Source organism: Arvicola amphibius, chromosome 3 (genome assembly GCF_903992535.2).
Source record: "Arvicola amphibius chromosome 3, mArvAmp1.2, whole genome shotgun sequence".
NCBI lineage: Eukaryota > Metazoa > Chordata > Mammalia > Rodentia > Cricetidae > Arvicola > Arvicola amphibius.
This window is the reverse complement of record NC_052049.1, coordinates 181,510,706-181,654,884: the sequence shown is the minus strand read 5'-3', so window position 1 is coordinate 181,654,884 and position 144,179 is coordinate 181,510,706. Positions and strand designations below refer to the sequence as shown.

At 45.6% G+C, this 144,179-nt stretch overlaps 1 protein-coding gene across 2 annotated transcripts; it reads left to right on the top strand.

Moving 5' to 3' along the window:
* The first annotated feature begins 50,754 nt into the window (after nucleotides 1-50,754).
* Tgfbr2 (transforming growth factor beta receptor 2) lies at nucleotides 50,755-139,276 on the top strand. 2 transcript variants are annotated; one of them, XM_038323932.1, is made up of 8 exons: nucleotides 50,755-51,260; nucleotides 70,228-70,302; nucleotides 95,121-95,289; nucleotides 97,214-97,404; nucleotides 119,769-120,568; nucleotides 126,209-126,350; nucleotides 135,319-135,446; nucleotides 138,221-139,276. In XM_038323932.1, exons 1-8 carry the CDS (start codon nucleotides 51,167-51,169, stop codon nucleotides 138,398-138,400), a joined length of 1,779 nt encoding a protein of 592 aa, XP_038179860.1. In that variant the 5' UTR covers nucleotides 50,755-51,166; the 3' UTR covers nucleotides 138,401-139,276. The 2 variants fall into 2 exon arrangements, with proteins under 2 accessions (XP_038179860.1, XP_038179861.1); XM_038323933.1 differs by lacking the exon at nucleotides 70,228-70,302.
* Nucleotides 139,277-144,179: the final 4,903 nt, after the last annotated feature.

Sequence of the window (144,179 nt, the reverse complement as noted above, 5' to 3'; positions counted from 1 at the left end):
GAACAAGGCTGTTCACATGTGGATTCAGACTGAAGTGACGAGGAGGGGATCAGAGAGGAGGACTGAGAGAGTCTTAGGCTGCAGAATTACATCTCAAGGAAAGAAATGAAGAAAAGAAAAGAAGAAAAGCTTGGTTATATGCCAACCTCTATGATGTAAACACTCTCAGGATGGCTGCCTCTGGTCTTTAGACCTGTCGTTGGATTAGCTTTAGAAGACAATTGAGTCTCACAGACCACGGAGAACCCTAGACAGATATTTCCCATGGTTTGCTTAACGTTTGTGCTCTCTCTCTCTCTCTCTCTCTCTCTCTCTTTATTTTGAGAAACCAGAATAGTCCTTAAAATGCATCTCAAATATGAACAGCAGGTGCTTATCATTTCTTGAACACACAAGACCAGATACAGAATATGGATTCAGATCTCACATGCTGTGTGCATTCATGTATATGTGGGCATGCATGTGCAGAGTCCCGATGTCAATGTTGGGTGTCTTACTCAATCATTCTGCATTGTAGTTTCTGAGTCAGGGTCTCGCACTGAGCCTGGAGCTGGCTCATCGGTGTAGCTAGACTGCCTGGCCAGCAAACTCCAGCGATCCTGCAGCCTTTACTTCCCCAGCCCTGGCATTATAGAATCACACTATGCCCCACTTGTTAAGTGGGTGCTGGGATCAAACTCAGTTCCTCATGCTTGGTGGCAAGTTCTTCGTGGACTGAGCCATCTCTCCCATCTCCACATGCCCTTGAATTAATTTGAATGTCGTCAGACTGATCAGGAACAACTAGGATTGTATGAAGTCCACCTGGATTCCTGGCCTCCTCCTCTGGTTCAATACTAGCAGCCGGGCTAGAAGGGGTTAAACTCTAATGAAACAAATAGAAAGAAGATTAACCATGACTCCTTTTAACAACAGTTACGTGAACACCTGGCCACTGTTTGTAGGATATGGTTAGAAGCAATGTTTCCTATGCCAAATTTTGATTAGCTGGTTGGAGACATCATTGTCATATGGATTTTGTGAATAAACCAATTTGCATAATCCTTCCCTTCCTTCCCAGTGAGTAATGATAAGAGTTCAGGCATAGAGCCCCTGACTTCCGGTTAGGTGCTAGGATGGCAGGGATGAGGAGGATCACACAGCAAAGGAATTCACGGCCAAGCAGAACACTCACGGAAGCATCCATAGACGTGCTAGCTCAGAAGCTGAGACAGGACTGTCCTCTCCACCGAGCATGGATGATGCCTGATGAGAGGTCAAGACTAGAAACTTGGAAAGGCAGAACTTGGAGAACCACACCTTGAGAACGTCAAACATGAGAAGCACACAGCCAGGGTTCTTGAGTATGAGAGAGTACAAGTGGGGCCCATTGATCTTCTCTGGTATCTCAAGGACTCTTGCCTGCTTAGAGATTTGATGGTGAGAACTTTGAATCTGGGAATGGCGTGATCATTCCTGGAAGCTTGCTTTATTTTGTTTCTGAGAAACCCTCTTAGATAGCTGCCTGAAGAGTGGCTTGGAGGATGGAAAGTTGTAGCCATGAAGGCCATCAGAAAAGTAGAAACCGGGTTCTGACCTGGCTATTGACCTATACCATCAAGGTTATTAGGGTCAGTGCCTGAGCCCTGGCTAGCAAAGTTGGCCACTCATCCTCTATAGCCCAACTAAACAGATGAGAAAGAATGAAAAGAAAGAAGATTTATTAAATGAAGCCACATGAGAAAAAGGAACAAAGCTTCTGTGACCCTCAAATCCTTCTCCTGGGTCCTGACATGAAGCTTGGGTTCAAATTGAAGGCAAGAGGTATGCACACCTAAGCAACCCTGATGAAGTTATGGTCTCACCCATCACTGACTTATCATCATCTTGCCTCCAGTCTCTCCTGCAAGGCAGTCTGAGAAGAGGCTAGAGTTGTGTAGAATCTTTACAAAGGAAACACTTCTCTTCTGGCTGCACCAGACTCGAAGCTTTTCTGTCTCCCAGCGTGAGACATCTGAGAAATTTTCAATGTATTGGGACCCATTGTTTAGTAGACTGATGGGCAAGAAGAGAGGCACAAGTGTCCCTGGAGAGTTCCTGCTCAGATGGTTACTCTAGGGCAACATCAGCGGTGGACCACAGTCAGCGACCCAGGAGCTTTGTAAAGTTAGCAGGTGTGTGGTGCACACTGTAATCCCAGCACTCAGGTGGCAGAAGCAGGTAGATCTCTGTGAGTTCGAGGCCAGCCTGGTCTACAGAGCAAGTTCCAGGACAGCCAGGATTACACAGAGAAACCCTGGAGAGGGGGAGGGAAGGAGGGAGGGAGGGAGGGAGGGAGGGAGGGAGGGAGGGAGGGAGGGAGGGAGGGAGGGAGGGAGGGAGGAAGGGAGTGTGCTGAACAGGGATGAGAGAGGGACCACAAATGAAGGCATCTCATAAAATGCTTGCATCTAGGAAGTGTCAAGGTAGCTAATTAGGTTAGTGCTTTCCCCCAAGCCGGATGACTGAGTTCTACCCCTGGAACCCACATGTGGAAGAAGAGAGCTGATTCCACGGGTTGTCATTGCTACCACAAGTGCAACAAGACAAAATTGTATATAGCTAGTGTTTAAAAGAAAACACCATGTGACCTTGTAGTTACTTTTCATTTGCAAAATAATATATAAATTATCTCACTTTGTTATTTGAGAGGCAGGATAAATGCAATGTGCAAAAATGTAGTTAATGGTGACACATACCTGCGATTCCAGCATTCAGGAGGTTGAGGCAGGAGGATCTCAACTTCAAGGCCAGACTGAATTTCATGGTAAGATCCCATCTCAAATACTGGAAATGTAGTAAAGGAAATTCAGGGTTATTGAAGGGCACTGGCAGAAATCATGCGTTTATAGAGTGTGATAGTATCACTCCTGGAGGATCAGGAATTTGCAGTCAGCCAGGGATACATAGTGAATTCCAGGCCAGTTTTGGTTCCATAGTGAGAGCCTGTCTCAAAAATACAAAAACTGAGCCATGGCATGGGGAAGAATTCAAGTGTATATTCTCAGTTCTCTTAACTATGACAGGAACGGATCACACTGTGTAGCTCACTTTTTATTTCTCTTAAGGAATATGTCTGCCTTTGGTACTGTGGAAGAATCTTCTGGCATCTGGAGTTGTCAGAGATTTTGTTTGTTAAGCGACATTACTGAAGACATGACAGTTTTGTTTGAGATACCTAAAATAATGCCCACACCCTCATCTGTGGCTCTAAGGAGCATCAACCCTGGTGTTTATCTGGGGACTGAAAAAGAAGAGTATTCAGCAAATGAAGTGTCATGATTTCCATCTGTGGAAAATCACACACACACACACACACACACACACACACACACACACATCTGCCATTTCCCTCAGGTCAAACAGCAGACACTGACCCTTGACATTTTGTTTATAAAGCTCAGAGATCTGCAGTCACATAAGACTGGAGAAATGAAGCCAAATGAGGGATGGGGACTCCCATTTCCCTCTTAGCCAGCAATGGGCAGATTTTCCTACTAGCCCAGGGACACTAGAACAGAACAGAGTGTTTTGAAGTTTGATGTTATACAGTGAATAGTGTAATCTATTTGTCAGTTTCTCAGACAGTCGCCAGAGTTGGGAAAGTCTGTTTAACTGTTAGTTTAGATTTGTAAACCCTATCAAATAATCTGCAAGATAGGATCTCTTTTCGGCTCAGAACTCACCAACTAGCTGTCTAGATTAGCTGGCCAGTGAACCTCTCAGGTTTGCCTGTCTCTGCTGCACCACTAGTGGGATTGTAAACATGCTGCCATTCATGGATTTTTATGTGTGGGTTCTGAAGATCACACCCAAGTTCCCTGCTTGCCCACAAGCATTCAGTTCACTGAGACGTCTCCAAGCCCCTACCGCATGCTTTGCTCATTTTTAGTAAGGGATAGACATGTCCCCTCCCAAATTATATTTTTTGGCAGACAAAAGTAGATCATGCTTCTCATATCAGAAGAAAGAAGTGTGCGCTCAGATAGATGTGCATGGTGAACCCTGGTCTTAGAAATATCTATTGCTATTTAATAATATCTTCAACTTTAAACTAAAATTTAAAGTCTTGAAGATCGTTAATACATCATTGAATGCAACTCAGCTCACTCCTTCACGTGCTTTCTTTCCCCTAGAGTTAATGATGCCTCTGCTGGCTCTCCCATCTCCCAGGATGCACTTCTCAAAGTCCTTCATCGGCTGTCCCTTCCCCTAATATCTCTGAAGCAGCTCTTGCTTTTATTTTTGTTTCAAATTTGATTTCTCTCATTTTATTTATAGAAGGATGTTTTCGTACAAGTGTGTATTAAATGTTGAGTCTATTCTCCCCGTACCCCAGAGGTACCCTACTCTCTCTTCACCTCCCTGCCTCCCGTCATTCCCTTGTCTTGTCTTCACTTCTGTTTCCCCATCTTTCTCACACAGATGATTTTATATATCCATGAAAAATCAAGGAACCACAAAGAAGATAAAACACGATTCATCTGCCCAAGGCTGGCTGAATTCACTCACTGTGACAGTCTCCATTCCATCCATCCTCCTGCAAACACTATTCCCTTCTCCTTCATGAAGGAAACAATCCCATCATGTACAAACACCATGTTCTCTTTGTCCACCTTGTTGGACACGTGGGTTGGTCCTGTGCTTGGCTATTGAGAAGTTACTCTGCTTCTTTCTTTCTCGAACCCCAACAATTTTCCCCAATTTGTGTTTTGAGTCTATCATGGGACTCCCAAAATTACACACTGGCTTTCCCCTTTCCTATGGTCTCATTACACGCAGTGTGCTGAAGATAAAGCTCAGTCCTCATTGCTCCTGCCCCAGACTCACGCCATCTCATGGCCCCATCTCATCAAGAGGTTCACCACCCTGCAATGGTTCAGCTCCAGATCCAAAGAATTATCCTGGACTCCAATTCCCTAACCTTTCACACCAGTTCACTTGAGAACTCTTCCCCCTCCTCATTCATAGCACATTCCAAACCTATTGCTTCCCATCAGCTTCCCAGTTTCTCCTATGGACTGCTGCAAATTCCCAGCTTATCTCTGTGTGACTAAGGTGAACATTTGAAAATCTAAATCGGATCACGTGACACCTCTTAGAAGAAAATCCAAATCCCACATCATGACCTGCAAACATCAGCATTATCTCATGCAGGCCACCTTCTTGAGTCTCTGCTGCTAAAAGTACACTGTTTGCCCTGCTCTGGATACACTCATGCTTGGCACCCTGTCTACCAGGGCTTATTCATTGAGCCAGAGTCTCTCGCTTGAACCCTGAGCTCACCCTATGACTGGTCCAGTTTGGCAGCTTGCTCTGGGGATGCCACACCCACCTGTCATTGATATGGGTTCTGGGTAGCAGAACTCTAGACTCCATGCCCCCTACATGAGCAGTAAGTGCTTTAACTACTGAGCCAGCTCCTCACCTCTTGCCATCTTTTCTTACAAGCAGAAAGAGTGTGTGTATCTACACCTATTCTCCTTTCCCAGGCTCTCCTAAATGTTGAACTTGGGCCTCCTCCCTCAAGCTCTCCCCAACAGGAAGGCACATTTCTCCATACCTATGTAATAACCTTAATTGGGATGTTTTTCCAGGACACTGTCTTCTTGGGACCACCAGTGCTAACACTATCCAGCAAGAGTCTAGGCTGGAGCACTGCTGGATTTGAAGGGAGTGTTTCTACTTCAGGCTCCAGACTCTTCCACTGAAAGATCTGTGTAGTCCTGAAAAGCTGCTGGGAAAGCAGTTTCATTTATACTTGGAGCAAGGATTCTGATTAGTAGGGAACAGCCTGTGTCTGGAAGTACTGGTTGTTTGTCTAGCCATTAAGACCATGTGAACAAGGACACACCACATTGCACCAGGCAGCAGAGGAAGCAAGCCCCTGAGCCCACAACACTCTTACCCTCTTTCTCTGTGAAGGGGAGTGGCACAGGCAGTCAAATCAATGCATAGCGACCTTCCATGTTCTGTCCTTCTACTTATTGCAATGGACATTAGGAAATACCAGTTTTGACTTTATGTAGAACTCTACTTCTAGCTAAATTCTCCCCATCAGAAGAGTTGCTTCAGATTCATCTGGGCCTTGTGTGACTCAGACTGTCACCAGAAGTGAAGGCTTAAATGACCTGCTGGGCATGAGGACCTAAGTTCAATCCCTAGCATTTATGCATTTAGTAAAGAGCTGGGCATAGCCATGCTGGTGCAAGTCTGTAGTCCCAGCACTGTGGAAGGCAGGGACATGGGGATCTGTGGGACTTGCTGGCCATCATCCTGGAAGAAAGAGTGAACTCAAGATTTAGTGAGAGTCTGTCTCAGGGGGCTAATATGGAGAATGAGAGAACAGGATGTCCAACACACACACACACACACACACACACACACACACACACAAGGGGTGGAGGACTTTATAATGTATAATACAGGGGCTCCCAATTCTTTCAGGCATTTGGACAGCAAGGAACTTCTTCAGTGCCATAAATGTTAAACTCAGAATGTCTCAGTTTGGGGAGGTTGGTGATAGTTCATCAGTCATGAGCACTTAATTAACATTAATTAGTATTCTTTGAGAGGATGATTTCAGTTCTTAGCACCTACATCAGGCAGATCCCTGCTGCCTGTAACCAGCTTCAGTGATCTGACACCCTCCACAGGTACATGGAGGACCCTCACATGGGCATATAAATGATTTTTAAAACTAGGTCAGGTGTGGTGGCACATGCTTTCATCCCTCTATGCATAAGAATGCTGACTGTCTCACTGCTTAATCTGGCTTTGGAAGACACTTCCCCAGAGTCTCATCCATAAATGCAAGAGGAATACTCCAGATAGCTGGATGATGAAGCATCCAGGTCCTCAAGTGGAAGTCAGCGGACCATATTACAAGTCCACTATTCCAGTTTCTGAAAAGCAACCAGTATCCCAAAGAGGTAACTGCAATAAGACCTGTGGGTACCCTCACACATGCAAAGAATGCTACAGATGGAAGTTGTGACTCTGAGTGGCTTCCTAGCCCCATTCATTACCTGATGCAGCATCCGTTTCTGTTTGGTGGGAAATGGGGCCTCCTCTCAAAGGCAGCTCAGTGAGTCTGCATTCATATTAGTCCAAGGGAAGCTGTCACAGATCATCGGCTCTCAGAATAAAATGGGCCTGTCTTGCTGATAGCCTCATGGTTCGTTACTTTATAGCAAATAAAGCTGCTTCATTTCAGAGGAGGGTGACATGAAAAAAAAGATCTGAAAATGAGAAATTCCAAGGAAGCACAAACTTGTCTCTTGTGAGCTGTGATGCCTGTACATATTAATGTTGGAGAAGGGCGATTATAAACTCTCTTGGCTAACCTACGGGCCTCTGTTTGCAAGGTTTGCCCTACAAGTGTGAGGATCTTGAGTGTGGCTTCTAAAACTTACGCTGTGGTTTGTGCTTGTCATTCCAGTGCTGGGGAAGTAGAGGAAATGGATCTCTGAACAGTCAGCCTAGCCAGGCTAGTGAGTACCAGGTCAGGAAGGAACCTGGTCTCAGGACAGTGCCTGAGAAACAACACCCACGGCTGCCCTCTGGGGATGTGGGATGTCCTTCTATATATGTATTACTTTTATTGGTTGATGAATAAAGCTGTTCAGGCCAATGACAGGGTAGAATAAAGCCAGTCAGGAAATCCAAACAGAGATATATAGAAAAAGTAGGTGGAGTCAAGGACACGCCATGTAGCTGCCCAAGAAGCAAGAGTTAAAAAACCATGAGCCTTGTGGTAAAAAACAAAATAATAGGGATGTGTTAATTTAAGATATAGGAGTTTGTTAATAAGAACTCCAGGCTAATAGGCCAAACAGTGTTGTAATTAATATAGTTTCTGTGTGATTATTCTGGTCTGTGTGGCCAGGAAACAAACAAGTAGTCTCCATCCACAAAATGGCACCCACTGTTTGGTGCATGGATCCACATAAGACTTAAAAAGGTTAAGAAAAAAAAACATGACTTCTAGATCCACAAAAACAGGAGTCAAGGTAGATTCATGGTAGCCTCATGTTTTTTCAGAAAGGCTATTTGCTGATAGCAAGAAAAGGTGTTGCTCCTTTAAGAGAAGGTGTCCTGACTCAGCATTAGCAGCAAAAACTGTACGACTTCCTTAAGAAATGGCTTCCTGGTTCATAGTGGCAGCACAAACTCTGGCTCTTTTTGGAGGTCCTGCACTTAAATGGGGTTTGTGAGCAGCAGCATGCTACTAATTGCTTAATGGCAACATAAAAGCTGCTGTGTCCCTGGAGCTGGAGCAGTGAACATAGCTCACAGAGGTAGTGAACATACCTCTGCCATGTTGGACTGGGTAGAACAAAAAGGCAGGGAGGGACATGGGGTTGGTCCTAGCCGTGCCCACTTAGCAGTTAAAAAAAAGTGTTGCTGTTCAGAAAATGATTACAGATATGTACTAAAGACAAATTCAGATGAAAAAGACCTCTGAATGTGTCACAGAGGTTAATGTGGTTTGATGGAACAAGACCCCCCCCAAAGGTCTCCATGAATCTTAAAAATACTTTACCCAACAAACAACAGGAAGCAGTTTGTAGAAAACTATGCCCAAATTCCTAAAATGGTTGTTTATAAATGCTTGTTTTTATTTAAAAGTGTTGGTAATAAATGGTTAATGTTCACAGTCAATTTCTTAAAAAAGGGGGGGAGGGAGGATGTGATATAGAGATAAATACTTTACATTGGTATGGACTTTGGTTTGTTAATACAAATTTAAGGTCAGTTTTGTTATATATATTTATGTTGTTCTTGTTTAAGATAGTGTGTTTGTGTAGTTCATTTTAAAATATAATATATAGTTAATAAATACAGATTAATAGTTGTTTATAATAATCAATTTTATAGCCATGTTAGTTAGGTTTTCTAGATAGACAGAGATAGATATACTTTAGTTAGATAGATAATCTTCAACACTTCAAAGACCTATGTAATATAGCATTTAAAATGTTTTAAGAACTTAGATTTTTCTTGACAGTGAGACATGCCTGCTTCTGGTAGCACCAGTTACTTCAGAGAGGTTAATGGGCATCAAAGAAATTTGTTATGGAATGTGTCTTCAATGTGACAAGGCTAGTCATTTGGGCAAGAAACTACTCTTGCCTGTCCTCTTGCCTGTACTGTTTTATGGTATGCTGTATGAACTGGACATCCAGAACCCACAAAAAAGTGACTGCTGAACTTCATAAAAGACAGGATGATCCTTCAGGGTTGCTGTGTCACAGAAGAAACTTCCAGACATTCTGCAGGCCACAGAAGAACATTGTCATTACAAGGCAGAACAGATCTTCAAATTTCTTGCTTCATGGAAAAGTCTTCTGAATTTTATGGACCTGTAGGCTGAAGATGGATACCACAATGTTATAGAAGAACTCTGGGTGACTGACTAAGCAGCGAGATATCTCTGTCAATTCTAGAGTTTTGGAAGTTGTTTACAATATACTTCCTGTTTACTCAGATAATATATCATTCAGGAGTCTAGTTATAGTTTTCCTTATTTATGATAAAAAATTAATTAGATATGAAACTTTAGACTCACAAAGATAAAATAGATAATAGACTACTTTCTTTAATTTTTTCAGATACAAATAGGCTAAATATCACAACTGTAATTTTTGCTTTATACCTGTTTTGTTATATGTAATTTTACTATGTTAAAATTAAAACTTTCTTTTTTATTTAAACAGAAAAGGGGAGATGATGTATATGTGTTGCCTTTATTTGTTGATGAATAAAGCTGTTTGGGCCAATGGCAGGGAAGAATAAAGTCAGTCAGGAAATCCAAACAGATATATATATATATATATATATATATATATATATATATATATATATATTGAGAGAGAGAGAGAGAGTAGGCGGAGTCAAGGAAATGCCACACAGCTGCCAAAGGAGGCAAGTGCCATGTAGCTGCCCAAGAAGCAAGAAGTAACAAACCATGAGTCTCATGGTAAAATATAAAATAATAGGAATGTGTAATTTAAGATGGAAGAGTTATTTAATAAGAAACCTGTGCTAATAGGCCAAACAGTGTTGTAATTAATATAGTTTCTGTGTGGTTATTCAGATCTGGGCAGCCGGGAAATGAATGATGAATCTCCATATACACTCTGGTCTCTGCACACACATGTACAGCGGTGCCTCACTAACAACATCCAAAGTTCTCTGACCTCTGCACACATGTGTACCAGCAGCTCTTTTCATGTTATAGATTTTACCAAAGCTGCACTTTGGCTATGTGAACACCTCTGTCCAATTTTCCCCTGGGTTTATTGTTGAGATGTTTAGGACAACAAAGGATATCCTCTCTCTGAGGACTCAGAGAAAATTCTCATCCCCTTGCTGTGGGGAACTGTTCCTCTGTGGAGCAGTGAGACAGTTTTAGCAATGGAAAAGGTGTGAATCACTTACTTACCCACCTCCTCCTTCTGTCCAGAAGAAGCAGAGAGTCTGGCTAGGGACACACCTCTAACAAATATGCATGACCTCATTGCCCAAACTTTTGTGTTCTGCACACCTCTGTGTTCCCTCAGCTTTCCTGACTCACTCCTCCTCATCTGCCATTTCACCTACCTCTTACTAAGTCACTGTAAACTCTTTCTGCAATGAGAAAGAGGATATGATTAAATGTATTTTAGTTAACAAGTAGCAGGCATTTAACAGATCTGGCTTACCAATGCCATACCTGAATAGAAAAAACTAGGTACTTCCAGGACATCCCAGCTGGCATTGCTCTGTGTGTAAGAACATTATAAACAATTAGTAAGATGACATGTCAATTCTTCCGGTTTTGTTTTTGTTTTTTTTTTTTGTTTTTGTTTTATTTGACAGGTCCCACTGTGCTAGCCCAGGCTAGCCTGGCCTCAAACTCCACATTGCCCTGTCTGGGCCTCCCATTTGCTAAGACTGTAGTCACATGCCCCCCGCATCTCAGCTTGGCAGCAAGGTTAATGCTTGACAGCCATTGGCTTCAGACTGAGCCAACAACATTCTGTGACCTCACACATCAGAGGACATAGGGATAAAAACATTAAAAGGTTTGCATATGTCCAAAAATCATGCACTCATTTGGCAAAGGCAGGTGGATCTCTGTGAGTTCAAGAGCAGCCTGATCTACAGAGTGAGTTCCTGAACAGGCTCCTAGGCTACACAGAGAAACCTTGTCTTGAAACACAAATTAAAAAAAAAGAAAAAAAGAGGAAAAAGAAAAAGAAAAATATCATGGTGGAGGGGACTCAGAGAATGCTTGGCAGCATAACTCTTCCTTTCTCTGCCCTTCATCTTGCTCATTTATGCATGCTCAGGCAGGAAAAATCATATAGAGGCTGCAAAATCTGAGGCTGGATGCCAATCCCTCTGGTCCTTTAGACATTTACACAGCACAAATTCTCTTTACTCAGTTGGCAATTCCTGTGATGCTTTTTGCTGTAGGTCTAGGGAATTCCTAACAAGTGTGGTCAAGGTTTCATTCACCTGGGGAAGGTAAAGGTTAAGAGGAAAAGCTTTGGAGGTGTGGAGTGCCTGTGCTGTGCATGGGTGTGCACTCTTAAATGGCAACTAACCGAGAAGGAAAGGGGATCAGTGTTGGATACTTCCCAGCGCTATATCTGGCATCTGAGTCAGTCATAATGAGCTCACACTTCTAATGACCTAGGAGTGAATGAACGAGTCATAAAGCAGCCCCCACCCTGCTCACTGGAACAATCCTGGAAGGATGGCAACAGCACCACTCACTGCCTTAATAACAGGAAAATGGATCCCCAAGGGACCTTTGAAACCATTAGAGACCCTGACTCAAAACACTGGGTGGGGCTCAGTGGATAGCAGCTGGTTCTTGTTGCTAAGAGTGGCAATCTGACTTGGATGCCCAGAACCCACATAGTTGAAGGTGACAACCAGCCCCAGAAAGTTGTTCGCTGACCTGCACACATGAGCTACGGCATATATACACATGCAGTCACACACAAACAAATAAATAAAACAAAAAATGAAACCTAGGCAAATGACTTCCATAGCAGCGGCAGGTGATGCGGAGCACAGACATTGAGGTGAGGGCGATTCTGATCTCAAGGTGTGTGGGGTAAAACCCCGGCCCTAATGCTTACTAAGAGGCAACAGGATATTTATCATAGTGTTTGTGTCCCCCATCTCTCCTTCTATAGAGCATCTATGTTGGAGAATTTCTTGATTCAAGGGGTTATCTTTAGAAAATTCCTGGAGCTTGGAAACAGTGCAAATTCCCATATGCTGATATTGGTCTGGGTTCCTCTCTAGTTTGTGTCTTGAGTCACAGACTTACCTACGTTGTCAGTAAGATTCTTGGCAAGAATCACAACCTGAGAGAAGACATTGATACTGTAATGTCCACTGTTGGAGGGAGGACAGAAGATGTCATGATATAGGGATGTGGGGGAAATGAAATAGAGTCATGGGCCTTGCTAAGACAGGAGATCGCATGTGCAGTCAGGATGGCACTGAATGTCCTCCCTCATAAGGATCAACACAGTTCAAATTGTGAACCTGCAGGCCGATAGGCCACAGCCAGCCTTGTGTCTGTCATGGAAGCTTAGACTCTAGCCTTGTGTCTGGCAGCTCCCACATTGCAAAATCCTGGGTGGCCTGTACAGCTCAGACATTCAGAATCTGCACACACCCCAAACAAGAGCTTCGCCAGCCCCTAGTTATGATAATGTTTAAAAAACACCACAGTATCTAGCACATGGTTTTGATTTTCCTCTAGAGTCGGTCTTGGTCACCGATGTCTTTCTTTTTGGCAGTTTCATTTTTGGAGCCCTTTAGGACATAGTCCAACTATATGGTGGATTTCCACTTCCAACTTGATTGGATTAAGGAAGTTGACAAGGGGCTGGAGAGATGGCTCAGTAGTTGAGACCACCAGTTGCTGTTCTAGAGGACCCAGGTTCCATTCCCAGTACCTGCCTTTTTCAGAAAGGACTAACTGAGCAGGATAGTCACGACACAAAAGGAACATGGAGAAAAGAGAGTCAGCTGAGCACAGGGTTTCCCCATACCCTGCTTACTGACCCAGCAAGATACCTACAGGCTTCCAAGGAACTGCTGGCTGCCATACCTTCCCCCACCACAAGGGACTGCGTTCAGTGACGTCTTCTTGGGCTTTTGATAATGACAATAAGCAAAAAACCTGAAAGAACCAATACACAACCCCTAAAATGCACATGTGCTGAAATCTCACAGCCTTCCCCACGTGACTCAAACGCTTATACATGTGATTTCAGCCAGATGGAGCTCTGTATGTGGAGACCAGGCCTAGTTTGACCATGTGGAAATTATTTTAACTTAAATGTATTAAAAGCTAACAGATGATTTCATTTCTTCTACGTGCAAGGTCATGCCTTTGGGTGCCAGGGCACATGAATTAAACAAGTTTTAAATTCGCTAGCACCAAGCATAAAAGGGGAAGCAGAAGTGAGGTTTAACTAAACAGAGTATTAATGGTTGTCACGTATGAAAATTAAGAATGTACTAGATTAACAAAACGCAAGCAAGGCTCATGGATTCCATGCCCAATTTTTCCATTCCTTTAAGTCACGTGATTAAAATGTTTCAGTTTTAAAACTAAAGTCCTGTGGCCTGTTGGTAGACTGTTAATCTAACTTGTGATCAGAGACTAGAAAAAATTGGTCCTAGAATATATAGAAATACAATAATTTGCTAAATTTAATTAAATATATGAGGACCTGATATGCAAATAAAATGGATTGAGTACGTGTCTCCAATCAGAGTACCAAAAAGTAGGGCTACAGAGATGGTTCCCTGGGAAAGAGCCTCTGGCTTACACTCGGGAGTACACACACATACATGCACATATACACATATGCACTTGCTCTCACACACGCATATGCTTATTTCTCTCACATATGCATACATGCATGTGCATGCACATACACACATATGCCCACTCACATGCACACACATGTACCTTTCACACACACACATACACACACATACATCTCTCCCTCTCTTTCTCATACACACATGCACACACTGCTACCCACACACATGCAAGCAACCATTTCCACATATACACACAAAACAGAAATACCCAGTAGAAGTGAGAACAGCACAACCCTACTGAGCCGCTTTAGCTCTGGCATCAATGGGAAGGAAATGACTTCATCGGAGAGCCTGCGCGTATTGTGCTCCGTCCTCGCCATTCTCTGGGGGCCACAGATGTTCATGCCTCACCAAGTCCTGGGTTTTTCACTTAGGCCAGATCTGAAGCATTTACAGATTGTTTTCAAAGCCTAACCAGCTCCTTTCCTGGCATGTCCCCCTTCCCGCAAAGTCTTTCTTCCCTTCCTGCCAATGCCAGCTTTCGGAGGCTGCGGAGTTCCATGCCTGCACTACCCACTGTGACAGCCCCCAGCCACAGGTGTCGGCGGAGCCTGGGAAACTTGGCTCGTGCAACTGAGGAAGTGAATTTTAAATCTGGTTCGGTTTAGTCAAAATGAAATGAAATGCAAGCGGGGCATGGTAGCGCATGCCTACAATGGTGAGGCAGGGGCTTACTATGAGTTTGAGGCAAGTCAGGGATAACTATGACTCAAATAAAAAATTAAGTTGCCATATAAGGCGAGGATTTATCATATAAGACATCCAGCACAGGCTCCAACTGAGCTGGTTTTAGGATATCTGTACTATTTAATTATTTGATTATCATCAATGGTTTTGGTGAGGCAGGATCTAGCTATGCAGCCTCAGCTTGCCTTCAACTCAATGCAGCTGAGTCTGGCTTCCAACTCGGGCTGCCTCTGCCTCTGCCTCTGCCTCCAGAGTGCTAGGATCACATGGGGGCAATCGCTGTGATGTTCTGTGATCATCTCAGAGCAACAGAAAATGCTTGTTTACACAAAGAATGTTTACTTTGTAAGAAATTATCCATTACACGCATGTGTGTGCTTGGGTGTATGTGCACATCTGTGCAGGTACCCGGGAGGTTGGAAGAGGGTCTCAGATTCCCTGGAGCTGGAGTTACAGGTGGTTATGTGGGTGCTAGAAGCTGGACACAGGTCCTCGGCGAGAACAGTATAAGCCCTCACTATGACACTGACTCTTTTTATGACATTTCCATTTTTATGCTATGTGTACAGCTGTCTTGACTTGCAAGTGTGTCTGTGAATCACCTGTTTACACGGGGCACGTGGAGGTAGGAGAGGGCATTGGATCTCCCTGGAACGTGTTAAAGACAGTCGTAAGCCACACTTTGGGTGCTAAGAATTGTACCTCAGCCCTCTGTAAGAGCAGCCAGGGCTTTTCACTGCTGAGCCATTTCTCCAGCGCTACCCCTGACTCTTAATTGAAGAGCTCCCCTCATTGTTTAAGCATTGTCATTTGATCCATGCCACTGTCCCTTGACTTCTCCCTCTTCAAACTGCGTCTGCTGAGCCTTATTTCTGCAGGTCTCTGTGCTCTTTCTAGCTGGCAACTCTCACATTAAGTCAGTGAAAGAGTCACTGAGAGCATTAAAAACCAAGAGACTCAACTTGGAAAGGATGGGCATGCGTGGATAGCCTCTGTATATTCCTCCTATAAGTTTACTACAAACTTAGACTTGTTGCAAAATCCCAGTGTCTGCTAAAACAAATTAATGCATCAGTCAGGCAAACCCAAGTTCAGTTCCCAGCACCTGTGTGAAATCCAGGTGTGGAGACACGCTTGCAATCACACAGCTGGGGTGCGGGGTCAGGAAGACCCAGGAGACTGTGACACAGCAAGCCCCAGGTCCAATGAGAAACCCTGTTTCAGAAAGGTGAGGACTGGGACTGCAGAAGGCATCTGATGCCATCCCCAGCTTCCACAAGGGCCTGACAGGCGAGCGCTCAGGTTCAGAGAGCTGAAGCGAAGCTAGGCTGTTGGAGTTTGTGTTCTGTTTCTGAAATGTAGTTTATTAAGAAAATGATTAAAATAGATATAAGCTTGGCATTAGAAGAGAGTTAGAAAGATAGATAGATAGATAATAGATAGATAGCTAAAGGTTGGATAGATGGATGAATAGACAGACAGACAGACAGATGATAGAAAGATGAATAAATAGATCGATCAATTGCTCTATAGATAGGCAGGCAGGCTTATGAAATGGTCAGTCCACACCCAAGGCATCAGTACGGATGTCTCAAGAGAGAAAGTCACTACTGGTAAGATCTGTCACGCTGGGCTGGAGAGGTGGCTCAGAGGTTAAGAGCACTGGCTGCTCTTCCGGAGGTCCTGAGTTCAATTCCCAGCAACCACATGGTGGCTCACAACCATCTGTAATGGGGTCTGGCGCCTCCTCTGGCGTGCGGGCATACATCGAGGCAGAATGTTGTATACATAATAAATAAATAAATCTTTAAAAAAAAAAAAAAAAAAAAAAAAAGATCTGTCACGCTGCTATAGCAGAGAAATGTTATTCGGTAAACGTTGCGTCTCTCACAGTGATTCACACTCTCGCAAACTCTGGGGAAACACAGTAAAAGAAGAACACAATGCCTTCCCAAGGGGCAACGGAAGACATGAAAAAGAAAGTTACCAGAAAGGAGGAAGCAGAGAACAATGCTTCAAAAACACAGAACCCTGGAAATTACACAGCAGCATCTTTGGCTTCCCCCAGGATGTTGTCTCTTCTCAGTTGTGGCCACCAGTGGATTGCTTGTTCCTTAGCGGATGACTTCATATTTATGCACACTTGAAAAGGACCCTCCTTGGCTCTCTACCACCCCCTTTACAGACTGAGACTTATTTTATTTTATATGTGTGTTTTGTCTGTCTGTATGTATTTTATATATGTGTTTTGTCTGTATGTATGCCTGTGTCCCACATCTATGTAGTGCTCAAGCTGGCCAGACAAGAGTACTGGCTCCCCTGAATGGGAGTTAGAGATCGTTGTGGGATGCCATGTGGGTTCTGAGAATCCAACACAGGTCCTCTGGAAGAGCAAGTGCTCCTGACCACTGAGCCGTCTCTCCAGTTGTCTGTCCTTTCTGAGGAAACTAGGAAAAGACCTCACAGAAGCAAGAGCTTCGGAGGAAAGGCCACTGGGACCTCCACACAGACCCAGTCAGGGAACATCTCAGAACAGAGACCAGAAAGAACTTAGGAGCTGGAGGATGGAGAGAAATGTCTGTGACAGCCCACTGAAACCTTAACTAATTATTCTTTATCAGTAAAAAACTGGGAGTCAGATAGCATGATAAGAACCTGAAAGGTCAGAGAAGTGGGGGAGCAGCCACCGGTCACCTACTACCTCTTCCCATCCTTCCTCCAAAAGGGCCAGAGCCTCTCAGTCCCACCTTCCTACTTCCTGTCTCCTATCTGTCTATGGTCTTCCAAACGTCTCTGGTTAGTTTTGGCCAGCTGTTGGCTAGCTCTACCCTCTGACTCTAAGCAAGTTTTACTTGTCAGAATGCAATCAAAATAACACACAACAGGCCATCTTGTGAACATGCCATGGCCAATGCACCCAGGACTCCACAGCAGCCCTGGCTACTTATACAAAATCAAACCAATCGAAAATTCCAGCCAGGTGAGAGGGCTTCTGAGGCCCCAGCCCTAGCTGAGAAGCTGCAGACCAGATGGCTGATGTCTGTGGGTGGGGGTGGAGGAGTCATTGTTCTTCAAGGTCGTGGCCACTGGGGCATCGCGTGTGCCCCAGTGGATGGCCTTACACCTAGGCACGTATGGACCACACTGATTGAACTCAGTAGGCTAACAAATTATTTATTAATTAATTAATAATTTTAAATGGAGAGGGAGATGTGCAGAAGGGGATGCAAGGGAGATTGGGAGCCAAAAGTAGGGGGTTGGAATGGCAGAAATACCTCATATTCATTTATGATATTTTCAAAGAATAAATAAAAATAAAATTTTTAAAAAGATTTTTTAAATACTGAGGGGGCAGAACTATAGATTAATAGCATCTCATGAAGAGCAGACACGAAATAAGCGTTAAGCTGTCTTCCCCTAGCATATTCTGGGCCTTCTTCCCAGCGGTGTCTCCCAGAGGAGTCCTGCAAAGAGCCACCGAGGAAGGCTTTGGAATGTGCCCTCTGCAACAGTCGCCCCCACCTCCTGCATCTGTGTCTTTGTGCAGTGACAGGAACAGCAGAATGGCCCCTAAGGCAGCAGAACAATGACCCATTTATTCTGATATCCTGTCTCCTTCAGAGGCTTTTGTGGAAGGGCTAAACATCACAAGAGCACTCTATTGTGTGCCACTTGCTGGGCTATAGAGTTGGGGGGCCTTGGGGACTATGGGAAGGGTGGCTTTCTTCCTGTAACTTATGGGATGTGTAAACAATGGCCAGTCTTTTGTCCCCTCAATTTGGACTTCTGGAGAGTCTTATGAACAGGACTTCTGAGCAGTGTAAAGTAGGCTGGTAAACAGAGATAGCACACACAAGTACATACATACACATACACATATACACATGCACACACATACTTACACACACATACACACATACTCATGCAAGGCACACACACACACATATACCTATATATATATAAATATATATATATATATACACAAATATATAGTTTTGTGTGTGTATATGTGTGTGTGCGTGTGTGTGTGCGTGTGTGTGTGTGTGACAGAGAGAGAGAGAGAGAGAGAGAGAGAGAGAGAGAGAGAGAGAGAGAGAGAGAGAGGTGGAGATGTGACGATACTATAACACGTGTGGAGGTCGAATAACAACTTTCTGGAGTTGTCTTTCTGCCTCTTTGAGGCTGGGTCTCTCCGGCTCTGACTGTTGTGCTGTGTGCTCCTGGGTAGGTCAGGAATACATAGGTAGACAGCCGGTTCTCCTGTCCTTGCCTTTCACCTACCACAGGATTACAGAAGCTCACAGCTGCATCAAACATCAGGCTTGCATGACGAGGGATTTTACCCACTGAGAGCTTATGGCCCCTCCCTTGTGTCTGATTGTTTGAGAACATCGTGATTATGGAGAGCTGGAATGTTGCAAATTGAGGACCGAAATTATCTTGGTCTCTCTTCAGTCTTCTCCTTAGCTACCCGTTGCCCAAGTCCAGGTCTGATCTGATATTCTGTCATCTAGCAGGTAGTAAGTCACAGAGCAGACACCAATGTCTAGTCACCCACAAGCTGAGTGTCATCAGACATCACCTGAGGCCCATAGCAGAGGCTCTGATTGAACCCTCCTCCCTGACTGCTTCCCCACTGTTGCATTTGCTGAGTGCCGGGATGCATGACTTTCTTCCACTCTGACCAGAAAAGTTCAAGTTCTGCTTCTACTCATGTAGAGTTGGTTTCACCCAAGACAGTAGGACCCCTGTTACTGTAGAGTTTGGAATCAAAGACTCCCTCATCATAGAGGATGAGCCCTTTCCTACTGGGGTGGGAGTGGGAAGACAACAGACTGTTTAATACAGGAAGCAATTTTCTATTTAGTTTTTAGGCCAGACCTCATAGCGCACACCTGTAATCCCAGCACACAGGCCACTGAGGCGGGAGGAGTGAGTGTTCACAACCAGCTTGGAATACATAATAAGAACTACTGAATGATGAATTCCATATGGTAAAAAAGAAACCCAGCCGGGCGGCGGTGGCGCACGCCTTTAATCCCAGCACTCGGGAGGCAGAGGCAGGCAGATCTCTGAGTTCAAGGCCAGCCTGGTCTACAAGAGCTAGTTCCAGGACAGGCTCTAGAAACTACAGGGAAACCCTGTCTCGAAAAACCAAAAAAAAAAAAAAAACCAAAAAAACGAACTATATCAAAAGCAAAAAGGTAAACAAATTAAAAAAAAAAGCCTTCCCTTAAAACCCCCATCTCTCTTTTCCTGGGACATTTTTCTAGTCTCCTGGCCTCTCTATAATAGCTTTAATGAATAACATTTTGGACAAGCAGTCTAGAAATTAAGTTGGGTGACTTCAGTCTGTGATCCTGAGACACCGCACCAATCTCTCACATTTGACTCAGAATAAACTAATACTTAGTCCCTTTGAGGTGAGAGATATATTCTGGTTCTCACATCTTTATTTTGTGTGCATATGTGTGGGAGGGGAACACAGGGGTTTGCAGCCTGTGCCAGGACCAGAATGTGGAGGTCCAAGGACAACATGTGGGAGTCATGTGTTTCCTTCTGCCATGTGGGGCCTGGGTATTGAACTCAGGTCATTTGGTTGGGCAGCAAGCACTTTTATCCACTGAGCCAGCCTACTAACCCACAGTTACGTTTTACAATATCAGCAACCAAGTAAAAAAAAAAAAAAACTCAAGTAGTGTTCCTTGATGGCATTGTGTCGCAAGTGCTGCCAACTGCTCACGTAGGCACAGTGTAGGCAGGAGAACACATGGCGTGGAACCCAGAGATTTCATTCTGTGATATACAGTAAAGAGGAGGAATTCAAATGTGCACTTCAATTATTTACTTTATGCTATCCTAACTTTGAACAAACACTTCATGCTGCACAGGCTCCATGGTCTATTACAACCGCCCCCACTCAGCTCCCGAAACACCAAAACAGACAGAGACAGTAGAAGGTGACTATGTGCCTGTGTTCTAGTAACACTTTATTCAGAGAAGCAGCCATATTTGACTAAAGGGTTACATGTCTGTTGACTCCAGATTTGGGGGATATAGGAAATAAATGTGGATATTTCAGTAACTGACTGTCACCCGTCTGTGTACAGACTTAGATTTTATAATGGTGTTTCTTCTCTTTTATTTCTATTTTACTTTTAAGTAAATTTTGTATTATTTACTATCTAGTCTAATATAAATATCATGCAAATACAATATTGAGGATAATAATGACAGAAAGGCGCCTGAGCACTTGCGGTTGAGGCCAAGTTCCCTTCTTACCTGCATCTCTGCCCCCTGCCTTTTCCAAATGTGTGCTGGCACGCCCGGCAACCCCCATCCCCTTGCATGTTTATTATTACTCTCTATCGGCATTAAGTTTCTACTGCTGTGATGGAAAACCGTGAGCCAGAGCAACTAGGGGCAGGAAAGAGCTTATTTTGTCTTCCAACTCTCAGGTCCCACTCCATCACTGAAGGAAGTTGGGAATGAGCTGGAGGCAGGAGCTGATGCAGAGGCCATGGAGGGGAGCTGCTTATTCGCTTGCTCCTTTTGGCTCACTCAGCCAGTTTTCCTATAGCACCCAGGACCACCCTCCCAGAGGTGACCCCACCCACAGTTGGCTGAACACTCTCTCATATCAATCACTGATTGAGAAAATGCCTCACAAACTTGCCTGCAGGCCAATCCTATGGAGACATCTCTACTGAGAAAGCCTCTTCCCACATGTTCTAACTTGTGCCAGTTGACGTGAAGCTAGCCAGGAGCGCTCTGTACCACCACCACCCCCGCCGCCCCAAAACACACACCTTAAAGCTTCTTCTATCTCCTTTTGAGCCTCTTTCCAGTTTCCTGGTCTCTCTGTGTATGTACCCCCACCTCAAAACACACAAGAAATGGTGTAGAAATATCGGTGAGACATATAGAACACGGCAGAGGAGGCTCCAGCATTGGGGCGGCTTGATCTTAATAGTCATGCTTATCTGTTCAAAGCTTCGACTTGTTCCTCTAATCTCCCCAATTCAATTTCTAGACTGCTTACCCAAAAGGTTATTCATTACAGCTGTTTTGGAGAGGCCAGGAGACCAGAAAAAGATTCAAGAGAAGGATGGGGGCTTTAAGGGAGGCTATTTTTTATTTGTTTGCCTTTTTCCTTTTGAGACAGTTCTTATTATGTATCCCAAGCTGGTTTGGAACTCTCCGTCCTCCCACCTCAGTGGCCTGTGTACTGGGATTACAGGTGTGCGCTATGAGGTCTGGCCTAAACACTAAATGAAACTATCATTTCCGGTGTAGAACAGTCTGCTGTGGCCTCATCTTCCCCAGCAGGAAAGGACTCATCCTCTGTGATGAGGGAATCTTCGATTTCAGACACTAACATGAGTCTACTCCAGTTGTCTCCAGTTGTAATTGATCATACACAGCCTTCTGCTTCTCAGAAACGATGACGGCATCTTGCCTGTTTCACCCAAACAATAAAACAGATTGCATTCTTGATGGTCTTTAAATACACATTAAAATAAAGTAAATTGATTTCTTTTGGGAACTGATTTTTTTTTTCAGGGTTTTATGGGGTGCCACTTTAAAAAAAAGTCTCGCTCACACTAGTAGAAGCCAAAAAAGCAGTGCCCTAAAGCCATGTAAGAGGCGTGTGTGGCAGACTTTTGGCTCAGGACCACAATCCTAGCCCACACTTTGTATTTTAACAAGCAGATATACCACCCACTGCTTAATAATGATACTCTAATTTTCTGATGCTGTGTAACTCATAATAAGAAACTCCGAGAGTTTGAACACCTTAGCCTTTATGAGAAAAAGATTAATTGCAAACTATTTTTCTAAGTTATTTAACCAAATTGTATGCAGTGTGCACTTTTCTTCCTAAAATCCCTGTGGGGAAGGAAAAGAGAAAGCAGAGGTGAAATCAGGGTACCCAGGAGCTCATGACCCAAATCTTTCCAGAAGAAAACCACAACACAACAAAACCAACAAAAGTAATAACAATTCAGGCAAATAGTATAACTGGCTTAGACTCTGCCTTTGCTTTCAGTATATATATAATATATATATATATATATATATATATATATATATTAGAGGATGAAAATACATAAAGGAATAGAAAGAGAAGATAGAAAATAGATAAGAAGAGTAGATAGACACCTAACTGCATACATACAGATAGATGCTACATGGCAGAGATGACAGATATAGATAGACAGACAGACAGACAGACAGACAGATGATAGATAGATAGATAGATAGATAGATAGATAGATAGATAGATAGATGATAAATGATTAATGGTAAATGATAGAAATAGTCAGATGGGCAGAAACATAATTGAAACGAATGATAGATAATTAGAGATGACAGATAACTAAGAGCTGGCAGTGGAGCCCCTGGTCTGGCCTCAGAGTCCTGACTTGTATCTATTTTGCTGTATCCTATAAAAGAAAAACATTAATAGGCTGGAAGAATTGCTCAGAACAGACCCAATTCCCTACCTATTGCTACCTGACACTATTTACCAGCTTCTACCCATACTTCCCTCCTTGGGCGATGGTTTTACTGTTTTGTGATTTCCTCCATGGACGACTTTATGGCAGTGGGTGGTAGGTCTCCTCTGTCAGTTTTTGCTGTAGTAACAGCAGCTTCTAAACTCACTGGTTACAGCAACAAATTTCTAGTCTTTGCTTGTGTTCTATCCAAGTTTCACCACAGCCAGGCCATGGGTGAATTCCACATGGGGAGAGGGACTTCATGGCACAGGAGGGGAGCAAGAACCCTTGAGGAAATGTGTAATGCTTTGAAAAACTTACACTTCATTGGCCAATACATATCGTAAGGTCAAGTCCAAAGTCAACGGCAGCATCAGTGAGGTGTTCGCCTTTCTTCCTGGAAACACAGAAACACTTACATGTGTGTTTTCCCTGAATGAGTGTGTGTACACCATGTGTATGCCTAAGTATCTGATGCCCTGGAACTGAAGTTAATGACAGTATGGGTCCCTAGGTAGGTGCTGGCAACCATGTCCAGGCCCTCCCCCAAAGAAGCCCGTGCTCTTAACCACTGAGCCATCTCTCCAGCCCCTGATCTCACCAGTTCTTGCATAGATTGTTTTCAGACATTGATATCTGCATGTGTAGGTCCTCTGATATTTGATCCCCAGTCTGAAGTCATAGAATTTGGGTTAAAATTCTTCTACTGTTCCTCTACCACAAAAGAATTCCCTAAGTTTTTATTGTTGTTGTTTGGTTTTTGAGTTTTTTGAATATGCTGAAATTCTAAACAAAATCAAGGATGCTTCTAGAAAGGAAGGGGGATGCACTTGGGGAGCAGTAACAAAAAAAAACCCCTCTTGTTTCAAAGAGAGGGAATTTTCCATGATCCTAGAGGCAGGAATAGATTCAAGCCACCCCCAACCTTCATTCTGCCATACACACCCCTTTTGTTCTTCAGGAATCTCCCAACTGAACCCTGTACAGTGTAGCTTATCTCACTTTGCAAGGCTGTAATGGCCCCATTGAGATATGGGATTTATGATCTCAAGAAATAGCAAATCTCTGTGTGAGTTCAATCCCACTGAAATCACCCAAGAGACCTATGAAAGAACAAAGGGTTTTTGTTATTATTGTTCTAGTGAGAATAACTCCCTGCCACAGAACCAAAAGGCAGCAATGTATAGGGGAAATGGGAAACCCAGAGGTCTCAAACTGTGTGCTGTTTGGACGCGGCATTGGGGATTAGAATGACCTCTTAAGGAGAGATCCAATTGTCATTTTTCAGTTCAGTTCCACAATTCCCTGAACAAAATCTAGCATTTTGCTTACTGTGAGATCTGAGGAACACCCCGTCCTGTTGTTTAACACAAAATTCTCAAAACCTGTGATGAGAAGAAGCAGAGATAAAGGTACATGTATAGAGTATTAATAAAGCATGATATGTGTGTGTATGTATGCATATACCCAGAAAGTACAAATGCATTTTTAAAATAGTATCACTTATTAAGTGTATTTGTTTTATCAAACAAGGGCAAACTTGATGGGGTTGATTGATTGGCAAGTAATAAGGGCAATCTCATTATGTTGTAATAGGTTATAGAAGATTGGTTCTCCCGATAATTATTAGCTAATGATGAGGCTATGGCACACAGAGCTATTCTAATCAGCTGTTCAGACCCCGAGATAATGACACCAGCCCGAGCAACAGATAAAATTACCTGTGCACGTTTGCTGAATATCATTATCCAACAGCATTGCGCAGCTGCAGAAGGATGTCTTCGCAGTGATGTGGTGGCTGGTTTCATGGCCGCCCTGGACTGGAAGTGATGAACGGTGAACTCTTCATCCTCCTTCTACTGGGTGTTCCAGTCAAGTTCCCTTCAGCTTGAAACTACGCTGACCACAAGAAAGTGCAAAGGAAAGCATGTTCTAGAACCTCTAAGCCTTTGGACACTTAGCTGTTCCCACCCAAGTCTCACGGTTACAAGCTCCAGGAGATCAGTTTCTCTGTGAGAAGCCTGAGGCACAGAGAGGCCGTGTGCTCGCTTGATCAACAACAGGTGCTTCACATTTTAGTCATTGCTGAGCCTCGATTTACAGCCAGTCCTCCCCAGGTACTAGACGAGGGAGTAAAGCTTCCCTGGCCTCCTCCAGCCCAGACTGCCCCTGGCTAAGTACGACCTGAGGACCCTTGTCAGTGGCATGTGGCAGAAATCATCCACATGCACTTACGCCCTGCCACGTCCAGACCCACGCAGCTGGGCAGAGAAGAACTCATACATCCCAAAGCCAGCCAACCAGGCCAACTTGTTCCATAAGGTATTGAACCCTGAATTACTTTTACTTAGTTCAAACCTCGGGTGGGCGTGGCTCTATTCTGGAGAACAAGCCCATTTGTAGCACTTCTGTGTGTGCTTCACTGCTCTAAGTAACAGGCATGCTTCTTAGGAAGGTCACCTAGCAAGCATCCCACTGTGGTCATCTCTCTGAGGTCACATCAGGACTGTGTAGTTGACTGTGTTCACCCAGGTAAGAGGTGACAATAGAGGCTGGGCTCCAAAGCCAGGCCTGACTCCAGAGCCTGTGCTCTTAACACCTGCATTAACAATTAAACATATGTTTGTAAAGTCAGATTTCAAAGTCTGGTGTGATGGAGTGTCACCGGAATTCCAGCGCTTGGCGGTGGATGCAGCAGGAGGATCAGAGTTCATTGCTAGGCTAGGCTAGGGAACGAGCCTGAGGTCAGTCTGGATTACATGAGATCCTGTCTCAGGCTTCCCAAGGCGGCTGCAGTGTGCTTCACATTCAGGTGACTGTTGCTGCTGACCTCTGCTCTCCCTGGCTCCACCTGGGACAGTGCTCAGGAGATTCCGGGGACCAGATGCCCTGCTGTGATGCTCCTGCAGGGGACTCAGATTGCACCAACACTATGCATGCTCCTTATAAGGATATTCAGGGACAGACAACAAAAGCCAGTTCTATCCAGAGAGCAGGGTCAGAATAGTTACAGCCTTCTGAACTGCTTGGTGGTGAACGCCACTACTCCTCAGTCTAAGCACAAATACTCAGCTCCAGTCCTGGGCATCTAGGCCTGTGCTTTCTGTTTTTCTTTACCCAAACCGTTTCGTGTTCCAAATTCTGCATTTTGTTTGATTTTGTTCTAATTATTTCAATGTAATTTGTCTGTCATTTTGTGAAATCTTGTAACTTTTTTCTAAATATACTTTAGAGGGAAGCAAGGTATATAATAAGCTAGTAATAAAATGACGTGGCTTACTGCCAAGCCTGATGACCTGAGCTTGACCCTTAGAACCCACATGGTAGAAGGAAAGAATGAGTCCTCTGAGTCTCACTTCCAGCTGACACGCTTCGGTGCGCTCTCTCTCTCTCTCTCTCTCTCTCTCTCTCTCTCTCTCTCTCACACACACACACACATTAAATAATTAAATACATAAATAAAATATGTAAATAACAATTCTTCAAAGGTAAAAGAAAATGAAACGACGCCCAGCCTATAAACTTACATCAGTGTTGGAGCTCCTGCTAATGATATGCAAAGCAAGCCGTGAGTTCACCTTGAAGCACTGAAACAAATAGAACAAAAACATACCTACTAACAAGGCGATTTTAAGGGTGGAGTAAGTCAGTCAACAATCCCGGCAATCAGGGCACACAGAGAGAAAACATTGTAAGGTGAAAACCAGCTGAGTTATAAAGAAAGTAAAAAAAAAAAAGAATCAAGGACTGAGAACGACTTGGTGATAGAACACCTGTGCTCTGATCTAGGGTTTATCCCATAGTGCAGAATAAAAGATAGTTTTGAGTACTTGTACAAACTGTATGTATTATTGTGTTGAATCTCTGTGTATGTATACAAGTTGTGTGTGTGTGTGTGTGTGTGTGTGTGTGTGTACAAATTATATCATAGGTACAAGACCATATTCACTTAAAAAGATAAGTAGTTTAAGAATTGTATAGAACTTTAATAAAAACTCATGGTTGGATGCTCACACCCATAATCCTAGCACTAGGCAGGTGGGGACTGTAGGGACCAGGAATTCCAAGTAATTCTAGGCTACTCAGTGAGTCCTAAGTCAGCTGGGATGACATGAAATGCTGCCTCAAAAACCAAGAGAATAGGAAAATTCCTGTGAAAATATCCCATTAAGAGAAGGTGACTTTAATTCCAGCACTCGTGAGGCAGAGATAGGCTGATCTCTGTGAGCTCAAGGCCAGCCTGGTCTCTAGAGCAAGTTCCAGGACAGGTTCCAAAGCTACAGAGAAATCCTGTCTCAAACAAACAAACAAACAAACAAAGTGTTTTTGAAAAATTGCATCTATTAGTGTTCTCTTAGGTGAACACTGACCTAAGGAAAATGGCAATTCAAGGGCACGAATCCTTCCTTGGCAGCACCATGGCACAGCCAAGGTGGTGTACGGCACTCTGCTGTTCTTTGCCTGGATGGCTGGTGAGGTGACTGCCACTCCCTTATGGGCTGCTGTCAGTGCAGAAAGTAGGGGCGGGCAGCTCACATGACAATAATTCGTTTTCAGTCCTTGCTGCTTCTACCACAGAAGAAAACTCCTTCCTACAGACTCAGGAAGGAGGCTTACCTATCAGTCTCCCCCGTGCCTGGAGCTATGCTGGACTGCTGGACCACCATTTTCTTAAAACCTCCAATAATCAGGGATATGAGCAAAGATGGAGATTAAAGGATGCGGGGCAGGGAGGTGGCTCCGTGGTTAAAGGCACAGGACACCACACCTGATGACTAGAGTTTGATTCTTGGGTCCCATGTAGTAGAAGGGGAAAAAATGATTTCTGCCAAGTTGTCCTCAAAACTCCACACACATGCCCCAGGGTATGTGGCCCCCGCCAAAGAAAATTAACTCAATAAAAATGAAAATCGTTTACTTTGATTATTTTAAATTTTATGTGTGTGCCTGCATGTGGGCGTGTGTTTGTGAGTGCAGGCCTCTCCAGAGGCACTGAATGCTCTGAAGTTAGAGCTACAGGACGTTGTGGGGGGGCATGTGGGTGCTGGGAACAGAACTCAACTCAGCTGAGAGAAATCAGTATGCCTAACTGCTCAGCCAGCACCTAAAAAAAGAAAAGGACAATTTCGAAGCTACAAAGCTGTAGCTTCCCTGGTTCTCTCGAGCTGGACTCTCCTCCTCTCTAAGCCCTTGTGCTTCCTAGCTGCCTCTGAAGCTTCCATTCCATCTCTGGACCAGTACTCCTGGTTTCCCTTGGCTCCTGTCCACGTATGTAAAGTAAAAGTCCAGCTCTGCACTGAAAGTGCTCTATATAAATTAGCTCGTGGTCCCTGCCAGGAAGGTTTTCTTCCTTCCGTCAATGAGGCAATATTTTATAATTGTTCTGCTGATGCAGGCTCCCATCCAATGAGGAATTAAATAGAAACAGGCGAACAAAGAAGGCCAGGGCTTTTTGCACGCAGTTGCAATGCAGGCTCGCCTTGATCAGACACTGTGACATAGACTGACTTCCAAGGGTGGGGGCTGTCAGCGTGTTTCTTGCGACTGCAAAGTGTCTGGGGACATTCTTTTGTGGTGATAATTCCCCCTCTCAGTTAATGAGATTGTTTCTAGAAATTAAACCAGGAAGTTTTTTTTATGAAAATTATAGCTTTTTCATTGATCGCAACAAGAAAAAAAACCCCACAGATTAATTAAGGACATGTGCGCTTGTTGCTTTACGGCATTGATTTCAATTCAGGATTCAAACACACCTATCACAGGAGAAAGCTTGTGAGCCAGTTCGAGACCCCCTTCTGGAAGGGTTTAATTCATTACTTCAGGTAGTCTTCCCCCACTTTAATTGTTCTTAACAAAGCAAAGGTGTCTGTCACGCTTGGCAGAGCGGAACTAGAGAGCTTTCAACCATGGACTTTCAGCATTCATTTTTTCTTTTTGTAATTGCTCCTGAGACTTTGCTATTCATGACAAAGTCTCCTCTCCGTGATGTTGTGAACATGGGCCCAAAGAATAAGAGGCTGGGTTTCCTTCACAGAGGAAATTCCCTAGGACCCTGCGTGGTAATCAAGAGGGATGCTGTATTAAAATTTTTTATTACATTTATTTATATGTGTGAGCCCACATGTGACCAGGGCATGCATGAAGAAGTCAGATTACAACTTGCTGAGATTGTTCTTGATTTCCACCCGAGGATCCAGGATGTCGTTCACCTTGCCAGGCTTGGCAGCAAATGACTCGCTAGTCCAAGAGGAACAGTTTCAATGACAAACAAAAATGAGACTTCTCTTCCTGCTCCCAAGCTTTCAACCTCACCTTCTCTTCATTCCTCACTTTCTCCCTCCTTCTTCATGTAATTACTTTTCTTATTAATACTTACAATCTCTTTGTAGAGTCGCCATCCCACACCATTTTGTGTCTCAAAGGAATGTAAAGGAACTAAAGCCGGCTCGGAGGTGAGCAAAAGCCATGAAATATTAACAAGTAATCAAGCTAATTCCACTGCAAGCCTTAAGATGAGAAACCACCCCCAAATGCAAACATCAGTGACCACTTATCCCTCAACTGCTCTTTGACTCGGAGAGCGAATAGAGCCCCTTACTTGTAAACGCTCCGTATTATTTTTGTTGCCCTGATTCTGTCCAGTTTGGGGATTTCCGTTTGTTTCATTTCCACTTCTAATTCCTGTTTATATCTTACCAGAAAAAAATCAAGCGACTCCTAAGTGGGCCTCAAAGTCCTGCTGGGGAGTGGAGACAGTTGATAAAAATAATCCCCCTTTTCTTCCAGCCTGGTGGGTGAAGGCTGAGTGGATTAAGCAGATTTGAACCAAACCAACAATGGTCTGTGAAAGGTCAAGCTGTGAGGTTGGTCTCAGGGCAGAGAACACTCCGGAACCTCTGCCTGAGGAAGGGAAAAAGGGACTCAGCCTTCTCCCACCTTTTTTTTTTTTTTTTTTTTTTTTTTTTTTTTTACAAGGATCAAACCACGTAGGATACATAAAAATTAGCCAGGCCTGACGCTGCACACCTGCAATCCCAGTACTGGGGGTGGAGGCCTGAAGGCTAGGAGTTCACTGGCCTGGAACGCAACCAGTTTAGGCTTGCTGGTTGGAGAGCTCCGCAGACCCTCCCTGCTCCCCATCGCCAGCTCTGGCCTAACATGGGTGCCACCACACCTGGCTTTTCAAACGTCCATTCTGGGCATGTGACTGTGACTTTGCAGGCACTTTACCTACTCAGCTGTGCCCCCGAGGCCTGAACTGGCTTCCCCTTTTTATTTGTTTTTTTTGTTGTTGTTGTTTTGTTTTGTTTTTTGTTTTGTTTTTCGAGACAGGGTTTCTCTGCAGCTTTAGAGCCTGTCCTGGAGCTAGTTCTTGTAGACCAGGCTGGTCTCGAACTCACAGAGATCCACCTGCCTCTGCCTCCCGAGTGCTGGGATTAAAGGCGTGAGCCACCACCGCCCGGCTGGCTTCCCCTTTTTAAAAAACAAATCCGATTACCAGATCTGGAGTAGCATTGGCCTTCACACCGTCTTCCAACCCCAGGAGCTCATTTCGTGATTAGATATACAATATTCACGTGTGAGGGGAGGGCACGTTCAAACCACAGCAATAGCTACACAGCAGATTAATTTTTCTGCTTCATTACATTTCCTATTCTTTGTGAAAGTTAAGGAAATGCCCAGATAGGCAACCTGACCACAATTTCTGCACTCAGCTCTGTCAATTCATCTGTGAGAAGGTGGTGGCCTATGGCAACTCAGGAGATCCATAAGTCCTGCTAACTCTGCTGTCCTAGCTTCAAAATAAACAACGAAAACACATGACTATGAAGAGAAGAGACAGCACTCACATGACTTCAGTCTGGTAATTCATAGTTGCTTTGCTTAATTTTATCTCATGCGTATGAGTATTTTGTTTCAGTGTGAGTGTGTGTGTGTGTGTGTGTGTGTGTGTGTGTGTACCACATGCATGCAGTGCCCTCAGAGGCCAGAAGAGGGCACTGGATTCCTCTAGGACTGGAGTTACAGATGGTTTTGAGCCAACGTGTGTGTGTGTGTGTGTGTGCCGGGAATTGAACTCAGGTCCTCTAGAATAGCAGTCAGTGCTCTTAACTGCTGAAACATCCCATAGTATTCTCATGTCTGTTTATATTTCTTCAAATGCAAGACATTTAAAGGCCCCAGGAAGGATCTTATCTTGGAGAATCAAAGATGTGAGTGGTTAATTTTTCTGAGTTATTACAAACAGAATGTTTTAAATCTTTGCTGAACATCCTTAGGTTTGAGATATTTCACAGTTATTTCTGTTGCTTCCCGTGAATGAAGCTTTCTATAATTAGAAAAAATAAAGTACATTCTTTAGCCAAATAGCTGTGTTTCTTTAGAACATGGGAATAGAAACCTCTATGAAGTCACTGACCAGCAGATAAATTAAGTCTTGAAAACAAGCTAGGGTTTCAAATGGGGGCTACTGACAGATTGATGTCAATTCTGTGTTCAAAGCATTACTCTTCTAAATGATCCTGTTGTTTTCTGTCTGTCTGTCTCTGTCTGTCTGTCTGAATGTTTGTGGTGTTGGTGGTGGTGGTTTTAAGACAAACTTTGATGTATTCCAAGCTATCAGGATTAAATCATAAGAATGGGACTGAAAATTCAGTTAATTAGACATATGAAATTCTTCTATAGCCAAGGATGACCCTGAACTCCTAATCTTCCTGCTTCCATCTCCCAAGTGCTGGGGTTATAGGTGATTTCACTGTACCTAGATCTATGTTTTAATTTTTCTTTTGACCATTTCTACTACTAAGAACTTTGCTTTACAATTCATAATAACAATTTTAATCTTTAAAATATATATATAATTCTACTCCATGGGGCTGCGGAGATGGCTCAGAGGATAAAACACTTCCTGAGTTCAGATCCTCAGAACCCCAGTAAATGCTGGGTGGGTGTGGCAGCCATGCCCGTATTTCTAACATTTGGAAGCTAAGACCTGGAGCAAGCTGGCCAGCTGGACTAGCCTGAGACCCTCCTCAGTGAATAAAATGGAGACATTGAGAAAGACTTCAGGTCTTTACATGCACATTCACACATGTTCACCTATACACACGTGAACATACATGTATACATGCACACATACACAAAGGGATGTTAGCATTGGCATTGGCTATGGATATAAGTTTTGCTAGATCTTCCATATTAGAAAATACTGCCTGAACCCCACATTAGATCCCATGGTGCTGCAGATCTGGAAGCAAGTTTTCTTTCCACATTCTCTCACCTATAGGACTCTGGGCCAAACACCATCTCTCACATGTGTTAAGTCAGGGCTCTGTCACTGGGCTGTACCCCAGCTCCAGGTACAGCAGGTTTTTAATGGCCCCACATTTTACCGGATTCTGTACCCATTCAGTGTTCATAACAGAATGTTCGGCATTGTGACATTTCCCTTGACTTCCCTACTCCTGGACATCTGGAGTAATTCTAAGCTGGTCCCTTAGCATTTTGTCCTCAAGCAACTGTCTTGGATGACTGTTCAGATGACAGCTTTGCCCAGTGACACAAGTTCCTGTAATGCATGCAGTAAACCACAGCTAATTAATTTCTGCAATGTTTGGGTATTCCGTACATTTCATTAAATGAATGACTAGAAAACTGAATATTAGGATGCTTTTCTCAGTGATCAACACTTCATAAACACAAAAGATGTGTCTTACTATTACATTAAATAGATAAAGCTAATTATGTCAATACTACTTTAAAAACAAATCTAACCTGTGTGACTCTGAGGAAATCTGGACTAAGTCTTTGGAAATCCTGAAATAACCAATCAATGGCACAAAAGAACCTATCATCTCACTGGCACCCACACCAAACACTGCACACTTCTCTACCTTCTATTTCTGTGTGGTAATTTAGGGGGGTTGGTTCATTAGTTAGATGGTTGCTTGCTTTCTTTGAGATAGGATTTCATTTCACTCTGTGGCCTGGTGATCTGGCTTTAGTCTGTTGCTACCGCACAAATCCCCAACAAGAAATCAATGTTCAGGAGGATTTATCTCACAATTACAGATTACAGTCCATAGTTGCAGAGAAGTCATAATGGCAGGAGCTAGAAGCAACCCTTCAGATCACACCCAAAGCTGGAATTGGAGAGAAATAAATGTGCCTAAAATGTCTACTGGATGACTCTGTTCAGCTGGCTTTCTTCACTCACACACAGTGTAGGGCTCAGCCTCCCCGCCAAAAGATACCACTTCTATTCAGAGTTGGTCTTCCCATCTCAGTGAATGAGTTAGAGAGTCCCCACAGACATGCCCACAAGTCAACCTGATCCAGGCAATGTCTCACTGAGACTATCTTCCCAGGAGGTTTTAACCTGTAGCAAACTGACATCAGGGCAATGGCTGGGCCATCAAGGTATATCTCCAGCCCTTGCTGTCTCTAAGAGCCTGTTGGTCACTCCCACAACAGAATGACCCAATTTTATCCCCAAGAAATATACATCCCAACAATTGCATGCAAGTAAAAATAAGTAGGAAAAACATAGTGTGCAAATAGGAATGAACATAGAGGCTGCATCTCCAGACGCTACCTGACCCCCGAGAAGCATTGCTTTCTGGGCTCCGGAGTCTCTACACTTAGTTCAGTTAGGGAGTGAATTGTTTTCATTCAAAGTGCTAATAGAGTGTATATCTCACTGCTTAATCTACCATCTCTTTGTTTCCTTTTTCCTCTCTCTTCACGCCTCTGTACGTGCGTGTGTGCATGCATGTGTGTGTGCACGTGCTTTCACGCTTGTGCTTGTAGGGCAGAGGATAATCTTGGCTTCAGTCTTTCCTCAGTGCCCACTACCTTTTTGTTTTGAAACACAGCCTCTCACCAGGATCTGGGGATTGCTGGAGAGTCTAGGCTGCTGGCCAGGGAGCCTCGGAAGTCTGCCTCCCAGTGCTTAGATGTCAAGCACACACATCTATATCCAGCTGTCTCATTTATTTATTTTTAAGTAGGTTCTGGGGATCAAACTTAGTTCGTTCAGTTTACTGACTATCTCTTAACCTCTTTTCCTTTTTCCTCTCACGATGAGAATATGTGGAACAAAGTTCTCTATAAAAAAGCAAACACCTTTCTATCGGGATTTCGAGGTTTTAGCTGAAGTCCTCTCCACACTCAGCTTATGGAGCCAGTAGCCCAGCTTCCTAAAAGGGTGTCCCCATCTCCTCTATCGAGGAGGTGCCCACTGTGTTTGTGTTGTTGGAGACCTACACGCTCAGAAAGAAAGAATGCCAGCAGCAGGGGCAGAAATCAATTTCTGGGTTCTCAACAGCAGACAAAAATTTTAGGAAACATTTTTTTCCAGTGACAGAAGTCCTTAGGGTTTGATTGTACATAGAGGGCCCCTAGAACATTTCATAGTGACCTGAAGAGAATAACAGATATGAAGGGCTCCCTGATGATCATGCTGCAGACTCCCTCCAGAAACACATGCAAGAGCCGAAACTGGGTTCTCCCACCTCTTGAGCCTGAGCCCTCAGCAGGCTGCCCCCGCACATCTGTCCACGGGGCAGTCACCACCATGGTCGGACTAATGAAGGCCCTGCTTTGGTAAACCTCACTTCCATCCCTGGCTCTGCTATGTTCAACAACGCTGATACTAAAACTTACTCATGTTCTCAGACTCGGGTTCCATCTGCAAAAATGGAGGCTATGTAATATTTTGTTGAGATGGACAGGGAATGTACACTCTTTATTCATTATTGCACAGGACTGGGCAGAGCCTGCCTGTGTTACAGCGCTCATGGATTTCCTTGTGTCTTGGAAGTGCAGGTAGCATAGCTGGTGTAGGTTGCCTGAATTCTACTGTATCAAAAGCCCAGCTGAGAACTCGCAAACTGCTGGGCAGGCTTGAATGTCTGGAAGTCAAGATTATCCAGACTTCGGTTCTATTGTGTCTGACGCCTGGGTCAGAATGATGCTCCTGACACCTTGGTGTCCCATTCTGTGAGCTCTAAGAGCTGCACCATGGGGCTTTCATCAGGACTCTCAAAAGCGGTGACCTTATTGAAAATAAGTGTCTTGGATGCTCTGCCCTGACCCTTCCTCAACAATGGTACAGTATTATCCCAACACAGCCCAGCCTTGCTCCAGTCCACCCAAATTTATGTATCCCACTCTTCCCATAAAGCCCTGAAGATAAGTTCCTAATTCAGGGGGACACTAGACCATCTTCTCATCACAAGATGAAACTGATTTCGGGGTGTTGAAGAGCACCCCATTGGGATCGGGCAGGAGCTCATGCCAGCTGGTGCTATGTCTCTGGTGAACTTTCTCCTTTTTCTCGTACTGTTCTCCTAAGTCCCTTTCTTCCTGGAGTTCTTTCTCTATTTAAATAATGTGGACACCCTCTTTGGTGACCCCACCTACGAATGTCCCTGAAAGCATCTTGAACCGTGGGTGGTGCCTTCCTGGCTCTGCTCTTCAAGCTGAGCACTCCCGGATTCTCTGTGCCCAAGGGAAGTCCAAGGGAAGTTCATTGTTGTTTATACTCTGAAGGCTCCTTGGAGTTCTGTAGAAATCCCTGGGCTCACACTGGGAAAGGTGCCTGAGAAAAATTACATGACCTGAGCTAAATACAGCGGGCTGGTGATGGCTAATACAAGGCAGAGTGAACGACAAAGTGTACTTCTGATGTAGATGCCACTGACGGTTTGCTAAGAAGGACAGGAAATTAGGCCACTTTCCGGAGATCCACATCCCTGGAGGGACATGTAAGGTCACTGAGAGACAGGATGGGTGGATGGACAAAGTTCAAGTCAGACGTTCACACACCACTGCAAGCATCGCATATCACCATGGAAACGTTTGTTCATCTTTCCGCAAATGAGTTGGGCTATAGTTTGAGGATATGACATTGGGTTTAAGAAGTTATGACATATGTCTCCCTGTGGGAATATCGGAACCTGTGCTGACCGATATAGTAGCCATTTATCACAGGCCACCGTTTAGCCCTTGGGACATGGCTAGTGTGAATCAACCATGGAAAAAAAATCTATAAATGAAACTGTACACGAAAGACTTACAGAATATGGTGATACAAACCTTAAATCCCAATAGTCCTGAGACAGGTGGGCACTTGTCTGAGAGTTCAAGGTCAACCTGGATGGAGTTCCTGACTAGTCGGGGCTACACAGCAAGACCCTGTCTCAAAACCAAACAATTGACTGGAGAGGGGACTCACTGGTTGAGAAAGGTTAGTGCTCTTGCAGAGGACCTAGGGCCAGTTTCCCAGCACCCACATGGTAGCTCATAACCACCTTTAATCTAATTACACGAGATCCAGTGCTTTCTCTGACCTCTGTAGGCTCCTTCACATACATACATGGTGCACATTTACACAGACACACAAAATAAAATAAAAGATTTAAAAACACAAAACAAAACAAACAAAAATAATTCAAGGATTTACTACAAAGAAAAGGTAAAGTGGTAATTTTATGCTGATTATGTACTAAGATGGTAGTTGAATACATTAAGTGAAGATCTGGATCTGTGGCAAGGGTAGAATCCCATGATTAGTGATGAGAGATTCACCAAACAAAGGGAACAGGGCCAAAGGAGAATGAGCTGGAGGTCAGGGAGGAGCCATCTCTTCAACACCTGTCCCAGCATCCATGGAGGAACAAGCCAGCCTGACCACCACTGCTCTCCTGCTCAGTGGCTCCTTCAGAGACACTGTATCCATCACTCTTCCATCCCCATAGCAAATACTAATGATTACTAGGAAAAGAAAGAAGGTTGGTTGTTTTGTTTGTTTCTCAAGGTTTTGAAAGTTTATGGTCAGCTAAGCTCCTTGTTTGGGCCCGAGGCAACACAACACATCACTATGGAGGTATGTGGCCAGCAAAACTGCTCATCTCTTGGCCAAGATACAAAGGAGAAGGGAGAGGCTGCAACCCCATCAAGGGCTTACATGCAGTGACATCACTTCTTATAGGTTCCCCCCAATGGCACTCCTCAGGAAAAAAATTGGGCAGGATAGAGGTTTTTGTTTTTATTATTATTGTTGTTGTTTTGGTTTGCTTTGCTTATTTGTTTTGGCTTTTTTGTTTTGTCAAAATGACACAAGCTGGGAAAAGGGAGCCCCATTTGAGAAAATGTCACTATATGATTGGCCTGTAGATTGCAAGTCTGTGGGGCATTGCCCTGAATAATCACTAACGTGGGAGGGTCCAGCTCTCTGTGGGCGACCTCTCTTCTTGACAAGCAGTGTTGGGTTGTATCAGAAAGCAAACTGAGCAAGCCGGGAGGATCAAGCGAGTAATCAGTGCTCCTTCTTGGTCTCTGCTTCAGTTCCAGGCTCCAGGGTCCTACCGTGGCTTCCCTCAGTGATAAAGTATGATCAGGACACGAAAGCCAAAGCCCTCACTTTTCCTCCCCAGGTCGCATTTGGTCATGTGTTTGTCACAGCAATACATCAAGCCTTTATAACACATGACCTTTGGATGACCTTCAAGATGTAAATGACAGCTGACACCCGGAGGTTAGAGGAGACAAACTTCCTTCATGAGCTGTGCCACACTCTCACTCTGGTCTTGTTTGCTCTCATTCTTCCCCCTTTTCAAAAGCTCTGCCATTGCTTTGTGGTTTATCCTTGTGTGTGTGTGTGTGTGTGTGTGGTTTGTTTTGCTTTTGTTTTTTGAGGCAGGGTCTTTCTCTTTATAGTCTTGACTGCTCTGGAATTCCCTGTGTAGTCCACTCTGGCCTTCAGGCTCACAGAGATCCTCCTACCTCTGACTAGGAAAATTGGTGATTAAAGGGTTGTGCCACCATGCTCTGCCAAACCTACCAGAGTTTCTGAAGACTCATGCAGTCATCCGTTCTCTCTGCTAAGGCCAAAGTAGACTGGAAAAAATCACAGATCAAGGCACATAGGTTGCAATGAGGTCACTCACCTACCGCATGAGAGCAAGACCAATCCTAGGCTCACGCTTTGATCACAACAGGCTGTTTAGCTATAGGAAGAGTCTTGTCAAGGTTTCATGAGAGCTGGAGAGGCCAGGTTATCACTGTGCAGGACAGATCTTCTAGCACAATCTCAGCTGCTGACTCACTTCCAACATCACAGAACAGAGCGTTTCCCTTTTGTCTCTCTAGCCTCTGCCTTTGAACACCACGTGGAATTTAGATTCCAATTTCAGCCAGAATACAGTAGTTACATCTCCACCGCTTCATCTCCAGAGAATACCTCCCATTGCCCAAGCCAGCACCCACTTCTTAGACTGAGTTTTAGGTTTTCTTGATCCTTGAGGTCTTTTCTTGACATAAAGCATCCCTGGGATTCATGTCTTCATTAATCCATCCATTCATTTGGCAAATACAGTAGCAAGATCCTGGGAATTCAACCTTCCAGCCAGGTGTGATGGCTTACAGTTTTAATCCCAGCACATAGAAAGCAAAGATTGGCTTATGTTTATTAAACTGAATCTCAAGAATTGTACGATTCACTAGATTAGAGGGTCATGCTGCCAAAATCCCAGCCTTTTCTTATAAGAGCTATTGTCTCATTTGCCTGAAGTCTGAGAGATTTGTATTTGTATCTGATGATGGTTTGATTGATAATTAAGAGAGAACTAGTCATATGTACACAACATTTCTGTATTCTACTAATGTAGACTGATGTTAAATTTGCATGTTGGAAGTGCAGTGTGACTTTCATATGCAATGGACTGTGTGGGTAAATATTCTAGTCACTATTCTAGTGTGACATGGAGAAGCCAGCTGGTTTAATGTCACAAGAATGGGTTGATTTATGCATTGAAGTGAGCAGAAACGGAGCAGTCTTTAGGTTTGATCCAAAAGTCCCTGGCATCCTCAGTTCTCAGTTTCCTGTAGATCTCTCTTTCTCTCTCTTTTGTTTCCTCATCCCTCAAGAGGCCAGGCAGGGCTTCTGAGGTTCTGTACCTGATTCTTCACTTCAACGTAGGGGAGATTACTTTTATATCAAATAACAACAAAAACGCAAAGTTTCAATCTGACTATTAGTGTTCTTATTAGCACCTCCAAATTAGAAGAAAGGTGGGGTTGTCTTGGTTAACATGAGCCAACTGCTATGTCTAGTGCCTGAGGTGTGATTGCTTCTGTCTAAACATTATATCCCATATCCATAGAAGAAGGGTAAAGCAATGATTGAGGAATTCCAGATGCAGCTGCCAAAGAAGAGGGAACAATCTGTCTGAGTTATATAGCATACTTGCCCTGATCAGGGACACTTATATGAAACCTTGAACATAACATAGACTGTAGAAGGGAAGAACGCACAGGCTGGGTGAATGAATTTACTCACAAGATAATTATAATAGGGCTGGAATTCAGTAAGTGACCAATAAGGGTAATACAGTATGATAAATCAGTATCAAGAAAAACAGATATGTGGGCTCGGTAGCACCAGGGTTTGCATCCCAGTTCTACTTACTGTGCACAAGTTGTGAGACCTGAGGCCCAGTTCCTTGACAGTGAATGTATATGAAGGCATTTCATAACCACGGGCATCTCAGCTACACATAAAACACAGCCAGACTGTAATTATTCCGACTGTGAGATAGTCATTTACCTCGTGTTTGAGAAAATCAGAGTGCGTAGGTAAAGGTACGAGTGACATCATTAAGAACCAATACCGCTCTTCTGCTGCTGGTGCCTTTTTCAGTACCATTTCTTCATGTTTGCTAGCTGATGATAGCATTACAATCTCTATACAAAGACGTGCTTATAACTCAAAAAAAGAAGCTGTTATACAAAGCTGTTTTAAGATGTGTTATACTATATAACTTTTGTTTAATGATGCAAAGATGTGTTGCATCTTTTATGTTGCATTTGTTTAACTCTGTGAAGCTGTGTTATTTTGCCTCTCTGAAACACCTGATTGGTCTGAAAAAAAGCTGAATGGCCAATAGCTTGGCAAGAGAAAGAATAGGTGGGGCTGGTAGGCAGAAAGAATAAATAGAAGGAGAAAAAATAAACAGGATGAAGGAGCAAGAAAGGAAGAGAGGGAATTTTCTGGACCAGCCATGCAGCAACGCAGCAGACATGGAATAAGAAGGAAAGATAGGTATACAGAAACAGAGAAAGGGAAAAGCCCAGAGCAAAAGATAGACTGGATAATTTAAGCTAAGAAAAACTGTAAAGAAACAACACAAGCTAAGGCCAGGCATTTATAAAAAAGAATAAGTCTCTGTGTGTGATTTTTTTGTGTGGGGCGGGGACTGGGTGGCGGGCCCCCCAAACGAGTAAAGAGTAATAAAACAACCAAGAACAGGAAACCCTATATCTCTCACTAAAAGCAATGAGATTTGTCACAAAATGCCTTTGTCCTGTCTCCTACTCACTTCCCAGCCCCAGCAAACTTCCTGTTTGGCTAGAACTGTACCACATGCCAATGTCTTGAACTCTAGATGCCAAGCTAGTAAAATTGCATGCTGGACACAGATAAATGAATGTTCATTCTCTTGATGTGCAAGGACAATGCTTTCCTTCCTGAGGGTTATGTGAATCTCCAGAAAGGAAGCCCTCAAACAGAATCTGCAAAGATATCCGGGACAAGCGTGTGATATGCTGTGGAAGGGGGACACAGTTCTGTAAAGGCTCAAACCTAAGACCCACCCAGGAGGCACTTGGAGCTGAGTGAAATTGTCTCCTTTTTGTGTGGCTCTTCCTGGTTGTTTTCCTGGTGCTGTTCTAGAACAAATGTCTTCTTTATCCTTTAAGGTGATGTTCGTGGGTCCATCAAAGCAATGAAGCTGTCTGTCTATCCACAGTTACTCTCCTACACAGCCATATTCAAATCCTAGATCTAGGGTGCAAGTATCTGAAGTAGAGATGTGTGGTCCAAACCCTTTCCTTCTGCTCAGGCCTCCCCATGGGAGAATCTTATAAAGATGGTGGTGCTGAGTGGGATCACATCTCAGAAAGTGATCCCATAATTGGAGATAAATACCTGGTGTGTTATGGAGAGAGAGACAGAGACAGAGAAAGAGACAGAGAGAGTATTTATGTAAGAGGGGTAAGGAGGGATGGTGCATGAGCCCATGTATGTACAGGGGCCAGGATGGCATCAGGTGTCCTGATTACTGTCTCTATGTGATTTCCTTGAGACAGGGCATTCATGACACAAGTCACATAATACATTACATATTAAATGCAAGTAGCATAATGGTGTAATTGTCTTTCAGGACATTGTTTGATATGTGGAGGCAAAATGATAAGGAGAGATGTCAAGGCGGCTTCCCCAGGAAACTTCCTCTGGATTCCCAAGGAGCCAGTAGGATCTGATAGCACTTCAGGGAGAGGTTGCTTTGATTTTTATTATATGTTGGAGATAAGTAGTTACAGCCACAATTCTAAGCACTAAGGAATGGGTTCACTGTCCACGTCGGGAAAGAGGCAGCCTTTGAAATACCTGAAGGCCCAAGTGGCACAAGCTTTCCAGTGAGTCGGCAGGTTAATCATTAGTGTCCTCTTGAGATCTGCACAAGTCCTTATGCAAGAAACAGGAATTCCCAGGAAGAAACTGCATTCTTCACCACGGACACTCCAGTACCCAAGTGTTTCGTCACCAAATAGGCTTTGTAGTTGCTCTTCGCATACAGAGAACACTTCTGCACCAAGCAAGGCCAGCTGGTCATGTCATACATCCGGGTATACGATTGGGCATGGTGGGTGGGAGATACTAAAAATGGAGGACTCAAAGTCTCCCCAAATCCTGCTGGCAAACAACATGCTGAGAGGAAAGTCTCAGATGGAACTTGGTCACATGTGCCAGTGTTTATTGACAAGCCAGCAGGGAAAGCACGCTATAAACAAAATGAAGGCCCACTCTTGGCCACCATTGTGCGTGCTCTGGATAGCCATCTCTCTAGCAGCATGGAGCAGTTAATTTGAGATGAATGTTACATCAGACATGGGGCTGGGGACTTGCAGTTTCAGGCTCCACTCTGAGGACATTGCTTTTCATGCCCTGTTCATGCCACAGCAAGACTATTATTTGACTGTGCCTTCAGCCAATCCCATACCTTGAGTACCAATCATTTCACCAATGAGGATTTATTTCAGACCTCCATTACACCAATTCTCAAGAACTTTTGGGTCAAGATGTGTCAGAAGCTGTCTGAGGATGCAGTCTTCTGGTAAGTGCTGTCCAGAGGCTAACGCTATTCTTGAAACAGTGGTCTTTCACCAGGCAACAGCATTCTCCCCAGACAATCTCAAAGATTCGTTGTGATTGAATCTAGTTTACATTCTTCTATTTGATTTGTCCTAATGCCTAATGTGTAGCACTGTTTATTTGAAGCACACATTAAATATGGCACTTTAAATGATTACTATGATAACTTATATCACCTGTCAATCAAAAGACACAGAATTGCCATGGAGACAGATCTTGGGGTGTGTCTGTGAGGAGTATCTTGACTAGTTAACTGAATGTAGGTGGCAGCATTCTCTGTGCTGGGGTCCTGGACGCTGTGAAAGCAGAGATGGTTAACTGAGCAGCGACACTCATCAATGTCTACTGCCTGACCGCAGGTGCAATGTGGCCAGTCACTGTCGGGCCCGCTCGGCCGTCATCCTGCCATTCCTGTATCCTCAGACCGTTAGGCAAGAGGAACCCTTGCTCCCTTAGGTTGCTCATCTGGTCTTTGGTCAGAGCAAAGAGAAGAGTAATTAATACAGTTATTATTATTATTTATCTGTCTTAATAAGGACATTAAGTCAATGAACTTGTATTATTAAGTGACTTTGTATTTCAGGAAACAAAAAAGTTCAATTAGTTTGCTGTGTTAAGTTGATAACTGATGCTGGCTTACATATTTGACTTCTAATAAGTTTTGTAGTTTTGTTAATCAATGCTCCTAACACTCAAAGGAAAAATGAAATCCATTATTTCTCTGAGTAAGAAGCATATAATTAAGTTGTTTTTCCTGCAATTTTTAAAGTTAAGACGAGGAGCTGGAAGTCTTGACAGGACGAAACTCATTCTCTATGAACAGATAAGATCGGTGTGCGCCATCTTTGTTTTCTATCAGCAGCTTTGGCTTCAGTATTTTGATAGCAACCTCCTGACGCTATGTAAGACCCAGGCCAAATATTATCATTCTTGTTGGTAGCCTGGCATTGTTGGCAAGGCAGGTTTAACTTCCAAAATCCACAACCTTCAGAGTTACCACTCTTGACTCACATGGCATAGCCCTCCATACAAATATATCACACATAAATGAAACTAAACCTTTAAAGTAATCGGATAGTTTCCACACTTTTGGGGATTTCGGGGTTCCACTGTTGAAGGGAAAGACGACAGCGTATTAACTGTCTTATCGTCCTCTGGCTGTGTCCCAAGGTTGGTGACAGAAGGGCTAAGAAGCAAAGGATACTTTCTGTTTTGTTTTCAGATGGGATCGCTGTGTGTCTCAGACTAGCTTCAAGCTCATTATCCTTTGCTCATTATCCTTTGCTTCCCTGATGCTGGGATGTTACGTCCATGACACATGGCCAGAGCAGAGGGAAGGCAGAGGCAAGGCAGATGCAAGGCAGAGGCAAGGCAGAGGCAGGGGTGTGAGGCTTCTGGTCATATTGCATCCGCAGTCAGGAAGCAGAGAAAGAGGAGCTCAACTCACCATCTCCTTTCATTCAGTCCAGGCCTCCAGCTCACGCACATTCAGGGTCCCTCCAGTGACAATCTGACAACATCCTCATGGACCTACCCACAGGAAAGTCTCCTAGGTCACTCCAGCTCCCGTCAAATTGATAGCAAAGCTTAACTATGTGGGGCAAAAGCAGCCACATGAAGTCAGGGAGTGAGACTGAGAGAATTCTTCAAACAACAGAAATTCTGGAAGAGTTGACTCCGAGTGGTTCACAGGTTAGGTCTGCTGAGGACGAGATCTGAGCTAAAGGAAGGAACTTTCCATTGGAGGCAATGCCATTGGCTGATCAATGGGGGTCTGCCCAGTTGCTGAGATAAGAGACTGTGACCAAAGCAACTTACTGAAGAAGAAGTGTGCGGGCTTATAGATCCAGAGGGTTAAGAGTTTACTCTGGCTGGGAAACATGGCTGCAGCTCAAGGGAACGGTCACAGAGGCAGGAAACTGAGGGCTCTCATTTCAGCCATGAACATGAAGAAGAAGGAAGGAAAGTGGAAGAGGCTTGAGGCTTCTAGTCTCAAAGCCTAACCCCGGCGATGCATTTCCTAAACTTCCTTAACCATGGGCTGGGGAGTAGGTATTCAAATGCCAGAGACCATGAAGGGCAGTTCTCATTCAAACCACCGTGACCAATAACAGACCAGAAGCAGCAATAAGGGAGGACAGCTTTGATCCTTCTAGGGTTGTCTTAATAGCCTGTAGTTACTAGTTCAGCACCAGGGAGGAAACCATTCCTTCTGTCCTTGGAGATAAATAAAGGGCAGTCTAGCGACAGACAAGCTGTTTAAACTGACTAGGTGCACCCAGGCAGCAAAGGCAAGAAACTTGAGTGCTCAGAACCCAGGTGGGATGTGACAGAACCTGGTACCCTGAGGAGGAGGAGGGAGTGGCACCTGGAGGAGAGTCTGCACACCCAGAAAAGATTAATGAAGTCTTAGGACACACAGAAGTTTGTACAGCATGGCAGGGCTTGGGGTCAAACTCTAGTCTCTTCTCTTGAGATTCATTTAATCTTTCTGGTAGATGAACTACTAGGGCGGGCGCTCTCAAGGCTCTGTCTAAAGGCTAATAAGGGAATCCAGGAAAGCCTCATCTGCATTTGCGCTGCAAACCAAAGGGACATACTTTGGGGTGGCCTTTCCTGAGCTTTCTGACTAAATTTTTACAGCGCACAACCTCCAGAGCCAGTATAGACCTGGGCTTTATATCTTATTGCTTATGAGACCTTCGCCTAGTACTTAATCCCACTAATCCTCAAATTCTCCATCTGTAAGGGGAAGGGTAGTTTAGAACTGCAATGGCTTGATTGAAAATATTAGCCGTGATTATCTGTGAGGCTAGGGTTAGGCTCCTCTTTCATTTTTCTGAAAGACTTACCTGCATTTCCTATTTTCCTACAATTAACATACACTGTATCTGTAGACTGTTACATTTTCCCAAAAAGAATATGCTAATGCTTTATGTAAACATGCATAAACACATCCGATTAGCAGCTGCAAAGAAGGGCAAACAAGAGGATGGCTTGAGAAAATAGATAAAGCCATTTCCCCTTCCTGCAAAAACCGGATACACACACTGTGGGACACAGTGGAAATCTAAGTTAAAAAAAAAAATAATATTTTTGTGATTTCTAAAAAGTAAATGCAGACCTTAATAGACTCTTTGCCAGGATGGAGCAAACAGTGAAACAGGTGAAATACAAGAGAGAAGGCGCAGAGAGTCCGGGAGTTTGGAGCCAAGGCTGAGGTCTTGAGTTCAGTCTCTGGGGCAGCAAGGGTTGGGGGAGAACGCGTTCTACTAAGCTGTCTCCTGTACACACACACACACTCTCTCTCTCCAAATAAATAAATAGATGACTTAACTAATTAGTTAAAAAATAAAAACAAAGCCAAAAATAACTTCATTTTTGAAACTCTTATACTGCCTTTCTTTCTCTTTCTTTCTTGGGGAGCGCATGCTCATGTCTTGTGGTGCACGTACGGAAATCAAAGGACAGCTGTAGAGTCTGTCCTCTCTCACAACCATGGGATTGAACTCAGGTCTTCAGGCTTAGTGTCAGGCCCCTCTGCTCTCATCAGAGCCACCATTTACACGGATTATTTTGGTTTCCGTTGTAAATAACTCAGTCTCTCAAGTGTTTTTATAAATACACAGAAAATTATGATAACCCAAGTTTAAAATGGTATATGGAAACAAAACAGTGTCCCCCTTTCCTTTCTGGTGTTTTGAGACAGGCTCTCTGTAACCCAGGCTGGCCTAGAACCCATCATGTAGATCAGGCTGGCCTTGGATGTACCACAGTCCTAACATCTTAGCGTCTCCAGTTCTGGGACTACTGACATCAACCACCACCCCTAACTCAGGGAAAATCTCTTAGTTGAGGCCGTTGGACTTCCCTTTTGCAAGCATCCTCAAGGGAAGGGCAGGTTCTTTGAAAAGTTTAAGTATTTTCCATATTGAAAATTGTCTCAGAGCATCTGCATGCTACGTGCATGGGTTTAGGGTATTGTGATCTTGCAGTAATTTCTAGAAGACACAGTGCCTAATGCAGGGCTCTTCTAGTCCTCATGCAACTGGGTTAGATCACAGGTGTGGAGGTCAACACCAGGGAAGTCAGATCAGCAGTGTGTACTACGGAGACCAACTGCCACTGAGTGTTGGAACTCACCCTCTAATAGTGGAGAGCACGCCTTTAGCACAACTGTGATCTTTGTGCGTGCGTGCGTGCGTGCGTGCATGCGCACACAGTGCTATATCTCCTGCAGTGAAGTTTCCCTAGCCATGGTGGAGGGTTACAGGTAAGGCCCAATCTTGGAGGAGTGGGATCATTAGCAAACTCTAGTTCAGGGAAAGGGCTAGTTTATTTTAGTTTTCCTGTTTAATAGTTTCACTTGTTTTTTTGTTATTGTTTCATTTTGTTTGTGGTTTTCCAAACTCCTTCCTTCCTTCCTTCCTTCCTTCCTTCCTTCCTTCCTTCCTTCCTTCCTTCCTTCCCTCCTTCCTTCCTCCTTCCCTTCAACAAGTTCTTCCACTGACTGGCCTGAAACTTACCAAGAGGGCTCGCTGGGACAGTCAGCAAGCCCCAGGATCCATCTCCCTCCTCCTCCTCCTAGAGCTGAGATCACATACCAATACCACCAGGCCCAGCTTCATTCATGGGGCTTCTGGGATCCAGATCAGACTTTCTTGGTTGCAAGGTAAGTACTTGATCAACTGAACTGTCTCCCCGGACTCCTTGGGATGGTTTAACTTTTACTTGTTTTAGCACACATGGAGAAGATGGTACAGGAGAATTTGACAAACTTAAAAAAAAAGATTAAGAGGACATAAAAAAGTGGGTTCACTTCCCCTTTCTCAGGAAAGGGAAGTGGCATTTGCATGCCCCTGCTGAAACCTCATCCGCTCCCATCTCTAACTGTCAGGTTACATAATGCTTTCCCCCGAGTTATGAAATAGCTAGGTCCCTGAGGTCACTTGTCATTTGATTCCTAGTTACTGCGTGTGTTCACTTAGCCTACACATGCCTGACTGCACACCTATTATGTGTTTGGCGTGGAAATGCAGTAGAAGGGGAAGAAAAGTATAGAGTGCCTGCCCTCAAGACATTCGCAGTTGAGGGAGGAATGTGATTGGGAATTAGCCAATGAGAAGTCATTGTGGAATTCATCTGTAGTCAGGGCTGTAAAAGATATCAGGCATGGTGCATGCACGCCTGCAACATCGGCAGTTTGGAGGTAGAGGTAAGGATCCAGAGTTCAAAGGCAGCCTTAGTTACCTAGCAAGTTGTGGCCAGTGGGCTTCATGAGACCCTATCACAAACAAACACACGGACAATAAAACCACACATAAACTGAAATAAGCACTGAGGGGCAGGCATAGGAAGCCACAACATACATGTGCTCATACACTGCACACACATATACCACACTCATACACATATACACACATTTAAATAAAGCTGGTGTGGATGCATCTGAAACCCCAGTACTGGGGATGTAGAGACAGGAGGATGTCTGACTTTTCCTGGCCAGCTAGTCCAGGCAATCTTCCAACTCCAGGACCAGTGGGAGACTCAATCTACTCTACACAGATCTACTCAGAGAGGTGAAGAAAGCTTGCTCACCTGGGGGTTGAGTCAACCAAGACAGAGAAGGCCTCACTGGAAGTCAGGAGTCTACAGTCAGGCTCTGGGAATGCGGGACAGGGTCTGGGCAGAGCAGGAGCTGCAGAGATACAGCCACTGCGGGGCTGTGCAGAGGTGGGGACTCTAGAGCATGCACGGGAATTGGTTTCTACCTTCTCAGGCTCACAGAGCTCTGTGACACCATTAAATGGGTTAATGACAGAGCTTGCACTTCAAACATGTCTTCAGCTCAGATCTGAGACACAAAGTGGAAAGGCCCTGTTGGAGGATTAGTGGCCCTCAAGACAAATGCTCAAGGGATGGCAAAGGCCTGGGAAGATCTTCCAAGAGGGAAGGGGGGGGTGGGGAATCAGATTCTGAACTCAGCCTGTCTCCCTCACTAACTGCAAGGTTGCCTGTGTGCTGATATGCCCAAGGGTGACCCGTCCTCATGCTCATACTGTCTGTCCTGGATGCGCAAGAGACAGGAAGGGCCCTCCTCCTAGAAGAGTTTTTGGTTTCAGCAAACTCACCCTTACCTGCCAAAGTCACCTGCAGGCACTGGGTTTGAGGAAGGGCTCTTTGCCTTTGTTCTGGGTGACAGAGGCCGCGGGCCTGACTCAGGCACGTTAGTTCACTGTATGAGCAGACAGTGTCCCTAAGACCATCTGTCCTGGCTGCTGGTAGTTGTCAACTCAACACATCAGATTGGCCTGTGGGTTGATTGGTGCTTGATGTGGAAGGGCCCAGCTCACTGTTGGTGGGAGCACTTCTGGACAGGTGGTCCTGGCTTCTATAAGAAAGTGGTTGAGTAAGCAATAGGGACAAAGCCTGTAAGTAGCACTCCTCCATGGCCTTTGCTTCAGCTCCTGCCTCCAGGGACCTGACTTAGCTCCTGCCTTGACTTCCAAGGATGACAGACTACAAGTTAGAAGATGAAATAAACCCTTTCCTTCCTGAGTTGCTTTAGGTCAGGTGTATGTCTGCAACAAAAACCCTAACCCAAACAATGAGCTATTCACTGTCCCTATTTTGGAGAGATGGACATAGGTTGATCGTGTAGCTCATTACCTAATCATATATCTGACAGAGAGTAGAGGCTCTATTAATAAACTGCAAAAGAGAAGCTGAGGAGATGGTTCAGTCCTTGAGATGATCACCACCCAAGCTGAGACCCACCTCAAACACGCCAAGAACCTCCAGCACCTCCAGCACCTGCATAGAAAGCTGGGTGCTGGGGCAGGAGAGCGCTCCGTGTAGAAAGTGCTTGCTGCACAATCATGAGGACTTGAGTTCAGGTCCCAGCACCCACATAAAAAGCCTGATATCGCCATACATGTGTCTATAACCCCAGTTTCATGGAGTGGAGACAGGAGGATCAGTAGGGTTTGCTGGACACCAGCCTAGCTTCAGGCTCACCGAGAGATACTGTCTCAAAGAAATAAGGTGGAGAGTGACAGCAGGACACCTGATGCCCTTTGGTCTCCATGTGTGTGCCTGTTTGCAGGCCCCCACACTCATGCATACACACACACTACACACATACACGGCGCATTCACATACATATACACACAAATTAAAAACCAAAGGCTGGGACAGATACATCTGAACCCCCAGTGCTGGATGTCTGGGCTTGCTGGTTAGCCAGTCTAGCCAATCTTCCATCTCCGGCATCACGGGACATTCATATAAGGCAAGAGGCTGGAGAACTCCGCTATTAAGAGCATTGGTTCTTATGGAGACCTGGATTCAGGTCTCAGCTCTTGCATGGTCACCTCCCAGACATAGTGGCTCACAGCCTTCGGTGACTCTAGTTCCTTAAGATCTGATGTCCTCTTAGAACCTCTTATACAACCTCTTCATGCACATACAGACATGAAGGCAAAATGTACACACGTAAAATAAACCTTTAAAAATAAACCAGGTGACGTGATTGAAACAGACACGGGATATGGATCTCTGGCCTCCACGGCCCACAGACGTACACACAATGCACACACTGAGCCCGGGAAAAGCTGGGATTGTCTCTGGAAAACCTGGTCACTCCAGGAAGAAGGGAAATTTGAGGGGTGTACTGTCTTCCCACTGAGAGCCTTTCTACCTTCATTCAGGTATTTTCCTCCCTCACTCGAATTATCGAAGAGCGAACCCTGGAAAGAAGGAAGCAGACCCCACCACTAAAGACACTTTTATTCCTTACAGGCAATGTCCCTAAAACATCCCCACCACGGTCACATGGCTGAATATTTGGCTTTACTGGGCAGACCACGCCCAGGAAATGGTCCTTCCAATGGGAGGCTCTACCCAGGTGCTCATTAAAAATGCAGACACGCCCTGGCCCAGACCTACTGAACCAGAACCTGCATTTTAGCTGAATTCACAACCCAAAGTTATTAATATGCACATTAAAGTCTGAGACAAACCCCTGGATTTTTACCTCACTTAAGAAAACAGCCCTTTACAACGTGATCACGCTCGCTGTACATAAAACTGAAACCAAGCTCTGATGAAGCAGTGCTTACCGTTATTAGGAAAAACAATGCGTTCGGGACCCTGGAGCTGCATTTCCGAACCCCCTCCTTGTTCTCAACGGAATTATGAAGGCCCTGGGAGCAATGCCTAGAATGTGTGTGTGGGGTGCTTGGTGGGGTACCAAGGAAAGTGGTTTTAAGCGCTTTCTAGCTTGCTTTGCAAAACGTGCACTTAGTCACTTCTGAGTTTGAACTTGGAGCAGGAACCTGGCGGGGGCGGGGAGAGCGTGGGAGGGCTGCGAGGGGGCAACTGAAAGTTTGCAGAGTCCTCGCAGGGGCCTTGATTAGAGGCAGGAGGAAGGCAAGGGCTGGAAGCTGGAGAGGGCTGGAGCTGGAAGGCTCTCCGGCAGCGAGAGGTCCTGCCCAGCTGTTGGCGAGGAGTTTCCTGTTTCCCTCCCGGCGCCCGGGTAGAGTTGATGAGTGAGTCACTCGCGCGCACCGACCGACGACACCCCCCGCGCGCGCACACGCTCGCTTGGGGGACGGAGCCCCAGCCTTCTGCGCAGCTCTCCTCGGCCGCCGGGGGCCTCCTCCCGGCCTCCAAGCTCCCCCGATCGCCGGCCACATCTGGCCCGCACCTCTGCCCGGCGCGCTCAGGACGGCCCAGGCATACTGAGAGGACTAGGAGTCAAGGCGCAGCCCGGGGTCCCCGAGGCTCGGTTCGCGGCGCCTCACGGGCCGGTCTATGACGAGCGACGGGGGCCACCATGGGTCGGGGGCTGCTCCGGGGCCTGTGGCCGTTGCACATCGTCCTGTGGACGCGCATCGCCAGCACCATCCCACCGCAGGTTCCCAAGTCGGGTGAGTGAGTGGCCGTGGAGCGACGCTGGGGATCCACTAGGGCTCCCCGCTGCTCCTCCAACCCCCAGGGCAGCGATTGACAGTCGGCCGCGGGTCGGGGCTAGAGGGCGGAAACGGGAAGTTTGTAGCGGCCCGAGTCGTCCCAGGCCCGCGGGGATCGGGGAAGATTTCTCCCAAAGGAGGACAGTTCAGTTGTGGGAGACTTGGGGACGCTCCTGACCCCTTTGTGCGCGCACGAAAGGCTAGGGCGGCCGCGAAAGGGCCTGCAACCCCCGGAAAGGGAAGTTTGAGAAGTTGGGGTTTGGAGGAGTCAAGGCAGGGGATTGGCAGCCCAGCTGTTGCACACCTGGGCCGAGTACTGCCCTAGACACCCTGATTGAACCAGACTCTCAGTCCTCAATTCTACCACCTCTGAAAGGATTCTGGGCCCCGACTCACTGGAAACAACTTCGAGAAAAGAACTGATCTCAAAGGGCTGTCATCTATCCCTCTGGCCTGCGGGGATGGGGACTTAATGGCTGAGAATAATTTACTGCTTGTCTACTTAGTGCTGCGTTCCAGGGTGGTGCCTGGAGTCAAAGATCTCTGTAGTTGCCACTCAGTGGAAACACCTAACCCAGGATGCCCACCGGGTCCCACCACCAGGTCCCATAGCAGGGGCTGCATTTAAGGGAGAAAACTAGGAACCACAACTCCTTCCTAAGGACCGATGACCCACCTCCATCAGCCTAGGAAGTGTAGAGTCTCAGACATTTTAGCTCAAAAGTTAGAATAGTTGCAGCTATTTGTAGTCAGGGCCACTATTTGGGTAAGTCACGTGACTCTGGGCCTCAGTTTTCCCCTTTTGTACATCTCTGTGGTTCAGTTTGTTTAAGTTTGGCACTCTTTTCATCTTCGGCTTTCCACTCCCTTCTCTTGTTTTCAGTGACTAGGAGATAGCCAGGGTCGCTTTGGGTGAACTTGCTTTTGGGTGGGGGAGTTCTTTGCAAATGTCAGAGTAGGTGAGGGTGTTGAAAGCAGCAGTGGAGCATTTCAGAAGGAGCCAGCCGACAAAGCAAGACAGCAACAATCCTGACAGGGTTGTAGTTCTGTAGTTTCTTAAACGCTGCTGTGGTTTTTCCAGTCTCTATTAGGCAGGAGCTCCTGAAAGTTAAATCCTCTCTGTTGTTACCCGAGCCTTGACTGGAGACTTGGTTCTGTGCCTAAGAACATTGCTATGCAAGCTTGAGTACCTGAGTTCAAATCCCCTGCATCCATATACAAAGTTGGGTGTGGCTCCTTGCCAAAAAGTTGGGGGAGGCCCTTTGGAAACTTTTGGATGCCAACCCGGCTCTAGACTGGGTGAGAGACCCTGGCTCAAGGGAATCCTGTGGCGAGTGATAAAGAACACCTGGTATCCTCCTCTGCCCCCACCCACACATGCACATAGATCCTCCCCCAACACACACATAAACACAGTTTTTTTTAAATATTAAAAGAAAGCCTGCTGGATTTAGCTGATGACCATCAGACATGTCACCCCTCTTATTCTGTGTACATAAAACATTTGCTTTAGATGGGGAAGGAACAAAACTCAGGAGGCCCCAATTTAAGTCTTGTTTACAAGATTAAGATTTGTGATTTTCGAATTCCAGGCTCTGTAGCGCATGAGTCATTTATACACACAGTTTTAAACAATTAGCTGACGGGCCTGGTGGGTCTTTTTAATTTGGGCTTTAAATAGTTTTATGAAGCAGAGACTTTTCACATTTCTATGGAGTTTGCGATTCCAGAATGTTTGGACAATTTGTTTGGAGTTGTACCCATGTGGTTGAAGTTTTCAAAGACGTTTTAAAGCTGGAGGACAGCTCCCAGGAAAGTGTGTGGAATCCTTTTCATTTTCCATAGAAGGGAAGGGTGTCTGGATTTCTCTGACACAGTGTTAAATTGTGAGAACTGTTTTCAAGGTAACTTAATGCAAGATAAGATGGGAAGGCACCAGAGATTGTTTACAAAATCCTAGAAGTACTTAAAAATGAGTAAAACCCATCTTATACTCACAGCCTGCCAGATGAGCAAGTTTACACACACACACACACACACACACACACACACACACACACACACATAACTTTTTTCCTCATGGTTATCTGGGGGTGCTATCCATGAGTGCTGGAATAGACTGGGCACGCACTTGGGTGCTCATGGCTGTGGAGGCCAGAGGTTGGCATCAAATGCCTTCTTCAATGTCTCCACACCATTGCCTCCGGAGGCAGGTTTCTTTGATGGTGCAGGGCCTCTAGCTGAACCCAGAGTGTCCTGTGCTGATTAGTCCTGCTAATCAGCTTGCTTTGGGGAACTCCTGTCTCTGCCTGCAGGTGACCATCCTCCTGGCTATTTATGTAAGTGCCTGCCAGGGATCTGAATTAAGGTCCCACACTTGCAGGACAAGTGCTTTTTGAGCTGAGCCAAGAAATATACTTAGACAAATTTTAATTTAAAAAATTATTTAGTGTGTGTGTATGTTGTTATGTATGTGCGTGTGTGTACATGTGCATGCGTGCATTATGCACATATACGTGGTGTGTGAGTGCTTGTGTGTGTGCGTGTGTGACTGCTCTTGTGTTGAAGAAGTCAGAGAACAACTTCGGGAGTGAGTTCTCTCCCTCTATTTTATGAGACCGAAGAACTCAGATTTCGGAGCTTGACTGCAAACACCTTTACCTGCTGAGCCCTCCTGTAGGCCTCAAAAAATTAAAATGTTTGTTTCTGATGTATTACAGTCACACTTGTAAACGCTCGAAAATTAGAAATGACTTTTAGAGAAAAAAATACCCTGGAAAGGTCAGCCCTCGAAAACTATGGTTTTTATTTTTGAGGTGCCTACAGAAGGGTTCTCACAGAAAACTAAGCCTTGGTCCTAGTGTCCCGGGGATCACTGGTCCCTACAGACACCTTGTCCAGGTCAGGAACTAGAAATCTTCTAGTCCTGGAGTTTAATCTTTGGGCCTACTTCTCCCCAACCCTCCTGTAAGATGCATTTTCACCCACAGGGCACTTCCTTTAATGACATCTTATTTTTAACAAGTGGCTTTAATTTGGTGCCTCTGTTTTGACTTAGCGCCCCACATCGAGAACTCCTTATTAAAGGCCCACCCACTGTAGGTCCTCGTGACATCCATGTCTGTTCCATCCTTCTTCCGCCCTCAACCTGCCTCCTTTACAGTTTTCTTTACGTTTATGAATTTTTATTTTAAAATTTGGTTTCATTTATTTCATTATGTGTGGTGTGTGTGTGTGTGTGTGTGTGTGTGTGTGTGTGTGTGTGTGTGTGTCTGAGGTAGCCGAGGGTATAGACATGAGAGTGTACTGAGTGTAGGTGCCCATGGAGGCCAGAAAGTGTTGGATTCCCTGGAGCTAGCTGAAGATGCAGATGGTTGTGAGTCTTTCCGTGTAGATGTTTGGGAATGGGATTCGGGTCCTCTGCAACAGCCCTTAACAGCTGAACACGCGCTCCAGCCCCTGGGAATGGCTCTATTTCCTTAGCATTAATGCACCTTATTAATACTATCTTCCAAAGTGCCTTCTGATTCTTCCTTCTCCACGGTATTTATTGAATATCTCCTTCTAGGGCATCAGTTCTCAACCTGTGGGTTATGACCGACCCTTTCACAGGGGTTGCTGCCTAAAACCATCGGAAAACACACGTTATGATTCATAACAGTAGTGAAATTAGAGTTATACAGCAGCAGGGAAATAATTTTATGGCCGAGTGTCAGCACAGCACGAGGAACTGCATTAAAGGGTCGCAGCATTAAGAAGTTGGAGAATCCCTACTCTAGAGGGATGTTAAGACCCAGGGGACATTCCCCCAGATGAGTGGGACAGACCCATTCTTACTTCGTTTCTTTGAGCTCATCCCCGCATCATCATGTCACAGACAGACACGGGACACATCAGGGGATTAGAACATGGTCACGTCCTGTTTGACTTTCCAGTCCCCGTAACCTATATCCCTCCTGTTTTCTTGAATGCCCCGGGAGGGTGTGCACATTAGATATTACTTTCTCGGTGCCTCTGTGTGTGTTTCTCGTCGCTGTGTTCTTACTTCACCGCCTGTGTCTGATTACAGGCCAGCCCTAGCAGACCCACAATCTTCACTCTTTCCTGTTACACGAGCTGGGCCGAGTGTGTCCTGCCTGTCTTTCTACCTGATGGGCTGGAGGTAGAGTGAGGGCCGCACACTGCAGTTCAGGTTGTCTTGGGTTCCAGTCCTGCCTCCCCCGTACTGACCATATAGCCTGGGAGTGCTTGGCACTCACTGTGTGAACCTGGGATGGCAGACTTGAAGTAGGGTCGAGTGACACAGTGCTTTCCAGTGCTTGGCCACATGTTCACTTCCCACAAACGACTCTGGTCATTATTAACTCTTGAGTCACACCTGGGAACGGCCTCCTCAACCCTGTTCAATCTGACTTTGCATCCTACCAGGGCCTAGAGCATCCCAGGCCTCAATTTAGGCAGCTGTTCCTCTGTTTACTCTCTAATGCCTCTCTCTGGAATTCCTATCTGCCTGCTGTTTCTCATCTTTGAAGACCAACTTGGACCTCCTAAGGGAACCTGCTTTGGATGTGCCAGGAGGGCCACCCGCATTGTACCTTGCATCCCCTCAAAGGCAAGCAAGGTCTGTTACTCAGCGACCTGTCCCCAGGGCTGCCCCAGGCTGACACATGAGCCGCTTTCAGGAAGGGCTGCACTGAGCGTCCCTTCACCCTGCTGGGGAGTGTGACTAGGACACAGCCTTTAGCACCCAGGCAGTCGCGGGGCGTTGAGTTTGGTCTTGAATGGTTAGAGTATCTGATCAGTGAGGCTTTGGTTTGACTTTGCAGCACCTGCTATGGAACCCAGAACTTTGTGTATCCACCATCCCTCTCTTGACTTGGTATTTTGTAGCAGGGTCTCACTGAGTCGCCCTAGTCAGCCCCAAGTCCCCTGGGGCAAAGCAGCCCTTCAGCCTGCAATGCTTTTGCCTCAGCCCTTACGAACTAGGCCCCCAGGCTGGGCCTCTGGGCTCAGCTTGGCTATTTCTATGCTATGTAATTGGTTCTTATATTCTGACCAAAGATAGAAAAAGATGGTTTGACTTTTGACATATTCTTAAGCTGGTACAGAGGCTTCGAAACTATGACACTTTAGAAAAGTTTTCACCTATGAAATTATCCCATGAATGCAAGATTTTCTCCTTTTCTCTTTTTTTTTTTTGCTTTCTCAGAAATTGTAGAATGGAGACAGAATTGCAAAATAGAATGCTGACTTTAAATGCAGGTTTTGTTATTTTGGGGTATTATTTGTTTGTTTTTTAAGACAAGGTTAAACTCTGTGGCCTAGGTTGGCCGGGAATTTGCTGTATAACCTAGGCTGGCCTCACACTCATAGCAATCCCCCTGCCTTAGCCTCTCACATACTGCTATTGCAAGCATGAGCCCATCTTGAATTGAATTTACATTTCCTTGTCCACCCAGGCTTCGTGTTTTGGAGTCTGAGCACTGTGTCTAAGGGAAGTATTTCCTCCAACACCAGCTGTCTACCGTAGAGCATCCTGGGGATTATTTAGGTCAGATACAAACCACCAAGGCATTTCAAAATAGGCTGCACAGAACTTTTTTTTTTTTACTTCCTGGCCCCGGCTCTGCATACTCAGCCAAGTGCTACTTACAAGTTTACCACTAACACTCGGCTAGGTCCCCTGCTCCAGCTCTTATGGATCTTTGGGTGGTTGAAGTTGTGGTTTGGGAACCAGCCCAGGAGATGAGCAGTAGCAACACAGTGTGCACGGGTGGCTGTGTCCTTCTTCCTCCCTCCCTCAGGTGCTTGCGGTCTCCACCAGGGACAGAGAGCAATAGATCGCTCTGTTTCCACGTGGGGTGTGCTGAGGGGTTTGGACAGCTACACAGACACTTGGGCTCCCCTTGAGGAACAATTAGTAAAATGGGTGACAGTGCTTATTTAATTTAATCATAGGAAGAGACCAGAAGATAATTCCTACAATTCTCTATTTTGTACATAGATGGAGGCTACTCATATTCATTTAACGTGTTGAGGACGGGGTAGGAGGGTTGGGGTGTGTAAATGGGTCTTGATAAAGAAGCTGGAAGGGCCAAAGAGGTGTCATATTCGAGAGTGGGGGAACCTTCCCACCTCAAGTGCCCTCAGCAGGTCAGTGTTGAATGGTTCCCATGCTTTTGTGATCTGCCATCTTCTTCTCATTCCATTTTGTACTTCTCCTTATACATATTCACTGCACATGGTACTGGGTGGTCAAAGGACACTTTTAATGGAAATGTGCACTGTGCCCCTTGATGATCTTTGAACCACAGAAGGTCAAAGCAGGAAGAGTATCTTACACTTGGATACTTTGCAGTTTTCAGCCTGACAGCGGCATCATGGGAACTGGGGGGGAAGGGGCACTGGGTTTAGATATGCATAGCAATTCAGCTGCTTGTGCTCTACAAAGTTTATTGTAAAGTTCAAGTTCCGAGCATGTAGGACCATGACCCAGGCACAGGGCTCAAACAACTGCCGGGGATCAAATGTAGAATAGAGTTGACGTGAATTCATGAAGATGAACAAATTCCCTTTGGAGGTCCAGCTCGTGGGAAGCCTGTAGCCGGGTTAAGATTCTCTTTTACATGGTAGCTTGATGGATTGTGACTTCTTCTGACTTGGGTCCTCCTTGTCGCCCTTCTTCTCCTTCTCCCCAGCCAGGGTCTCTTGAAGCCCAGACTGCCCTCACGCTCACTGTGTAGCTGAGATCGACCTCGACCCTCACGCAGTACTACTCCTGGTTTATGTGGTCTTGGGTTCGAACCCAGGGCTTTGTGACTCCAAGCAAGCACTCTACCCAGTGAGCATCCAGATAGATGTCCACCAGAGAGCAACTGCCCTCTGGACTGCAGTTGACTCAGCTAACCTCTGGCCTCCAGCCTAGGGGCTTACAGGGGACCTGGCATCTGTGTGTGCTGTTCCAAGAGCTGGAACTGTAAGCCATCAGAAGGAATTAGCTGCCAGGCAAGAACGTGTGATTGGCGAGATACTGTGTGGGAAAGGTCAGGCATGCAGGCGCTCCCTCTCTTTATCTGATGGAATATTTTCTTTCAAATACTTCCAGCATTGCAACTAAAATATGAGCCTGGTATATGAGCAAAAGGAACCCATGTCCTCAGGCCGTGCCCATAGGGAGGGATATTCTTTAGATTTCTGATTGTTGCTGTTTCTTTTGTGATCAATTTAGGGGTATCTGGATTGCCACACTTCTTTCCCCCCACACACATCTCCAACCTGTAAGGATGCTTGGGTCATTTGCAAAGGCCTCCCTGGCCTCTGGTTAGACACTTTATACTTTAGAGGAGATAAAAAAAATGAAGGGGCAGGGAGGAAAGGTAAGGAAGAGGAGGGAGAAAACCCATTAGAAGATGTAATTTTTTTCTCGGTGTCTTGCATTTAAAATTTATTTTTGTTCATGTGTACATCTGTATGCTAGTGTGCACATGTGCGTGTGGGTACCTGTGAAGGCCAGAAGAGGGTGTCAGATGCCCTGGAACTGGAGTTACAAGTGGTTCTAAGCTGCCTGACATGGGTGGTGGGAGCTGTACTTGGGTCCTTTATAGGAGCAGCCCATATTGAGCCATGTCTCCATCTCCTTATGATGGAGCAGGCCATGGAGAGGAAGGCAAGACGTCTACCAGGGCTCCCATTTCCAAAGCAGGTCTTTGAGCAAGGCAGGATTTCTAAAGCTCACCCAGGCCCTCTCAACACTGGGGAGTCATATTTGTCCATCAAAACACAAGGGTATGATTCATTTGGGTCAGCCATGCGTTGGTTTGGTTTGTGACTTTATCCTTTTTGGTCCATGGCCTTCTAATCCTGGGCCTTCCAGTGTCTGGGTGGGCTTGGCATGGACCACGTTCCTCTGCAGAAGAATTGGGCAGAAGTTACATCTGCTTACTGCATCTTGTTTTCCCGGAGCAGAGAACATGCCCATTAATGAAAGCTAGGAGCCTGGCCACCTTCGAGAGTGAAGAACACTTGGGTTGGCACGGTAGCCATACTGTTGCAGGATCGCGGGCTCAGTCAGCCAGGCTTGTTCTGTTAACAGCAGCTTCCAGAATTCACGGTGCCTTGGTTTCGTCTTCCTCCCCAGACTGAGATGATTAGCACAGGGAGAATGCATTTTTTTTTCCTGGTGTTTTGGATATTTCATTTGAGCAAACCATTGCTTCCCAAGCGTTCTTTAAAATCGGGGATCCTAGGACAGTTTGGAGAAGTAAAAGCCTGGCCTCTGCTCCAAGCCACAGGACCGGGAAAAGCATGCAATTTGTAAAACTTCAGGTCTGGCTGAACACGCATGTCTGAAGGACAGTAAATGGTGGTCCGTCTTGTCAACGGATGCCACAATAACTCTTTATCTAGTAAAGATCTAAACTGTCTTAAAAGATGGATTTAATTTGAGGTGGGTCATTCACTGGTGCCTGCAGATCACTGTCTTCACCCCCAAGTTCTATAACCTTCTTCGTTCTGTGCACCTGGTAATAGAGGGATCTGGAATGTTTGTGGGCACAGTTTCTAACTGGAATGGGAATTCTCTGAGATCCTCCTATGGCTTTGAACATGCTTGATCTCCCTGTATGTTAGGGAATATGAAAGACACCTCTCAGGTGAGTTTTCCAATTACATTGTCGTATTTAGGTTTCCATCGCTGTAAAAATGCTATGGTCATAAGGGATCTGCAGAGGATAGGGTCTATTTGGCTTATACAGTTCATCACTGAGGGAGGGCAGGGCAGGAACTCAAGGCTCATAAGAACCTGGAGGCAGGAGCAGATGCAGAAGCCATGGAGTGGGGAGCTGCTTACTGGCTTGTTCCCCATGGCTTGCTTAGCATGCTTTCTTATTGATCCCAGGACCACCAGCCCAGGGGTGGCACCACCCACAGTGAGCTGGACCCTCCCAAGTCAGTCAAACCTCAATCAAGAAAATGCCCCGCTGACTGCCACAGGGCAATTTGTTGGAGTCATTTTCTCAAGTGACTTTAGCTTGTGTTTCGATGATGTAAAAACTAGCCAACACATATAGGGAGTCTTTCAGATGATTTGGTTTGGGGATCTGAACCCACAGTTCAATTCTAGACTGTCTCAGTAGACGTCAACAGTTATTCACCTGTGAGAGGGCTCTAAGAGTTAAGGAAATAACGATGTATTCAGTATGTTTCTCCTACATCAGCATTTAAAACATAGTATCCTGTTTCATTTCCTCAGTGAGGTAAAATAAGGCCTGATCCATGTACTGTGTATGTCATGCCTGATCCATGTACCACGCATGCCATGCCTGACAGATGGCCTCAAGACGAACCTGCACACTGCCCTGCAAGTGTTGAGCTCTCAACAGACTCATGGTGAAATGTAGGTAACTTTGGTGAGACAGGTACTATATTGAGAAGGACTGTGGAAGTTCAAGGCTGTAATGTGGAGTTGACGATACATGAGGTAAATCCAGGAGGATTTTCCATAAAAAAAAAAAAAAAAAAAAAAACAAAACAAAAAAAAACATTTTAAAGTTAAATTCAAATCGCCTACCTGGTAGACGCCCAGCTCCTGGTCTGGCCCTGTGGCTAACAAGTATCATCAGTGCAAACAGTAATTAGGAAACCTCACAAGGGTTTTGTTTTCCTGCTGGATGTTTTCCTAAGTCTGGAGACAAACCAAAATATTTATATGGAATTACCTGTAATGAAGTATGAAATAGAAAGTTTTGTAAATTATTAAGGAGTAAATCATCGAGAGGTTGGAGACATGACTCCGAGACTGTTCTTCCAGAGGACCTGAGCTCAGTTCCCAGCACACAGTTTGGGCGGCTAGCAAGTAATTCCAGTGCCAGAGAAACCTGACGTCCTGTTCGGGCCCCCATAGGTTCCTTGTTCACATTAGCATACCCACACAGACACAAACGCGCACACACAAACAAAAGTACAATTAATCTGGAAAACGTAATGAATGATAAATTCTGATTTGGGTCTTAGAGGAAGGATGGAGGGTTTTTTTCTTACAATAGAAGATATTACAAGATCATTGGGTAAGATGGTCAAAAAGCAGGCACAAAACGTGGGGAAGATTTTGAGAAGTTTGTCAAGCCACTAGTGGCCAAAAAGATTTGATGTTTTTATACATATAAGGGTTTCTGTTTGTGGCACTTGTACTTGGTATGATACCATGCTAATAGTTCTAAAAGAATATTCACTCTCACAGCCAAATTTCTATTCTTAATTATGTCTTAGTTTCTCAACAGTGTCTCTAAAACACATAAACATCACCTTCCTCAAGTCTTGAAGCTATGCCTAATGGTATTGTTCACTCCCTGGCTTAGAGATGTATTTAAGAATACATCTTTAAAGAATGTCTCCCCGTCCTTCCCCCTGCTGCAAACAGACTTGAGTCTACATTGTGGCATCACCAAAGAAAACCCTTCCCCTCACCTCCCCAACCCCCAGCACAGCTAAAACCCTTCATCACTTGCCCCCTTTCCAGTCCTGTGCCAAGGAGAAACCACATTGGGAATGTGTAATTACCACAAGACCTTGATCTTAACTGAAAGAACTGACCCTTACTTTCTGAGACAACAGGTAGGGGCTGAGGAACCAGGCACAACAAGGTATCCAGGTGAATCTGCTAAGTTGGCTTCCATGAGGCTTGTTTTTAATTACTTGTGATGAGAATTGGACTAGCAGAGATTTTCTCCTTTTTTTCTTGTCTTTCCCTTTTTTTCGGGTGCGTGCATGTATGTGCGTGTGTGCACAGGGAATGGGCAACAGGTGCACGCCTACCACAGTGCACATGTAAGGGTCAGAAGAAAGCCTAGGTCTCCTAATAACTATGTTATAGTGAGGTCTCTCCTGCTTTTGCTGCTGCACCACAGAGGCTCCTGGAACTCAGGCCCCAGGTTTGCCAGGCAAGTGCTTTTTATCTGCTAGTCCATCTCCCTTGCCCAGACAGTTTTTTGAGAAAGGATCTCTCATCGACTTAAAAATTGCCAATTTGACTGAGGTTCAGGAAGCCTCTTTACCTCACTGGTACTGAGATTACAATATTTGCTATGCCTGGCTTTTTATAAAAGTTCATTTTTCTTATTTTTAGTTACGTGTAGGTGTTTGGGTGTGTGCGTGTGAGTGCGGGAACCCACAAAGGTCAGAAGCATCAGATCCCCATGGAGCTGGTATTATAGGCAATTGCCACCTGCCCAACAGTGGCACCGAGAATCAGACCCAGATCCTCCCCAAGAATGGTGCACACACTTAATTGCTGAAGCATCTCTCTATCCCCTATGTCTGGCTTTTTTATATTGTTTCTGGGGATCCAGACTCAGGTTTGTGTGCCTTACCCACGGAGCTACGTGAAACATGTAATTCTTTATGCTCATGGAGAAATTTACCAAGTTTGACGCAGAAAACTTTTATTAAATCCTGATCTAATCCAAACAGGAAACTACGAAAACCATTACAGGTCAGACCCACCGTTTCCCTGGAGTTTTTAACTCACTATTATTGTCATTTAAAAATGTATTACTGTAGTTAAGAATTCCCTGCTGCAGGTGTGTGAGTGGCAGACTCCAGAAATAGTAGGTTTGCTTCAACCGGAACTCATATCTGACTCAAGGCAACCTTAGTTGGTTTGGCGGCAATGTCATTTCTGTTTGGTCTATTACAGTGTTTGCCTCTGATCTTCCCTTGAGTGGGTAAAATGTTCAAGAAGGCTTTTCTCGTGGTAGAGAAATCAAGAAGGGCTTTGCTTTATCTTGAAGAAGAAGACCCAAGGAGTATTTATGTGCCTTGGGTAGGAAAGGAATTGTGCGTGGGTATAATTAGTGTTGCCCTTCAGAGATTGGCCCATCACTTCCCTTAAAATACTCTTAGAGAAGACAGACATAGCCCTAGCCTGGCAGCTTCTAGACTGCTGTTTTAGGCAGGGAGGAGCTGCCGAGACCTGTAATTGCATTTCTGTTTAGTTCGCAGACCCTTGTTAGGCCCTGGGTATGGGTATTTTGGTGTGTGTGTGTGAGGGGGGGGGGAGGGAAGAGAGAATCTGTGCGTAGGTGCACAGTGGATGTGAAGGCAGGGGCAGCCTTGGCTTTCACTCTCCAGAGACCATCATCTTGTGTTTTTGAGACAGGGTCTCTCACTATCCTGATTGGCCAGTGAGTGTCAGGCATCCACCAGTCCCTACCTCCCCAGCGTTGTATTAGAAATGTGTGCCATCTAATGGCTTCTGAGGATAGAGAGGGTCATTTTTAAGGGTGTGGCTCATGGCTCATGGTAGTTCAGTTACATGCCAATGGATGGCCCCACACCCAGATGTCTATTGACAACACAATTATGAAAATAATTTTGTTAAAAAGAGAACATGGAGTTGGGGGATGGGGACGAGGGGTAGATGTGGGAGGAGTTAAGGAGAACAGTTGGGGTCAATGTGATAAAAAAATACGAGCAAATGTTCAAAAATGAAGAAATAACAAGAGAAACCCACTTGCATGCCACTGTGCCCAGCGTTCTACACATGCTGATGTACAACTTGGGTCCTCACGTTTTTGAGGCAAGTGCTTTCTCCACATAGCCATCTCTCACCTCCAAGTTTAGGACACTCAGTGACTCTCACATGACCACGCATTGTGTTCATATTTTATTCCTTAGAACCTATATAATAATCAGAGGAAATGGTCATTTGATAGCTTCTGTTTTGCAAAATTACATAAAAAGGAAAAGCAAGGCACAACCTTTGATGACAGACACTCTGGAATCCCTGCAGCTATGTAGTTCTAGATTGAGCACAGCGCTCTTAGCTCGTGCTGGGCACTCTTATCTTTTATTGAAACCATTGTTAGGAAAACTCATGATCATCATACACAGAGCCATTCTTAACTACCTGCTTTTTGTTTCTGGAGTGCAGGGTGCCACCCTGTCTGCTGTCCTGTCTCTGCTTCCTCTAGCTGTGGCCTTGCTTGTTCTGCATCCTTCAGCAGCCTCCTCCCGTGAGTTCATGTCGCAAGAGCCCAAATCTTGAGTCCCAGTGCTTCAGAATTGAACATAGTAGGTGTCTGTTTCTTATTGCTGGTGGCAACTAAAGATTTTCTGGTACTCACTGTTCCTTGTGGTCCATCAGATTGGCATCCCTGAAAATCACCTACAGCCTCAGAGATTTTATTTGTCAAGATCCCCAAAGGGCATTTACAAAGAAGGTCTACTTGTCTGCTGTGATTTCCAGTGGGTCCCCACAGGCTGGACCCGTCATGCAGGAAGAGGAGGATTCTTAGGGGAGCTGTCCCCATTGTAACCAACATCTTTCACTAAGCTTGTACCCGACATACTACACCTGGCAGGGGACTGTGCCCTGGCCAGCTGCCAGTCAACGGAGGCAGTTTGCTTTACTGCAGACTCCCTGGGCTTTTAGCCACCAAATAAATGCCCATCTCACTCAAGGTCTGATTCTCTATGGAATACACACCAGTAGTCGTGTGACATCATCAGAGTCTCCCTTGACATACGTAGGCTTTAATCCATGCTTGTACCGGCGGTCGGAGGAGTTTGGAAATAACCAAAATAGTCCTTTTATAATAAATCAGTTTTAATAAAAGGGGAAATAAGGGAACTTACAGAACCAAGGGTCCAGCGAAGCAGAAGGTAACGCGGGGGATAGAAAACAGGGCTCCTTCCGGCGCCCCGATCCTTTTTAAGGGTATCCTACTCCCCTGGGGCAGCCACGCCCCTGAACGCAGGGATTGGGCCAGCTGCCCCAACACATGCTGCGTTCTTTGTGACATGGCATCCCTTAAAATGTCCTTCCTGCCCGGTGCCAAGTTTGTGTGTGCCCAACAAATTAACAAATTAATGACAGTTATTTGGGGAGTTCGTTCTCAGTCTCTCAGTGTTGTTACTTTTGAAGTTATCTATTTGCATTATTTATATAATAAACATTTTCTCTTTACACATTTATTTATTTTGCTTACACATGGTGAGGGAGGGAAGAGGCATGTCATGGAGAGCATGTGGCAGTCGGGGTACCACTCATGAAAGAGTTCTCTGCTTCCACTGTGTGGGCCCCAGGGGCCAAACTCAGGTCCTCAGACTTGGTGGCAAGCGCCTTCACCCCCTGAGCCCTCTCATCAGCTCACCCCCCACCCTTTTCCAATCTTCCTCTTCTGTTTCGAAGAACTCAGTTGTTGAAGCTCAGGAAGGACTCATTAGCCCTTTTCCAACATGCTGGACATTGACTTTAAGGTACTCTGAATGTGCACCCTCTGACTTGCTTCTGTATGGTACTCAATCCTATGGCAGCCTTTAAACCCTGGCTACTTTCATCTTTGAGAATTCTCAGTTCCTGTTGGTGATTAATGCCCCTAAGTAATACTGTAACAATAAACAGTTCTCAGGGTTAAGTTGCTCACCTTCCCAATCGCTTTCTCACTTTTTTTGTTTAAAAACCTTTGCCATCTGAACTGTATTTGGCATGAAGAAAAAAAAAGAATAAAACATTTCCACTGCCTTCTGCATCTCATGCTGATTCCTGTTGCATTGATGCTGATGCATACAGTAGCCAGAGCTTTGCAGATGCACTTTGTGAGGACAGGCCTGGATCAGACCGGGTCTCTCATCTCCCATTCTGCTATTGCATACTTTATGCCATCACTCCTACTTAATTCATTAACTAATTAATTATTTTTCAGTGTGTGTTTATGGTATCTATGAGGATATGCATTTGTGTGTATATTCATGGTATGTGTGAGGGTACATGTGGAGAGTGGGGGATGTGACTATGGTATGTGTGTGTGTGCATGCCTGGGCATACTAGAGAACAACCGGACAACTTGGGCTGTCATTTCTTAGATACTATCAACTATTTTTTAAATAATTAAAACTTTATTGTAAAGAACTTTCATATATAAAGCATTACTCAGGGAGATTAGCCAGACCCAAAATTTATACATCTCAGTGGACTTGAGTAGGCCACTTTGATGGGCCTGGATCTTGCCAAGTATACTAGCCTGCCTGGCCGGAGTCTTACATATCTGCCTGGGTTATCCATGGAAGTCGCTAATGGTTGTGAGCCACCATGTTGTACTAGAAATCCAGCCCAGATCCTCTGCAGGATCAAATGCTCTTAACCATTGAACCATTGCTCCAGCACCAAGGCTACATCTTTAACTCCAGGGAGCTCATTTAAATCCCCATCTTTCTCTTGCTCGCTGCCTCTCTTGCAAGCTCATTCACATGGTCACTTAGCCACCTATTGTGTGTGCCTTCTCACATTGGTATTAGACTGAAAACTCTCCAAGGGAATGGCTGTTGATGTCTTCCTCTCCCCATCTCCTTAGCACATGTTCTCACTATACATGTTTATGTGCATGCTGTGTTCCTTGCTGCTCTCAATTCCTGGCTTTTAAAGGTAAAGGAACAGGCTTACAAGCCTAGAATACTTGCCTTCTTGCTATTAAACATTACAGCCAGAGCTTTGCTACCTATAGCTACAGGCACGCTTCATAAAATGCTGGGCTTGTAGGAAGTCTTACACGATCCACTCTGTTGCTGTCTACAGTACAGATTTGCTCAACCTCCAGTTTTTTATTCTGTGCATCTGGGGGTGGCGTACTGGGAAGAGGTTACAAGGCCTGTTGTTCTTTTGTACATTGCATTTGTCTTTGATGTGTTTATTCTTTTGTCCGTCACTTCAGACAGTGTGATTCTAGAAGCTCACAGAACTCAGAAAGTCAATAGCCATATTGCTTAGTACAAGTACTGGCCCCTGCTACCTTCCTTCGTATGAATTGTATGTTGTCCTCTGCCACACCAGGACTGTTGGAGAAGGGATGAGAGACTGTGGAGGAAGCAGAGAGAGTTGGATGACTCTTCTTCCTGCTTGAGAATAGTCCAAGTGTCCTTGTCACGAAGGTGACCCTTTCTGTGAAAGCCCTGTTAGAATAAATGACACATTTGTAACCATTGACTATGAGGCCTTGTTGTATGGATGCTCAACAGAAACATGCTGGGAGGCCATTCTGGAAAGCCTGTAATCCTCTCCTCCACCATGGTGTTCTCGGCTCCATGAGGCAGCGCCAGAGCACGTGTAGCCTGGGCACCATGAGCTGTGTGTTTCCTGCTCCACCTGCAGGCAGAGCACCACCCAGTTCATACACTGGATCATCCCTGTGATGCTCCCTCTCTGAGGAAAGTATGAAGTAGCTACTGACATCAAAACATCCCTCGGGCTTTGTGCGAGGTAGATTTTCTCACCATTGTGACAACAATACCAGGCAGAAGCAACTTGAAGGTAAATAGATTCTTTGGTTTGGGACAATGTAATCAGGAAGGCATGGTGCAGAGGTCATGGCCACTCTGGCAAGGAGCCTCTAGCAGGACTTGTTCACATCTGAACAAAAGGACAAGGGAGCAGACAGCTCAAGCTAGAGCCAGAGGCAGCTGCTGCTTGCAAGGCTAAGCCCATGTGACTTATTCTGCTAGGGTGGGTTTGGTCTGGAAGAGTTCACAACATCCCCAGACAGTGCCACCATCTGGAGATGCAGTATTCAGACGTAAGCTGTGGGGGACATGTCATATTCAGGCCCATCAGCAGGCGTGCAGTGGCTGCCTGAGCATTTACCCACTCTGCAGAGTCAGAAGAAATGAAAGAAAAGTTAATAACCTTAGCCCTAATAGCCCGACACTTTTCAGAAATGGTTGCGAGATAAGACTCTTAATTTGACACACCATTGGTTAGCTTTTAAAACTGCCCATGTTCATCTTCTAAGATCTTAATGATGGTGTTGGCGAGTGTTGTGGCCATCATCTGATCACTTACACTGTTCAGGACATTACTGGGCATTATCACAAACCTAGAGTGTCACCTCTCACCCACTTATTAATGAGATGCCTGGAGAGTCTCCAGGGCACAGAAGCATACCCAGTTTCTTTTTAATGGTGATTAATTGTGCTATTTGACAATTCCATAATGCATACAGCACGTTCTACTTCCTCTCCCTGTCCTCTCTTATCTCTCTCTCACTGCGCCACCCTTCCCCTATCCCACCAGCACGTGACTTGGCTTTGTGACCCGTTCAGATAAGCAGGGCCACCCATGTGACAGTTGAGTTGATGGCATCCAGTTTCTTAACAGTTTACCCTTAACTTCTTGAATCAGAGCCATAGCTTCAGCTCCCAGGACCGAGTCCATTGGTTTTATCTCTGCCAATGTGTAATAACAACGCCCCCCACCACCTCTTTCTTTTCTCTTGGTGTAAATATGTATGTGTTGCGTGTGTGTGTGTGTGTGTGTGAAGATTAGAGGTTAATCCTGAGTGTCTCTTTCTATATTATTATTATTATTATTATTATTATTATATTACTAACAGAATAGCTCTCTGAACTTGGAGCTCATCAATTAATTAGGTTAGACGTGCTGGTAGGCAAGCCCCAGGGATCCTCATGTCTCTATCCTCCCAGAGACGGGATTTTAAGGAATCACCACCATGCCCAGCCTTTTCGTTTGGCTGCTGTGACTTGAACTCAGGTCCTCTTGCTTACGTAATGACACTTTACTGACTGGGTCATCTTCCCCTGCAACTCCTTGTACATAAAAAACAACTGGCCTGGGTATCCAGTGTCTATGTGAGTCATGCCTTGCCAATCAAAACAGCCCTGTTCTTCTCCAAATATTTCTTCAGGTGTTCATTTTTTAAAAGTTCTGGAAGGGAGATGAGAAACAATAAGCAACCTCTGATAGAAGGCTAGTTGATTATGACTGGTTCTGCCTGCCCTCGGAAGCTTGGGGGAGTGTCATTGACAGTGTGGCTTCCAGTAAATCTTCACTATGATGTCACCAGGGTGTCGAGTACTTGGTTCTTGTGCTCTCTGAATGGCAGGGTCCTAGAGTCAGAAGGAAATGGGGAGATTAGAGGGTTCCAAGCAGAGCGTAGGCTGTGTTCCGGGAGGTCGGTGTGCACTCCATTGGAGTAACCAGGGACACAGCAGGGCCAGTCTAGTAAATGTCACCACACTGTTGGTTGTCCTTCTCATTGCTGCAGTACCTGAGACAGAAGCAACTCAGGGAAGGGAGGCTTGTTTTGACACACAGTTTGGGTTTACGGTCGATTATGATGGTGGAAGCATATGGAGCGGAAACCTGAGGCAGCTGGTCTCACAGCACCCACGGGCAGGAAGCAGAGAGAGATGCCTGCTGGTGTTTGCTTGCCTCCCCCTTATCATTCAGTTGAAGGACCCAGTGAGGTGGGGCTTTTCACATTCAGGGTGGGTCTCCTCTCTTCAGGTAAATCTCTCTGGACACACCCTCATAGACGCACTGAGTTGTGTTTCCCTGACAACTCTAAATGTAACCAAGTTGACTGTCAAGACGGGTCATCTCATTGCCTCTGCTCCTCTTTGTTCTGTATAATCTAGGAGCACGTCAAATGTCTTTCGCTGTTTGAATAGGTAGAAATGAATATTAAAACAAATATTTAAAATGAGCATTAAAATGAAATGATGAATATTAGAAACACAGCCATCGTGGGGCATGGGAATACGGCTCAGTAATGGAACGCCTGCCTTCTGGGAGGCCTGAACTTCAACTCCCAGTACCACACACGCAAAGGTTGCTAAAGCGGCTCTTTCCCCACCTCTTTCGTGGTGGGGAAACCAGCGCCCAGAAAGCAGGGCACAAACTCAGCTTGAATTTCTTTATTCTCAGTGAAATGGGCAAAGAACAGCAGTTAGGCTTGGGATTGCAGTCTCATAGGTCTGAAGACAAACTATTGCCCATGCCTGGCTGTTATGTTCTATCCTTAATTTTTAACACAAATACAACACTTCGTTAATTGAAAACTGCGTACGCTTGCTTGCCATTTCCAATCTCGAAACTGCCCTCTGAGGGGGTATAATTCTCCATCCCATTTTACAGATGTGGAAATGGAGGCCCAGAAAGATGTGCCCATCCACCTAAGCTGTAATAGGACCATCCATCCACTGAAACGCTGTAACGTATTGCGAATTTGTCTTTTCGTCTTTCTATCCTTTGTACTTTATTCTTTCACTGCTTACTTTCTACATAAGTCTGCGATAGAAATCTGTGGTCCTAGGGCTGGAGAGCTGGCTCAGCAAGCTAGGAGCAGACGCTGCTCTTGCAGAGGATCTGCGTTCAGTCTTCAGTACGCACGTTAGGGCAGCTCACAACCGTGTATAACTCCAGCTCAAGAGGATCTGATACCCACTGGATCTGGCCTCCTTGGGCACTGTACTGATGTGCACAAACCAATTCACAGACACACACAAGGATATCTCTACCCCATCATATTTTCACATGCTAATAGCTAAACTGCGGTTGAGGTTGGGGATGGGGACTAATACCAGAAGCTTAGTTCTCACTTTGAATGTTAGAATGATGGAGAATTTCTTCTTTCAGGTCACACTTCTTTGAAGTCTTTTGCCCCTGTACCCCCACCTAGTGGAGTTCAGACTGTACAATATGTCTTTTTTCTCTCTCTCTTTTGCTTATGGGGGCAGCCTCTCTTCTGGGCACCACTGTGGTCTTGCTAATCCCACTGGTTGAGAATACTACCAGTACCATGATTTAAAGCCATATTTGAAGCAAACTTTAAATACTGGCCTTATGCATGGACGCTGGCCAAGTCCATGCACAGTTTACCAGGCAAATGGCTCCAAGTCACAATTTGCAGGGGCTTAAGTATTTCCCATGAGGCCCAATCAGGGGCAAGCCTACATCCTGATGTATTTCCTGCCTGTGAACCTCCCTCTCACATGTGACCAAGCACTTCTGGTGCAGATGGATCAAGCAAACTTGTTTAGGGGAGTGAAAACACATGGCTTGTTACCTCCTATAAACTGTAGCCTCCAGCATTTCAGGAACTGTCTGTCCTTGGGGCAAGGGGCTTGCAGCTCAGAGGCATTTTTGTCTCCTGGATCTCTAAGGCACAGTAATTAAAACTTAAAATGTACTTAGGCTCTCACAGTCTGTCCTCTTGAGGCTGTATCACTATTCCCAGGAGACACATGTTGCCATTTATAAAATGCTGGGCAATGATGGGACAATCCTAGAATCCCAGAACTTGAGATGCGGAGGGAAGGAGGGTCAAGAGTTCAAGTTCAAATATCTGGTCAGCCTCAGTTACAGGAGCCCTGCCTCAAAATACCAAAATAAATAACTAAAAAAAAAAAAAAAAATGAAGCCAGGCGGTGGTGGCGCACGCCTTTAATCCCAGCACTCGGGAGGCAGAGGCAGGCGGATCTCTGAGTTCGAGGCCAGCCTGGTCTACAAGAGCTAGCTCCAGGACAGGCTCTAGAAACTACAGGGAAACCCTGTCTCGAAAAACCAAAAAAAAAAAAAAAAAAAAAAAAAAAAATGAAAACAGGCAGCTAGATAAATAACCAAACAAGTAAATGAGAACATATAACAGACAGCTACTTGCTGTCGTTCTGTGGCTCCCCCATTTCCCAGAGCTTCAGGTGCCCAACACATCAGTGAACACAAGCATCTCTTTGTAAGAAGAGCAGGTCCTCACCCTGTCGACCTAGAAGGCAATTGTATGGCTTCTCGTATAGCTGCATAACTGTGAATCTCCAAATAAAGACGTGAAGAAGAATGAAGGTGTTTCAGAGGCAGAGCGGGAGTAAGAAAGACACCCAGGGTGTTGTCAGATTGCTGGGATAGAAAACAAGATTGAGTTTGAGGGGTAGCACAGCCTCTGTACAGCTACAGCATTTCCAAAGGACATGGGATAAAGAATGACCTGAAGGGCTGGGGAGATGGCTCACTGGTTAAGAGCACTGGCTGCTCTCAAGGACCTGAATTCAGTTCCCAGTACCAAGTCCGGTGGCTAACAACCACTGGTAACTATAGCTCTGGGGGGTTCCTTGGCCTCTTCTGGCCTCCCTGGGTACTTAAACACACACGTACATAATAATAAAAAATAATAAAGTGAATCCCTTTTCAAAGAAGAATGACCTTGGCTAGCAGACAGTATACATGACCTGCGTGACCTGCGAGGTGACCAAGCTAATAGGCAGTCCCAATTTTCCACAGATTGCTTTGCAGAAGTGTTACTCTGAAAAAGGAGAAGTTGAGTCATGATATTTTATTTAATTTTTGTCAAAGCATGAATTAAGCGAGCTCTGGGGACAGTGGCTTCATTCTCTCCTATGCCACCAGTCCTCAGCAGGGCAAGGTTCCTGCGGTTTGAGTGAGCTGGAGGGGCCTTGTGATCCTCCTTCCTGCTGCAGGTTTTCCATTAGGGTTGGGCTTCCTGAAGTAATGACTGGATTAATGGATTTATGGTAGAATTGGCAAAGTTTTCCTCAAATTCTTAGGGATTTCACTGTTACGTTTTATGTACTTCCTTTAAAAATATTGCATATTTTTAAGTCTTCCGGAATAATCCTTTTTATATAATCCTTAAAAACTGTCATGTACATACTGATTCTTGTATTAAGGAAGAAGTCACTGTAACAACAACAACGCTAAATTTGAGCATTTCAGAAATGGCCCTTCTTCAGGTTGGGATAGAGATCGTGCACAAAGGCTAGGGAAGGGAATTCCGTAGCAGGGAGAGAGTGGCTTAGGATGCATCCTGTTTGCGTTGTATCTGTGTAACCACGTGCTTTTTTCTGAATGACAAATTTATACACCGCTGTCAGCTCTGAACTGAGAAGCCATTTTCTGTTGACTAATAGGAAGCTGGTAGAGTCCATGACCATCATGATGGGGAACACGGCAACAGGCAGGCAGGTGTGATTCTGGAGCAGTTACTGAGCGCTTACATCCTGAGACAGCAACCACCAGACAGAGAGAGGGGAGTAGGCCTCATTCAGCCCCAACATACCTTCTCCAACAAGGCCACACCTCTTAATCTGTCCTAAACAGTTTGGCCCTTTCTCATTCAAACTACTACAAGGTCCCAAGAAGTTTAAGCCAGCCTTGAACTCTCCAGGTAGGCAAGAATGACTTTGAACAACTGTTCCTCCTGCCTCTGCCTCCTGGCTGCTGGGATTACAGACTTACCCTGTCAGGACCAGTTTATGGGAAGCTGGGGATCAAACTCAAAGCTTTGTATGTGGAAGGCAAGTGCTCTACCAGCTGGACCGCATCCTCAGACCTCAAGACACTTTCTAATTTTCAAAATTATTTGTATTTAATTTACTCATTTATGTGTGTGGCTGGTATATGTGTGTACACATGCATGCGTAGGGCAGAAGACAAATGGAAAACTTTTGGATGTTAGTTTTATTCTCTTCTTTTGTCATGAGGATTCTTCCTGGTGCTTGAACTCAGGTCATCAGACTTAGAGACAACTCCCTTGATCCACTGAGTCATCTCACCAACCTAAGACACATTTTAGAAGTTCATTACTCTTGGACGGGAAGGGACTTATGGGGATGAACATCTGTTGAGAAGCTAGAGGCAGCTGGTGACTGCGGAGTGGGAGGGTGGGGGGGTGATGAAGTTGCTTTCTTCACGGGTGAGACCAGTGGTAGGTTGCTGAAGCTATAGTGCAGAGCCCAACATCCATATGTGTTCAGACAACTAACTGTCTCCATCCATCCATCCATCCATCCATCCATCCATCCATCCATCCATCCGTCTGTCCGTCAATCTATGTATCTATCTATGTATCTATCTATGAATCTATGTATCTATGTATGTATGTATGTATGTATGTATGTATGTATGTATGTATCTATCTATCTATCTATCTATCTATCTATCTATCTATCTATCTGTCTATCATCTATCTATGTATCTATCTATCTACCTACCTACCTACCTATCTGAACTAGGACATAAGGTGGAAAGGGGACAGGAAAAGAACCTAAGAAGAGTTGGAAAGTGAGAGGTAGGTTTGATCAAAACAAGATACATTCATAAAAAGGAAAAAAAAAACAAGCAAGCAAGCAAACAAACAAACATAACAACAACAAAAACTAAAGAGAGAAAATCAGCTTCATCAGGAAATTCTCCATTCCAATATTTCAAATGAATCTCCTCATGTCCTGCTGGGAGGACTGGCTAAGGAGTTCCGCCCTTCCCAAAGATCATAACTGGCAGAATTCCTTCTGAAGAATTTACCCAGAGTGATCTTTGAAGAAGAATGTTCACAGTGAAAATGAACGGCCCTGGAGCCATGTGTTTATCTTCCCTGCCTCATCCCCAAACAGGATCAGAGGTTGAGTTATAGGAAGATGCTTTGGGTTGGGCCTGACCACACCTGCCAACAACTCTGGAGGTGCTGTACCCTGGCGGCGTGCTGTGCTCCAGACACTTAGAGAAGCGCTTACGGGCAGCTGCTGACGATCCTGCCCTGATGCACTTCTGTCTGTTAAATTCACCACTCTGTAGAGACTGCAGCTCTCCCCCTCCCATGTGTATTCTTAAATGTTACTGGCTTTAGATTCATCTTTTTCATTGTATGTGTATGAGTGTTGTGTCTACATGCATGTGTGTGTACCATGTGCATGCCTGGAGCTCAAGGAGATCAGAAGAGGATGTTGGATCCCATGGATCTGGGGTTAGGGATGATTTTTGCTGGGACTAGAACTTGGGTTCACTGCAGGAACAGCTAGTGCTCTTAACTGCTGAGCCATCTCCAGACCACCTTCCTGATGTGGGTGTGGGTGTGTACATTTGGATATACACTGTGTGAGGGTGGTTGTGCCTGCACATGTATGTTCATTCCATTGCAGGCTGAAGAACAACTTCCAGGCTCTTCCTTAGAAATGCCTTCTACTTTCTTTTTGACGCAGGCCCTTTCACTGGCCTGGTGCTTGCCAAGTATGGTAAACTGGCTAAGGAGCAAACCCGGGGACCCTTCTTTTTCCGCCTCTCCAGCCCTGGGAATATAAGCCCACACCTCCATGTCCGTCCATCATCTTTGTATAGGTTCCGAGGGTTGAACTCAGTCCCTCTGCTTGCAGAGCAAGAATGTGCCCAAGCGAGCAATTCCCCCAGCCCAGCCCCAAGACTTTGTCCTTTGTTGAACTGTGTTTCATGTCCAACCCTGGCTGTACATCCAAATCATCTGAGAAGTTTTAAAGTAATCCCGCTGCCTGAGTCAACCCGTACGTTCTGGCTCACTGGCCTGAGTAAGGCCTTGGCTTCATCTCAATCTCAAAAAAAAAAAAAAATCCCTAGATGCTTCTGATGTGGAAGCCAGGATTAAAAACACCGATTCAGCCAAACCCAGTGAGTGTACAAATAAGTAGGTGCCCAGGAACGGCAAGATATTTCGGCAGTGCCCACAGTAGAGGAACGCCATTTCCTGGGTTCAGCCGCTCCCACTGTAGCAAAGACGAACAGGAAGACTTCAGAGCAGAGCTGTGCAAGAGTAAAGATTCTTTTATTTTGGAGACATCTGCAGAATGGCGACTTCCTCGGAGATGGGGTGTAGCTCAGTTGTCTACCATGTGTGAAGCCCTGGGTTGCTTGCCTAGTGAGGCTCCAATGGGGAGGGAAGGCAAACATTTGCAACCTCAGCTTTCTGGAGGGCGAGGATTCCAGAATCAGAAAGTGATCTTTAGCTGTAGAGTGAAGGGGAGGCCAACATTTCCTGCTCTTGATGCCTACCTGGGAGATCTGGGGGAGGCAGAATCAGGGTAGAGTCTTGCACTGACCCTGGGCCTGCTGGTTCCATTAGGCGAAGCCAGCTGGCCTACCAGCCCCCAAGAGTCTCCTGTCTTTGCCTCCCAGTGCTGGAATTACAGGCACGGAATGCTGTGCTTATTTAAGTTGGTGGGTGCTGGGGATCGAACTCAGGATCACCATGGCTGTATGACAAGGGCTTTACTGACTGAGCCATCTCTCCCACCCATTAAACATTCTTTGAAAATGATATGTAACCATTGGCTACTGGGATCTTTTCACATCTCACTTTCCTTGGATCCTAAGGGGGCATGAGAGGGACAGATTGAATTCTTTGACCACTTCTGTCTGGTCATCTAAGGCTAACAGTATCATGGTTGAATATATATTCTAACTATCCTGCTTTGTCAGAGGAATGAATGTCCAGCCAGGCTGCTTTTATAATGTAGGATCTTAGTTGTCATCTGTGAAAGGCTCTAAAAACAGTATTGTCAGACAAGGGAGATGGCTTAGTGATTCAGTGAGTAAGTGTGCTTGCTTGTAGGCTTAAAGACTTGAGTTCAAATCTCTAACTCACTGTCAAAAGGCTGGGTGGTGGTGACTGCATGTGTTTGTAACCCCAGGGCTGTAAAAAGCAGAGACTGGAGGATCACTGGGACTTGTTAGTATGCAACACACACACACACTCACATACATCACATATACACACTACACACACTCACACACACTCATACAGCACACACAAACACACACACTCACATACATCACATATACACACTATACACTCACACACACTCATACAGCACACACACAAACACACATATATACCACATAGACACATACAAACACATATATGCATATATACATGTATATATGCACACCACAAAACACACATATACATCATAACAACACACACACATGCTATATATATATATATATATATATATATATATATATATATATATATATATATACCAGCTCACACACACATATACATACACACAGATACAAACACAGCCATAATACAAACACACATAAACCACAATACACACACATACACATATAGACCACACATACATGCACACACAGAGATACCCACGTACATACACACATGCATTACACATGCACATATACCATACATATGCGTGTGTGCGCTTGCACACACACACTCACCTTTGTAGAAGGGCTGTATGAATAGATTGGTGTGCTAGAGAGATTGCTTAGGGGCTCACATACTTGAGCAGCTTTCCCTCAAGGTGGAAGGTGAAGGCCTACATCCGAAGTTGTCCCCTGACCTCCACATGCTTATTTCTGCACACACACACACGCACGCACGTGCACACACACACACACTCACAGAGGTTAAAAACATGGTATTGTTATGTGGGAGTAGAGTGTGTATCCCTTCTCAGCCTCTATGTATAGGGCAGTGGGGATAACGGGATTGTAAGCAGCTCAGACGAACTTGGACAAAAAAGCAAAAGATTGGAACAGTTGTGGGGTTTAGAAGGCGCACAGGGAAGGCTATGGGAGGAGTGGAGTGGAACACAGCATGGTAGCCTGTTTGTATGAGAAAACCATAATAAAATGCACAGCTTTGTATATTAACTTTAAAAACCACTCCTGGAGTCACAGGAAAGGAGGGAAAAGGCAATGGAGGGAAGGCTGAGAAGTCTCAGGCTGAGGAATGCCTTACTTTTAACTGGACCTGACTTATATCAATGCGTCCTGCAGAGAACTGGCTTCCCTGGGGCCTTGGGGTTTCCCCCTGTGAGTTGGTCACCTCTCTTCTCCTTCTGTCCTGGGAGCTCAGCAGTCTTTGGCAGACTATGGCTGAAACCCTCCCAAAAGCCTTGCATTTAAAAAAGCCAATATTTTTTTTCTGAAATATTAATTTCCTCGCTCTAGGCTGCTGTGGACTTTGACTGGAAACTTAATCTCCATGCCTTGGTTCTGCATTATGTTTCTGTCATTGAAATGGGGCTTAAGGAGAATTACTTGATACCTTGGCAAGCCTCCCTATTTTAAACAGTCTTTTATCTTGGGGCCAGGGATTTGCATTTGGAGAGGCTAGGCCAGCTGACTCCAGCCCTGGCAGGTTGCGACTTGTTGCAAATCTTGTTCTGCCCATTTCTCTCGCTATTAGAACCTTCTTGCCATGCCACTCAGGGCTTATGGGTTTAGCAAGGAGTGCTAGTCCCTGTCCTTGATTGTCTTTTGCATTTGCTCCACCAGGGACACCAAGGCCAGAGCCAGCAAACCACCTAATAGAAGCCACGTTCCCCCAGGGGCAGAATTCCATCCCACTGCCAGCTCTGCCCTTCTTGAGGTCTTTGTTTATTATTGGGGTTTTGTTGTTGCTGTTGTTTTCATTTGCTTGCTTGTTTGTTTTGAGACAGGGCAGAATTCAAACCCAGGAACCATTAAACCACTCCCTGGCTCCCTTTTTGAAACTGTGCCACAGTGGGCTAGGTCCACTGGCTGTTAGTGCCAGGAATCTGCCTGGATCTCCTCCCTAGCACAGAGATGACCATCAAACACTAGGCTTCTTCTTGTTTTTTACATAGATTGTGGGGAATTGAACTTTGGTCCACATTCATGCGAAGCAAACCCTTGACCCAGTGAGCTGTCTCCCCAGGCCCTGGGAGGTTTTTTCCCGATGAAAATCTCTCTGTTGTTGATCAAGTGTGACAAGTGGCTAGTGTGACACAGAACTGAGTATGTAATTTTATTTACCTATTCTTTTTTAAAGAAATTAATGATGGCCTTGAACCCAGGGCCTCAAGTGTGAGCAATAATAGCTACCACTAAGCTACTGCCCAGCCTGGTGTTACTTATCTTAATTTTAAGTGTAGTTTGATGGTTGCTGCCTTGCTTGGGATCCCGCCCTTGAGCTCAAGACCTCAGGAAGGTACTTTTTGCCAGAAGCCTTTCTGGGGACCTCTCTGCAGCCTGGCTCCAAGGCCTGACCACTTCATGGCCAGCTCAGGAAGGAAAGCCGTTCTCCTTGACTTCTACTCCAGTGTCCTCTCCACTGCTAATTCTGACTGCTGAAACCTTCAGCTGCTTATCTTTTACAAATTCACACTCTTGTATCTGGATTTAACACGCCCCTCCTACCTCTATTGTCTCCTTTCCCCCTGTGAACATATCCCAATTCCTTGAACAACTATAAATATGATTTTATTTTTTTAGAGATCAGATGGATTTGGCAGAAGATGACTTTTTTTTTCTTGAAACCTAAAGATGGAATATGGGAGGGTGGTGTCACTGGACTTGAGAGAATGATAAACAAGACTAAGAGCCAGCCAGGGCAGCAAGGCCAATGTTGGAGATGCCCAGAACAGCCAGGAACTAAAGCAAGTCTTTTTAAGTTGAAGAACGGACTCAAGTCATAGGTCAGGGGCAAATTTAAGGAAAGGACGTGAAGCTGGTGATGGGTGTCTGCCATTTAGAAGGATTTATCAGGAATAGCCTGGGGTCGTGCCTCATCCTGTAAATGCTCAAGCTTGGGAACTTGGGTCCTGCTTCCCACTACACAAAACTGGGCGTGGTAGTAGGAGCCTGTAACCCCAGCCCTGGGGAGGCAGACGCAGGAAGATTCTTCGGGCTTACTGGCCCGAGAGTTTAGCTAAGTCAGTGAGCTTCGGGATATGAGGGATTAGGTGGGGGGTGAGAGAGGAAGGCCCCAGACGCCAATGCCCAGCCTGCATGTGCACGCATGAGAATTTACGGACACACGTACAACACATGCACAAGAATTTAAAGAAGAGCAGCCTGTTGGTAAGATTATATCTGAGCAGAGGCTGGGATCAAGGCACAAAGAGGGAGGGCTGTGGAAGTGAGAACACTGCAGTGGGGTACCCCAAAGCTGTGCAGCTGTGCTTGTCACCGCCATGGCTTCCTATAGTCAACTTTTTTTTTTTTTTTTTTTTTTTTTTTTTTTTTTTTTGCATTTATTGGTGCGTGCTTTTCCAGTGGGCTTCACGAGGGTTGGGAACTAGTTGGCCAGACTGGCCTGGAAGAGAACCTGACTAGGTTAAGGCTGGTAGGACACTTCCTGCCCAAATACATTCATTCCTTAGTCACCTCCAGCCCTGAAGCTCCCCCCCCCCCCCCCCCACTTTCCTGAGGGAAAACAGTTTCGTGAGCAAGTTATTTGAATGAGGGTCAAGGTGAAAAGGTCAAAGTTAAGTTAATAGTAGAGCTTCCCTAAAAAGATCTTCTTCAGGGGTCTGAAGCAGATTGGGGTGATAACTCAGTTCAGGGATAAAGTGTTTGACAGGCAATCCTGGGGCCCTGAGTTTAATCCTCAGAACCCATGTTAAGAACACCCAACAATAAGAAACTGGGTGTGACAGGATCCTGGCACTGAGGCAGAAACAGGCAAATTTCTGGGGCTCACTGTGCAGCCAACCTAGCCAAATAGGTGAGCTTCAGGCCAGTGAGAAACCCTGTCTCAAATAAGCAAGAGGGGAGGGGTGTCATCTGAGGAGCAGCCCCGAGGATTGTCCTCTCTCCTTCACACAGACGGGTACACATGTGACCGCGCGGGTTACGAGCACGCAGGTGCCTGCACAAAGGTGTCTATGCTTAATTAATGAGCCAGCCTCGGGTCCTTCACCATCGCAGCACAAACGAGCTAAAACACCAACCTCAGCAACTTCAGTGTGGATTGTTGTCGTCGTCGTAGGTTTTGGTTTGGTTTGGTTTGGTTTGCGGTGGCTGGGGGTGGGGTAGCTGTTGGAGGGCAACCTCCTGCACGGTGCACTTGCTTCCCTCTGGGAGACCTGTAAACGGTGTATTACAAATCTCGTTCCTGTCAGAACAGTGAGCAACGCCCAGGGAAGGCAACCATCAACTGCTCACTTTCCATCCTGGCCCTCTGTGAGAAAACCAGCAAAATCGCCCAATTTCAGGGCAGATTCTCAGATTTCATTTCAAATTTCCTGCCCTTTGTTGTCTTTTCTTGAAGTCTGAACAATGCTGGAGCCTTGGTTCTTTTTTCTTTTGACTTCCTCTGCTTGGAAACCACACAGGGGAAGGTTCCAAGGGGCCTGGTGCTATCTCAGAAGCCGAAGTGGATCTGAACTCAGAGTCGGCCTTCTGAAGCCAGCCTGTCAAGCAGAGTTTGTCGGCTAGAAATGACCATTGTTTTAATACCTCGCCAGAGCCACGCAGAGGATTGATGTTGCTTTCGTTTCCTTCGAGGGCTGTATCTCTGGCCTTCGATTTGCACGGAGAGGAGGGAGATCAGCTTGACTAAGTGGTATACAAGAAGGGGATTCACGTTCAGTTTTGACTTTCAATTCCACTGATATTTGTTGGGTGGGCTGGGGGTGTAGCTCAGTGGGGAGAAGGCATACTCAGCACACATGACGCTCTGAGAGTCTTCTCCAGAACTACAGGAAACTGGACGAAGTAGAACACAGGCCAGGGACTCCAGCACTCTGGAGGTGGAGGATTAGAAGTTCAAGGTCTTCAAAGGCCAGCCTGGACTACCTGAGACCCTGTGTCAAACAAAACAAAACAAAGCAAAACAGCCAGGAAGATGGGATGGGTACGAAGGCTCAACGAGCAAAGGTGCTTGCTGCCTCACCTGCTCCTGGAGTCCGTCTGAATGAGGGAAGAAGAAACCGTTCTTACAAGTTGCATAGCACTACGGCATGCACATCTGTATATGTACCCACACAGTAAATAAATGTTAAAAAAAAAATCTAGAATGTAATATATATATTGAGCCCATGTTAGATGGTAGATCCAGAGCCGAAGTAATAGTCAGTTCCCAGCAGTGAATAGTCCCTTCCTCGGGACACTTCCAGCTGGTTGTCTGAGCCAACTTGAGCAATTACTAAACCACACCCCTCCTCTGGGAAACAGGAGAGCAGACATCAGTAATTGATGGTGTACTAGCTGTTTATGTGCAATCGCCCTGGGCTTCATCATTACCTATCATTCAAGCCGAGGCCAGAAGGCATCAAGTAGACACTGATACTGAGGCTGAGTGCGTTTGAGATTCTTACAGGAAATGTTCTGAAATGGAGCTTCCTCCTTGGCCCTGAAAAAAAAATGGAGGAAATGCCTACAGCCTCCTTTGTCACTTGGCAGAATTTCCCTTCCTCTGAACTCGTGATAACTAAATGACACTCTGTGTTTAGTCTTGGGAGGCTGCTCAGTTGCAGTGATTCGGGTTTGTATGTGAGCCGTGGGTGGGGACGGGGAAGTTATAGAGAGGGAGTCTCATGCAACAAATAAAGAGAACACAGCGTACGGCGACTCACTTGGGCTCCATGCTCCCTTCTCTTTGTCTAGGCACATGCATGAGTTAATGTGTGCTTATGTGCAATCCACTGTGTGCAGGGCAGAGGACAGCCTTGGGAGTTGCCTCTCTTACACCACATGGGTCTCAGCAAGCGAACTCTACTTGTCAGGCTGGTAGCAAATGCTTTTATCTGTGGGACCATCTTGCCTGGTTCACTTTGTTTGGTGAGTCCCAGGCTTACTGCTTCAGTAGGCTGGCTGGCCTGCAAGCCATGGGGGTCTGCAGTCTCCACTCCCCCAGCATTGGAATTACAGTTGTGATTATAAGCATGCACCACCACACTCGCCTTTTTTTATGTGGGTTTTAGCAGTCAAACTCGGGTCCTCATATTTGCATGGCAACAATTTACCCACTGAGTTGTCTCCCTAGCCCAAACCCCCTTTTCCTTATAGGACTAATTCATAGCGTCCTATTCTGTGGGGCTGAGGCCAAAACACTTAGATTTCCTAGCTCTTGGAAGTTGAATTGAGAATGCTTTCCAAAACCTTAAAGATTATCATAGACGACTGACCTGTTTGGTTCATGAAAAGACAGAGAGTTGAGTGGATAGTTGCTCATGCACCTGAAGTCTGGTTCGGAGCCTTTTATACTTTAGCCTGCTTGTGTTTCCTGCTTGCTGAACTCCTCTTCAGAGCAAATTAGAAGGCAATGTTATTCAATTAGCCTTCATGCACGGAAATTGCTTGAGGAGAGAGTAAGGAATTGCTTTCTATCTATCTGGCTGAGCGGAGCACCTCTTACCTGGATACCCAAGGATGTGCTACATAATGTTGCCCACATTCCTTTCCAATTCTCTTACTGGCTACGAATCAAAGTGTGTCTTTAAGAAAACTGAACACAATATAATTTCATCTCAGTATCTGAGAGTCACAGTTTTAAGGTGCATTTTCTCCTTGTCGTGTTTGCATATCAACGCTCCAATTAGCATGTTACCAAGCGGATCAGTTCTCACCTGATAAGTGTGCAAGAAGCCAGTAGAGTGTCTCACACGGGATCGTGGCTCTTACACTGTCGGTTCCTGCTGGTAATGAACAATCTTAACAAACAGACAAACACGTCTAGGAATTGTACGCAGGGCCTAGTGTGCCTAAAGTTGCTGTGTCACAGCCTGTGTACCACACAGAGCACTTGCTTTGGTTCTACAAGGGTTGTTTAAACATCCTTGAAAATACTTATTATTAGAGGACAGAGGTTGCCCCTGGTAGAAGAGATTAGACATGCCTTATATCTTAGCTAGAACTTTCCCTATGCTGCCAAACTCCTAGCATGTAGCAGCCCCTAGACAAGTGGGACTATAGGATTAGTTTCCTAAATTACGACTTTATATTTGGTCTAAAACCTTCATTAATCTGCTAACCTCAGAGACCTCTCCCCTCTAACCTCAGAGACTCCTCCCTTTTAAACTCAGCCACTCCTCCCCTCTAAGCTCAAAGCCTCCTCTCCAAGCCCAGACACTCTCTCTACCCTGCTACCATCTATAATAGCAAGGTTCTCTAGGCTGTTGCTAGGTCTCCCGTCTCAGCTCCTCCTGTGGTGATGGCCAGCTGAAGGAGATTCATCTGAAATCCACCCCGGCCACATCTCTCCGTTGCACCTGGGAAGAATATAATTTGTGATTCTGTTTTCCCCGTTGAATGCTTTGAAGTACAGCAGTAAGAGCACATAGTAATGCGTGCTTGTCTGTCCACTCAGACTTCCAGAAACATTTGTCAGGGCCCTAAATCTGCTGCCTCCCATGAACGCACAGGGGCAGACTGACCACGGTCTTCATTATCTTGTCACTGTTTTCTAAAATTATTGCTTGATGCGCCTGTATGTATGTAAGTGTAGCATGCGCATGCTTGTGCCTGTGGAGGTCAGAGAAGGTCAGCAAAAGGCATCAGATCCTCTGGAACTGGGGTTACAATGATTATGAACCACCTTGCAGATGCTAGGATCAAACCTGGGTCCTCTTCAAGAACAGCAAGTGATCTTAATCGCGGAGTCATCTCTCCAGCCCCCGCTTGCCATTTTTTTCCTATAATTTTCCTCATGGAGGGACTATTGTATGGTGTATTACTTATCCAAAGAGAGGACTGAGTCATGCTTAGAGCATTTTCAAACATTCTTCTTGTGTGTTCTCCATCCTAACCCTGTAAGGTACCTTTGTCATTACTCAGAAAACAGAGGTTGCAAGAGACTGAATGGATGTTGCCCATGGCCCTACAGGAAGTCCAAGGCAGAGAGAGCCTAAAAATCACCCTTGGTCTAGTTAACTTTGTGTTCTTGACACAGACTAGACCCATCTGAGATGAAAGCCTGCTTGAGTAACTACCTAGATCAGGTTGGTCTGTGGGCATGCTCCTGGCAGATTGTCTTGCTATTAATCGATGCTGGAGGCCCCAGGCCACTGTGGATGACATAATCCCTAGGCTGGTGGTCCTGGGCTGTGTGAAGAAGCAAGATAAGCATGAGTGTGTGCGAAATAGCACATAGCATCCTCATTGGTTTCTGATGTGAGTGAGTTCTCCCGTCGGAATTGATGCTGCGTAGAATAGCAAACTGGCCTGCCTGCACACTCCTGCTTGGAGTTCTATCCCCGACTTCCTGCAGCGATGGACCGTGACCTGGAAGTATAAGATGAAATAAATGCTTCCCAAGTTGCTTTTAGTCAATGTTTGATCCCAGCAATCTAAAGGAAGCTAGAGCAGTTCTCAAATCGTTGTCCTCAGAGTGCTGGGCTTCATTCACTGTGCCGTCGACTGTAATCGTCTTCTAAAGAAAGTGAGGTGATGACCAAAGACCAGTCTCTTTTCTTAGAATCCCACTGTGAGGCTTGGGATTTAGTCTGGTAGAGAAGAGTGCTGTGGGCAAGGAGGAGGGCATGAGTTCAAATCCCAGACACCTATGTAACAAGCTGCACTACTAAGAGTCATTTTATTTATTTTTTTATTTTTAATTCTCTCTCTCTCTCTCTCTCTCTCTCTCTCTCTCTCTCTCTCTCTCTCTCTCTCTGTGTGTGTGTGTGTGTTTGTATACAGGTCAGAGGTCAGCACTGAATGTCATACCTTGGGAACCATCCCCCTTTCGAGTTGTTTTAAATGTTTAATATTTTCTCTCATTATGGTGTCCTGATTTGGGAACATGTAACCCTACAAGGAGAGAGAGGAGAAAGAGAGAGAGAGGAAAAAGGAAAAGAGGGAGAGGAGGAAGACAGAGGAGGGAGAGAGAAAAAGACAGTTCTGCTCAACCCCCGAGATAATCTAAAACCCCTCATTTCCCAAACCGAGAGAAAGCCAGGAAACTGTACTAGGGAGGTTTTGGAGTTGCTTGGTTTGCTAAACGAGGAAGGAAGGAAATGAATTTCAGTTCAGTTATTTGATGTTTGGGACTTAAAAAGAAAATGATCACTTTTCCATTCATCTAGTTTGTTTTATTCTATAAATGGCTTCCTTAAAATGTCCTGTCGAATATATTTTTTAGAAATCTTCAGGGACAGCTGTTTTTTTCCCCCTCAGATTAATCCTTCTGAAATACAGATAATTACTCCTTAATCCCTAAATTTACTTGCTTGGTGAATGTAAATTTGTGTTTATGTGCTTTTCTTGAAAGAGCTGTAGCAACTATTAAACTCTTGAGCTATTAATGAAAGTTGCTGAAACCCTCCCGGCCAAATTCTCTGGTAAAAGCAGTCGCATAAGCTTGGGTGCCCATGCAGAAGCGACTGCCCCTCCACCCCAGCCCATTTACAGTAGCCTGCATCGTAGTGAGTTTGAGCTGGAGCCACAGGAAAGTGGTCTACAAGTGGCTTATTTATCCTCCTTTACCTTGGACATTGTAGAGTTTATACAAATCTTTTCACAGACAAATAATGAATTGTTCTCTTTAGATGGATAAGACCTGGGCTTCCGCTTTTTTTTTCCACTTCTGCTGGGGCTTTCTTCTTTTCTCTTAGTCTTCTTGTATTTCGTAACTCTGATTTTGCCCAAAGCCAATCCTATGAACAGTGGACAACCCTAACGTATCATGTGACCTCCAGCTGGCGAACATTGCCCAGTAACTGGGCCAGGCAAGGATGGTCCAAAAGAACTTGCCCTGTCTCTGGGTGAAGTTGCTGGGTCTCCCCATTGATCAAACTCTCAGAAAGCTTGAGGATACCCAACTTGTGAAAGAAGAGCAGCCCTCTGCGGCTGAGAGGCAGGAAGTGGGGGTGGAGAGAACATCCCCAGGGCAGCAGAAACTGTCCAGCCCAGGTGTCCACTCCGAACCCCTCTCCGCATCTCGCTTCTTTTCTGAGTGCAGTAGCTTGGGCGGTGCCACTTACAAAGACAGAGCTGTCTCCTGCTTTCAGTCCATGGTCCATTCTGTTGTATGGCTTGGGTGGGCCTTGTAGATGCTGCTGCTGCAGGGAAGCCCGCAGGGAAGGGAACACGTGCCTCGAAGTGAAAGTGCCAGGTGAGAAGCGATTTGCATTTGCTGTTTTCATAGATACTGTCCACTTTCCTGAAGGAGCACAGGCCTGCACCCACTCTGTGAGCGTGTTTCTGCCCCACACCATGGCCAGCTCACTGTGGGATCTGACTTGCTCATCTTTTCTTTCTTTATCTCTCTTTCCCTCTTTCTTCTTGTTTATTCTTTTTCTTTGTCTTCCTTCCTTCCTTCCTTTTTCATCCTTTTTCTCCCTTCAATGCCCCCCTCCAATTTTCCTTTCCCCTCCCATCTTCTATGTTCTTCCCCCTGCTACCCTTCTCTCTCTGTCTCTCTCTCCTTTAAAAAAATTTTTTTTGAAATAGAGTCTCGCTTTATAGCCCAGGCTAGCCTGTAATTTTATAGCTCAGGCTGTTTTCAAATTCACAGCAATCCTCCTCCTTCAGCCTCTCAGGTTGGGATTACAAGCATGAGCCACACCATGCCAGACTTGGATGATTTTTACCAGTACAAGGCAGGTGGGATCAGCACCCACTGTAGCTAGGGTTTCCCTCGTTAACCGTATAGTTCAGCGTCTTTAAGTCCTTACTCTCTGATGACAAGAACAGAAACTGCTGTTAAAATGGTTTTCTTTTCAGAGCAACAGGGAAGAAGAACCACCCAGTGGGCTGGGCCACTCATTTTTAGGGACCCTCGAATCTTGCACTATTTGTTGAGATTGTTTTAACTTACAAAGCAGGAAACATAAGGCACTAGCGTTTCAAATAGATTTCAGAGCATTAGCTCTGTCATCCTAGGAAGCTGTTAACAAAGCATTTTGTATGTGTACATACATGTTCATGTGTGTATGTTGGGAGCAGAAGATAACCCCAGGCTACATTCTGAAATAACACCATTCCCGCCCCCCCTTTTGAGACAGGGTCTCTCATGGACCGACAGGTCCCCGGGTAGGCTCTGTCAGCCGTGGGTCGCCCGGTAGGCTCTGCCAGCCTCGGGTCACCCGGTAGGCTCTGCTAGGCTTTGCTGGCTGTGGGTCCCCCGATAGGCTCTGCCGGCCGCGGGTCGCCCGGTAGGCTCTGCTGACTGCGGGTCCACCAGTAGACTCTGCCGGCCGTGGGTCCCCGGTAGACTCTTCTGGCTGCGGGTCCCCCGGTAGACTCTGCTGGCTGCCAGTAAGCCCCAGGCGTCTTCCTGTTATTGCCTCCCAGCACTGGGATCATAAGTGTGCCATTGTGTTCTGCATTTTTACATGGAATTTAGGGTTGAACTCAGGTCCCCATGCTTTGCAAAACAAACCCTTTGCTGACTGAACTGTTACTGTCTCCCTGGCCCCATTAATAAAGTACCATGACTGCAAAACAGTTGTGCAAGAAGGTGAATGGATACCTTCTTGCAGCCTCCATGGTTCCCCAGTAAGCTGAGTAATAGCTGCCTAGTACCAGTGTCTAGGGACCACAGGGCACTGTCACCTGAAGCCACATGCTCTACTCGCCCATGGCAAAATACTCTAATTACATGGGGAAGTGGAGTCAAACACATTGTTTTAAAAATGAAAACTCAGTGAGGAGGCATTTTTGCATTTGCTGGATGACCACCATATTGGGTAGGAGTGGGACTTGCTTCTTTGTTCTGGGTGGGAGGTCATGTGGCCAGCCAGTGGACTGGTCCCACCTGGACTTCTGAGCCGTGGGTGTTAGCTGCCGGCTTTGCAAACCACATCGCTGCCTGCCAGATGGCAGCCTGGGTGTCTGACTCTGAAATGCCAGCTGCAATTAAAACCCATTCAGTGAGCGAGTCTTTCAGCGCGGGCCCAGATGGTGCGCCGGCCTCTGGGTCTGTGATCACTTAAGGAAGCCGAGCTCCAGAAGAAAGCAGATGGAAGGAGCAGGGAGAGGAGACACGCCTGGGAAGTTCAAGGACGCAGTCTTCCATTTTGCCAGCCCTAAGATCCACAGAGGAAGGAGAAAATGGCGAGTCTCCTTGCTGTGTGTAGTGATCCTCCATCTCAGAGGAGAACAACAGGCTTGCTAGGTGGGTGGGTGTGTGGAGTGTATGTGGCTTACAGTGTGTGTGTGTGTGTGTGTGTGTGTGTGTAAACCAGAGCACAACCTCAGGCATCATTCCTCAGGTGACAGACATCCACCTTAGAAACATTTTATTGTTTGAGGCTCCATGAATATGCCTGCTTCCACCTCCCCAGTGCACTGCCATGCCCACCTCTTTTCTTTCTTTCTTGTTTTTGTTTTGTTTTGTTTTGTTTAAATCATGGAGTCTGGGATTAAATCTAAGCCCTCGTCCTTGCTAGCCAAGCCCTTTAATGACTGAGCTATGGTCTCTCTAGTTACCACTCAGCCTTTAAATGAAGCCTTAGTCTTGGCGTTGTCATGAAGGCATTTTGAATCTGTGATTGGCAGCTGTCCTCAGGTGGTTTTAACTCAGGCAGGGTGCCATCAATCACGTGAGTCGGTTATAGACTAAAAAAGTGAACACTGAGGTTTCCTGGGGAAGAATTCTTCTGCCTGGACACCTGAGCACGAGCTCCTGTCTGGTTTCTATACTTCCGGTCTACCCTACAAAGGTCTGCTGCACCAGCTCCTCCAGCCCCGGGATCCAGTGCACTCCCCACAGCTGCAGATTCAATGTTTCCCTTGAGGGCTTCCCATGCATATTAATATTTGACAAGCAGTTGCAAAGCATAGCAAGCTCTAGTCACGGCCTGCTGCGAGCTATTCTTTGAGCTGCTTCTCCTTTCTTTTACTGCATCACTGGCGATGACATTACGAAATCTACAGCACCAACCCAGACATCACAGGTGGCTATGGAGTAAATGAGCTCTATCAGGTTCTCCCCATACCTGGTCCGTCATAGGGGAGTGCATGAATTCAGAGTCATACGAATGAATAATGGTGAACTGGATCATCGGCTAGAAGTCGTTGTGCAAGCCTGAAGATCCTAGCTGCATCCCTGAGACCCGTGAAGAGCTGGAAGAGAGAAACAACTCTGCAAAGTTAGTTAGCCTGTGTCCATGCTGGGGCATGCTTGCTGTCTCCACACCTCACATGCACAATAGTAATAAATATGAAGAACCAAGTTCAATGACTTGAACACGCATCTGGCAAAATGTTAAGTGCTCTTGGTGAAATCCTGACTTCCCCTAACTTTCCAGGCCACTGGTAGACACCATTTCAAAGACATGGACCAAAATGTCTTAATCCCCACTAAAAATATGACTTCTTCTTAGGCTGCTCCTCATAGAGCCTTAGACAATAGAATTATTCTAGAAGTCAATGGCTGCCTTCAAGGTCAGAACTTAGTGCCTCTGCTGCAGGCAGTGAGTGTGGGGAACAGCGAGAGAATGACGGTGTGACCCAGGGTGAAGGGTTTGCTGTTACTCAAAGGCTTGTTGGAAGGGAAGTGAAATGTGATTGACCGCGTGAGTCTGTCACATGCTGGGACAGCTGTCCCTGTTCGCAGGCCAGAGTGACACTTTCTAGGTGAGAGGCCCTCTTACTGGGACGTCTTTTTTGAGAACATTTTGAATCATTAGTTTGCCTGCTAAGGGTAGGAAACTCCCTAAGGAAAGCCAGCTGCTAATAGAGGATCTGTAGCAATTAAAATGTTGCCTTAATAGTAGACTTTAACCAAACACACGGAGACCAATTCAGCTGATTGGAAGGCATCTTGAATTTTGGTTAGAGGTTGTCTTGGTGGTGGTTTTTAGTGTGTGTATATAGGAGGTACACAGGCATTTGCAGATATACACATGTAGTGTGTGTGTGTGTGTATGTGTGTATATGTGTGTGTGTGTGTGTGTGTGTGTGTGTGTGTGTAGACCAGAAGATAACCTTGGCTGCTCTTATTCAGGCTCATTTCACTTCTGTTTTTGAAGCGAGGTCTCTCACCTTTCTGAATTTCACTAGCTAGGCTAAGTTGGTTGGCCCATGAGCTTCAGGATACCAATTGTCACTGTCTTCCCAGCAACAGCATGACAGCTCTATGCCATCGTGCCCCATTTGTTGTTGTTGTTGTTGTAGTTTTGTTTTGTGTTTTTACATGGGGTCTGGGGACTGAAGTCAGGATCTCCTTGGGCCAGAAGTTTCTTGTGGGTGTTTAGAATTATATCTTCATTCTGAGCGGTTTATCTAGATGCATTTTCTTGCATTACCGTCCGTTTGGCCCCTGACACATCACAGATTAAATCTAAGAAATTCCTGCTTGATGCTGCAAGCCTGGTGGCATCATTTCTTCCTATGGAGTGGGGTGAGCAGTATGGTTTCACCTATCCTCATGAGTTTACCAGACCTTCAGGGATTCTTGAGAACACAGAGGGTGGCTTGGGATTCTTCACTTGTTGCTTAAGACTGCCAGGGCGTCTGTGAACCTCTTGAAACCATGAACAAAAGCTGGTGTGTCTCTGCTCCCTGTCCTACAGTGAATTCATGAAGCTTTTATCAGAAGGACTTGAGACTAACACAGAGACGAATAGTGTTGTAGTCTGACCGCATTTGTCTAAGGACAGTTTCACAAAGGCCCAGAGGGCTGCTGTCACATAAAGGAAAGAGGATGTTGACCTAAAGAAAAGAAAGAAGGCTTATAGACTTCCAGGGGGAGGGAAGACTGATGGAACTGTTAAAGTGGGCGTGTCCTTTATCAGCTATAATAGGGTTACTGGGTGAGGGTAAATTGTACCAGACATGCCCCAAGTAAAGTTTACAAAAAGGAAGCCAAGGAGCTAGTTAAGGAGAAGGAAGAGGAAAGAAAATATCCTGAGTAAACCTTAACAATGGTAACTTTTATTTTCCTGTAATGGTGGAAAAATAAAATAATAAAATAAAATAAAAAGCATGTCCCCAGTCAGATATTGAGATGGTGTGCTGTAACTCTAGCCTATTTCGTAATGCACACGGTGCACTGAGCAAGCACACATTCCCTTTACACACTGCCTTCCTCCTTAAATACCCATGCTTCCAAGTGTGAGGTGTGGGGTGCTGTTTGCCTTCCCTCCAAATTCAATGGAAAGACTTCCCCTTGGAGCTCCTTGGAGGGCAACATGCCTGCTGCATCTGTGTATGCATGTCTAGGCCCTGGTCAGCTCAGGCTGCTGTAGGCAGCATCAGGGGCAATGGGACTTGCTGCCCTAGTGTCCCTCCCATTCCCTTCCCTTCTATCCCCCCTCCCTCCCCTTTTCTGCCCTCCTCTCTCTTCCCCTCCCCTGCCCATTTTCCTTCGCTCTCTCCCTTCCTTCTTTCTTCCTTTCTTTTCTGTATTTTTTTTTTTTTTTGGATGGCCCCTTCTGTTTCTTCCCTGTTGGGTATGTGTTCCAGGCACCAGACCTTTCCAGGCACTTACCGTTGTCAACACATCTGTTTGGTGGCTGCTGCCATCATCATGCTTTGCATGCTACGTGTCACTGCTGCCTTTTGTCACTTCCCTCCCACGTCTAGGCTTTTGCTAGACAAGAACTGGTCAGTATGGGAAAGGAGACGCGCGAACCCTGTCTTTGCAGGCTGCTTTCCGCAGGGGAACTTCTTCCCAGCATTGTCGAGAAGCTGTCCTTCAGCACCGCATCCATTGCGTAACTGTAGCTTTTGCTTTTGGTTTGGTTTCGAGATAGGGTCGAGTGTAGCCTATGCTGGTCTTGATGTCCCTATATAACCAAGGGCTTATGAGAGCTCACATCTTGAGCCACATGTAGGAGGCAGAGAAACCCCCACTGCCTCCAGTTCCTCCAGTCTGGACTGAGCTTCCTAATCCTCACCAGTTTTACCCACTGGGGACCAAGTATTCAAATCTATGAGCCTGTGGGGGGCCAGTCTCATTCAGCCCATCACACTTAATACATAAAAACAATATATCTCCAAGAAAAAAACAAAACACTAAAATACCAAAACCCAACACTCAGGCTATGTGAACCATTCAGCCAGGACATGTGAAAGCCACCCAAGGCTTCGCTATTTCTCCAGTTGCTCAGGTGTTGATACTGCACTGTCTAGAAAGGCAAAGCTGATAGCCGCCCTAAGATCTTCAAATGCCAGGCTAAATTCTAAAGACTTGGCTGTCGGTTGAGGAGATCACCAGAGACCCCAACCAGCAAATAATGTACCATTTAGGACAGAACCAAAACCAAGAAAAGAACGTGACTGTAGAAAGTACAGTCCTGTACTTCTTTATTTTGTTATCTTATAGGAAAATCTAAGTGATCGAAAGCATTGTTCCACAAAAGGATCCAAACACAACTATTGCTGGAAAAGTATATCCATTGTTGTGTTGGTACCAAATTTAAACAAGGCCCAGGGCCCCTTGATGCCTATATTTTTAGCTAAGCAGAACAGTCTGGGAGACATTGAGGATTTCAAAATAGTTTCTTACCTAAAAATACACTTCCTGAAATGAACTAGAGGCCTGAAAGGGATGAATGGGCTTGCTTTTTTTTTCCTTCTGTGTTTACTGTCACCACAAGAAAGCAGATCTTAAATATATAAGCTTGTATTTTTAGAGACCCAGGAAGCAGGTGTTGTGCCCAAACAACAAAGAAGGTCACAGGGTGAACCGCTGAGGACAGAAATCCAAAGTGTGCACCAAGAAGAGTGACTGGGAGGAACCAAAGCTGGTATCCTCTGGGCAGGAAAAACTAGCACAAGGAGAGTACATGGCGCCCTTCTCAGGCCTCTCCCAAGGGACCTCTTGGAGAAGTCCCTCCCCGTTTCCTCCAGGCCAGCATTTCTTCTGCAGCCACTAGCAATCCGTGTCTAATCTTAGTGCAAGAGAACATGAGTTGATGTCCCTCTCTTTGGTTGGATCCATACCAGCTTTGACTTACTCCATCAACTCCAAACCACATCTTTAATGAGCTCCTTTCCTCTCTGCCTACTGACTGCATACAGATGTGACCAGCTGCCTCCCGTGCCTGTCCCTATGCCTTCCTCACTGTGGTGGACTAGCCCCTCAAACTATGAGCCAAAATAAACCCTTCCTTCTTTAAGTTGCTACTTGCCAGGTATTTGGCCAGCAATGAGAAAGGGAACTAATACAGATGCTGTCTATATGACAGGTACTCTGTGACATACCAGAGATGCAGCGTTTAAACAAAGCAGACTGGGGCTCTTGGAACTTCCATGTTGGTGAATAGGTTATAGGGAAATATGTGACCCAAGAGCTTGGCCAATAAGCAAACAGAATCCTGTGGTAGTTACTAGCTGGTCATTTTAGAATGAAGGGTGTCATTTAATCAGAGACCAGAAAGAGTGACAACGGTGATAGAAATAGACACTAAAAATTAAACGAATGTGTTCCTAGAGGCTGCCATACCCTCCAGCATGAGAAATAAGGGGGAAAGGTCAGCAGTGTGAGGGGATGTGGTCAGGCTACAAGCAGGTTCTTGAAGTATAATCAGTTTTCCACACAGAGGCAGTGGAGAAGGGGTAAAAGGCAGTGGTAGAACATGAGAGAAAGTGGGCCAGGTCCGGGGAGTGTGAATCTGGGAAAGACAAACAGCTGGCCATCTTGTTCCCAGCATACACCTGGGAGAACTGTCAGAGCCTTTGCACAAGGGATGGCTCCACCACCGCCCTCTGTTTCTGTACCGCTGCTTCTAGGAAGACGGAGCCTACCTGCCACCTCTCTGACCACATCCCCCACACTGCAGTCACCCCGGCTCCCTCACCCCTTGTTCCTCACATTGGAGGATATGGCAGGATAGGAGCACAGCAGCTCAACCCTTAGTGTCTGTTTTTGCCACTCTGTGCCCACTTGGGTGATGGCTCTTTTCCAATGCCGCCATCTTACGTGCCCACCTCCATTTTGTTCCCCTTTCCCTGTCTGCTTTATTTATTTAGTTAGTTATTTTAGACAGGGTCTCATGTAGCCTGGACTGGCTCCAACCTCTCTTTACAGCTGAGGATAACCTTGAACCCTTGCCCTTCCATCCTCTATTTCCTATGTGCTCGGATCCCAGGTGGCACCACTATGTCCAGCTTACACAGTGCTGAGGATGGAGCTCGGAGTTTCCTGATAGTTGGGCAAATACTCTAGGAACTGAGCCACATATCCAGCCCCAATAGACCAGGTTTTCTCCAGGAGAACTTGGAGCATTCAGGACAGTGGGTCAATCTGTGTCTTTATTGATAAGGCTTTTGTAGAAAGCACGCCGTATGCCCGTCGTGGATAAAGCCCAGAAGTTGCTCCGCATCCCCATCACCTCTCCCATGCAACACACCACACATTACTCCTTGTGTGAATCCTGGAATTCTAATCTGATTAGGGGTTTCTTTTCTTTATTACCCTCCCCCACATTCTTTCGTTGACTTATTTGTTCTGGAGGGTGCAGGCACACACCATGTGATATGTGTGGGGGTCAGAGGACACCATTCAGGAGTTGCTTCACTCTTTCTCACACGGGACCCTGGGGTCTAACTCAGGCCACCGGGTGCATGTGTGGCGTTCGATAACCCTTTGCCCTTCCTTTCTCTCTCCTCAGTTAACAGTGGCATGATGACCAGCGATAACGGCGGGGCCGTCAGGCTTTCGCAACTGTGCAAGTTTTGCGATGTGAGGTTGTCCACTTGTGACAAGCAGAAGTCCTGCATGAGCAACTGCAGCATCACGTCCATCTGTGAGCAGCCGCAGGAAGTCTGCGTGGCTGTGTGGTAAGCGGGCCTTTGAGGAAGGGGGCCTTGCTTTCCCTGTCACCTCACACGGGGGGGGGGGGGGGGGCGCTGTTCCAGGAAGAAGGGTTTGTCCTGGCCAGCAGGGCGGGATGGCCCATGATGGCAGAGAAGACATGGCTGACGGTCACATGGTGGCAGCATTTAGGGAGCAGAGAATGAACCAGCTGGAAATCAAGTTCATACGCCTGAGCCTATGGGGCACGTGCCACATTCAAATCATGACACTTCGTTTTCCGTCCTTGTTAGTCACGCATGCTCATGGCAACAGTCACTGTTTGTGTCCCTTGAATACAGATACGATATTCATGTCCCCCCTCTGCCAGTTATTAAATCTGATTGCCAGAATACTTCTTTTTGTTTGTTTGTTTGTTTTCGAGACAGGGTTTCTCTGTAGCTTTGGAGCCTGTCCTGGAACTCGTTCTGTAGACCAGGCTGGCCTTGAACTCAGAGAACTATCTGTCTCTGTCTTCAGAGTGCTGGGATTAATGACGTGTGCCCCCCCACTGCCCTGCCAGAATACTTTTTATTATGGTTTCAATGTGAAATGCCCCTCAGAGGCTCTGACATTTGAACATTTAACCCCCAGGTGGCTCAGTTCACTTCCTAGCACCCGCATGACAACCCATAACCTCCTCTAATGCCCGTCATAAGAGATCAGATGCCCTCTTCTGGCCTCCTCTGGCACTAAGCACACACATGGTGCACATAAAATTAAAATAAATAAATTAGTATTTAAACAAATATAATGTCCATGCAGAGCCAATCACCTGGGCATTTCCCCAAATATATACCATGCCATTTATCTTTTGATCTCTAGGCCAAATTAGTCTCCAAACATGTGGGTGGCAACGAGATAATCCACTTCTAACAGCATAAACTGTTCCTATTTTTCTGTTCTGGAAATGTAGAACACTGTGTCCTTCTCTCTACTGTGTTAATCATTTGTTTCCCCCCCACCCCTTTCTCAAATTCAGAAACTTAAATTTCTTTAATTAGGATCATTCTTCCCCCTGTTGTTTTGGGAACCAGCTGTTGTGCCCCCCCCCCACCTCCACACACACAGAGTGATTTTTGACCAGCAAGCAGGACCACCTGGATTTGTTTTGTGACCAAAGTGACCTGTGACCAGCAAGCAGAACAAACAGGCTTTAGAGACGGCTTAATTTTTAAAGCACTTGCTGTACAGGCGTGAGGACCTAAGTTTGATCCCCAGAAACAGCCGGATGTGGTGACATACGCCTGTAATCCCCGTCCTCTGGAGGCAGAGACAAGAGCACTCCTGGGACTTGCTGGCCAGCCAGCCTAGCTGAATTGTCCAGTTCCAGGCCAGAGAGATGCCCTTAGTAATCAAGCTGGACATCTCCTGAAGAACAGTGGTTGAGGTTGAACTCTGCCCCCCACATGCTCATGTACACAGGTACAAATATATGAACACACACATGCATAGCAAAGACAAAAGGTTCTACCACTACGTCCCTAGGCAGCCTTTTTAAGAACTCTCTGGTTAGACACACAGTGTGAGGCTGTAGTGCCCCAGGAATGGGAGATTTGAAATGACGCAGGTCCGCAGGAACCCTCTTTCCCACATTTTTTCCATATAAAGATTCCAGTAAGGCTGATGCCTGAGTTTTCGGGCAGAGATCCCCCAAGGAGAGCAGTTTCACTTCTAATCCTAAGTAAGCTCTGAGCTGAGCAAAAGATGAAGGGAGGTGGGCGAAGTTGATGCAGGGGAGTATGGGAGAACTTAAGGATGTTGGGGAGCAGGAAGTGGGAACTACTTCCTGAAGAAAGGACACACTTGGCTGTTCTATCCAGAGCCTATTCATTCATTCATTCATTCATTCATTCATTCTCCCATCTCTCTGCCCCTCTCTCTTCCCCTCGTTGAACCTCTGCATCCCAGGAGGAAGAATGATGAGAACATTACACTGGAGACGGTGTGCCATGACCCCAAGCTCACCTACCATGGGTTTGCCGTAGAAGACGCTACTTCGCCCAAGTGCATCATGAAGGAGAAGAAAAGGGCCGGTGAGACTTTCTTCATGTGTGCCTGCAACGTGGAGGAGTGCAATGACCACATCATCTTTTCAGAAGGTGAGCTGTCCTGTCTGGCTGCAGTCCTCTGGGGCGCCCTGCTCTGCAGGGCTCTGGAGCATGCTCGGAGGACATGTACCCATTTCCCTGGAGGACAGAGGTCCTTGGGAAGCAGTGGGGTCCGTGCTTGCCCTTCTCCCATTTGTTTCCCCAGGGTTTATCTTGGTATCCAGTGTTGGCGAATAGTTTCTTTTTCCCAGAGCAGTGGTTTTCCAGGTCTCTTCTCAGGGTGGTGGCAGCAGCAGCAGCAACTGAAGATTTGTTAGAAATGTGAATTGTTATTATTATTTAAAATTTATTTTCTCTCTGTGTGTGCATAGATGTGTGAGTTCATGCACGGTATGTATGCATGTGTGTCACATGTATGTGATTGACAGAAGCCAACCTTGAACATCATGCTTCAGCAGCCATCCACCTTGCTTTGTGATCAGCATGATTATGCTGGGCTGGCTGGCTGAAAAAATTGTTCTATATGGAACTATGGATAGACAAGGAGTATAGCCAAATATGCTACTGAGATTACTGAATTAATGAACTGATTACTCTGTATATCTATTTATTTACTTATCTTTAGATAGTCACCATGCTGGTCTAATCAGCCTGCAATTCACTATGTACAACCCAGGTTGGCCTCAAATTTGGACTCCTCCTGCTTCAGCCTCCTGAGTGCCAAGATTAGGCACCATTACTCTTGGCATCGAGATGTTTCAAAACATTCCTCTCATTCTTTTCTTTCTATAAAAATAAACACCATTTAAAAAGCCCAGTTGCGGGAGCCTGATAGACATGTGCAGTGAATAAGCAGCTCCATAGTCCAGAAAGACCCTCTCTGCGACTCCCAGTAAGTTCTCTTGTGTCCTTTGGCACTGAGTTCCTGCTGGAGCTCTTGTTTTAGAATTTTAAGTTTTTTCCCCTCTTGTGTTTGCTGACTTCCACTCACAATCAGTAGCCATGGCCTTGACACAAATCCTTTAAAAAGTGAGTGTTGGGTGCACTCAGTTTCTGAGGGCATGATGTGCCTGTGTTATTCAACCTCCAGATGCCCCAACCTCTAGTTGGATGGGTGGATGGATGGATGGATGGATGGACGGACGGACAGACAGACAGACAGACAGACAGACAGTTTGGCTGGCCTTTTCCACCTGTCTACCTGCTGCATGCCGGACCCTTCAGAAGAAGGGACAGATTACAGAGAGACCTTGCCATCTAGTCAGAAAGCCAACCAGGCATCCCCAACCCACAGCCTGTAGGATGGCTATGAATTCAGACCAAAGAAATGTCATACACTTACTTCAGACTTTGTATAGTGTGCGCCTGCGTTTTGTTGATTATTTCATTTTGTGTGTGATTGGTCATGTGGTTCTCCAGCGTGAGCTTTCAGATGACAGCATGTCAGAAGGCTACGCATGCCTGGACATGTTAAAAAGCTGGTGGTTTTGTTTGCTGCAAAAGCTATCACCTCTGCAGCCAGGCCCCACGCATTGCCTGGTGGTTTCAGTACCTTCCGCATTGGCCAAGGAAAAGGGGGATGAGAAAGCCTTAAAAACGGGGTGCGCCGGGCGGTGGTGGCGCACACCTTTAATCCCAGCACTCGGGAGGCAGAGGCAGACGGATCTCTGTGAGTTCGAGGACAGCCTGGTCTACAAGAGCTAGTTCCAGGACAGGCTCCAAAGCCACAGAGAAACTCTGTCTCGAAACATCTCTCTTCCCATCTCTGAAGATCTGTGTAGCTGCAAGATCTGAGAACCTACCCGGTACTCATCTAAATTCAGAATACAGAGTAGAAGAGGGTGCCAGGTGACAGCCATACGTCAGGCAAGACATGGCGGGTGCCAGGATGGACATGCAGTCTGAGGTGTAGGAAAGGAAGATGCTTTCAGGTGCAGCTGCCCTGTGACTGGGAGACGGCATGCCAACTTTGCAAGACATTTATCTATTTCGTTTTTAATATGTGTGCCTGTGGTGTCTGTGTGCACGTGTTTATGGTATCTCCACATGTGTGGGTACATGTGTGTGCACGAGTACACAGAGGCCCAAGGTTGACACTGCTTGCCTTTCTCTGTCGCCTTCTACTTTGTACGTGGAGGCAGACGCTCCCTGAACTCAGCGCTCACCTTTGAGCTCATGTAGTTCATCATCTTACTCTAGCATTCCTGTGTCTGCAGCTAGAGTACTGGGATTCCCCGAGGGTTTGCACATCCACACCAGCGGGCTTTTGTGTGGGTTCAGGGAATCCAAACCCTGTTCCTCATGCTTTGAGTGCAACAAGCCCTTTACCTGCTGGGGCATCTCGCCAGGCCCCTCACAAGACACCTGCTCTGCCTGAATTGGCCAGGGCCAAAGGCGCTCGCTGTCTACTTATCTCTTGGTTGTGTTTATTTGTCTGTTTCTTACCCCCTCCCTCTCTTCCTACCATCCTATCTAGATAAAGTCTTAGGTATCCCAGACATTTTAGAATTCCCTAGATAGCAGAAAATGACCTTGAATTCTTGACCCCTCCCCTTTGTTCCGCCTCTCAGGTGCCAGGATTCCAGGTGGGCACCAGACCTACCCAGCTTTTACAAGTGCATGAGTGCTCTGAACTCTGGTCGTTAAGCTTGTGTGACTAGCACTTTATCCACTGAGCCACCTCCCAGCCCAGCCTTTTTGAGACAAGGTCTCTTGATGGCCCAGAACTCACCAAGGAGGTTAGGCTGCACACTGAGTCCCAGGGGTCCTTCTGTCTTTGCTTCCCTGATGCTGGAATTAAAGGAGTGTTGTCTGGCTTCAGGGCTTCAGGTCTATTCTGGCATCTGGGTTCTACAGCTGTGTTTCCCTGTGAACAGAGCATCCAGATATCTGGGTACCACACCACAGGCACACTGGATAGGCTTGCTTTGTTTTAATATGTGCCTCTTTCCATCTCTCTTTTCTCCCCCCACACCTTCCCCAGTCAAAGGGAGCGTGCTGAGTCTAGGATTTCTAATCAAAGCTAACCACAGCCCTTATGTTGCTGGATAATATTACAAATTAGGTGCTCTGTTCCTGTTCTGACTCAGGAGCACAGCAGGAAGCTGCTAAATAAGAGTGGAAGGGCGGCAGGGCCTCTCAGATCAGTGACTGAGTAATCACGCTCTGGGCCACAGAAAGCTTGCCCAGGGCTGCATGGTCTTCTGTTGGAAGGCCACACCAAGCTTTTGGATTAGTGCTGTGATGGCATCTCAGGGTTATTGTCAAGACTTTGGAGTCCCCAGCACTTTCTACAGAGCTCGTCTGTGTAAAACACAGCTATCGTAGTCAGATTTCTATTTCCGTGACAAAGACCATGACCAAAGCAATGTGGGGAGCAGAGGGTTCATTTGGCTTCATTTCTCATTGCTAATTCATCATTGAGGGCAGCCAAGGCCGGAACCCATCGCAGGAACTTCAAGGCAGGAACAGAAGCAGAAGCCATGAAGGAATGCGTTAGGCCAGTCTGGTGAAGGTAATTCCTCAGTTGAAACCCCTTCTTTCCAGATGCCTCCTGAATATGTTGCCAAAACAAACAAACAAACAAACAAACAAAACAAGCAAATCCAAACTTCCCAAACCAGCATCTCTTGCACCAAAGGGAATGAGTGTTCTGAGGCAATTAGGAGTGGGAGTGGTCCGGAAACAGATTCAGGTGAGCCTGGAGAATATGCTCACGGTGGAAATGGTTACATCAGCTTTTTATAGCTATAACACAAAAGGCAGCTGAATATCGAGACAATTAGTAAATGCATTGTTGGGGGGCACCAGGCAGGGTGGTTCTGACACAGCAGAGAATCTCTCCCCCGGGTGATTTCACACCCTATCTGATGTTATTCTTAGCTTCTAGCCTGGTGGAAACCAGGGGTATGCTAGTTGCTTAGCTCATTCAAAAGGTTTCACCTGGTCCTTCAAGGATGTTAAGTTGGATCCTGAGGTTGGTGAAAACCAGCAAGTAAAGGGGAGTAAAGATAGCCCGAGATAGGTTTCACTCTGTGTCTGCAGGATTCTAACTCAACCGCCAGTTCCATCTGGTGGACTAGTCAGTGGCCCTTCTGATCTGCAGTGCAGGGCTAGCTTTCCTAGAAAACTCCAACTAACATGCCTTCCTTACCCGTGCCTCCCTCATAAGGAGCCTGCTTCTGAATGGGCCAGACTAGCGGTGTGCCTCCAGCATCGCTTCTGAATGGAGCAGACAGACGAGCCAGCCCCGTGTCTCCTCCATCTGCAGCATCACAGGGCCTCGGGAACGCTAAGATGTTAGTGGATATGGGCAGCGGTGGTCACTGGAATGCTGACCCAGAAGTTAGCTTCTGTTCCAGAGGACTGGAGGTCTGTTCCCGGTACCCAGGCCTGGTGTCTCATAACCATCTGTAATTACAGCTCTGGGGGATTAGATGCCTTCTTTTGGCCTCTGAATCACCTACACCCATGTGCACATACACACACACGTCAATAAAAATAAGATCTTAGGTTAAAAGAAGTACTAGGGGGACTCACCCAGGCAGGTGGAACCAGAGAGGGCCTTGCTAACTTCATGCTCACTAAGGTAACAGGACTCAGAGCAGTCATTTTGGCCTAAAATAAACAAAAGAACCTTTATTTGATTCAGTTGGGTAATAGACTAGAGGGGGAATCAGTGGAAAAACTCTTCAGTTGTAAAGAAAATGAGATGCCTTTGCCCTAAACATGTCTACAGACACTTCAATATTTTCTAGAAAATATGCTTAATATGTGATATGTCCATGTGTGTATGTGGGGATACATTGTGTGTGTGCACTTGGAGGCTGGAAGTTAATGTTTGGTGTCTTCCTCTGTCACTTCCTACCTTATTTTTAAGACAGGGTCTCTGCTATTGAATTTGGGGTTCACTGTTTCAGCAAGGTTTGCCAGCCCACAAGTTCAAGGAATCCTCTTCCCCCCCCCCCCTCTTGCTAGGGTTGTATGTAGATGCACACCTAGCTTTTGTGTAGATCCAACATGTGCACCACCTCCCATACTGGGGTCATAGATACATACCTCCACACTTAGCTTTTGTGTAGATCCAACTTGTGCCCCCCATACTGGGGTCATAGATACACATCTAGCTTTTGTGTAGATCCAACCTGTGCCCCCCATGCTGGGGTCATAGATGCACACCTTCACACCTAGCTTTGGTGTAGATCCAAGCTCAGGTCCTCATGCTTGCAGGGCAAGCATTTACCCACTCACCCATCTCCCTAGCACGACCTTAAAATATTTTAATAGACATAAGAATTACATATATTTGGGGAGCAATATGATGCTTTGGGCACAATGTGACAGTTAGATCACAATATAACATATATGTACATGTGTCACCGTCATCGGTACAATTCGTGTGTCACTTACCTCAAACACTTATCACTTCATTGTGTGGAGACTTCCAAAGCTCTCTTAAGTTACTGTTTTGAAATATTAAATTAGTTTTTGTCAACCTAGTGCCTCTGCTGCGCTATAGAACATTAGCCATTATCCTTCCCAATCGACTGCACTCCTGTACTCCGAGCTGCTCTTGCCACGCCCTCCCCAAGCTCCGGTATCTACTATTCTGTTCTCTGCTGCTGAGAAGTTAACTTTTTAGTTTCCAGGTAGAAAAATGAACAGTGTCTCTCTGTGTCTTGCCTTATTTCACTTCAGCACCATTCATGCTACTGACGATGGGAGGATTTCATTTTTAATAGCAGAATTGTGTTCTACCCTGAGCATGTATGTGTGTGTGCAGATTGCTGCATAGCTTTTCCTGATGATAGGAAAAGGCATCGACTACTAAATATAATGTTACCAAGGTCCAGCTTGGCAAAGGAGAGAGTTTATTGCTTTACTTACAGAGCATGAATGATGGGGGGGGGGTACTTACAGGATCACAGGTGACCTCCAAAGCAGAAGTGTAATTGCCAAATCTTGCCCCAGCATGGATGATAACTTCCCCTGAAGTGCAAGGATGGATACTTCCACTTCCACACTTTACATGTAGTATAGACTTTAGTGACTCCAAAGACTGGGACCCTGAACAGCTGGCGTGGAAGGACTTATAGAAAGAAGTGACCGAGAGCTCATCTGAGGGCCCAGGGACCATTCCCACTGCCTCCTTTCCTCCTTCTATGAGGGAAGTCAACAGGCTCCATCCTGAGGGCCTCTGAGGTCATCACAGCTTCTCTGTTGAATGTAGGGATGGCTGTTAGGCTCAGAGGATGGCATCCCACAACAGACAAATGCACCCATTCACATTTTGCTCATCCATTCATCCATCAAGAGATTTTAGTTTCTGTATGTTGGCCATTGTCCATAGTGTTGCAGTGAAGATGGGCATGCAGTGTTCTCAGAATATCTCTAGACATATTGGTTTTGTTCCTTCTAGACTAATGGACCACATGGGAATTCTATTTCTAGCTTTATGATGGCCACCATGGTGCTTTTCATCATGGCCATCACTGTCGCTTTTCATGATCACTATGTAGGCCAGACTGGTCTGAAAATCTTAGAGATCCACTTGCCTCTAATTCTGGAGTGCTGGCATTAAAATCATGTACCAACCGCTATGCCTGAATAGAGAATCCTTTTCTCTGTAATCCTCTACTGAATCAGCCATTTGAGACTAGCCATTTTGGGAAGTCTGGGTTAGATTGGGAGTCCCTGCCTCATGCTTAAGGTGGATGAGTGATGGAGGTTGATTCCCGACATCCCCCTGGGGCCTTCACATGCATAGGCATTCACACATATGTACCCCTCCACATACATACAGACATATACCTTGGGCCTTCTCATGCACAGGCACCTACACACATGCCCTCCCACATGGAAACATGCATACACACACACACACACACACACACACACAGAGATGGAGACAAGAAGAATGGTGAACTTGAACAGCATGCTGTAGGATAAATAAGCAGAGAAGCTGTGGGCTTTGAGAACATAGCACAGCAGAACAGTAGTCCCTTGAGCTATGTGAGGTTTCCGTTGCTGCACTTTGGGTACCATCAGGTGACTGCAGGGCATCATGAAGGTCACGTGTTCTCCACTGCCCTGATGTTTCCCCTCTGACCTGTGTTAAGGTGAAAAGCAGGGCATCCTAGGTAGTACTATCAATCAGTGGCTTGATGCCCCTCCACAGAAGGCTGGACATTAACTTCTGCGTTTCTCGGGGTTTTTTTTGACAGTCATTGCAGAATGGCCTTGTATTTTATAGAGTTCATGGTTGAGAACATTGCTGTGGTTGCAACACTAAACTGTAAAAAAAGAAAATTCCATGATGAGGCCTGGGGATGCTTGTCTAGCATGCATAAAGCCCCGAGTTTCATCCCAACACGACATAAGGATGCTGCCGTTCACCTGTATACCCAACACGCAGGAGGTGGAGGCAAGGAGGATCAGAAGCAGAGTTCAAAGCCAGCTTGGGCTACATGAGGCCTTATCTCAAAAAGAAAAAAAGTGTAAATCAGCATCTGATTCAGTGTTGGATGCTTGTAGTGTTTCTTCTTGGCTACATGTGGTCATATCCAGTCCGTGGCTGAAGATTGGATGCTTCTGCTGTGGAAGCCAGAAGTTCATTTTACTCTTGCTGTTCAATGCTTTACCCTTTTGGTTTTTTGAGGGGCCCGCCACTCAGCTATCAAATAAATCACACACTGAGGCTTACTCTTAGTTATGTATAAATGCTCGATCTTAGCTTGGCTTGTTTCCTGCTAGTTTTTCTTAAATTAAATTATCCTGACTACATTTTGCTTCTGCGTTTTTATTTTTAACTTTTGAATATCTTACTTTCCTTCTTACTCTGTGGCTGGCTGGGTGGCTAGGCCCGGGTATCCTCCCTTCCTTGTTCTCTTGCTCCTCCTCTTCCTTATTTCTCCTTCTATTTATCCTCTCTGCCTGCCAGCTCTGCCTATCCCTGCCCCTGCCTTGCTATTGGCCGGTCATCTCTTTATCAGGGCAGTCAGGTGTTTCAGACAGGCACAGTATCACAGCTTCATAGAGTTAAACAAATACAGCGTAAACAAAAGTCACACACCTGAAAATAATATTCCCCAACATATTCTCTGCCTAGCAATACTTGTTCTTATTTTTAATAATAATAAATTACAGTATAATTATATCATCTCTTCCTTCCCCTTTCCTCTGTCCAGATTCTCCTGTGAACCCTCTTGTTCTCTCAAATTTCAAATTCCTTCTCTTTAATTGTTGTTCTTACTGGAGTACGTACACACACACACACACACACACACACACACACACACACACAGAGGCCCATGCACACTAATTATTTTTAAAGAAATCAGGACGTTCCAAACCACTTCTGACTCCAAATACAGCCTTCACAAATCTACAGGGAAGCAGACCATTGTGTCCCCAGCTGTGAGCACCGCTGACCTCAGGCTGCGTGCAGGCTTTAGCAGTTAGCATGGAGCCACACATGGGCTAACCTGAGATGCTGAGAGAAGCGGGGAGAGCAAGGACTCCTAACCACAATGCTTCGTTCCTTCCTCTCTCATTGTTGTAGAATTTCTTTTTAAATTAAAACAGCCTTTTGGTTTGTGAGCCTTGCTCTGGCAGGAAGACAGATGATTTTTCTTTCTTTCTTTCTTTTTTTTAAACAGTATCAGACATGTGGTTTCCTGTCTGTGTTTAACTCGCTAGCAGTACATCTCAGCCAGCTGGTTCCCTCTGGGCCCGTTGCAACCTTAATGGCTGTGCTTCATGCCATCCAGTCAGGCCATTCTGTGTGCACCAGATGCCTTGCACACTTTACTGTGTTCCAATGCCTTTCGAGTGCCTCCCCCCCCCCCCCACACACACACACTGATCTCATCTTGAGGTTGTCCAACCCAAGCACTGGGCAACTGGCTTCTTAGAAGAAATTCAGGGTTTGGTCTTTGATTTTTGTTTTGTTACAAATTCTCATATAGCCCAGGTTGGCTTCAAATCTTTTACACAGCTGAGGATGGCCTTGGCCCTCTTATCCCCCTCTTTGCTGTGTGCTTAGATTGCAGGCCTGCATCGCCGTGCCCAGTTTATGACCTGCTCAGGATCCAGCCTATGAATGCTGGCAAGTCCTCTGCCGACTCCACTCTCAGTACTGACCCTGAGCTTTCTGCTTCTCCTGCCTCCACTTCTCGAGTGCTGAGATGAGAGATATGCTCCCCTAAGCCCAGTGTTTGGGGTACTGAGGATCCACTCAGGGCCTCCTGCATGCTGGGCATGCAAGCACTCTACCACCTGGGCTGCATCCAGGTCTTCTTAGGTCTTGCATGCAAGCAATATGAAGAGTAAGTGGCACCGTGGCAACCCCAGGCCTCTGGTGACATGCTGCCTTCCGAGTGTGCACTCAGCCCTCAGAATAGCTGCTTTCCAGCTGTGCCTATCTGTTTTGAGAGGGAAAAAAAAGGCAGATTTGCTTTCTGGACTAAATACAGATTTTTTTTAAGAAAAGAAATAGGTGTGGAAATATGGTGGAGAGAAATTGTTGCAAGAAAAAGAAAGTTATGGATTAAAATTGATGACTGTCATTTGAGTGCTGACTCAGAGCTGAAGGAGCCTTGTATACAGACTTTGACTAGAGAGCGTGTTCCAGGTCCTTCAAAGGAACCTGAATCCAGACAAAAGAATATGAACTACATTGCAAATCAGTCAGTCTCAGCATAGGAAGTAGTTGAAGTATTGTAAGGTAAAGCAGTTCTCTTTTGTAAATTATCTTCCTCCTGAGCAGGCGTTCTGAAGCGAGATATGGCCAGAGGTTGGGAGCATGTACTTGTAGAACCCCATTCTTCCTGAATAATTGCGGAGGGCAATCCAGTGTGTGCACAGCCTGCTCTGGATTCATTCACTGGATATGAATGGCTGCTGTAGCAACCAGACCCTAGGGCTGGTACGGCACTGACTGCAGGTTTATGTCCCACCCAACTTGTTTCTATGTGTTCCACAAGCTCCACACCCATAGGCTATAGTATATGGTTGGTGTCAGATTGTGTTTGCTACTTTTAGAGAGTCTGTAGTAGAAGGGCACTTGTTTGTTTCCTGGCCTGCCCAGACTCCTGGCTGCCCAGAATCCTGAAATAACCACACAGAACCTGCATTAATTAAATCACTGCTTGGCCTATTAGCTCTAACTTTTTATTAGCTATCTTTTACATCTTAATGTAACCCATTTCCATTATTTTATATTTTACCACGAAGTTCATGGCCTACCAGCAAGGTTTTAACATGTCTGTCTCCAGTGGCTCCATGGCTTCTCTCTGACTCCTCCTCCTTTCTTCCAGCATTCAGTTTAGTTTTTCCCACCTAGCTCTATTCTTTTGCCCTATCACAGGCCAAGACAGTTTCTTTAATAACCAATAGTATTCACAGCATACAGAGGGAATCCCACATCAGAGAGTCCCATTATATAATAGGTTTAAAAAAATTCTCCAAGAAGCTGGCAAACTTTGTATACTGTTTTTTAATTCTAACCAAGCTAAATTCCAGGGAGTGAACATCTGAACTTCTCTACATACAGATACCTGGCTTTTGAAAGTCTAATCTGAGAGCAAGCCTCTCCTGCCTACTGTTATATAAACCTTTTGTCATATATAAAACTTTTAATTATATCTATTAAAAATAATGATAACAGGTCTGGGGAAGATGGCTCAGTCAGTGCTCACCTTGCAAACATAAGGATCTAAGTTGGTTGGGACCCTGGAATCCACATTAAAATGTGGAGTCTGGTAACATTTACGTGCAATCCCAGCACTGGGGAGCAGAGACAGGAGGATCCCTGGGGCTTACTCCCCAGCTAGCCCAGCTAATTTCTCAAGCTCCGGTCAGGGACAGACACTGTTTCAAAAATAAGGTGGGCAACTCTTAATGAACACCTGAGATGGGCTCTTACCTCCACACACACACATACACATTCATGCATGTGCACCGGCTCACACACACACATATTCACATACTACCCACACACATAGACACACTACCAAAATGTTGACTTTTAATAAAAAGCTTTCCTAAAGCCAGAAGGACAAATAAGAATTGTTTGCAGGCTTCTGGAGGTCAGAGGACAACATCAGATGCCATTCCTCATGCACTGTTCATCTTCTTTTTGAAGTCAGCTCTGTTACTGGCCTGCAGCTCACCAAGTAGGCTAGGCTAGTAGGCGAATCTCAGAGACCCCCTTGTTGTTGTCTCTCTAGTGCTGAGATTCCAAGCACAGACCACCATTCCCAGCTTTTTAAACGTGGGTTCTGAGGGTTTGAACTCAGGTCTTCCTGCTTACAAAGCAAGCACTTTACCGAGTGAGGTATCTCCCCAGCACCCATACAGGGTGACTTTGAAATATCCCAGCATTTGAACTTTGTGCCAATTGTGGCTAAAGTGGCAGCTACCAGCTTGAGGTTTAACCCCCACATCCCAAGAGTAATCTAGAAGAGGCTGTTGCATTGGACTTAAATTTATTCAAAGTGGAGTCAAGGAGAAATTCATGCAAAGGAGACTGTTGGGTAGGGAGGGGAGCTGGGGGTTGGCTTAGCTTTGAGATGTTTACAGTAGGAATTAAAGCAAAGCACACAGAGAGAAGGCCTCTTCCCTCCTTACAGGAAAAGAAATATTCTCAAAATCTACCCAGAATGCTTAGCAGTACTGTCACCACGGTGCCAGTTCAAGTTTGCCCTGTGTCTCCTGCCAGCTTACTCTCCTGTTGTTCAATTAAAATCACTTTTAATTGTTGCTTGCATTTTGTTTCCTTTTCGTGGAGACGATGAATGGGGAATCCTATCTCCCTCCACACTCCTCTGCTGGTTAATTGACTGGAATGTGCTTGTGGCTTGTTTTCTTGTTGGCCAGTCTGAATACAATTGTGCCAGCACTCTGCCAACGATGCCACTAAGAGACTTAGTTTTAGGAATGCATCGTCTCTGGCAGAATACCAAGAAACTGACTCCAGCTTTGCGAGAGGTACTTCTGGAACCTGAGAGTACGGATGAGTCACCCAGGGGGCACTCAAGTGCACACTCCGATCTAGTAATAACTTAGAATGGGGGCAAAGACGCTGCTTTCCAGAGAGCTCTTAGGTGATGTGCGCTCGATATGCTAGCCTGGGGATCTCGCTTTGAATGTCAAGGTACCAAGAGGTTCTGCACCACGACAGCAAGATGCTTAAAGATCCAGTGAGGTCAGCAAGATACGTGAACTCTACAGCACTAGAGCTGAGCTTGTTCCCTTTCTCTCTCCCTCTCCCCATCTCTCTCCTTGTCTGTGTGTCTGTCTGTCCTACCTACCTGCCTACTTAGATAACAACTTACACATTCACACAAATGTGCATGTGCGTGCGTGTGCGCGTGAACACACACACACATATGTGCACACATGCATACATACGTGGATATGTACACAGAGATACTTAGACAGAAGTACACAAGTAAACTGAGCAGGACTGTTTCTGGTTTGATTTCTAATGTGTGCTAAATATGGTAGCTGAAGCAACTTTGGGAAGAAAGGGTTTATTTGGCTTATACTTCTAGGTTACAGTCCACCAATGACAAATTCAGTGTAGGAGCCCAAGCAGGAACTAAGCAGAGACCATGGAGTGATGTTCCTTACTTGCTAGTTCTCTGGGTCCTGCTTAGGTAGCTGTTTCATGCAGCCTAACCCAACCTGCCTAGGGATGATGCTGCCCACAGGGAGCTGGTCCCTCCCACATCTACCATCCATCAAGACAATCCTTTATAAGACATTGCCACAGGCCAAAGTGATCTGGGAAGTTCCTCAGTTGAGTTTCCTCTTCCCAGGTGATGCTAGATTGTGTCAAGTTGGCAATGAAAACTGACCAGGACACAAGGCCAGAGCATTGCTGTTGTAAAGACAATTTCAGCCGGGCATGGTGGTGCACACCTCTAATCCCGCATTCGGGAGGCAGAGGCAGGTGGATCTCTGTGAGTTTGAGGTCAATCTGGTCAAAAGAACTCATTCCAGGAAAGCCAGGATTACACAGAGAAACCCTGTCTCAAAATAAATATATAAATAAGTACTAATAATAAAGTAAAGACACTTTCAGAATTTGTCTTATAGTTTCTTCTCAATTATATGTGATAAGATGTTTTGTAAGGCTTGGTACGGTTTGTATTAAAATTGTAGTACAGTTTATTGGAATTCCTCAAGAACAGAAATTCTGCAACGTTCACTCAATCCTGTTAGCACTCTGAGAGCTGCACATGCCCACTTCGATGGTGAAATCATAAGACAAACAAACACCCCCAAACAAGTTCCAGCTCCGGGCACGAGGAGGAGGTGCTGCTTTTGAGGGAAAGGAAGGAAGGCAGTTGTCTGAAGGCAAGTTGGGGATCATGAAGAGACTTATGAGATGCCCAGCAAACATATTTTATTACCAGGTTTTAAGATTGTTTGCCTTACAATAATTCGTTGATCTTGACACCTGTTTTATGTGCTTTTCTGTCTTTGTGTTTTATTGGACTAAAAAAGAAAAAATCAGAATACAATCAGAATAATAATTTACAAAGGCCAGGTTTTGTTCTTGGGCTAAATGTGCCTTGCATACCCTTGTGTTCTAGTATCATTTCTGTTGCAATGATAAAATGCCTGATAAAAGACAATTTGTGGAGAACAGTTTTGCTCGGCTCACAGTTCCAGGTTCCAGTCTATCACTGAGGGGAATGAGCTCAGGAGCCTGAGACAGCTGGCTGCCTCATGTCTGTAGTCAAGAGCAAGAGGAATGAATGCATGTGTGCTCATGGCTCCATTGCTTGTGCTCAGCTCCATCTCTCCACTCTCATACAGTGCAGGAGCATCTGCCTAGGGAATGACGCCGCCCACAGAGGGCTGAGTCTACCCACAATGGGCAACTTAGTTAAGACAATCCCCAACAGGCATGCTTACATTCCTACCCTCTGTAGACAGTTCCGCATTGAAATCTCCCCCCCCCCCCAGGTGATTGCAGTTTCATCAAGTTGGCAGTGAAAGCTGGCTGTCACACCTTGAGATGAAACATTGTAAATTCGGGTTGGTTTTCTTTTTTGGTCCCTATAACTTGCCAAAAAGTGTCCAAAAGGAAATCCTACTGGATACTCTGGGCCCTCTTTCCACATCACTGTCTCATTTTAGGGATAAGAAGTTCAGAGTAAGCCGGGCGGTGGTGGCGCACGCCTTTAATCCCAGCACTCGGGAGGCAGAGGCAGGCGGATCTCTGTGAGTTCGAGGCCAGCCTGGTCTACAAGAGCTAGTTCCAGGACAGGCTCTAAAAAAGCTGCAGAGAAACCCTGTCTCGAAAAACCAAAAAAAAAAAAAAAAAAAAGAAGAAGAAGAAGAAGAAGAAGAAGAAGAAGAAGAAGAAGAAGAAGAAGAAGAAGAAGAAGAAGAAGAAGAAGAAGAAGAAGAAGTTCAGAGTACAAGGGATGTGCCCGGGACACCTGGCCCAGGTCTGCGTTGCTGCATAGTCTCTATTCCTCCCTTCACCTCATAGTCTCCCTAGCACTGAACCCACAAGGTCATCCAAAGCTTTCTGCTGTGCGTGCCCCACAAGAAAGGACAGATGAAGCTGAAGATGAGAAATAATTTGCCAATTTCAGAGTCCAAAAAAGTAAATAGTTTTGAAAGATACATTTTTCATTTCTTTGCTTTTTGCCTTAAAAGATAAAAATTACTATGCCACAAAATTATACAGGCTGACAGGAAAACTCAGGGCAGAATGTCATGGTGTACTCTTCTGTACAATGACTGGAGAGTGAACAACTTGATTTCGAAACTAAGCCTTGTACACATACACACAGACATACATACACAGAGGTATATACACACACAGAGAGGGGGGGGAACACACCCAAAAGTATATACATACACAGGCATACACACACACACACACACACACACACACACACACACACACACACACGAGATGTAAACAAGTGATTCCCAGGCTCTTATGTCCTTTGTCATGCCCACATCTGATACTAGTGGCTAAAAAGAAGTTAAAACTGAAACTCTCTAATGGTTTTAAGTAAAAGTGACTCAGTAAAAACAAATAATGAGGTCAGCACGATGACAAAACCAACTCCAAGTGGAGGCCTGGGGCTGCTCAGTTCCCAGAGTGCTTAGTTATCATGTTCCAGTGCCACAAAATGGTGGTGCATTCCTGTCATGCTACCACTCTGGAGTTGAAGCTAGAGGGTCAGACGTTCAAGGTCATCCCCAGCTGTAGATAGTCTTTGAGGCTAACCGGAGCTGTGTGAGATACTGTCTCAAAAAATAAAGCAAAAAATAAAAACTAAAACAAACAAAAATTCTAAATTGATTGTTATTTATATCTTGATAAAAAGCTGATGAACACAGAAAATGAATTTGAGAAATGGGCTCCTGTGTTACTATTTAAAGTAGATGAGCAATTCCAATGAGGCATGTGGAGTGAAAATTCATTAATGTAACTGCACACTAGAAAGCGACATGTGGCAGTTTCCACTCCTCTTGGTGATCTGGTGTGTACGTTGATGAACATTACATGACGTCTAGAGAGATCCTTGGAGAGATGTCACTGAGTCTGTAAGAGCAAAGATGTCCACATGTCACCCGTGATCATCTGGAGCCACAAGATATGGATGCAACTGGCCAGGATGGAAGCGGAGCTAGGATGAGATACAGGGAGGGAAGGAAAAGCATCCTGTCTCAAGTCACTACCTTAATTAGTACTTTAAAATTGACACATTCATTTGTTTGCTTGATGACTACCAGTGGGAAGTGCCCTAGGGATCTCTACTGGGTAAGCATGCTATGAGCAACCCAGTGCCTGTCTCCACAATGTTGGAAAGCAGAAACTGACTCTGGACTGTTGGAAGGAAGGTCATACAGTGTTTGTGGATGTGTTGCTTAGTACCCTGCCTGCCAGAGCTCACTGTATGCTACTCGTCTTTCCGGAGAAGAGAATCACAGAGGTCTCCCCACTAGAGCATGGAGCTTCTTCCCAGACTCAGCAAAGTGGTCAGCAGCATCCCCAGTTGTTTACATGGAAATTCATGCACCAACCCAGGCAGATCTACCTGTAGCATCTGTTACCCACATCCCAGGGAGATGGGTCAGTCTTGAACTTGCTGTAGGAGCACTGTCAGAGGGGCCAGCACTCAGTGCTTCTTCCAAGGGCACTTTCTGTTCTGTGCATGTGCACTGTGGACTAATTGAAGTCAGATGAAGTCTGTAGAATTGCTCGGAGAGACTTGGAAACGCGTGTGAAATACTGCCGTGCTGAAACGCAAGGATCTCACATTTTTATAGATGAATATGTATTTCTATAATAATGCTTGGGCAGACTCTAACAGGAGATCTAAAAGGCAGGAAAAACTGAGATGTCTAAGTGACAAAGCATGCATGTGTCGAGGTGTTTGTTCCAGACAGAATGTGGCGTGAACATGTCTTTGATTTCTACTGCTGACATAATCCTGGGTACGGCAAACACGTAGAAATGATTCGGAGTGCTATTTTGGGGGCAGGCGTGATGGCTCAGCAGGTAAGAAAACTTAGTTCTCTAGCAGAGGACCCAGGTTTGTTCCTCAGCACCCACACAGCAGCTCACAACCATCTGTAAATTCCAGGGAATCTATGCTTTCTTCTGACCTCTGAGGGTACTATACACACATGGTACACATATGTTCATGCGGGCACACACACATGCACATGAAATAATAAATAATTAGCTTAAAAAAATAAATGATACATGTTAGTTAAAGGTGGGAGAAGCTGAGGCCTTTTGCTCACTGAGTTCATAGGACCACTGAATTCCACTCACAAAGCCCAGGCTAAGAATATTTGCTATTGCAAACATAGAGCCTCATTAAAAAAATGAACCTTCAAGAAATTCTACCCAGAGCTAGCGCTAATGTTCTAATATTATGTTACATAAAACACTTTTCATGGCAACTAGTCAGACTAGTTTCACAAGCATGGTTTGAGTTCCCGTATGTGTGAGGTCCTGTAGCAGGCTTCTAAATTCTCGTTCATGTTAAAACCTTTTCTCCTTAGCAGGAAAAAAAATGCCCACTTAGGGGCAGTTCCTCACTGTGGTTTGGAATTGAGAACGCGAAGTAGTCTCTGTGCAGATGGCATGGCCCTTTAGATGCCGGCACCACCCAAGAACAAACAGTATGGCTCACTGTTAAGAGCACTGGCTGCTTTTACAGAGGACCAAGGTTCAGTGCCCAGCACCCACATGAGGGTTCCCAACTATGTATAACTCCAGGGGATTCAACACTCTTTGGTGGTTTCCATTGGTACCAGGTGTGCAGGTGGTGCACAGGTATTCATACAGGCAAACACTCACACACATAAAAAGAAAAATAATTGATTGTATCACTGAGCAGATGGCCACCAAAGTGCTTGCTGTAGCCTCCAATAAAGACAGACACTGTATCAAATTGAAAGGTTAGTTAAAACCATTCTTCATTGGCTCTCAGCAGGGTCACTAGTGTGACATTTAGAAGCACTGTGGCATAAGGCTAAGAGCCCTGGTCCAATAGAGATTGTTGCAAACATTATCTTGCTTATTGCCTGAGTCAGTCTTGGGAAATTAAACACTCTGAACTTCAGTGTTCCTCTCTGGGACATGGGTCTTAAAACGGAGCTGTTTCTACCCAGCAGAGTTTCCTCAGCAATTAAATATGAGAATTATGTAAACCCTGTGAACCCAGCCAACACATGGCATGCACTCAGTTTGGGAGTCTCTCTTCCTTGGGGGCTGCCAGGAAGAAGCACATTCTGTGACTTTCTGGGCCAAGGAGACCCCTGTGTGTGTCCACACCTACAGCTCTCTATGTCTAATAGAGAAACCCAGAGGCCGGCACGGTGGCGTGCCTGGGCAGCTCTTGTTTAGATCCAGCCACATCCCAAAGCTTCCTTCCGGCCTCGATTGCTATTGTGACTCCCTTCACCTCTCCTTTGAAGCTTCTAGATTGACAGATGTTATTCACCCACTTCACACACGTACAATTTTATGTGTAGGTTTAAAAAAGAAAGAAAGAAAAGAAAAAGGTCACAGGAAACAGGGGAAAGTGAAGCTTTCATTTCAGACCTTAAGCCAGGGGATTTCTCGAACCTTCTGCAGTCAATGTCACATGTTAATTTCAGTTTGGGTACTTGCCACAGATTTAGAAGAAGTAGAAACGAACAAGGAAAACCTTTTCTACGTAGTTAGGAATTATAAACTGATCAGTAACAAATGAACAGTTCATGCAGGCATTTTAATGCATTAGAGACTCAGTTAAGAAATTATGCAGGCAATAGTTAAAAGTCTGAATTGTTTTTTCTTATATGTGGAAAGGCATATTCACAATGGACCAAAAGTAAAGTCCGTCCAAATCCTTCCAGTGTATTACAGGGCATTAAAAACCACATTTATAGGATAGGGGGCTGCTGATTTTTTTCTTATAAAAATAGTGCCAGATAGTAAATACTTTTGGCTTTGTGGAATAGAGCTGATCTTAATTCCAGGGAGGTCTCTATTAAGAGCATCCACAGAAGGCTTCTCTCTCCTTTCCCCACCCCATCTGTTTAACAACCGTTGAAAGTGTGAGAGTATCTTGATCACAAGGCTATATAAAAACTGATTAAATCTGCCTGCTTCAAAACGTAAGGCAATATTCATTCGACAGCACAAACGTAGGAAATCATGGAAGTAGCCCCACCTATGCCAATTGCCAGTATATCCCCATGGTACCAGATGACCTAACCTAGCCCCTGTAGAGCTCCTATCATCCCAAGAGGAACATTAAGTCAGTTATCCAAAGCAGTTCTATGGCAAAGTGTCTCATGTAGAGCTGGCTGTGGAGAGCTGAGACTAGCAAGCCTTCCCTTCCAAATATATCCACAGGTACTAGGGATATGGGCTGCAATTTGCTGTGGCACCTAAAGAGTATTTCATCTGTGTCTTTAATTTTGCCATCTGGGATTATGTCTGTGTGTGTGTATATGTATGTGTGTGTGAGAGAGGGGGAGGAGAGAGAGAGGGAGAGGGAGAGACAGAGGGAGGGAGGGAGGGAGGGGGTGGAGGGGGAGAGAGAGAGAGAGAGAGAGAGAGAGAGAGAGAGAGAGAAAGAGAGAGAGAGAGAGAGAGAGAGAGAGAGACTGTCATGGTCTGCCATCCCAGCTGCCTCTCATTCCCTGTCCCAACACCCACATTTGGTAGCTTAGAATTACCCTATAACTTCAGTTCCAAGTGATCTGATACCCTCTTTGGCCTTTGAGGGCACCTACACACACACACACACACACACACACACACACACACACATAATTAAAATTAAAACAAATCTTAAATAGTTTATGTTTTGAAGGCTTTGTTACCAAATTATATATCTTTTCCTATATTTTTAAGATTTATTTTACTTTTGTGTGTATGAGTGTTTGGCTTGCATGCATATGTGTGTACCTGTGAAGAACAGAAGAGGGCGCTAGACTCCCTGAAACTAGAGTTAGGACAGGACGTTGGAAATTGCCATGCGGGTATCTGGAGCTGAACCCAGGCCCTATGCAAGAATAACGACCTCTCTTAGCTACTGAACCATCTCCCCAGCCCTCTGTCCTGTTCTTAAAGCGCATCAGAACTATGCTCTTCCCATCCAGTTCCTGAGGTTCTGAAGTTTCAGTTACTTTTGTTTTGAGTGGCAGAATTCTGGTCTTGGAATTTAGCAGTGGATTCAACAAACATTAACAGGTAGAGTCACGTGGAATCTGATTATCCCATGTCCACATGTTCACACGTGGAACCCGATCATACCAAATCCACATGTTCTCCCTTCCTTTGTCTTTGGGTAATATCTCTTTCATGACTGTGTCAAATGCCAGTCAAGTACCATGTTTCCTCTAAGACACCTTAGTCATTTTCCTAGCCACCTGACTTGAATGCTCTCCACTCTCCTAACCCCAATAATTGAAGTAACTGATAATTTTCAATTGAATAATTATAAATCCTATGTCTGATATCAAATCCATCTCAATACCCTCTACCACCTGCTTCTTTCTCTGTCCTTACAGAGACGTTCTGGAAAGGGTCCTCAGATACGTCATACATTTTTTTCTCCCTCACGAGGATTCTTTCTGCACGTCATGGGTGATTCTCATCTGCCAGGGAACACATCAGAGATGCTCCCTCCTCCTGTACCTCCTATGTTTGTCCGAATTTCCTCACACCCCATCAACCCACACATTGCTCCATTTGCTTGGCTCCCTTCTGGAATGTCACATATTTTGCTCAGCACTTGTGTGCATGCCCTGACTCCTCCACTGGGTAGGATGGGGACAGTGACATGACAGTAACAGACATTCAGGGATGCTGTGACTATGGTGACAAAGACTCATTAAGGAATACCTCTAGGTCAGGTGAACAACACATGGCTAGAATTCTGGCATTTACATGGATGTCTTCAACTACCCTGTAGCCGTTATAGAAGACTAACCAAGTCCTTTTCCCCCAGAGAAGAACTAATAACAAATGACCAAAGCGGGCAGATGAACCAGAGTTGCATATAAGGCATTGTTTGGTCTCAGTTGTGCCATCTTCACCATCGGCAGCAACCAAATGCATGGCAGCAGGAGGGAGACTGACTGCATAGAAGACTTCCAGAGACTACTTTCCCCACTGCTCAGGCCCAGAGCTGGTGTTTCAGGGCAGCCTGGGTGGGAGTCAGAGTGAGCAGAGTGAATTGGAGGTTCGGATCAATAGGAACAACAGGACTGTGGCAGTCTCTACAACACTGGTTCTCAACCTTCTTAATGCTGTGAAACTTTTAATACAGTCCCTCAGGTTGTGATGACCCCCCCAACCATAAAGTTATTTTGTTGCTACTTCATTACTGTTGTTTTGCTACTGTTATTAATCATAATGTAAATATCTGCGTTTTCTGATGGTCTCAGACAACCCCTGTGAAAGGGTCATTCAATCCTTACAGGGGTCACGACCCGCAGGTTGAGAACCACTGTTCTACAGTTTTATCAGGTTCTATATGAATTGGTTACTTTTGCATTGCTATGACCAAATGACTTGACTGGAATCAAATTAAGGAAGGAAGAGATTTTTCTGGCTTGCGGTTTGAAGGGATACAATCAGTCCCAGGGGTGAAAGCAGGCTGGCAGGACCTGGCCACAGCGCATTCATAGGAAGCAGAGAGCATGTTACATATCTCAAGACCCGCCCTAAAAGAACCACTTCCTCTAGGGAGTGAGGTTCCACTTGGTGAAGGTTTTATAAGCTTCCAAAACAACACCAGCAGCTGGGAATCGAGTTTTCAAACACACAGCCCTGGCCAGGTGGGGAAGGAAGCCGGTTAGCGCTAAATCGCATCACTACGTAAACAACTGTTTAAAAACAGGAGTTACATCATTCTCTGTCTACACTCAGTGCCTTGATCTTCATTTTCATTCAGCACATTGTAGTTACTCAGCTCCGATTATGCTGCTGACACACACAGAAACACAGCCACACGAGAAGGGTAGAGAAGCCATACGACTATGTAACACAAGACACTTTACTAAGTTTCCCCAGATTTTCTTAGAGAGTGGCCTTTAAGCTGAAGATTGAAGAGTAGAAGATATTTGAGTGAATGGTCTCAAGCAAGGATTAACTTTGCCTCTCCCCAAGCTCCCACCTCCTCTGCTCCTGCTTTGCTCCACATCTAGGCCACCCTGATCAGCTCTGTGCCTGAGGGGTAAGGAAAAGCATAGAAAGATAGTATCTTTTGGAAGTCTGTTATGTTATGTCAATATGGTATCTGCATGTGTGAGTGTGTGTGCGCGCGTGTGCATGTGTGTGCATACACAGATTGGTGTTTATGTCTGCAAGGAACACAGGTATGCTAATGTATGCATGTGGATGCTAGTGGATTTCTTAGGAATGACATGTACCCTTTTTGTGACAGGGTCTCTCACTTAACCTGAGCCAGATTTGGCTAGTCTGGTTGACAAGTGAGCCTCAGAGATCCACCTGCCTTCATTTCTCCCAACCTGGAATTACAAGCATGTGTGCTTTTATATGGGTTCTGGGAGTTTAGCATAGGTCCTCATGCTTGCAAGACAGATGCTTTACTGATAGAGCCATCTCCCTGGTTCGTCCTCCCGGCCCCCGTGTGCATGATTGCTGATGAAGAAGAGACCTGAAGCCAGTATTATCTAACAATGTCTTATGTATCAAACTTTGGTTGACATGGTATCCTTGATCATATTTGATTTTGTTTCACCTTGGGAAGGACATGGATGGTGTGCTAGTATGTAGTATCCCTGCCAAGAATCACTATCTAGTGTCCATGGACACAGCTGGATGCTACTATGTACAAGTACATGGTTTTAGACTTGCTTCCTGGTGGCTCACACTTTCTCCTGCCTCATCTCTCCATCAGAATACACCGCCAGCAATCCTGACCTGTTCCTGGTCATTATCCAAGTGACTGGCGTCAGCCTCCTGCCTCCACTGGGGATTGCCATAGCTGTGATCATCATCTTCTACTGCTATCGTGTCCACCGGCAGCAGAAGCTGAGCCCGTCCTGGGAAAGCAACAAGCCCCGGAAGCTCATGGAGTTCAGCGATAACTGCGCCATCATCCTGGAGGACGACCGTTCGGACATCAGCTCTACGTGTGCCAACAACATCAACCACAACACGGAACTGCTACCCATTGAGCTGGACACGCTGGTGGGGAAGGGCCGCTTTGCCGAGGTCTACAAGGCGAAGCTGAAGCAGAACACTTCGGAGCAGTTCGAGACTGTGGCCGTCAAGATCTTCCCCTATGAGGAGTACACGTCGTGGAAAACGGAGAAGGACATCTTCTCTGACATCAACCTGAAACACGAGAACATCCTGCAGTTCCTGACTGCCGAGGAGCGGAAGACAGAGCTGGGAAAGCAGTACTGGCTGATCACGGCGTTCCATGCCAAGGGCAACCTGCAGGAATACCTCACCCGGCATGTCATCAGCTGGGAGGACCTGCGGAAGCTGGGCAGCTCCCTGGCCAGGGGCATCGCCCATCTCCACAGTGACCACACTCCATGTGGGAGGCCTAAGATGCCCATCGTCCACAGAGACCTCAAGAGCTCGAACATCCTCGTGAAGAATGATTTGACCTGTTGCCTGTGTGACTTTGGGCTGTCCCTGCGTCTGGACCCTACTCTGTCTGTGGATGACTTGGCCAACAGTGGGCAGGTAAGTGCAAGCTGCCGCTCCAGACCCTAAGCTCACGCTTGGCCTCACCTCTACCCTTTCCTTCTATTTCCTTGTAGTCGTAAAAAGAGTTCCACAATAGCCCAGAATGGAATATAGCAAAGGTTTGTTTATTTGGGGATAAATATAGGGATATAAGGGTAGCCATCTGCAGTCCTCTGACTGCTGGGAACTGGAACTGAATCCAGCAGAAAAGAGGGCTGCACAAGCTTTTCATCTGCACTTACAGTACATGAGACCACACCCTGAGTGGGTGGTATCTTAAAGGCTGTTGGCTAAAGTACTTCCCACATTTCCTCTCTGAAATTTTTCAATTAGAGAAGTGTAAGTGTGTGTGTGTGTGTGTGTGTGAGAGAGAGAGAGAGAGAGAGTGAGCACGTGTACATGTGCACATGCACACATACACACACACACACACACACACACACTCATGTGCACACATGCACTCACCCCAGCATGCATGTGTGGAGATCAGAGGTTGACATCAGGCGTCTTTTCTTCATTGCTTTCCACCTTACTTTTTGAGACAGGGTGTCTTACTGAGCCCAGAATTCACTGATTGCTAAAATTGGTGAGTCCTGCTCCTTCAACCCCACCCCAACCCAGAGGCACCGGGATTACAGGTACACCAGGGTGCCTGGCTTTTACATGGGTATTGGAGATCTGAACTCAGGTCCTCATGCTTATGCAGTGAGCACTCGATCCACTGAGCCATCTCCTGGCTCCTCATTTAATATACTCATTAGTATACTATAAATAAGTTATACTAAGTAGTGCATTTCATTATGACATTTCCATCCATGCATATAAAGAACTTCAAACAATGCCTTGGGTGAATATCTTCCTATTATCCCTTTTCTTCCCTGCCTTCTTTCTCCTCCCATGTCTCTAAATGGCCCCCACCCCTTACTTCCATTTCCATCTCTTCCTCTAAATCCCACATGGGATAGACAACACTCAATATGTCTTCCTGAGCCTGGCTTATTTCAGTTAACATGATGCCCTCCTGGTCCATCCATTTTCCTGTAGATGTCATCTTCTTGTTCTTTACATCTCAATAAAACTCAACTGTGAGTGTATGTCCCACACACATGTGTTCATGTATGTCAACCCAGGCTGACCATATAACTTGGCTATTTTCACCTCCCCTTTTGACCCACACACCTGGCCTCTTGTCTCAAGGAGCTCTACATTGTGGGACTTATTAAAGGAATCTAGAAAATTAGCATGTTAGTACCCATCAGTCCCCACCACCCCACAGTCTCTCAACTAGGTTACCTTCGTTAATAGATAGCATTTTCTCAACTCTGTCTTCAAATCCTTTCTAACCTGAGTCAGCTGTTGCTGGCTTCCCATTCCCCTTCCATTTGCAAATGGTTGTCTTTCTTTCAGGAACTGTTGACATCTTATCTCTAACTTTTCCTCTCATATGGTTGTACTAGATCTTTTCTGCTGGTTAGTCTTAGTGGTTATACTGGTTCTAGATTCTAGAAGGAGACCTTGAAGTCCAAATCCACACTTACGAGGCTACCAAAGATACCCAGCATGATGCCAGGCAGTGAAAGCGACCAATAAGTATTTGTTGAAGGAGTGAGCAGTTCCATTTGTCTGTCTGTCCATCTGTCTGTCTGTTATTCTGTGTGTGCAGTGTGTGTGTGTGTGTGTGTGTGTGTGTGTGTGTGCAGGTACACCTATGTGTCAGTGCACATACACATGCATTGTGTATGGAGCCCAGATCTAGTCCTCCATTGCTGCTCACCTTGTTTGGGGAGACAAGGTCATTTACTGACACTGAAGCTCACCGATTTGGCTGGGCTGGATGGATAGCTAGCTCTAGGGAGCCTCCTGTCTCCGCTCCACCTCCATGCAGTGGTAGAATCAAAGGGTGTGCCATCAGATCCACCTGTAGCATGGATTCTGGGGACTGAATTGCTATCCTCTTGCTGGTCTGGCAAGCGCTTTACTCACTGAGTTGTCTTCCCAGCCCAATGATTCCATTTTTGAGGCATTGTCCCAGATCCAAATGGAAAGCCTTAGAGGAAGGTACATTCGGAGGATTTCCTTCCCAGGTGACAGCCCATGACTAACACAGTGGCTGTACCATGCGCACCACAGCTCTCTGTAGCTGGCTAACAGGGCACACTCTAAAACCCTCCTCAGAATGAACCGCACTTGTGAGGTTCCTGCCTTGTCAGGGCTCTGCCCCTAGCAGCACGTGCAGGGCAGAGGTCATCTTGCTGAGACACAAACAAGTCAATATGTCAGGGCGGTGACTCACAGAGCGCTCTGTTAAAAAGGAAAATGTCTTCTAAGACAGGCCGATAAGAACTATTCTTTGAAACAAATGGCATTAATTATTTGACCTCTGTATGACAGTGATGGACATTGGATGAACTCATATATGCTGCAATATCAAAATTTCCATTTGAAAACCTTTCCTTAGAAATGGCTTTCTCGCCGGTCGGTGGTGGCACACGCCTTTAATCCCAGCACTCGGGAGGCAGAGGCAGGCGGATCTCTGAGTTCGAGGCCAGCCTGGTCTACAAGAGCTAGATCCAGGACAGGCTCTAGAAACTACAGGGAAACCCTGTCTCGAAAAAACCAAAAAAAAAAAAAAAAAATGGCTTTCTCTTTTCCCTGCAGCCCTGTGTTTGTTTAATGTAAATCATAAAACTTATCACAGGCCTAAATAACCAGAATATAGCTACACATCACATTCATAGAAATTATTGTATGATTTGGTCTTTTCATATGGCTTTAATTTAGCAGAGATTTATGAAATTATGTCATAGAGGCCATGGGGTAAATTAAAATTAAATGGTCCTTAAGTGACCCATATGAGTGACAATTATTTTCATCAAGAGTTTTAGAGTTTCAAAAATGAAAAAAAAATCTAATTTGCAAAACTAAAAATAAACATGTAAAGGGTTGGAGGATGACTTAGCAGCTAAGGGCACTTGCTGCTCTTACAGGGTGTTATTCTAGGGGTCTTGACCAGGTTCCTTTTCTCTGCCAGTTAGAGAATTAAAAGGTAAGAAAAAAAACCTCAAGGGTGAAAGGTGGCAGTGGGAAAATTGCAAACAACAGCAAACAGGAATGGGAAGAATCAGCAGTTGAAGGAAGGTTTGTTGGGTTGAAGAGACTCAGACATGCAGCAGACACACAGAAAAGGGGGCCTGCAGAGCACTGGGGGGGGGGGGGGAGGATGTGGAAACTGATAATCCAGGATCTTCTCGAGGACTGGGGCTTTTATCTTCTCTGATGGCTCTTATTCCCCTAATTTATCATTGCTCAGTTTGAAGAAAGTTAGAATGGTTAATTGGCTCAAATATCATACAGAATGTCCTGACCAGGCCTTGAACTTGGTGAACCCTCCATCCAGAGGCCTACTGGTGGGAGATTAAAAAGAGCCCATGAGGCCCTTGTTTTAAGCTGCTAGTATTTTGTATTAGGTCCCCAGGGTGAAGAAGAAGTCAGCCATTTTGGAAGTTCACCATCTTATTACCAAGTCGTAGCCCTCCTCACTGTTTGTCTCCCTTTCACGGACTCTGATCCTTAGTCCCTCCAGGGGGAGGGACCCGTATGGCAGGGGGAGGGAGCACCCGTATGGCAGCTCACAACAGTGTGAGACACCAATTCCAGGGCATCTGAAGTCCTCTTCCAGCCTCTGTAGGCTCCTGTGGTGCAGGCCGAACACTCACTGCATAAAATAAAACTAAATAAATCTTTAGAAATAGATAAGCATCTAAAATATCATAGCTGTGGCCCTTGAGGTTATCTGTAAGAATACTCAATAGCAGGATGGCATATGCGGTCACATTACTGGCTCTGGGTTGGGATACTTGTTTGAGCATGTTTTGTTTAGAGTCTTTGAAGAGCTTTCAGAGAGAAAATAATAGTATGTGTTCTGCCTGCCTGTGTAATTCTCATCATTTAAAACAGCACTATGATTTTTTTTTAAGAGAATCTGCACAGGGCTGTAACTCAGTCTTTGCTGTAACTCAGTCAGCAAAGTGCTGGCCTAGTGTGCATGAAGCCCTGAGTTTGATTCCTAGCATTGCCAAAAAAAGTGGTTGTGGTAGTATTCTCTCAGCACTCTGGAAAGGGAGGCAGGAGGATCAGTGGTTCAAGGTAATCACCAGCTACAGAGGATGAGGCCAGCTTGGGCTATATGAAACCATGTCAAAAAAAAAAAATAAAGAAAGGAATAGAGGGAGGGAAGGAAGGAGGGAGAGAGGGAGGGAGGAAGAGAGGGAGAGAGGGAGGGAGGCAGACAGGCATACAGGAGGGGCTAATTAACCTATAATACTTAATACTTGTATAGCTTAAAGACTAAGACTTCATATTAGAATATTAAACAATCTTTAAGCAACTGTGCAGCAAATGAGTAAAAAGACCTCAAAATGTAAGCAGTATATAAGTATCTTGATCAGAGGCAGAAATGTACAGTGCAATATGATAAATATATGTTAGATATATAAAATTGTGTCAATATACAAAATGTCTTAGGCAGACGTAGAAACATGCATGTATACAATATGACAAAGTAACTTTGCATAGGTGTACAAATATTATAAACAGAAATAGGAGCATGTTCAATAATAAATATAATTTGAATTCATATCAGTATACAAGAATCTATACCAATGTTAACTGTCTATAAATAATAGCTCACAAGTATTCACTCTATTACTCACTATTATTATTAGTGTGAGTAAGCTCACACTAATCTACTTATTATCCCATCCAATTTCCCTTTTTTTCAAAGAAGATCTCTGAGCCTACATAATTTCCACCCTAACACCCAACCCTATACCAGTTATAATCACCCCAATCTTTTCATAATTTTAAAATTTTTATCAGTAGTAAAATGCAGGAAGGAAAAAAAGAAGGAAAGAAGGAAGGAAGGGGAGAGGGCTAGGAAGAAAGAAAGTACCCCACCCCTCCTCCAGCTGAAGAGCTGTTGCCAGTGGATGGTTGCTGGGGAGAAAGGAGAGGGGTCACGTGTCTTCAGTGGTACAGCCACTGATAGTTACCCTGATCCCAGAAAACCCCCACTAATGTTTTTATGAGTAACACTAATCAAATGCAGTGGATCATTTCAAAAAGACATGGAAGTGGGTATGGGACTTGTTAGCAAGAGGGGATTCAAGAAGAGGACAGGAAATAAGAGAAGATAGTTGTTGTGGGAATTCATTCAGCCAATAGCCTCTTGGATAGCAGCCCATAAGGGCATGGCCTGAGGAAACAGGAAGCATGAAAGCCCTTTGCTTTCTCTTGGTTGATGATTGGAGTTCGGTTCACAGCTTCCAGCCCCCACAGAGGACCACGGCTCTCTACTCTTATTGTGAGTTCTCTTCCCAAACCAATAAATACTTGTTATCCTTTATTCCAGGCTCTTGTGGACCTCCTTAGTTACATCTACAGATAATGGGGGTGAACTTGATCAAAATACATCATATACAGTAATGAAGTTATCTAAAAATAAAAGAAGAAACCTCAAGAAACAAACTAAACCATCTGTATATGTGAAACCCAAGCTCAAATCCCCTGTGACAAATTCACTCAAAATTGAAGTTCAATTATGAGCTTCATTCTGTGTTTTTGTTTTTATCTTAAAAGGTGGGAACTGCAAGATACATGGCCCCCGAAGTTCTAGAATCCAGGATGAATTTGGAAAACGTGGAGTCCTTCAAGCAGACAGATGTCTACTCCATGGCTCTGGTACTCTGGGAAATGACATCCCGTTGCAATGCGGTGGGAGGTATGTACTTGGGTCCCCATTCCAGATGACATAATGGTGTCTGTTTCCAGCACAGTTCCAGGGTTCAGCACGGAGCAGTGGACTCCACACTGAAAGGCAGCTGAGCTCATGGAGAGCACAGGTCTTCTAGGATTATTCTGAATCACTGAGGTTTCTCAGTGAAGAACCACATTGGGAACAGAAGCCTTTCAATACACCTAGAGGGAATTACATTTCTCTCCGCAGATGAGTTAATATCTTGCAGGAGGTGGTCACTAGAAACAGGAATAAGAATGACTTTTATTGACCTAAAGGGGAATAGTCAGAGGAGCATCTGCATTTTGTTTCTTCTCCTTTAGATTTAAAGGACTGAGAAAATACTTGACTAAATATTTGCCCTTGTAGACGTGACTTCTTTTTCACAAAACTAAGCAAGATGGGTTGATATGCCTGTTTGGGTTTTAAAACTCCAGGGATAGTTAATAAGGAAGGTAGCTAACCCGTAAGACTTCTCCTCTCCATTCAGTAGCTTGTACAAGTCTCCCCTGGAAAATGAGTATACTCCAGCCTTGTCCAGATGAAGCCAAGCTTAGCTTCATTCTTTTTGCGTTTTTGTTTTATAATAATATTGGACTTACCAAATAGTGTCAAGAAGAACACAGAGAGCTGAGGAAGTAGCTTAATCACTGAAATCTTACCACACAAATGTGAGGACGTGAGTTCAGATCCTCGGCACCCATGGAAAAGATGGGTTTTGTGGAGGGCGCCTACAATCCTGGTGCTGGAAGGCAGACACAGGAGGATGCCTGAACTCCATGGCTAGGCAGTCGACACAAATCAGTTTGCTTCAGGCTGAGTGAGAGACCCTGTCTAAAAACATAAAGAACAATGTCAACCTCTAGCCTAAACACACACACACACACACACACTCACACTCAGATACACAAAATTAAATAAAAATAAGATTAACACAGAGATCTAGAGGTGTAATCCCAGCACTCATGATGCTAAGGCAGGAAGATTGAAGCAGGTTCTAGGTCAGTCTAGGTCAGTATTAACTTATGGACCAGCCTGGACCACAGAGATGATTCTGTCCTCAACACAGACACTGATAAACAATTGTTACAACAGCAACACAGATGCAGAGATGCCAGTCCACCCATCCACCTTTAATCCAGTTTTAAGCTTTGCCTAAATCCAAAAGACAAGAAATGATCTAACTTCATTAAAGCCAGGACATTAACATTAGTGCTGTGCTCCATGTTGCCCACAGACCTCACTTATACTTCCGGGTCACCAGTAAGGTGCTCTTCTGAAAGAAGACTCGGGTTAGGATTCATGTGGGTCTAACTCATGTGCTTTTGTCGTCTTCCATGTTCTTGGTATTTGTGAAGTTGAAATAAGCACCTCAGAGTCTGGATCCCACTTTGGGCTCTGCTGGTGTCTTCTCATCATTAGATTGAGATGACATGTCTGGAATAAGAACACCACAGACACTGTGGTGACTCCTCTGCACATGAAACCAAGACAGGCTCGCTGCTGTCGCCTAGGAGGTCTGACTGCCAGGTTCCCCTCTGTAGAGATGCCGTTTTCCAGTCTGTAATGAGCACTCACCAGGGAAAGAGACTCTGGCTTGTTTATAGTCTCACCTGTTAATTTGAGGATAGACGGAGAATTCCCACCTTAAAGGATCATCACAGTGATGTTTGCCTCATGCAAATGTTTTTGTTTTTCTTATCCCTTGTAATGAGTAGGTATCTACCTCTGAGAGAATCTCTACCCTTCCTCTCACAATCCATTGTTATTTAGCCATTATTTGTGCATTTCTATCAGCTGGGGACAATGGATATTTCTTTCATTCTGTGGGTGTCCAAAAATGGTATTGTTTATTTCGTTGCTCAAATAGCGACCTCTTTGGTTAGTCACCCAAACTTGCTAATGTATTGCCCAAGGCCCTTCCAACTGGTCCCATTGCTAGTTCTGAGTCTTTATCCCTTGCAGAAGATGTTTTGCTCCCCAGAACCTCAAGGAGGATCTAGGTCACCCCTTCTTCATCCCTTATTGAGCCACTGTCATCTAGTTCTCTGGCCTTTGTGGAGACGGTGATTCCTATCTGGATGGTACACTTCTCTCCTGGTTTCCTGCCACACTTCTAAAACTATCTGTGTGTGTGTGTGTGTGTGTGTGTGTGTGTGTGTGTGTGTGTGTGTGTGTGTGTGTGTGTGTGTGTGTGTCTGTGTGTGTGTGTGTGTTTTCCTCACAGTTATATTGTTTAATCAGCTACCAACTGTCATAAATGATTTTCTGCTTGGATGCTTCTTCGGCTCCAAAACGATTCTGTAAATTGATAGGAGTCACGTCAAAGGCAGTGCTGTCCCCGACAGAATCAATTTACCTGGCTAGCGGTGTCTTCTCCCATGCCCTGAGAGCTGTGCTTTTGTAAACAGCCCCTGAGATCATGTCTGGTCTCCAGTTCTGACAAGGCAGCCAGTCTAAGGCTCTGGTGCGCTCTGCTTTCACTGACAAGATCCCCTTCCTGTTGATATTTGCTGAGTGGAGAAGAATTGAGGATGTGAGGTAGAGCCAAGCTCACCAACTTTTATGGGTTCTAAAAAAAGCTGTGGGGTAAACAAGTTTCCCTGTGGAAGGAACCAGGATCCATTTTCTCCGGCTCATGTCAGGAAAGCCCTTTACAGCCTTTGTGGTAAAAACAGGCAGGAATTGAAAGGAACCCCTCCTGGCATTCTTTTGTTTGATGGTAGCTTCCCACCCCTGGTTCTCCTATCTCCACTCACTCCCACAATAATAATAATAATAATAATAATAATAATAATAATAATAATAATAATAATAATAATAATAATAATGAGTAAACTTAAATGGCAATGCAGAATGTTTCCTGAGTCCAGCAACCAGAGATTGCTATGTTACCCCACGATGCTACCCTCAGTGTTACCAGGAAGAGTGTGTAAACAGATGATACACAGTTCCTTCTAAAGCCAAACCTAAGCTTCCTTTAGCGTGCAATCCCACCCCAGAGCTCTCCAGACCATCACAGTAAGTGAAGAGTGCTCTGAAAAGGAAGGAGGTTTGGTCCAGGTTAAGCAAGCCCTGGAGGAATCCCAGACACCACCGCCAAGAGCCTCACTTCATCCATCAGTGCTCGGGACCCACCAGAATCGCATCTGGGACGTGCTTCAGCTTCCCTGCACAGATGAGAAAACCAGTTTCCAGGGGTGGGACAGCCGCGGAGCCCAGAGCTGTGTAGCCACAGGCCTTCCCCCTCCCAATTGATGGAGAACAGGGAACATGAATACCCAGAGTCCTATGTTGGGGCCAGCGCCCCCTGTGCGTAGTGCACTGAGGCACCGCTCTTCAGAAGTACTGGATGAGGTGGGCCGGACTCCTCAGGGGCCACAGTTCTGAAAGTCTGCATCTCTGAATTTTCTTGTCTCCCTTGAAGAATCCCTGAGTGTAGTGTGTGTGTGTGTGTGTGTGTGTGTGTGTGTGTGTGCGTGTGTGTGTGTGCACGAACTTGCACACATCAGTGTCTGTGTATGTGTGAGCTTGTATGCTATATGTCTGTGTTCATGTGTGTGTGAGAGAAAGACAGAGCGACTATGAGAGGGAGTGTGCGTGTGCACCTGTTTCTCTATGTGTGAGCTTGTATGCATGTGTGTGTATCTGTGTTCATGTGTGTGTGAGAGAGACAAAGAGTGAGTATGTGTGAGTGTGTGCATGTGCATCTGTTTGTGTCTGTCTGTGTGCATGTGTGTGAGCGAGTGAGTGTGTGTGTGCACATGCATGTATGTCTGTGTGTGTGAGCATATGTGCATTTGTAGCTGTGTCTGTGTACGTGTACGTGTGTGTGTGTATGTGTGTGTCCAGAGGTCAACCTCTCGTACTGTTCTCAGGCAAGGTCTACCTTTTTTTGTTTTGGGTTTTTTTTTTCTTTTTTTGGAGACAGGATGTCTTATTTCCCTAGAAGTTGCCAAGTAGGCCAGAATGACTGATGAGCCAGCCCTAAGTATGCACCTGCCTCCTCCACCTCCTCTGGAATGACAGGCATGTGCTGCCACACCTGGGTTTTGTAATTTGGGTTTCTTGTGATGAAATCCAGGTCCCTATGTTTGCTAGGCAAGCATTTTGTTGACAGTCCTCTTCCAAGCCCCCAGATGCCAGTGTTAAGAGTCAAGGCTGTTAATCTCTGTGCAGGGATGCCTTAGAAATCTCACTTTTTGATCCTGCTTTCTCCAAGGATAGCGTTGTTCATTCATTCGTTCACCCATCCCTTCATTCACTCACTCAGATTCTGTCTGATGAGTGACTCTTGTGTCCAGGCACCCATCTCCCTGCTGGGGAATGGGAGTTCATTTCTATATTGGGGACAGGGCCTTGTTGGGAAGCTCACAGAGGCAGCACACTCATAGCTCCCTCAGCTCAGCCTCCCTGGGACTGGAATATCAGGAAGGTCACTACACCTGGTGAGAGCAGCGGGTCCAAAGGCTCCATCTCCCCAAGGGAACGGGACTTGCAAGGAGCGAAGCTGGGATAGGTCAGCCACAGATCTGATGTCGAGCAAGGGACGGGTGGAAAATTAAAGCAGATGTAGGGTCAGATAACACTGTTAGGACAGGTGCTTGGAGCATCTCAAAGAAGATGTAAGAAAATGAGAAGGACACGGAGTTGTTTAAAGAGAACAAGATGGAAGGGCAGTTGATGTCCACTACTTTATAATAAAGAGAAGGCCGGAGACCTCAACCGGGCAAGGACAGACCTGAGATTCTCTTTCTTTTACAAAGAGCCTCTGTCCCAGGCCAGGCAGTTGGCTTTGGGTCTGGCAAGTGTTTGCACTACGGTGTGTGGGAGGCAGATGGGGGAGGTGTCTAAGGCCCCCTTTGGGGAATACGGCAGGCACCACATGTATTCATCCCCAGCCAGAACTGGCCCATGTGCAAACCAGTCTAAACCCTGGCCACCTAGGCCTCTGAACAGAAGCTGGCACCATGGCCAGTGAGCAAGGGTTTGACACAGACAGGTCCTTCTTGAAGAAGCACCGATATAACAATGGGCCAAGCAGAAAGGAAAGGGAAGGAGGCTTGGAGAAACTTCAGGAAGACCAGGATGGAAACCATTTGCTTTGAGTAGACTCCAAGGAGCACCATTAGGAAAGTAAACGACAGCCACAACAGCTGTGGGCCAGATGCTGATGGTCAAAGCAATACCAATGCTGTCTGGGGGAACGGGTCTGTGGTGAGACAGAGAAAGACAGGCTGTCTCCCTACAGAGGAGCTGGGGGACTTCCTGAGAGCAAGGAAGGGCAGCAACTGGTCCTCAGCCTGGGCTGCAGGGAGAAGGGGAGGAAGAGAAAAGTCTGCACAGCGGGAAAACCAAGGTCTCTTAGAGGGGGTGTTCTGGACGGTGTGGGGGACACAGGGCATTCTGCCCGAGATCCCTCAGGATGGGCCGGTTTAACGGTGGCAAAGGCATCTGTTTCAGTCTGAGCACCCTGGGTCCAGCAAAGAGGAAGCTGAGTAAACACTGTGCTGGCGCCATGCCAACCCCGCCCTCCCCTGGTGACTGTGGTTAAGGATTGAGACTGTCTTGTTCTTTCTCCACCTCTGGCCCTACCACTGCCCCACCTTTCCCAAAGCCGGAATGCACAACTGTTTGGGTGCGCTGTAGGGGAATCACAACAGTGAAGGGGATTTCTTTTTAATGGGTAATTTCTCCACAGCTTGTTTAGAAACTACCAACTGTCTGCATCCAGCAGACCCTGAAGAGCCCTTCTTGAGGGCCCTTGGTAGAGACATTTGTCAGGGTCTCAGTGGGTGGGGTATTCCTTAGTGGTGCTAGCTCTGGGTTGGACTGGGGAGCACTTTGTGAAATGCTAGGTGGAGAGAAGAAAATGTAACAAAGCCTTAGCAAGACAAAGCCAGTCTGCAGGGTCCCTGAGTCACCAAGAGCAGCTCTGTCTGAATCATTTGCTTTCCAGCCTCGATTTTTTTCCTTCCTTCCTTCCTTCCTTCCTTCCTTCCTTCCTTCCTTCCTTCCTTCCTTCCTTTCTTTCTTCTTCCTTCCTTCCTTCCTTTCTTTTTCTTTCTTTTCTTCTTTTTCTTCTTCCTCCTCCTCCTCCTCCTCCTCCTCCCTCCTCCTCCTCCTCCTCCTCCTCCTCCTCCTCCTCCTCTCCTTCTTCTTCTTCTTCTTCTTCTTCTTCTTCTTCTTCTTCTTCTTCTTCTTCTTCTTCTTCTTCCTCTTCCTCTTCCTCTTCCTCCTCCTCCTCCTCCTCCTTCCTCATTCCTCTTTCCTCCTCCTCCTCCTTCTCCTTCCTCCTCCTCCCTCTTTCTCCTTCTCCTCCTTCCTCCTCCTTCTCCTTCCTCCTCCTCCCTCCTCCTCTTCCTCCTCCTCCTCCTCCTTGTTTCCTTTATTTGTTATTTTGTTTTGGTTTTTTTGAGACAGAGTTTCTCTGTGTAGCCCTGGCTGTCCAGGAACTCACTCTGTAAGCCAAACTGACCTCAAGCTCAAGAGTACTGCCTCTGCCTGTGCTCTTGTCCTTGCCCTTGCCTCTGCCTTCAGGAGTGCTGAAAAAGGCCTGCACCATCACAACCCAGCTCACCCTCACTCTTCTTATGGGTGAACTGTAGATATTGGATCCCATCTCTTACTCAGCAACGCTTGAGCTGCTCTGGAGTTCTTGACTTGGTAAAGGTTTCTAGTCAGGCAAAAGACGCAAGAGCAACCACAGCCAAAGGGTTAGGAACTGTGACCCAATACAGTATCTAATGCAACTTATATCTCATATAAATCCCATGCCATCTTGCCCTTTCTTTCTTGGTATAATGCAACAGGGAAATGTGCTATTTGGTTGGATTGGACCACGAGATTCTCTAGGGAAGATGGTGGTCCCTCAGGTCACTCCATTCATTCTGTAGGAAGAAGATGGTAATGAGCATGGTGTCTCATCTGGAGTTGACTCTGACCCTCCCAGCTCTGGCTTTTGCTTGATGTCATCTCAGTTTGTATTTACTGGATACCCACTGTGTATAAAGCAAGATTGAAAGCACCAAGCAGAGGAAGACATAAAAACCTACCTGAGTCTTGAGCCTCAGGACCTCAGCACTCTGATAGAGGATAAGGAACTGCAGAAAGACATGGTGTATGTACCCCACAAGTTGGATCTCAGAATTTACCCTAAAACTAGTATAGATGAATTCTTGGGATGTTTGAAGTCAAAAGGGGACAGAAAGGGTTTGGGTTCATCTCAAAGTCATAAATTCAGTTGCCTTCTAAAATATAATATAAGAAAATAAAAAATCTATGAAAAATGAGCTACAAAAACATACCCTTGATAACAAAGAAGGAGAACATAAGGTTAAGAATAGAGTGGGGTCACTTGGGAGAGTTGGGCAGAAGTGGCAGTGGATAGATATGATCAGAACACAGTCTATAAATGTATGAACATTTGAAAGCATAAATAAGAATATTATTTTTAAAAATCAGCCAGCAAATAAAATGATAAAATAAGAGCCTGACAACTTTTCTACTGGGGTGAGGCTCTTAACAATAAATGCACTTCTGAGAAAATGAAAGAGAAAAATAAAACAGGCTATTCCTCTTTTAAATTCCATTTTGCCATGAAAACATCTTCAATTTTTAGCACAGAAGGCAGATTACTGAAATTTTTGCTCATTAAGGAAAATAATCTTGAAGTTAAAGGTCAAAGATCCTGCGTATTTTGGAAGGAAATGTGGAATGTGGCCCAGCCTTCCCTTCAGCGCTTCTCTCTCTCTCTCTCTCTCTCTCTCTCTCTCTCTCTCTCTCTCTCTCTCTCTCTCTCTCTCTGGCAAGTACTCTATCACTGAGCTATATCCCCAGCCCCAGAATCTTCTCATCTTCCCCATCACCACAGGGCAAGGAGACTGGCTTGTTTGATCTTGTTATAGATAGGGTTTCCCTATGTATCCCAGGCTGGCCCTGAACTCCTGCCCCTCATGCGTCAGCCTCCCAAGTGCTGGATGATGCCTTGTAGGAAGGACTGCAGCAGCTTTAAACTGGCTCTGATAACAAACACCCTTTCCAAACAAGCTGTTGAGGCATCAGTGTGTTCATCCATGAGATTTATTAGGGAAGAATTTTCCCCAGCCAACTATGGAGGTCCCACCTGGTTCTCCCTCTTGGTGCCTCTAGATGGTGGTTAATCTCCAGTATGACTGTTGGAGAAGCATTACATGGGACCACATAATATTTGCCCTTTAGTATCTGATTTATTTCCTTTACTAGTGTCTTTAGGAACACTCCAGGTTGTAGCATCTTTCAGAATTTTATGGCATTGTAAAGTTAACGTCCCCAAGAAATTTAACACATTTTGTTGAATTTGTTTGTATACTGTGGGTCTATGGAGGACCAGAAGCTTTGTGATACATTTGGCTTTTTTTTAAAAAAAATTATCTTTATATTTTAAACTGTGTGCCTGTGTATGAATGTGTGCACATGAATGCAGTTCCTACAAAGGCCAGAAGAGGCCATCAGATCCCCTGGAGCTGTAGTAAGAACTAGTTATGAGACACCTGTTGGGTATTGAGAGCCAAATTCTGGTCTCCTAGAGGGGCACACACTTAACTGCTGAGCTCTCTCTCTCTCTCCAGCCCATGATAATAAGGTTTTCCCACCTCCAAAGAACGTGTTTCCTTCCTTAGAAGCAGTATCCCCTCATTGAGCATGCCTGCATCGATGGGAAAGCTGGGTCCCTGTCTGCCTTGTTAGCATGAGGCTAAGAAGGACCAATCCATCATCAGTGGGCTATTTTCCAGCATTCTTCCACCACCCCCTTCCTTCTTGTTTTAATCCATCTCATGCAAAGTGTTCTAGCAATGGCAGGCACATTCTGCCCCTCTATTCCTTGTATTATCCTTCCAGGCACTCGCCAAGCACCCTTCTCCTGGCCATATGCTGCCCTGTGCCCAACGGTGTCTGTTTGTTTTCTTCACAGAGGTGAAAGATTATGAACCCCCATTTGGCTCCAAGGTCAGGGAGCACCCTTGCGTGGAGAGCATGAAGGACAACGTGCTGAGAGATCGAGGACGGCCTGAAATCCCCAGCTTCTGGCTCAACCACCAGGTAAGCAGGGCTGACTTTGAAGGGCCAGAAGGGCCATGCAGAGAAGTCTGCTTTCAGGCAGCAGAGAATTCTGGGTAATGGAGCTTAACGCTGAGTGCAGGGCCCTTGGCTCACTGTAATCCTGTTTGGTTTGGAATACTATGGAAATTTTCAGTATAAGTGGGTGACCCTGTTCTCCTAAGTTGCCACCATGGGGCTTATACCGCATTCACAGAGAGCTCTCAGAGGACTGCTGTAGGCGCTGGTCACCTTTCCCAAGCCCTCTTGATTAGGGGTTAAGATATTTCGCTAGCTATGTCTGCTCTCTACTCCTGTGCCTTCACACCAGGAGCCTATATCTCATTCCCTCTCATTCCAACTTTGTTCTGCTGGGGTTCTTCAACTTCACAGAGAAATACTGAGCAGTTGAAAGCAAGCAGGGTGGTCGGGTAGCTGGTGTCCTCGTATCTGCTGGCTGTGTGTGGAGGTGAGAGGAGAGCCCGTAGGAGCTGCTTGGGAAGGAGGAGACTAGCCACCACGATGGAGGCCAGGAAATCAATGAAGAGAAGCTTGCTGGCGAAGGAGGATGAGGAGGCCAGCCAGTTGAGTGACATCCACACAGCTCTCTATCACTCCTTCCGAAGAACTGGAGTTAAGGCTGCTCATAGCAGAAGTTGGAGGACAGGGCAAGGAAGATTAGGCTGTGAGTGAGAGACAGTTGGCCACGTGTGGGGTGCACCCAAGGAAGAGCCCTGGTCAAGAAGAGCTGTGACAGTATTTTCCTATCTCTCTGGAAAATGATGGATGCTTTTCCACACAGCAGAGCCCTTTACTGCTCTCATGGATAAAGTCCTTTATCCTTGCTGGCCACGGGTATGTAGGTTTGCCTAAAGCCATGGGGAATTCAAGTGAGAACCAGAAACAGCAAGCCAGGCATAATCAGGAAGACAAATAGGGCAGGAAGCCTCCTGCTAGGAGCCAGCCTTAGCCCAGAGCCAGCCTTGCGATCAGGAAGTAGGTGAGCCAGGCTTCCCAGGGTCAAGGTCTTCACCAGGCTCTCAGGCAAATTGTCTTTAGTTCTAAAAATGCAAGATTGTTTGAAAAAAAAAAAAACCTAGGAATTAGAAGGTGCTGGGATGGTGTTTCCTGGTAAAACTATGTCACTCACCGTCTCTTGAGGTCTTTCCTGTAAAGTTCTTATAATGAAGCCCTTATTCATTATGATAAAATTCTGGAAAAAATTTGCATAATACATTTTTTCTCTTAATGAAATTTGTTGCCCTATTGATTTCAAGGTAATGCTTAATATTTAATTCAATTTACTGCCTGTAATTACTGTGTCAGAACAAAATAAATGTTTCTGGTATAGCAACAATAACACTCTACTCTTAGCAGGGCCATCAATCAATACCATCAGTTAGGTGAATTATGCAATTAATTCCACATCAAGAACTGGGGGTGGGGGAGCTCCCTAGATGTGAGAATGGCTGGGATTGGCAGGCAAGTGCCAACTCTCCACAAAGACTCTTAGGTGTGTCTGTCCTACCTGCACGGAGGTCACCAGGGTAATGTTGGCCTCTTTGTGGAAGGAGCTGATCTTATTTCTACATCTCAGACTATTTACTTACCTTCTGACTTTCTGAGAGGCCTTGAAATAGTAACAAAAATCTTCTTGATGCGGAATGAAATGCAGCCTGTGGTAGAGCCCTTGCTGTCTGGACAACCTTTCTCTCTTGGTGGTCAGGCTCAGTGGGTGGATCTGCTTTGGGGAGGACAAGCTACAAAATATCTTACAATTAGGTATATTTGGCATACAAAGACAGCCATGTCAAAGGGCCTGGTTTAATGTCATTGGATGTGACTGGGGCATCATGGGGTCACCCTTGGCAGTCCTGGGAGCAACTTCTGAGTCATTCTATCAAATCTAGACTTTACAAAGTGAGCCCAGGCTAATGCCTGCTCCACTCTGGGCTTGGGTGCCCAGCTTTGCTCAAACAGAAGGGTACTGGCCATGTTACATTCTGAAAGAGTAAAAGTCCAGACGCTGAGAAAGGCAAGGGAAAGAGAGAACCAAGGCCTAAGGTGGGAAATGGGTCTTTCAGACCCTGGAATGGATAAGTTTCTTACAATCTTTATAGTGAGTGCCACCAAGGATGGACCTGAGATACTGGAGAGATGGCACAGTTAGGAAAGGGTTTGCAAATGAGCGTGAGGACCTGAGTTTGGATCCCTGATACCGTGTAATAGCTGGGTGGAGACAAGTGTGGAGGAAGAGGTGACGGAAGGATGCCAAGGCAGTGGGCTTGGAGTTCTGTGAGAATCCCTGTGATCAGCGAGCTCTGGGTTCAGTGAGAATCCCTGTGATTGGTGAGCTCTGGGTTCGGTGAGAATCCCTGTGATTGGTGAGCTCTGGGTTTGGTGAGAATCCCTGTGATCAGCGAGCTCTGGGTTCAGTGAGAATCCCTGTGATCAGCGAGCTCTGAGTTCAGTGAGAATCCCTGTGATTGGCGAGCTCTGGGTTCAGTGAGAATCCCTGTGATTGGTGAGCTCTGGGTTCAGTGAGAATCCCTGTGATTGGTGAGCTCTGGGTTTGGTGAGAAACCAAGTCTCAAAAACTAAGGTGGAGAGAGATTACGGAAGACAGCTGACATCACCCTTCGGCACACATCTGTGCACATAAGACCACATAGGGAGTCCTATTCTGATAGGACATCATTTGACAATGATGTGTTGATGCTGGTTCCATGGAGACCACCCACTGACGATGCCCTTGGAACCCCTCCCTTCTTCTGCAGGGCATCCAGGTCGTGTGTGAGACGCTGACAGAATGCTGGGACCATGATCCTGAGGCCCGCCTGACAGCCCAGTGTGTGGCAGAGCGCTTCAGTGAGCTGGAGCATCCAGATAGACTCTCCGGGAGGAGCTGCTCCCAGGAGAAGATTCCAGAAGATGGCTCACTGAACACTACCAAATAGCTTTTTCTGGGCAGGCTGGACCGAGCCTCCAGAAGCCGCCTTTTCACCAAAGACCAGAGGCAGCTGGATGCTATCCTGACGGATGCTTCTGGGAAACCAAGGACTTGCTCCCTTCTTCCCTGATAGCTGCTCCATATTCAGCAGCAGCAGCAGCAGCAGCAGCAGCAGCAGCAGCAGCAGCAGCAGCAGCAGCAGCAGCAGGAGCAGTAGGGGCTAAGTGACAGAGAGCATTCTGTGCCTTGGACATTGTCATGGCATAAGCTGTATTAGCACCTCCTCAGGAAATGAGATTGATTTTTACAACAGCCAATAACATTTGCACTTTATTAATGCCTGTATGTAAATATGAATAGCTATGTTTTATATCTATATATCTATATATGTCTATATCTCTCTATCTATAGCCATACTCTGCAAGGAGACAAAGAAAAAGATCAAATGTTCCCGGGGAAATTAGCTTTTATTGGAGAGTTCCAAACTGGAGCAGAAGGGACTCGGGACAACATTAGCACTTGACAATCACACATGCGATGGTCCGCCGAATGTGGGGTTGGGGGGATGGCTGCATGAAAAGGATCCATGCCTCACAGCCTGTTTGGCCACAAAACACTTTTGTCTTGCAATAATTGCCCTCTACATGTGGGTGCTTTCCCGGCCAGGGAGCTAAGTTCCAGCTCACCGCTATGTCCCAGGGTCTTCCATGTGCCTTGCTTTTCTTTATTTTATCATCGACATCTGACTTGTGAACCTGTGGACTTAGCCTAGAACCCTGGCCCCATCCTTCTGCTTTCATGGACTACAGAAATCAAAGAGGACAGTTTCCCCACCCATGAAAGTGTTGACCATCTAATAGATTGTGCTGTTTGATTTTTCTTCTGTGCCGAAGTTACTATTACTCATTCCCAGCTGTTCCCAGTTGTTTTTTTTTGTTTTTTTTTTTTTTTTTTTTTTTTTTTTTTTTTTTTTTTTTTTTTTTTTTTTTTTTTTTTTGGTTTAGCGTGGCACCCGCCACACCCTGCCCCTGCAGCATTGAGTTTCACTTTTTGTCACTCTCCTGCGGAAGTCGCCAGCTTGCCGTGTCAACACCGATGGCTTCCATCTTCCCAGGCGCCCAGATAGCAGACAGGATTTAAATGACACACACACACACTGCCCATCCTGTACAACTGTGTCTGGGATACATTGAGCCCGTGTTTTGCTTAATCAGCACAATGTCTGTAAAAGTTACACTTTGTTTTAAGTACTGGAGGTGTGGCAGAAAAGTCCCCATTCTAGGTGAGGAGGGAGTGTGTTCCCGGCTCCCCCTCTAGAGGGCGCCATTTACAGCAAGCCGGTGTGACTCTGACACCTCTGCCTCTCTTCTCACCCTTAAACAGTCTTCACTTTACCCACCCCCACCCCACAGTCTGGAAATGAAAGCTGCTGCCAGTCAAGATCCGTTGTAAGAAATGAGCATTTGTGAGTCTGGAGAGATAGCTCAGCAAATGAAAACCAGTAAGAGGACCTGAGTTCAATCCCCCAGAACCCATGATAAAAAGCCATGGTCCTTGGAACACACTTGTAATCTCAGCACTGGGGAGGTGAACACCCTTGGGAGCTTATTGGTCAGCTAAGAAGACTCTCGGCAAGGTGAACAGTATCCTGGCGAATAACCCTGTATTTGACCTCTGACCTCCAGACACACATGCACCACACGTGCACCCTCACACACATACACTAGAAATGAGCATTCGAGCCACCACGCGTTGGTGCCATGCTGGACTGCACGTACCTTGTCTGATGTTAGGAACTGAAGCTGACTAGGAATTGGACCTTGGGACCTCCTGTGCATGATTCTCATTAGGTCAAGCTCTTGGTCTCTGCATGCTCCTAACCTTACAGAAATGACTTTGAATAGGGGACACACAAGACTTCCATGTGGAGTCCGGAAATCTGTGTCCACTTGGATGAGTGCTGCAAAGAATGAGCAATGAGCTTTAAATAGGGATCTTGCTAATCCACCTGCAAATGTGGATGTGGCTAGCAACAGTATTTTAAAAAAAAAAAAAATGTGTTTTTGAAGCTTCTTTTCAACCAAATAGGAACATTTGAAGGACCACCAAAAGCTCATTTTATTCTGTCTGGACCATGGGAGGCCTCAGATCACAGGGGGGTTTAGGATACATGGTCAAGATGGGGATGGGACAAAAATCTGTGTACTCTGCCCTGTGGAAGTGCGTTGAGCAACACCTTAGAAATCCCCCAAACCCACTTGCACCTTAGGGCGTGCCGACGCCCTCCCAATAGCTGTTGTTCAGCGCCCTCTAGTGGTGAGTTTATAGAATACTGGTCCACTAGTGGGATTTCTAGGGTTCGAAAGTGATTTCGCTTCCCGGTTATCATCAGAAACTGGAACACAGTGTCATGTTGCTGTGGCTTGTTTTGTTTATGTCATTTTTTTTATTATTCAAGAGAAAGACCAAGGAATAGCATTGTAGTCATTCCTCGTCATGCTGACTTCTGTTCACTACTCCGCATAAACGGAAGGTTTTATTCTTTTGTTGAACACTTCAGCCATACTCATGTATTAAAATAGGAATGTGAATGCACCATGTTCTTTTTATATCAAAATCTAAAGCACTTATTTTCATTCTATGCAGTTTTTCTTTTATATAAATAAAAACGTCTGGTAGATCAAATAAATCAAAGTTAATGGACGATCTTACCCCTCGTTGCTATTCCCGGTAGCTAAACCACTTCACACACTGGCTTGTTTGGCAGCATGGCTGAAAATGTCATCTACAAATCCTCCTTGACTTTTTCATGTGGGTTGTGAGTGCCTTTCCCCTGGGCACAGGCACAGGCACAGGCACCTTGCCTGCTAACCTCAGATTAGGGCACCAGGGACAGAACAAAGTAATGATTCCACCAAAGTCCCGCTGGGCAAGCAAATGAGTTAGTGTGCTTAATTATGGAGTGTGGAACAAGGTGAGTTAGGGGTGTGTGAGTGACCCACCAAAGAGTCTCACCCCCACACGGATGATGGCTTCTGCACAGATTGACCCCGTCTTTAGTTGACCCCCCTCCATCCATAAACTCTAGCGCATCCCAAGACCGTGAAATCGCTTGCCATTTGAGCAGAATTACATACATCTGGGAGTGAGGTAAAGAAAGGAGTGGGCACAATCTAAGGTAAGGGCCTGATGAGCCTTCCCACCCCTTCTGTGGCAGCAGGTCCAGTCTTAAAGGCCTTCTGCAGGGAGTTACAGCTGCTGTGACAAACATGGTATTGGCTCTTACATAGTGGGAGAGCATTCTATGACAGACTCGGGTCCCTTTAAAAACGACCCAGGACAGATAGGGCAGTTGGAAAAGCACAAGGAAATGACTTGGCCCTCAGACCTCAGGCCAAAAAAGCTACAGGTGGCCGGGCGGTGGTGGCACACGCCTTTAATCCCAACACTCGGGAGGCAGAGGCAGGCGGATCTCTGAGTTCGAGGCCAGCCTGGTCTACAAGAGCTAGTTCCAGGACAGGCTCTAAAAAAAAGCTGCAGAGAAACCCTGTCTCGAAAAACCAAAAAAAAAAAAAAAAAAAAAAAAAAGCTACAGGTGATGCTATGTGCTTACAATCCCAGCTGGGGAGGTAGAGACGGGCTCCATGGGACTTTCTGGTCAACCAGCCCAGCCTCACTGAGCCCCAGGTCTCCATGAAGAGACTGTGTCACAGTCTAAGAAACAGAGCTGGAGGTTAGCCTCTGGTCTCCCTGCCCACATTTGCACGTGTATACTTGCACGTGTACACACAGACACACGGACAACCACAAAATAATCCCTGACAGAAGCTTTTTAATAAGAGATGAAGCATGAGGGTTGGCTGCCTGCCTTCCCTTGTCATCCCTGTGTGCAGGCCTGGTGGCTCTTGGTGTGCCAGCATGGCCTCTCTCCCCATCCCAGGAACTGCTTTGGCCCCTATGGCCACCTGTTCCAGGACTGTCTCATGAGGCTGCCTCAGAGAATGAGCATCTGCCCTGGGTTCTCCGTCGTCTTCTTCCTGGCATGCTAGTGACTGCCCCTGTGCCCTTTGCTAGTCCATACAGATCTGTGCACTTGTGTTTTGAACTTGGAGAATCTTGCCTGCATCTTGAAGGATATTAAGTTGCTACTTAGCATCAAGGCAGATTTATAGGAAAATCCTAGATAACATTAAAAAGACACATGGTATGGGAGACACGTGGTACAGGCCAGGGGGGCTAAAAGGGTCTGCCTATCTGAGTGTTAACAATATAAACAAAACACTCAGTGGCCATTAACCCCTATCCCCCATCAGGCCTAGGAGGGAGGGAGGATGCCCAGCTTCAGGGAAAGAACTGAATTCTTACAACACAGGCCCACAAGGTACAATCAGGGGCAAAGCCCGGTTATCCTGGAGCTAGAATTTAGAGCAACTGAGTGTTTGTTTTTCTGTATTTCTTGTGGCCCCCTTATTAAATATGGCCAGTAGAACAAGAGGCCACACCATGGGGTGTAGTAGTCCTTCTACATTTACATCTGTGTATCTGCCTTCCCGTGTCTGTTTGCTCCGGAGAGCCAGAATGTTCTTTCCTCTTTGCTTAATCTGCCTAGCACTCCCCCATCAAGGTCTGAAGAAGGTCTTGCTGAGAGAAGAATGGGGGGATGAGTGGTTGAGTGTGCATAGCATTTCTTCATGTGTGAACTGTGTGCTGGCACCTGAGATGATTTCACAATCTGCCAGCCATCAAAGGCATGTTTATTTTTTATTGTTGTTATTTTTTGTAAAGTGTGTTTTTTTGTTTTGTTTTTACCAAATACGCATTTATTTCAACAGGTGTTCGAAAGACAATAGAACGTGGAGCCTGGGCTTTCACAAATGTTATTTTTTTCAATGATACATGAGCAAAAATACTGACTTTGTTTTTTTAAAGTCATTGAGAGATAACAGTACTTACTTATGGTGATCAAAGGAGATGCGTTCAGAAGTCTGCCAATTCTTGTCTAAAATTAGAGACAGCTTATTTCAATCAGAAATGGAAGTGCCTACTGGGCTGAGGAAAAGCTCAAAAAACCTCTAAGCCTCTGGTCTGCAGACCTTTACAGGGCTCTCACAATCCTTGGCTCACCCTAGGGGCCCCTCCACACCCCCACACCACTCCCTGTACACGCATGTGTGTGTGCATGATCTGTTCCTTGGATAATGCCCAGGTAAGCATGAGCTTCCAGTCTTCTTTTGCAAGCTGGCTCCTTTTGTATGCTAATCTGGATGTTTCCATTCAGTTCCTATTTCATCTACCGGAGTATTCTAATGACAGCAGCTGGGCTCCAGAACCAAACTGCCCACCTTGGATGCCAGTGAAGCTAGAGGCAGCAACACACAGCCCTGGGGGGCTCAGTGGTCTGGCTCATGAGTTATATTACTCTTCTGGTTGCTGGGATCAAAGCCCTGACTAGCAAGGAGGAAGGGTTTCTTTGGGCTTACAGTTTAAGGTGACACAGTCCACTGTGGTTGGCAATGAAAGATATGTGACAGCCAAAGTTAAGGTTTAAGTTTTAATTACTGTGCCCAAGAGATCCATGAAACAAAAAGGACTCTAGCCTGTGTGCCCCTTGTCCATCGACAGACACTTCCTGAAATACTGGAGGCTGCTATTTACAGAAGATAACCAGCCACTGTTTTTCCTCTCCTAAATGAGTTTGTGTGCCTCAGCTGCACGGGATATGTTTGATCAAAGTAGGCAGGAGGTACATGGGCAGGAAATGTGTCAATATGTACGCTTGCCCCTCA

Coding starts and splice junctions, on each gene's coding strand:
- Tgfbr2 (XM_038323932.1), top strand. CDS start 51,167: ATGGGTCGGGGGCTGCTCCGGGGCCTGTGGCCGTTGCACATCGTCCTG. Junction 70,303..95,120: donor CATCCATCCACTGAAACGCT/GTAACGTATTGC, acceptor CTCTCTCCTCAG/TTAACAGTGGCATGATGACC. Junction 95,290..97,213: donor GAAGTCTGCGTGGCTGTGTG/GTAAGCGGGCCT, acceptor TCTGCATCCCAG/GAGGAAGAATGATGAGAACA.